This window comes from Heterodontus francisci, chromosome 24, assembly GCF_036365525.1.
Source record: "Heterodontus francisci isolate sHetFra1 chromosome 24, sHetFra1.hap1, whole genome shotgun sequence".
NCBI classification, from domain to species: Eukaryota; Metazoa; Chordata; class Chondrichthyes; order Heterodontiformes; family Heterodontidae; genus Heterodontus; species Heterodontus francisci.
Genome location: NC_090394.1, coordinates 25502790 through 25644616, shown reverse-complemented (window position 1 = coordinate 25644616; position 141827 = coordinate 25502790). Strand labels below are relative to the sequence as shown.

Here is a 141827-nt window from a genome sequence, read left to right as displayed (position 1 = left end):
TAAGGGACTGGGCAGGGGTAAGCAGCAGAGGGACTCTGGGCAGGGGGTCAGTAGCAAAGGGACTCTGGGCAGGAGGTCAGTAGCAGAGGGAATCTGGGCAGGGGTCAGCAGCAGAGGGACTCCAGGCAGGAGGTCAGTAGCAGAGGGACTCTGGGCAGGAGGTCAGTAGCAGAGGGACTCTGGGCAGGAGGTCAGCAGCAGAGGGACTCCGGGCAGGAGGTCAGTAGCAGAGGGACTCTGGGCAGGAGGTCAGCAGCAGAGGGACTCCAGGCATTGAGTCAGCAGCAGAGGGACTCTAGACAGGAGGTCTGTAGCAGAGGGAATCTGGGCAGGAGGTCAGTAGCAGAGGGAATCCGGGCAGGAGGTCAGCAGTAGAGGGACTCTAGGCAGGAGGTCAGTAGCAGAGGGACTCCAGGCAGTGAGTCAGCAGCAGGGGGACTCCAGGCAGGAGGTCAGTAGCAGAGGGAATCTGGGCAAGAGGTCAGTAGCAGAGGAATTCCAGGCAGAGGGTCAGCAGCAGAGGGACTCTGGGCAGGAGGTCAGCAGCAGAGGGACTCCATGCAGAGGGTCAGCAGCAGAGGGACTCTGGGCAGGGGGTCAGCAGCAGGGGGACTCTAGGCAGGAGGTCAGCAGTAGAGGGACACTGGGCAGGAGGTCAGTAGTAGAGGGACTCTGGGCAGGAGGTCAGTAGCAGAGGGACTCTGGGCAGGGGGTCAGCAGTAGAGGGACTCTAGGCAGGAGGTAAGTAGCAGAGGGAGTCTAGGCAGGAGGTCAGTAGCAGAGGACTCTAGGCAAGAGGTCAGTAGCAAAGGGACTCTGGGCAGTGGGTCAGCAGTAAGGGACTCTGGGCAGGGGTCAGCAGTAAGGGACTGGGCAGGGGTAAGCAGCAGAGGGACTCTGGGCAGGGGGTCAGTAGCAAAGGGACTCTGGGCAGGAGGTCAGTAGCAGAGGGAATCTGGGCAGGGGTCAGCAGCAGAGGGACTCCAGGCAGGAGGTCAGTAGCAGAGGGACTCTGGGCAGGAGGTCAGTAGCAGAGGGACTCTGGGCAGGAGGTCAGCAGCAGAGGGACTCCGGGCAGGAGGTCAGTAGCAGAGGGACTCTGGGCAGGAGGTCAGCAGCAGAGGGACTCCAGGCATTGAGTCAGCAGCAGAGGGACTCTAGACAGGAGGTCTGTAGCAGAGGGAATCTGGGCAGGAGGTCAGTAGCAGAGGGAATCCGGGCAGGAGGTCAGCAGTAGAGGGACTCTAGGCAGGAGGTCAGTAGCAGAGGGACTCTGGGCAGGAGGTCAGTAGCAGAGGGACTCTGGGCAGGAGGTCAGCAGCAGAGGGACTCTAGGCAGCAGGTCAGTAGCAGTGGGACTCTGGGCAGGAGGTCAGCAGCAGAGGGACTCTGGGCAGGAGGTCAGCAGTCGAGGGACTCCAGGCAGTGAGTCAGCAGCAGGGGGACTCCAGGCAGGAGGTCAGTAGCAGAGGGAATCCGGGCAAGAGGTCAGTAGCAGAGGGAATCTGGGCAGGAGGTCAGTAGTCGAGGGACTCTGGGCAGGAGGTCAGTAGCAGATGGACTCTGGGCAGGAGGTCAGTAGCAGAGGGACTCTGGGCAGGAGGTCAGTTGCAGAGGGACTCTGGTGAGTGGGTCAGTAGCAGAGAAACGCTGGGCAGGGGGTCAGTAGCAGAGAGAATCTGGGCAGCTCAGCAGCAGAGGGACTCCAGGCAGTGGGTCAGCAGCAGAGGGACTCTGGGCAGGAGGTCAGCAGCAGAGGGACTCTGAGCAGGAGGTCAGCAGCAGAGGGACTGTAGGCACTGGGTCAGCAACAGGGGGACTCCAGACAGTGGGTCAGCAGCAGAGGGACTCTAGGCAGGGTGTCAGTAGTAGAGGGACTCTGGGCAGCAGGTCAGTAGCAGAGAGACGCTGGGCAGGGGGTCAGCTGTAAAGGGGTTCTGGGCAGGAGATCAGTAGCAGAGGGACTCCAGGCAGGAGGTCAGTAGCAGAGAGTCGCTGGGCAGGGGATCAGCAGTGGAGGGACTCTTGGCAGGAGGTCAGAAGCAGAGGAACTCTGGGCAGTAGGTCAGCAGTAGAGGGACTCCCGGCAGTGAGTCAGCAGCAGAGGGACTCTGGGCAGGAGGTCAGTAGCAGAGGGACTCTGGGCAGGAGGTCAGTAGCAGAGGGACTCTAGTCAGGAGGACAGTAGCAGAGGGACTCTGGGCAGGAGATCAGTAGCAGAGGGACTCTGGGCAGGAGGTCAGTAGCAGAGGGACTCTGGGCAGTGGGTCAGCAGTAGAGGGACTCTGGGCAGGAGGTCAGTAGCAGAGGGAATCTGGGCAGGAGGTCAATGGTAGAGGGACTCTGGGCAGTAGGTCAGTATCAAAGGGACTCTGGGCAGGGCTGAGCAGCAGAGAGAGTCTGGGCAGGGGGTCAGTAGCAGAGAGAATCTGGGCAGGGGGTCAGCAGCAGAGGGACTCCAGGCAGTGGGTCAGCAGCAGAGAGACTCTGGGCAGGAGGTCAGCAGCAGAGGGACTCTGGGCAGGAGGTCAGTAGCAGAGAGACTCTGGGCGGGGGGTCAGCATCAGAGGGACTCCAGGCAGTGGGTCAGCAGCAGAGGGACTCTGGGCAGGAGGTCAGCAGCAGAGGGACTCTGGGCAGAAGGTCAGCAGCAAAGGGACTCCAGGCAGGGGATCAGTAGCAGAGGGACTCCAGGCAGTGGGTCAGCAGCAGAGGGACTCTAGGCAGGGGGTCAGTAGCAGAGGGACTGTGGGCAGGAGGTCAGTAGTAGAGGGACTCTCGGCAGGAGGTCAGTAGCAGAGGGACTCCAGGCAGTGGGTCAGCAGCAGAGGGACTCTAGGCAGGGGGTCAGTAGTAGAGGGACTCTGGGCAGCAGGTCAGTAGCAGAGAGACGCTGGGCAGGGGGTCAACAGTAGAGGGGCTCTGGGCAGGAGATCAGTAGTAGATGGACTCTGGGCAGGAGGTCAGTAGCAGAGGGACTCCAGGCAGCAGGTCAGTAGCAGAGAGACGCTGGGCAAGGGGGCAGCAGTAGAGGGGCTCTGGGCAGGAGATCAGTAGTAGAGGGACTCTGGGCAGGAGATCAGTAGCAGAGGGACTCTGGGCAGGAGGTCAGAGGCAGAGGGACTCTGGGCAGGAGGTCAGTAGCAGAGGGAATCTGGGCAGGAGGTCAATAGTAGAGGGACTCTGGGCAGGAGGTCAGTAGCAGAGGGACTCCAGGCAGGTGGTCAGTAGCAGAGAGTCGCTGGGCAGGGGGTCAGCAGCAGAGGGACTCTAGGCAGGGGGTCAGCAGTAGAGGGACTCTTGGCAGGAGGTCAGTAGAAGAGGGACTCTGGGCAGGAGGTCAGCAGTCGAGGGACTCCAGGCAGTGAGTCAGCAGCAGAGGGACTCTAGGCAGAAGGTCAGTAGCAGAGGGACTCTGGGCAGGAGGTCAATAGTAGAGGGACTCTGGGCAGGAGGTCAGTAGAAGAGGGACTCCAGGCAGGAGGTCAGTAGAAGAGGGACTCCAGGCAGGGGGTCAGCAGCAGAGGGACTCGAGGCAGGAGGTCAGTAGCAGAGGGACTCTGGGCAGGAGGTCAGTAGCAGAGAGACGCTGGGCAGGGGGTCAGCAGTAGAGGGACTCTAGACAGGAGGTCAGTAGAAGAGGGACTCTGGGCAGGAGGTCAGCAGTAGAGGGACTCCAGGCAGTGAGTCAGCAGCAGAGGGACTCTAGGCAGGAGGTCAGTAGCAGAGGGACTCTGGGCAGGAGGTCAGTAGCAGAGGGAATCTGGGCAGGAGGTCAGTAGTAGAGGGACTCTGGGCAGGAGGTCAGTAGCAGAGGGACTCTGGGCAGGAGGACTGTAGCAGAGGGACTCTGGGCAGGAGGTCAGTAGCAGATGGACTCTGGGCATGAGGTCAGTAGCAAAGGGACTCTGGGCAGTGAGTCAGCAGTACAGGGAATCTGGGCAGGAGGTCAGCAGCAGAGGGACTCTGGGCAGGAGGTCAGTAGCAGAGGGAATCTGGGCAGGAGGTCAATAGTAGAGGGACTCTGGGCAGGTGGTCAGTTGCAGAGGGACTCCAGGCAGGTGGTCAGTAGCAGAGAGTCGCTGCGCAGGGGGTCAGCAGCAGAGGGACTCTAGGCAGGAGGTCAGTAGCAGAGGGACTCTGGGCAGGAGGTCAGTAGCAGACAGACGCTGGGCAGGGGGTCAGCAGTAGAGGGACTCGATGCAGGAGGTCAGTAGAAGAGGGGCTCTGGACAGCAGGTCAGCAGTAGAGGGACTCCAGGCAGTGAGTCAGCAGCAGAGGGACTCTAGGCAGGAGGTCAGTAACAGAGGGACTCTGAGCAGGAGGTCAGTAGCAGAGGGAATCTGGGCAGCAGGTCAGTAGTAGAGGGACTCTGGGCAGGAGGTCAGTAGCAGAGGGACTCTGGGCAGGAGGACAGTAGCAGAGGGACTCTGGGCAGGAGGTCAGTAGCAGAGGGACCCTGGGCAGGAGGTCAGTCGCAGAGGGAATCTGGGCAGGAGGTCAGTAGGAGAGGGACTCTGGGCAGGAGGTCAGCAGTAGAGGGACTCCAGGCAGTGAGTCAGTAGTAGAGGGACTCTAGGCAGGAGGTCAGAAGCAGAGGGACTCTGGGCAGGAGGTCAGTAGCAGAGGGAATCTGGGCAGGAGGTCAGTAGCAGAGGGAATCTGGGCAGGAGGTCAGTAGTCGAGGGACTCTGGGCAGGAGGTCAGTAGCAGAGGGACTCTGGGCAGGAGGTCAGTAGCAGAGGGACTCTGGGAGGAGGTCAGTAGCAGAGGGAATCGGCAGGAGGTCAATAGTAGAGGGACTCTGGGCAGTGGGTCAGTAGCAGAGGGACTCTGGGCAGGGCTGAGCAGCAGAGAAACGCTGGGCAGGGGGTCAGTAGCAGAGAGAATCTGGGCAGGTCAGCAGCAGAGGGACTCTGGGCAGGAGGTCAGCAACAGAGGGACTCTGGGCAGGAGGTCAGCAGCAGAGGGACTCTAGGCAGTGGGTCAGCAGCAGAGGGACTCCAGGCAGGAGGTCAGTAGTAGAGGGACTCTGGGCAGCAGGTCAGTAGCAGAGAGACGCTGGGCAGGGGGTCAGCTGTAGAGGGGTTCTGGGCAGGAGATCAGTAGCAGAGGGACTCCAGGCAGGAGGTCAGTCGCAGAGAGTCGCTGGGCAGGGGGTCAGCAGTAGAGGGACTCTTGGCAGGAGGTCAGAAGCAGAGGGACTCTGGGCAAGATGTCAGTAGCAGAGGGACTCTGGGCAGGAGGTCAGTAACAGAGGGACTCCCGGCAGTGAGTCAGCAGCAGAGGGACTCTGGGCAGGAGAACAGTAGCACAGGGACTCTAGTCAGGAGGACAGTAGCAGAGGGACTCTGGGCAGGAGAACAGTAGCACAGGGACTCTAGTCAGGAGGACAGTAGCAGAGGGACTCTGGGCAGGAGGTCAGTAGCAGAGGGACTCTGGGCAGTGGTCAGCAGTAGAGGGACTCTAGGCAGGAGGTCAGTAGAAGAGGGACTCTGGGCAGCAGGTCAGCAGTAGAGGGACTCCCGGCAGTGAGTCAGCAGCAGAGGGACTCTGGGCAGGAGGACAGTAGCACAGGGACTCTGGGCAGGAGGTCAGTAGCAGAGGGACTCTGGGCAGGAGGTCAGTAGCAGAGGGACTCCCGGCAGTGAGTCAGCAGCAGAGGGACTCTGGGCAGGAGAACAGTAGCACAGGGACTCTAGTCAGGAGGACAGTAGCAGAGGGACTCTGGGCAGGAGGTCAGTAGCAGAGGGACTCTGGGCAGTGGGTCAGCAGTAGAGGGACTCTAGGCAGGAGGTCAGTAGAAGAGGGACTCTGGGCAGCAGGTCAGCAGTAGAGGGACTCCCGGCAGTGAGTCAGCAGCAGAGGGACTCTGGGCAGGAGGACAGTAGCACAGGGACTCTGGGCAGGAGGTCAGTAGCAGAGGGACTCTGGGCAGGAGGTCAGTAGCAGAGGGACTCCCGGCAGTGAGTCAGCAGCAGAGGGACTCTGGGCAGGAGAACAGTAGCACAGGGACTCTGGGCAGCAGGTCAGCAGTAGAGGGACTCCCGGCAGTGAGTCAGCAGCAGAGGGACTCTGGGCAGGAGGACAGTAGCACAGGGACTCTGTGCAGGGGTCAGCAGCAGAGGGACTCTGGGCAGGAGGTCACTAGCAGAGAGACACTGGGCAGGAGGTCAGCAGCAGAGGGACTGTAGGCAGGGGGTCAGCAGCAGAGGGACTCTGGGCAGGAGGACAGTAGCACAGGGACTCTGGGCAGGAGGTCAGTAGCAGAGGGACTCTGGGCAGGAGGTCAGTAGCAGAGGGACTCTGGGCAGTGGGTCAGCAGTAGAGGGACTCTAGGCAGGAGGTCAGTAGAAGAGGGACTCTGGGCAGCAGGTCAGCAGTAGAGGGACTCCCGGCAGTGAGTCAGCAGCAGAGGGACTCTGGGCAGGAGGACAGTAGCACAGGGACTCTGGGCAGGAGGACAGTAGCACAGGGACTCTGTGCAGGGGTCAGCAGCAGAGGGACTCTGGGCAGGAGGTCACTAGCAGAGAGACTCTGGGCAGGAGGTCAGCAGCAGAGGGACTGTAGGCAGGGGGTCAGCAGTAGAGCGACTCTGGACAGGAGGTCAGTAGCAGAGAGAATCTGGGCAGGAGGTCAGCAGCAGAGGGACTCCAGGCAGTGGGTCAGCAGCAGAGGGACTCTGGGCAGGAGGTCAGTAGCAGAGGGACTCTGGGCAGGAGGTCAGCAGCAGAGAGACTCTATGCAGTGGGTCAGCAGTAGAGGGACTCTGGGCAGGAGGTCAGGAGCAGAGGGACTCTGGGCAGGTGGTCAGTAGCAGAGAGATGCTGGGCAGGGGGTCAGCAGTAGAGGGACTCCAGGCAGGAGGTCAGTAGTAGAGGGACTCTAGGCAGGAGGTCAGTAGCAGAGAGACACTGGGCAGGGGGTCAGCAGTAGAGGGACTTTAGGCAGGAGGTCAGTAGCAGAGGGACTCTGGGCAGGAGGTCAGCAGTAGAGGGGCTCCAGGCAGTGAGTCAGCAGCAGGGGGACTCTAGGCAGGAGGTCAGTAGCAGAGGGAATCTGGGCAGGAGGTCAGTAGCAGAGGGAATCTGGGCAGGAGGTCAGTAGTCGAGGGACTCTGGGCAGGAGGTCAGTAGCAGAGGGACTCTGGGCAGGAGGTCAGTAGCAGAGGGACTCTGGGAGGAGGTCAGTAGCAGAGGGAATCTGGGCAGGAGGTCAATAGTAGAGGGACTCTGGGCAGTGGGTCAGTAGCAGAGGGACTCTGGGCAGGGCTGAGCAGCAGAGAAACGCTGGGCAGGAGGTCAGTAGCAGAGAGAATCTGGGCAGGTCAGCAGCAGAGGGACTCTGGGCAGGAGGTCAGCAACAGAGGGACTCTGGGCAGGAGGTCAGCAGCAGAGGGACTCTAGGCAGTGGGTCAGCAGCAGAGGGACTCCAGGCAGGAGGTCAGTAGTAGAGGGACTCTGGGCAGCAGGTCAGTAGCAGAGAGACGCTGGGCAGGGGGTCAGCTGTAGAGGGGTTCTGGGCAGGAGATCAGTAGCAGAGGGACTCCAGGCAGGAGGTCAGTAGCAGAGAGTCGCTGGGCAGGGGGTCAGCAGTAGAGGGACTCTAGGCAGGAGGTCAGTAGAAGAGGGACTCTGGGCAGCAGGTCAGCAGTCGAGGGACTCCCGGCAGTGAGTCAGCAGCAGAGGGACTCTGGGCAGGAGGACAGTAGCACAGGGACTCTGGGCAGGAGGTCAGTAGCAGAGGGACTCTGGGCAGGAGGTCAGTAGCAGAGGGACTCCCGGCAGTGAGTCAGCAGCAGAGGGACTCTGGGCAGGAGAACAGTAGCACAGGGACTCTAGTCAGGAGGACAGTAGCAGAGGGACTCTGGGCAGGAGGTCAGTAGCAGAGGGACTCCCGGCAGTGAGTCAGCAGCAGAGGGACTCTGGGCAGGAGAACAGTAGCACAGGGACTCTAGTCAGGAGGACAGTAGCAGAGGGACTCTGGGCAGGAGGTCAGTAGCAGAGGGACTCTGGGCAGTGGGTCAGCAGTAGGGGGACTCTGGGCAGGAGGTCAGTAGCAGAGGGAATCTGGGCAGGAGGTCAATGGTAGAGGGACTCTGGGCAGTAGGTCAGTATCAAAGTGACTCTGGGCAGGGCTGAGCAGCAGAGAGAGTCTGGGCAGGTGGTCAGTAGCAGAGAGAATCTGGGCAGGGGGTCAGCATCAGAGGGACTCCAGGCAGTGGGTCAGCAGCAGAGGGACTCTGGGCAGGAGGTTAGCTGCAGTGGGACTCTGGGCAGGAGGTCAGTAGCAGAGAGACTCTGGGCAGGGGGTCAGCATCAGAGGGACTCCAGGCAGTGGGTCAGCAGCAGAGGGACTCTAGGCAGGGGGTCAGTTGCAGAGGGACTCTGGGCAGGAGGTCAGTAGCAGAGAGACGCTGGGCAGGGGGTCAGCAGTAGAGGGGCTCTGGGAAGGAGGTCAGTAGCAGAGGGACACTAGGCAGGAGGTCAGTAGCAGAGGGACTCTGGGCTGGAGGTCAGTAGTAGAGGGACTCCAGGCAGTGAGTCAGCAGCAGAGGGAATCTGGGCAGGAGGTCAGTAGCAGAGGGACTCTAGGCAGGAGGTCAGTAGCAGAGGGACTCTGGGCAGGAGGTCAGTAGCAGAGGGACCCTGGGCAGGAGGTCAGTCGCAGAGGGAATCTGGGCAGGAGGTCAGTAGTAGAGGGACTCTGGGCAGGAGGTCAATAGTAGAGGGACTCTGGGCAGTGGGTCAGTAGCAGAGGGACTCTGGGCAGGGCTGAGCAGCAGAGAAACGCTGGGCAGGGGGTCAGTAGCAGAGAGAATCTGGGCAGGTCAGCAGCAGAGGGACTCTGGGCAGGAGGTCAGCAACAGAGGGACTCTGGGCAGGAGGTCAGCAGCAGAGGGACTCTAGGCAGTGGGTCAGCAGCAGAGGGACTCCAGGCAGGAGGTCAGTAGTAGAGGGACTCTGGGCAGCAGGTCAGTAGCAGAGAGACGCTGGGCAGGGGGTCAGCTGTAGAGGGGTTCTGGGCAGGAGATCAGTAGCAGAGGGACTCCAGGCAGGAGGTCAGTAGCAGAGAGTCGCTGGGCAGGGGGTCAGCAGTAGAGGGACTCTTGGCAGGAGGTCAGAAGCAGAGGGACTCTGGGCAGGATGTCAGTAGCAGAGGGACTCTGGGCAGGAGGTCAGTAACAGAGGGACTCCCGGCAGTGAGTCAGCAGCAGAGGGACTCTGGGCAGGAGAACAGTAGCACAGGGACTCTAGTCAGGAGGAAGTAGCAGAGGGACTCTGGGCAGGAGAACAGTAGCACAGGGACTCTAGTCAGGAGGACAGTAGCAGAGGGACTCTGGGCAGGAGGTCAGTAGCAGAGGGACTCTGGGCAGTGAGTCAGCAGCAGAGGGACTCTGGGCAGGAGAATAGTAGCACAGGGACTCTAGTCAGGAGGACAGTAGCAGAGGGACTCTGGGCAGGAGGTCAGTAGCAGAGGGACTCCCGGCAGTGAGTCAGCAGCAGAGGGACTCTGGGCAGGAGAACAGTAGCACAGGGACTCTAGTCAGGAGGACAGTAGCAGAGGGACTCTGGGCAGGAGGTCAGTAGCAGAGGGACTCTGGGCAGTGGGTCAGCAGTAGAGGGACTCTAGGCAGGAGGTCAGTAGAAGAGGGACTCTGGGCAGCAGGTCAGCAGTAGAGGGACTCCCGGCAGTGAGTCAGCAGCAGAGGGACTCTGGGCAGGAGGACAGTAGCACAGGGACTCTGGGCAGGAGGTCAGTAGCAGAGGGACTCTGGGCAGGAGGTCAGTAGCAGAGGGACTCCAGGCAGTGAGTCAGCAGCAGAGGGACTCTGGGCAGGAGAACAGTAGCACAGGGACTCCAGTCAGGAGGACAGTAGCAGAGGGACTCTGGGCAGGAGGTCAGTAGCAGAGGGACTCTGGGCAGTGGGTCAGCAGTAGAGGGACTCTGGGCAGGAGGTCAGTAGCAGAGGGAATCTGGGCAGGAGGTCAATGGTAGAGGGACTCTGGGCAGTAGGTCAGTATCAAAGTGACTCTGGGCAGGGCTGAGCAGCAGAGAGAGTCTGGGCAGGTGGTCAGTAGCAGAGAGAATCTGGGCAGGGGGTCAGCAGCAGAGGGACTCCAGGCAGTGGGTCAGCAGCAGAGGAACTCTGGGAAGGAGGTTAGCTGCAGTGGGACTCTGGGCAGGAGGTCAGTAGCAGAGAAACTCTGGGCAGGGGGTCAGCATCAGAGGGACTCCAGGCAGTGGGTCAGCAGCAGAGGAACTCTGGGCAGGAGGTCAGTAGCAGATAGACGCTGGGAAGGGGGTCAGCAGTAGAGGGGCTCTGGGCAGGAGGTCAGTAGCAGAGGGACACTAGGCAGGAGGTCAGTAGCAGAGGGACTCTGGGCTGGAGTCAGTAGTAGAGGGACTCCAGGCAGTGAGTCAGCAGCAGAGGGAATCTGGGCAGGAGGTCAGTAGCAGAGGGACTCTGGGCAGGTGGTCAGTAGCAGAGAGACGCTGGGCAGGGGGTCAGCAGTAGAGGGACTCCAGGCAGGAGGTCAGTAGTAGAGGGACTCTAGGCAGGAGGTCAGTAGCAGAGAGATACTGGGCAGGGGGTCAGTAGCAGAGGGACCCTGGGCAGGAGGTCAGTCGCAGAGGGAATCTGGGCAGGAGGTCAGTAGTAGAGGGACTCTGGGCAGGAGGTGAGCAGTAGAGGGACTCCAGGCAGTGAGTCAGTAGTAGAGGGACTCTAGGCAGGAGGTCAGAAGCAGAGGGACTCTGGGCAGGAGGTCAGTAGCAGAGGGAATCTGGGCAGGAGGTCAGTAGCAGAGGGACTCTGGGCAGGAGGTCAGTACCAGAGGGAATCTGGGCAGGAGGACAGTAGCAGAGGGACTCTGGGCAGTGGCTCAGCAGTAGAGGGACTCTGGGCAGGAGGTCAGTAGCAGAGGGATTCTGGGCAGTGGGTCAGCAGTAGAGGGACTCTGGGCAGGAGGTCAGTAGTAGAGGGACTCTGGGCAGGGGGTCAGTAGCAGAGGGACTCTGGGCAGGGGCTCAGTAGCAGAGGGACTCTGGGCAGGAGGTCAGCAGCAGAGGGATTCTGGGCAGGAGGTCAGCAGCAGAGGGACTCTGTGCAGGGGTCAGCAGCAGAGGGACTCTGGGCAGGAGGTCACTAGCAGAGTGACTCTGGGCAGGTCAGCAGCAGAGGGACTGTAGGCAGGGGGTCAGCAGTAGAGCGACTCTGGACAGGAGGTCAGTAGCAGAGAGAATCTGGGCAGGAGGTCAGCAGCACAGGGACTCCAGGCAGTGGGTCAGCAGCAGAGGGACTCTGGGCAGGAGGTCAGTAGCAGAGGGACTCTGGGCAGGAGGTCAGCAGCAGAGAGACTCTATGCAGTGGGTCAGCAGTAGAGGGACTCTGGGCAGGAGGTCAGTAGCAGAGGGACTCTGGGCAGGTGGTCAGTAGCAGAGAGACGCTGGGCAGGGGGTCAGCAGTAGAGGGACTCCAGGCAGGAGGTCAGTAGTAGAGGGACTCTAGGCAGGAGGTCAGTAGCAGAGAGACACTGGGCAGGGGGTCAGCAGTAGAGGGACTTTAGGCAGGAGGTCAGTAGCAGAGGGACTCTGGGCAGGAGGTCAGCAGTAGAGGGACTCCAGGCAGTGAGTCAGCAGCAGGGGGACTCTAGGCAGGAGGTCAGTAGCAGAGGGAATCTGGGCAGGAGGTCAGTAGCAGAGGGAATCTGGGCAGGAGGTCAGTAGTCGAGGGACTCTGGGCAGGAGGTCAGTAGCAGAGGGACTCTGGGCAGGAGGTCAGCAGCAGAGGGACTCTGGGCAGGAGGTCAGCAACAGAGGGACTCTGGGCAGGAGGTCAGCAGCAGAGGGACTCTAGGCAGTGGGTCAGCAGCAGAGGGACTCCAGGCAGGAGGTCAGTAGTAGAGGGACTCTGGGCAGCAGGTCAGTAGCAGAGAGACGCTGGGCAGGGGGTCAGCTGTAGAGGGGTTCTGGGCAGGAGATCAGTAGCAGAGGGACTCCAGGCAGGAGGTCAGTAGCAGAGAGTCGCTGGGCAGGGGGTCAGCAGTAGAGGGACTCTAGGCAGGAGGTCAGTAGAAGAGGGACTCTGGGCAGCAGGTCAGCAGTCGAGGGACTCCCGGCAGTGAGTCAGCAGCAGAGGGACTCTGGGCAGGAGGACAGTAGCACAGGGACTCTGGGCAGGAGGTCAGTAGCAGAGGGACTCTGGGCAGGAGGTCAGTAGCAGAGGGACTCCCGGCAGTGAGTCAGCAGCAGAGGGACTCTGGGCAGGAGAACAGTAGCACAGGGACTCTAGTCAGGAGGACAGTAGCAGAGGGACTCTGGGCAGGAGGTCAGTAGCAGAGGGACTCCCGGCAGTGAGTCAGCAGCAGAGGGACTCTGGGCAGGAGAACAGTAGCACAGGGACTCTAGTCAGGAGGACAGTAGCAGAGGGACTCTGGGCAGGAGGTCAGTAGCAGAGGGACTCTGGGCAGTGGGTCAGCAGTAGGGGGACTCTGGGCAGGAGGTCAGTAGCAGAGGGAATCTGGGCAGGAGGTCAATGGTAGAGGGACTCTGGGCAGTAGGTCAGTATCAAAGTGACTCTGGGCAGGGCTGAGCAGCAGAGAGAGTCTGGGCAGGTGGTCAGTAGCAGAGAGAATCTGGGCAGGGGGTCAGCATCAGAGGGACTCCAGGCAGTGGGTCAGCAGCAGAGGGACTCTGGGCAGGAGGTTAGCTGCAGTGGGACTCTGGGCAGGAGGTCAGTAGCAGAGAGACTCTGGGCAGGGGGTCAGCATCAGAGGGACTCCAGGCAGTGGGTCAGCAGCAGAGGGACTCTAGGCAGGGGGTCAGTTGCAGAGGGACTCTGGGCAGGAGGTCAGTAGCAGAGAGACGCTGGGCAGGGGGTCAGCAGTAGAGGGGCTCTGGGAAGGAGGTCAGTAGCAGAGGGACACTAGGCAGGAGGTCAGTAGCAGAGGGACTCTGGGCTGGAGGTCAGTAGTAGAGGGACTCCAGGCAGTGAGTCAGCAGCAGAGGGAATCTGGGCAGGAGGTCAGTAGCAGAGGGACTCTAGGCAGGAGGTCAGTAGCAGAGGGACTCTGGGCAGGAGGTCAGTAGCAGAGGGACCCTGGGCAGGAGGTCAGTCGCAGAGGGAATCTGGGCAGGAGGTCAGTAGTAGAGGGACTCTGGGCAGGAGGTCAATAGTAGAGGGACTCTGGGCAGTGGGTCAGTAGCAGAGGGACTCTGGGCAGGGCTGAGCAGCAGAGAAACGCTGGGCAGGGGGTCAGTAGCAGAGAGAATCTGGGCAGGTCAGCAGCAGAGGGACTCTGGGCAGGAGGTCAGCAACAGAGGGACTCTGGGCAGGAGGTCAGCAGCAGAGGGACTCTAGGCAGTGGGTCAGCAGCAGAGGGACTCCAGGCAGGAGGTCAGTAGTAGAGGGACTCTGGGCAGCAGGTCAGTAGCAGAGAGACGCTGGGCAGGGGGTCAGCTGTAGAGGGGTTCTGGGCAGGAGATCAGTAGCAGAGGGACTCCAGGCAGGAGGTCAGTAGCAGAGAGTCGCTGGGCAGGGGGTCAGCAGTAGAGGGACTCTTGGCAGGAGGTCAGAAGCAGAGGGACTCTGGGCAGGATGTCAGTAGCAGAGGGACTCTGGGCAGGAGGTCAGTAACAGAGGGACTCCCGGCAGTGAGTCAGCAGCAGAGGGACTCTGGGCAGGAGAACAGTAGCACAGGGACTCTAGTCAGGAGGAAGTAGCAGAGGGACTCTGGGCAGGAGAACAGTAGCACAGGGACTCTAGTCAGGAGGACAGTAGCAGAGGGACTCTGGGCAGGAGGTCAGTAGCAGAGGGACTCTGGGCAGTGAGTCAGCAGCAGAGGGACTCTGGGCAGGAGAATAGTAGCACAGGGACTCTAGTCAGGAGGACAGTAGCAGAGGGACTCTGGGCAGGAGGTCAGTAGCAGAGGGACTCCCGGCAGTGAGTCAGCAGCAGAGGGACTCTGGGCAGGAGAACAGTAGCACAGGGACTCTAGTCAGGAGGACAGTAGCAGAGGGACTCTGGGCAGGAGGTCAGTAGCAGAGGGACTCTGGGCAGTGGGTCAGCAGTAGAGGGACTCTAGGCAGGAGGTCAGTAGAAGAGGGACTCTGGGCAGCAGGTCAGCAGTAGAGGGACTCCCGGCAGTGAGTCAGCAGCAGAGGGACTCTGGGCAGGAGGACAGTAGCACAGGGACTCTGGGCAGGAGGTCAGTAGCAGAGGGACTCTGGGCAGGAGGTCAGTAGCAGAGGGACTCCAGGCAGTGAGTCAGCAGCAGAGGGACTCTGGGCAGGAGAACAGTAGCACAGGGACTCCAGTCAGGAGGACAGTAGCAGAGGGACTCTGGGCAGGAGGTCAGTAGCAGAGGGACTCTGGGCAGTGGGTCAGCAGTAGAGGGACTCTGGGCAGGAGGTCAGTAGCAGAGGGAATCTGGGCAGGAGGTCAATGGTAGAGGGACTCTGGGCAGTAGGTCAGTATCAAAGTGACTCTGGGCAGGGCTGAGCAGCAGAGAGAGTCTGGGCAGGTGGTCAGTAGCAGAGAGAATCTGGGCAGGGGGTCAGCAGCAGAGGGACTCCAGGCAGTGGGTCAGCAGCAGAGGAACTCTGGGAAGGAGGTTAGCTGCAGTGGGACTCTGGGCAGGAGGTCAGTAGCAGAGAAACTCTGGGCAGGGGGTCAGCATCAGAGGGACTCCAGGCAGTGGGTCAGCAGCAGAGGAACTCTGGGCAGGAGGTCAGTAGCAGATAGACGCTGGGAAGGGGGTCAGCAGTAGAGGGGCTCTGGGCAGGAGGTCAGTAGCAGAGGGACACTAGGCAGGAGGTCAGTAGCAGAGGGACTCTGGGCTGGAGTCAGTAGTAGAGGGACTCCAGGCAGTGAGTCAGCAGCAGAGGGAATCTGGGCAGGAGGTCAGTAGCAGAGGGACTCTGGGCAGGTGGTCAGTAGCAGAGAGACGCTGGGCAGGGGGTCAGCAGTAGAGGGACTCCAGGCAGGAGGTCAGTAGTAGAGGGACTCTAGGCAGGAGGTCAGTAGCAGAGAGATACTGGGCAGGGGGTCAGTAGCAGAGGGACCCTGGGCAGGAGGTCAGTCGCAGAGGGAATCTGGGCAGGAGGTCAGTAGTAGAGGGACTCTGGGCAGGAGGTGAGCAGTAGAGGGACTCCAGGCAGTGAGTCAGTAGTAGAGGGACTCTAGGCAGGAGGTCAGAAGCAGAGGGACTCTGGGCAGGAGGTCAGTAGCAGAGGGAATCTGGGCAGGAGGTCAGTAGCAGAGGGACTCTGGGCAGGAGGTCAGTACCAGAGGGAATCTGGGCAGGAGGACAGTAGCAGAGGGACTCTGGGCAGTGGCTCAGCAGTAGAGGGACTCTGGGCAGGAGGTCAGTAGCAGAGGGATTCTGGGCAGTGGGTCAGCAGTAGAGGGACTCTGGGCAGGAGGTCAGTAGTAGAGGGACTCTGGGCAGGGGGTCAGTAGCAGAGGGACTCTGGGCAGGGGCTCAGTAGCAGAGGGACTCTGGGCAGGAGGTCAGCAGCAGAGGGATTCTGGGCAGGAGGTCAGCAGCAGAGGGACTCTGTGCAGGGGTCAGCAGCAGAGGGACTCTGGGCAGGAGGTCACTAGCAGAGTGACTCTGGGCAGGTCAGCAGCAGAGGGACTGTAGGCAGGGGGTCAGCAGTAGAGCGACTCTGGACAGGAGGTCAGTAGCAGAGAGAATCTGGGCAGGAGGTCAGCAGCACAGGGACTCCAGGCAGTGGGTCAGCAGCAGAGGGACTCTGGGCAGGAGGTCAGTAGCAGAGGGACTCTGGGCAGGAGGTCAGCAGCAGAGAGACTCTATGCAGTGGGTCAGCAGTAGAGGGACTCTGGGCAGGAGGTCAGTAGCAGAGGGACTCTGGGCAGGTGGTCAGTAGCAGAGAGACGCTGGGCAGGGGGTCAGCAGTAGAGGGACTCCAGGCAGGAGGTCAGTAGTAGAGGGACTCTAGGCAGGAGGTCAGTAGCAGAGAGACACTGGGCAGGGGGTCAGCAGTAGAGGGACTTTAGGCAGGAGGTCAGTAGCAGAGGGACTCTGGGCAGGAGGTCAGCAGTAGAGGGACTCCAGGCAGTGAGTCAGCAGCAGGGGGACTCTAGGCAGGAGGTCAGTAGCAGAGGGAATCTGGGCAGGAGGTCAGTAGCAGAGGGAATCTGGGCAGGAGGTCAGTAGTCGAGGGACTCTGGGCAGGAGGTCAGTAGCAGAGGGACTCTGGGCAGGAGGTCAGCAGCAGAGGGACTCTGGGAGGAGGTCAGTAGCAGAGGGAATCTGGGCAGGAGGTCAATAGTAGAGGGACTCTGGGCAGTGGGTCAGTAGCAGAGGGACTCTGGGCAGGGCTGAGCAGCAGAGAAACGCTGGGCAGGGGGTCAGTAGCAGAGAGAATCTGGGCAGGTCAGCAGCAGAGGGACTCTGGGCAGGAGGTCAGCAACAGAGGGACTCTGGGCAGGAGGTCAGCAGCAGAGGGACTCTAGGCAGTGGGTCAGCAGCAGAGGGACTCCAGGCAGGAGGTCAGTAGTAGAGGGTCTCTGGGCAGCAGGTCAGTAGCAGAGAGACGCTGGGCAGGGGGTCAGCTGTAGAGGGGTTCTGGGCAGGAGATCAGTAGCAGAGGGACTCCAGGCAGGAGGTCAGTAGCAGAGAGTCGCTGGGCAGGGGGTCAGCAGTAGAGGGACTCTTGGCAGGAGGTCAGAAGCAGAGGGACTCTGGGCAGGATGTCAGTAGCAGAGGGACTCTGGGCAGGAGGTCAGTAACAGAGGGACTCCCGGCAGTGAGTCAGCAGCAGAGGGACTCTGGGCAGGAGAACAGTAGCACAGGGACTCTAGTCAGGAGGACAGTAGCAGAGGGACTCTGGGCAGGAGGTCAGTAGCAGAGGGACTCCCGGCAGTGAGTCAGCAGCAGAGGGACTCTGGGCAGGAGAACAGTAGCACAGGGACTCTAGTCAGGAGGACAGTAGCAGAGGGACTCTGGGCAGGAGGTCAGTAGCAGAGGGACTCTGGGCAGTGGCTCAGCAGTAGAGGGACTCTAGGCAGGAGGTCAGTAGAAGAGGGACTCTGCGCAGCAGGTCAGCAGTAGAGGAACTCCCGGCAGTGAGTCAGCAGCAGAGGGACTCTGGGCAGGAGGACAGTAGCACAGGGACTCTGGGCAGGAGGTCAGTAGCAGAGGGACTCTGGGCAGGAGGTCAGTAGCAGAGGGACTCCCGGCAGTGAGTCAGCAGCAGAGGGACTCTGGGCAGGAGAACAGTAGCACAGGGACTCTAGTCAGGAGGACTGTAGCAGAGGGACTCTGGGCAGGAGGTCAGTCGCAGAGGGACTCTGGGCAGTGAGTCAGCAGCAGAGGGACTCTGGGCAGGAGAACAGTAGCACAGGGACTCTAGTCAGGAGGACAGTAGCAGAGGGACTCTGGGCAGGAGGTCAGTAGCAGAGGGAATCTGGGCAGGAGGTCAGCAGCAGAGAGACTCTATGCAGTGGGTCAGCAGTAGAGGGACTCTGGGCAGGAGGTCAGTAGCAGAGGGACTCTGGGCAGGTGGTCAGTAGCAGAGAGACGCTGGGCAGGGGGTCAGCAGTAGAGGGACTCCAGGCAGGAGGTCAGTAGTAGAGGGACTCTAGGCAGGAGGTCAGTAGCAGAGAGACACTGGGCAGGGGGTCAGCAGTAGAGGGACTTTAGGCAGGAGGTCAGTAGCAGAGTGACTCTGGGCAGGAGGTCAGCAGTAGAGGGACTCCAGGCAGTGTGTCAGCAGCAGGGGGACTCTAGGCAGGAGGTCAGTAGCAGAGGGAATCTGGGCAGGAGGTGAGTAGCAGAGGGAATCTGGGCAGGAGGTCAGTAGTCGAGGGACTCTGGGCAGGAGGTCAGTAGCAGAGGGACTCTGGGCAGGGCTGAGCAGCAGAGAAGCGCTGGGCAGGGGGTCAGTAGCAGAGAGAATCTGGGCAGGTCAGCAGCAGAGGGACTCTGGGCAGGAGGTCAGCAACAGAGGGACTCTGGGCAGGAGGTCAGCAGCAGAGGGACTCTAGGCAGTGGGTCAGCAGCAGAGGGACTCCAGGCAGGAGGTCAGTAGTAGAGGGTCTCTGGGCAGCAGGTCAGTAGCAGAGAGACGCTGGGCAGGGGGTCAGCTGTAGAGGGGTTCTGGGCAGGAGATCAGTAGCAGAGGGACTCCAGGCAGGAGGTCAGTAGCAGAGAGTCGCTGGGCAGGGGGTCAGCAGTAGAGGGACTCTTGGCAGGAGGTCAGAAGCAGAGGGACTCTGGGCAGGATGTCAGTAGCAGAGAGTCGCTGGGCAGGGGGTCAGCAGTAGAGGGACTCTTGGCAGGAGGTCAGAAGCAGAGGGACTCTGGGCAGGAGGACAGTAGCAGAGGGACTCTGGGCAGGAGGTCAGTAGCAGAGGGACTCCCGGCAGTGAGTCAGCAGCAGAGGGACTCTGGGCAGGAGAACAGTAGCACAGGGACTCTAGTCAGGAGGACAGTAGCAGAGGGACTCTGGGCAGGAGGTCAGTAGCAGAGGGACTCTGGGCAGTGGGTCAGCAGTAGAGGGACTCTAGGCAGGAGGTCAGTAGAAGAGGGACTCTGGGCAGCAGGTCAGCAGTAGAGGGACTCCCGGCAGTGAGTCAGCAGCAGAGGGACTCTGGGCAGGAGGACAGTAGCACAGGGACTCTGGGCAGGAGGTCAGTAGCAGAGGGACTCTGGGCAGGAGGTCAGTAGCAGAGGGACTCCCGGCAGTGAGTCAGCAGCAGAGGGCCTCTGGGCAGGAGAACAGTAGCACAGGGACTCTAGTCAGGAGGGCAGTAGCAGAGGGACTCTGGGCAGGAGGTCAGTAGCAGAGGGACTCTGGGCAGGAGGTCAGTAGCAGAGGGAATCTGGGCAGGAGTTCAATGGTAGAGGGACTCTGGGCAGTAGGTCAGTATCAAAGTGACTCTGGGCAGAGCTGAGCAGCAGAGAGAGTCTGGGCAGGTGGTCAGTAGCAGAGAGAATCTGGGCAGGGGGTCAGCAGCAGAGGGACTCCAGGCAGTGGGTCAGCAGCAGAGGGACTCTGGGCAGGAGGTTAGCAGCAGTGGGACTCTGGGCAGGAGGTCAGTAGCAGAGAGACTCTGGGCAGGGGGTCAGCATCAGAGGGACTCCAGGCAGTGGGTCAGCAGCAGAGGGACTCTAGGCAGGGGGTCAGTTGCAGAGGGACTCTGGGCAGGAGGTCAGCAGCAGAGAGACGCTGGGCAGGGGGTCAGCAATAGAGGGGCTCTGGGCAGGAGGTCAGTAGCAGAGGGACACTAGGCAGGAGGTCAGTAGCAGAGGGACTCTGGGCTGGAGGTCAGTAGTAGAGGGACTCCAGGCAGTGAGTCAGCAGCAGAGGGAATCCGGGCAGGAGGTCAGTAGCAGAGGGACTCTGGGCAGGAGGACAGTAGCAGAGGGACTCTGGGCAGTGGGTCAGCAGTAGAGGGACTCTAGGCAGGAGGTCAGTAGAAGAGGGACTCTGGGCAGCAGGTCAGTAGTAGAGGGACTCCCGGCAGTGAGTCAGCAGCAGAGGGACTCTGGGCAGGAGGACAGTAGCACAGGGACTCTGGGCAGGAGGTCAGTAGCAGAGGGACTCTGGGCAGGAGGTCAGTAGCAGAGGGACTCCCGGCAGTGAGTCAGCAGCAGAGGGACTCTGGGCAGGAGAACAGTAGCACAGGGACTCTAGTCAGGAGGACAGTAGCAGAGGGACTCTGGGCAGGAGGTCAGTAGCAGAGGGACTCTGGGCAGTGGGTCAGCAGTAGAGGGACTCTAGGCAGGAGGTCAGTAGAAGAGGGACTCTGGGCAGCAGGTCAGCAGTAGAGGGACTCCCGGCAGTGAGTCAGCAGCAGAGGGAATCTGGGCAGGAGAACAGTAGCACAGGGACTCTGGGCAGGAGGTCAGTAGCAGAGGGACTCTGGGCAGGAGGTCAGTAGCAGAGGGACTCCCGGCAGTGGGTCAGCAGCAGAGGGACTCTAGTCAGGAGGACAGTAGCAGAGGGACTCTGGGCAGGAGGTCAGTAGCAGAGGGACTCTGGGCAGTGGGTCAGCAGTAGAGGGACTCTAGGCAGGAGGTCAGTAGAAGAGGGACTCTGGGCAGGGGGTCAGCAGCAGAGGGACTCCAGGCAGTGGGTCAGCAGCAGAGAGACTCTGGGCAGGAGGTCAGCAGCAGAGGGACTCTGGGCAGGAGGTCAGTAGCAGAGAGACTCTGGGCGGGGGGTCAGCATCAGAGGGACTCCAGGCAGTGGGTCAGCAGCAGAGGGACTCTGGGCAGGAGGTCAGCAGCAGAGGGACTCTGGGCAGAAGGTCAGCAGCAAAGGGACTCCAGGCAGGGGATCAGTAGCAGAGGGACTCCAGGCAGGGGATCAGTAGCAGAGGGACTCTAGGCAGGGGGTCAGTAGCAGAGGGACTGTGGGCAGGAGGTCAGTAGTAGAGGGACTCTCGGCAGGAGGTCAGTGGCAGAGGGACTCCAGGCAGTGGGTCAGCAGCAGAGGGACTCTAGGCAGGGGGTCAGTAGTAGAGGGACTCTGGGCAGCAGGTCAGTAGCAGAGAGACGCTGGGCAGGGGGTCAACAGTAGAGGGGCTCTGGGCAGGAGATCAGTAGTAGATGGACTCTGGGCAGGAGGTCAGTAGCAGAGGGACTCCAGGCAGCAGGTCAGTAGCAGAGAGACGCTGGGCAAGGGGGCAGCAGTAGAGGGGCTCTGGGCAGGAGATCAGTAGTAGAGGGACTCTGGGCAGGAGATCAGTAGCAGAGGGACTCTGGGCAGGAGGTCAGTAGCAGAGGGACTCTGGGCAGGAGGTCAGTAGCAGAGGGAATCTGGGCAGGAGGTCAATAGTAGAGGGACTCTGGGCAGGAGGTCAGTAGCAGAGGGACTCCAGGCAGGTGGTCAGTAGCAGAGAGTCGCTGGGCAGGGGGTCAGCAGCAGAGGGACTCTAGGCAGGGGGTCAGCAGTAGAGGGACTCTTGGCAGGAGGTCAGTAGAAGAGGGACTCTGGGCAGGAGGTCAGCAGTCGAGGGACTCCAGGCAGTGAGTCAGCAGCAGAGGGACTCTAGGCAGAAGGTCAGTAGCAGAGGGACTCTGGGCAGGAGGTCAATAGTAGAGGGACTCTGGGCAGGAGGTCAGTAGAAGAGGGACTCCAGGCAGGAGGTCAGTAGAAGAGGGACTCCAGGCAGGGGGTCAGCAGCAGAGGGACTCGAGGCAGGAGGTCAGTAGCAGAGGGACTCTGGGCAGGAGGTCAGTAGCAGAGAGACGCTGGGCAGGGGGTCAGCAGTAGAGGGACTCTAGGCAGGAGGTCAGTAGAAGAGGGACTCTGGGCAGGAGGTCAGCAGTAGAGGGACTCCAGGCAGTGAGTCAGCAGCAGAGGGACTCTAGGCAGGAGGTCAGTAGCAGAGGGAATCTGGGCAGGAGGTCAGTAGTAGAGGGACTCTGGGCAGGAGGTCAGTAGCAGAGGGACTCTGGGCAGGAGGACTGTAGCAGAGGGACTCTGGGCAGGAGGTCAGTAGCAGATGGACTCTGGGCATGAGGTCAGTAGCAAAGGGACTCTGGGCAGTGAGTCAGCAGTACAGGGAATCTGGGCAGGAGGTCAGCAGCAGAGGGACTCTGGGCAGGAGGTCAGTAGCAGAGGGAATCTGGGCAGGAGGTCAATAGTAGAGGGACTCTGGGCAGGTGGTCAGTTGCAGAGGGACTCCAGGCAGGTGGTCAGTAGCAGAGAGTCGCTGCGCAGGGGGTCAGCAGCAGAGGGACTCTAGGCAGGAGGTCAGTAGCAGAGGGACTCTGGGCAGGAGGTCAGTAGCAGACAGACGCTGGGCAGGGGGTCAGCAGTAGAGGGACTCGATGCAGGAGGTCAGTAGAAGAGGGGCTCTGGACAGCAGGTCAGCAGTAGAGGGACTCCAGGCAGTGAGTCAGCAGCAGAGGGACTCTAGGCAGGAGGTCAGTAACAGAGGGACTCTGAGCAGGAGGTCAGTAGCAGAGGGAATCTGGGCAGCAGGTCAGTAGTAGAGGGACTCTGGGCAGGAGGTCAGTAGCAGAGGGACTCTGGGCAGGAGGACAGTAGCAGAGGGACTCTGGGCAGGAGGTCAGTAGCAGAGGGACCCTGGGCAGGAGGTCAGTCGCAGAGGGAATCTGGGCAGGAGGTCAGTAGGAGAGGGACTCTGGGCAGGAGGTCAGCAGTAGAGGGACTCCAGGCAGTGAGTCAGTAGTAGAGGGACTCTAGGCAGGAGGTCAGAAGCAGAGGGACTCTGGGCAGGAGGTCAGTAGCAGAGGGAATCTGGGCAGGAGGTCAGTAGCAGAGGGAATCTGGGCAGGAGGTCAGTAGTCGAGGGACTCTGGGCAGGAGGTCAGTAGCAGAGGGACTCTGGGCAGGAGGTCAGTAGCAGAGGGACTCTGGGAGGAGGTCAGTAGCAGAGGGAATCGGCAGGAGGTCAACAGTAGAGGGACTCTGGGCAGTGGGTCAGTAGCAGAGGGACTCTGGGCAGGGCTGAGCAGCAGAGAAACGCTGGGCAGGGGGTCAGTAGCAGAGAGAATCTGGGCAGGTCAGCAGCAGAGGGACTCTGGGCAGGAGGTCAGCAACAGAGGGACTCTGGGCAGGAGGTCAGCAGCAGAGGGACTCTAGGCAGTGGGTCAGCAGCAGAGGGACTCCAGGCAGGAGGTCAGTAGTAGAGGGACTCTGGGCAGCAGGTCAGTAGCAGAGAGACGCTGGGCAGGGGGTCAGCTGTAGAGGGGTTCTGGGCAGGAGATCAGTAGCAGAGGGACTCCAGGCAGGAGGTCAGTCGCAGAGAGTCGCTGGGCAGGGGGTCAGCAGTAGAGGGACTCTTGGCAGGAGGTCAGAAGCAGAGGGACTCTGGGCAAGATGTCAGTAGCAGAGGGACTCTGGGCAGGAGGTCAGTAACAGAGGGACTCCCGGCAGTGAGTCAGCAGCAGAGGGACTCTGGGCAGGAGAACAGTAGCACAGGGACTCTAGTCAGGAGGACAGTAGCAGAGGGACTCTGGGCAGGAGAACAGTAGCACAGGGACTCTAGTCAGGAGGACAGTAGCAGAGGGACTCTGGGCAGGAGGTCAGTAGCAGAGGGACTCTGGGCAGTGGTCAGCAGTAGAGGGACTCTAGGCAGGAGGTCAGTAGAAGAGGGACTCTGGGCAGCAGGTCAGCAGTAGAGGGACTCCCGGCAGTGAGTCAGCAGCAGAGGGACTCTGGGCAGGAGGACAGTAGCACAGGGACTCTGGGCAGGAGGTCAGTAGCAGAGGGACTCTGGGCAGGAGGTCAGTAGCAGAGGGACTCCCGGCAGTGAGTCAGCAGCAGAGGGACTCTGGGCAGGAGAACAGTAGCACAGGGACTCTAGTCAGGAGGACAGTAGCAGAGGGACTCTGGGCAGGAGGTCAGTAGCAGAGGGACTCTGGGCAGTGGGTCAGCAGTAGAGGGACTCTAGGCAGGAGGTCAGTAGAAGAGGGACTCTGGGCAGCAGGTCAGCAGTAGAGGGACTCCCGGCAGTGAGTCAGCAGCAGAGGGACTCTGGGCAGGAGGACAGTAGCACAGGGACTCTGGGCAGGAGGTCAGTAGCAGAGGGACTCTGGGCAGGAGGTCAGTAGCAGAGGGACTCCCGGCAGTGAGTCAGCAGCAGAGGGACTCTGGGCAGGAGAACGGTAGCACAGGGACTCTGGGCAGCAGGTCAGCAGTAGAGGGACTCCCGGCAGTGAGTCAGCAGCAGAGGGACTCTGGGCAGGAGGACAGTAGCACAGGGACTCTGTGCAGGGGTCAGCAGCAGAGGGACTCTGGGCAGGAGGTCACTAGCAGAGAGACTCTGGGCAGGAGGTCAGCAGCAGAGGGACTGTAGGCAGGGGGTCAGCAGTAGAGCGACTCTGGACAGGAGGTCAGTAGCAGAGAGAATCTGGGCAGGAGGTCAGCAGCAGAGGGACTCCAGGCAGTGGGTCAGCAGCAGAGGGACTCTGGGCAGGAGGTCAGTAGCAGAGGGACTCTGGGCAGGAGGTCAGCAGCAGAGAGACTCTATGCAGTGGGTCAGCAGTAGAGGGACTCTGGGCAGGAGGTCAGGAGCAGAGGGACTCTGGGCAGGTGGTCAGTAGCAGAGAGATGCTGGGCAGGGGGTCAGCAGTAGAGGGACTCCAGGCAGGAGGTCAGTAGTAGAGGGACTCTAGGCAGGAGGTCAGTAGCAGAGAGACACTGGGCAGGGGGTCAGCAGTAGAGGGACTTTAGGCAGGAGGTCAGTAGCAGAGGGACTCTGGGCAGGAGGTCAGCAGTAGAGGGGCTCCAGGCAGTGAGTCAGCAGCAGGGGGACTCTAGGCAGGAGGTCAGTAGCAGAGGGAATCTGGGCAGGAGGTCAGTAGCAGAGGGAATCTGGGCAGGAGGTCAGTAGTTGAGGGACTCTGGGCAGGAGGTCAGTAGCAGAGGGACTCTGGGCAGGAGGTCAGTAGCAGAGGGACTCTGGGAGGAGGTCAGTAGCAGAGGGAATCTGGGCAGGAGGTCAATAGTAGAGGGACTCTGGGCAGTGGGTCAGTAGCAGAGGGACTCTGGGCAGGGCTGAGCAGCAGAGAAACGCTGGGCAGGAGGTCAGTAGCAGAGAGAATCTGGGCAGGTCAGCAGCAGAGGGACTCTGGGCAGGAGGTCAGCAACAGAGGGACTCTGGGCAGGAGGTCAGCAGCAGAGGGACTCTAGGCAGTGGGTCAGCAGCAGAGGGACTCCAGGCAGGAGGTCAGTAGTAGAGGGACTCTGGGCAGCAGGTCAGTAGCAGAGAGACGCTGGGCAGGGGGTCAGCTGTAGAGGGGTTCTGGGCAGGAGATCAGTAGCAGAGGGACTCCAGGCAGGAGGTCAGTAGCAGAGAGTCGCTGGGCAGGGGGTCAGCAGTAGAGGGACTCTAGGCAGGAGGTCAGTAGAAGAGGGACTCTGGGCAGCAGGTCAGCAGTCGAGGGACTCCCGGCAGTGAGTCAGCAGCAGAGGGACTCTGGGCAGGAGGACAGTAGCACAGGGACTCTGGGCAGGAGGTCAGTAGCAGAGGGACTCTGGGCAGGAGGTCAGTAGCAGAGGGACTCCCGGCAGTGAGTCAGCAGCAGAGGGACTCTGGGCAGGAGAACAGTAGCACAGGGACTCTAGTCAGGAGGACAGTAGCAGAGGGACTCTGGGCAGGAGGTCAGTAGCAGAGGGACTCCCGGCAGTGAGTCAGCAGCAGAGGGACTCTGGGCAGGAGAACAGTAGCACAGGGACTCTAGTCAGGAGGACAGTAGCAGAGGGACTCTGGGCAGGAGGTCAGTAGCAGAGGGACTCTGGGCAGTGGGTCAGCAGTAGGGGGACTCTGGGCAGGAGGTCAGTAGCAGAGGGAATCTGGGCAGGAGGTCAATGGTAGAGGGACTCTGGGCAGTAGGTCAGTATCAAAGTGACTCTGGGCAGGGCTGAGCAGCAGAGAGAGTCTGGGCAGGTGGTCAGTAGCAGAGAGAATCTGGGCAGGGGGTCAGCAGCAGAGGGACTCTGGGCAGGAGGACAGTAGCACAGGGACTCTGTGCAGGGGTCAGCAGCAGAGGGACTCTGGGCAGGAGGTCACTAGCAGAGAGACTCTGGGCAGGAGGTCAGCAGCAGAGGGACTGTAGGCAGGGGGTCAGCAGCAGAGGGACTCTGGGCAGGAGGACAGTAGCACAGGGACTCTGGGCAGGAGGTCAGTAGCAGAGGGACTCTGGGCAGGAGGTCAGTAGCAGAGGGACTCTGGGCAGTGGGTCAGCAGTAGAGGGACTCCCGGCAGTGAGTCAGCAGCAGAGGGACTCTGGGCAGGAGGACAGTAGCACAGGGACTCTGGGCAGGAGGACAGTAGCACAGGGACTCTGTGCAGGGGTCAGCAGCAGAGGGAACATGGGCAGGAGGTCACTAGCAGAGAGACTCTGGGCAGGAGGTCAGCAGCAGAGGGACTGTAGGCAGGGGGTCAGCAGTAGAGCGACTCTGGACAGGAGGTCAGTAGCAGAGAGAATCTGGGCAGGAGGTCAGCAGCAGAGGGACTCCAGGCAGTGGGTCAGCAGCAGAGGGACTCTGGGCAGGAGGTCAGTAGCAGAGGGACTCTGGGCAGGAGGTCAGCAGCAGAGAGACTCTATGCAGTGGGTCAGCAGTAGAGGGACTCTGGGCAGGAGGTCAGGAGCAGAGGGACTCTGGGCAGGTGGTCAGTAGCAGAGAGATGCTGGGCAGGGGGTCAGCAGTAGAGGGACTCCAGGCAGGAGGTCAGTAGTAGAGGGACTCTAGGCAGGAGGTCAGTAGCAGAGAGACACTGGGCAGGGGGTCAGCAGTAGAGGGACTTTAGGCAGGAGGTCAGTAGCAGAGGGACTCTGGGCAGGAGGTCAGCAGTAGAGGGGCTCCAGGCAGTGAGTCAGCAGCAGGGGGACTCTAGGCAGGAGGTCAGTAGCAGAGGGAATCTGGGCAGGAGGTCAGTAGCAGAGGGAATCTGGGCAGGAGGTCAGTAGTCGAGGGACTCTGGGCAGGAGGTCAGTAGCAGAGGGACTCTGGGCAGGAGGTCAGTAGCAGAGGGACTCTGGGAGGAGGTCAGTAGCAGAGGGAATCTGGGCAGGAGGTCAATAGTAGAGGGACTCTGGGCAGTGGGTCAGTAGCAGAGGGACTCTGGGCAGGGCTGAGCAGCAGAGAAACGCTGGGCAGGAGGTCAGTAGCAGAGAGAATCTGGGCAGGTCAGCAGCAGAGGGACTCTGGGCAGGAGGTCAGCAACAGAGGGACTCTGGGCAGGAGGTCAGCAGCAGAGGGACTCTAGGCAGTGGGTCAGCAGCAGAGGGACTCCAGGCAGGAGGTCAGTAGTAGAGGGACTCTGGGCAGCAGGTCAGTAGCAGAGAGACGCTGGGCAGGGGGTCAGCTGTAGAGGGGTTCTGGGCAGGAGATCAGTAGCAGAGGGACTCCAGGCAGGAGGTCAGTAGCAGAGAGTCGCTGGGCAGGGGGTCAGCAGTAGAGGGACTCTAGGCAGGAGGTCAGTAGAAGAGGGACTCTGGGCAGCAGGTCAGCAGTCGAGGGACTCCCGGCAGTGAGTCAGCAGCAGAGGGACTCTGGGCAGGAGGACAGTAGCACAGGGACTCTGGGCAGGAGGTCAGTAGCAGAGGGACTCTGGGCAGGAGGTCAGTAGCAGAGGGACTCCCGGCAGTGAGTCAGCAGCAGAGGGACTCTGGGCAGGAGAACAGTAGCACAGGGACTCTAGTCAGGAGGACAGTAGCAGAGGGACTCTGGGCAGGAGGTCAGTAGCAGAGGGACTCCCGGCAGTGAGTCAGCAGCAGAGGGACTCTGGGCAGGAGAACAGTAGCACAGGGACTCTAGTCAGGAGGACAGTAGCAGAGGGACTCTGGGCAGGAGGTCAGTAGCAGAGGGACTCTGGGCAGTGGGTCAGCAGTAGGGGGACTCTGGGCAGGAGGTCAGTAGCAGAGGGAATCTGGGCAGGAGGTCAATGGTAGAGGGACTCTGGGCAGTAGGTCAGTATCAAAGTGACTCTGGGCAGGGCTGAGCAGCAGAGAGAGTCTGGGCAGGTGGTCAGTAGCAGAGAGAATCTGGGCAGGGGGTCAGCAGCAGAGGGACTCTGGGCAGGAGGACAGTAGCACAGGGACTCTGTGCAGGGGTCAGCAGCAGAGGGACTCTGGGCAGGAGGTCACTAGCAGAGAGACTCTGGGCAGGAGGTCAGCAGCAGAGGGACTGTAGGCAGGGGGTCAGCAGCAGAGGGACTCTGGGCAGGAGGACAGTAGCACAGGGACTCTGGGCAGGAGGTCAGTAGCAGAGGGACTCTGGGCAGGAGGTCAGTAGCAGAGGGACTCTGGGCAGGAGAACAGTAGCACAGGGACTCTAGTCAGGAGGACAGTAGCAGAGGGACTCTGGGCAGGAGGTCAGTAGCAGAGGGACTCTGGGCAGTGGGTCAGCAGTAGGGGGACTCTGGGCAGGAGGTCAGTAGCAGAGGGAATCTGGGCAGGAGGTCAATGGTAGAGGGACTCTGGGCAGTAGGTCAGTATCAAAGTGACTCTGGGCAGGGCTGAGCAGCAGAGAGAGTCTGGGCAGGTGGTCAGTAGCAGAGAGAATCTGGGCAGGGGGTCAGCAGCAGAGGGACTCTGGGCAGGAGGACAGTAGCACAGGGACTCTGTGCAGGGGTCAGCAGCAGAGGGACTCTGGGCAGGAGGTCACTAGCAGAGAGACTCTGGGCAGGAGGTCAGCAGCAGAGGGACTGTAGGCAGGGGGTCAGCAGCAGAGGGACTCTGGGCAGGAGGACAGTAGCACAGGGACTCTGGGCAGGAGGTCAGTAGCAGAGGGACTCTGGGCAGGAGGTCAGTAGCAGAGGGACTCTGGGCAGTGGGTCAGCAGTAGAGGGACTCTAGGCAGGAGGTCAGTAGAAGAGGGACTCTGGGCAGCAGGTCAGCAGTAGAGGGACTCCCGGCAGTGAGTCAGCAGCAGAGGGACTCTGGGCAGGAGGACAGTAGCACAGGGACTCTGGGCAGGAGGACAGTAGCACAGGGACTCTGTGCAGGGGTCAGCAGCAGAGGGACTCTGGGCAGGAGGTCACTAGCAGAGAGACTCTGGGCAGGAGGTCAGCAGCAGAGGGACTGTAGGCAGGGGGTCAGCAGTAGAGCGACTCTGGACAGGAGGTCAGTAGCAGAGAGAATCTGGGCAGGAGGTCAGCAGCAGAGGGACTCCAGGCAGTGGGTCAGCAGCAGAGGGACTCTGGGCAGGAGGTCAGTAGCAGAGGGACTCTGGGCAGGAGGTCAGCAGCAGAGAGACTCTATGCAGTGGGTCAGCAGTAGAGGGACTCTGGGCAGGAGGTCAGGAGCAGAGGGACTCTGGGCAGGTGGTCAGTAGCAGAGAGATGCTGGGCAGGGGGTCAGCAGTAGAGGGACTCCAGGCAGGAGGTCAGTAGTAGAGGGACTCTAGGCAGGAGGTCAGTAGCAGAGAGACACTGGGCAGGGGGTCAGCAGTAGAGGGACTTTAGGCAGGAGGTCAGTAGCAGAGGGACTCTGGGCAGGAGGTCAGCAGTAGAGGGGCTCCAGGCAGTGAGTCAGCAGCAGGGGGACTCTAGGCAGGAGGTCAGTAGCAGAGGGAATCTGGGCAGGAGGTCAGTAGCAGAGGGAATCTGGGCAGGAGGTCAGTAGTCGAGGGACTCTGGGCAGGAGGTCAGTAGCAGAGGGACTCTGGGCAGGAGGTCAGTAGCAGAGGGACTCTGGGAGGAGGTCAGTAGCAGAGGGAATCTGGGCAGGAGGTCAATAGTAGAGGGACTCTGGGCAGTGGGTCAGTAGCAGAGGGACTCTGGGCAGGGCTGAGCAGCAGAGAAACGCTGGGCAGGAGGTCAGTAGCAGAGAGAATCTGGGCAGGTCAGCAGCAGAGGGACTCTGGGCAGGAGGTCAGCAACAGAGGGACTCTGGGCAGGAGGTCAGCAGCAGAGGGACTCTAGGCAGTGGGTCAGCAGCAGAGGGACTCCAGGCAGGAGGTCAGTAGTAGAGGGACTCTGGGCAGCAGGTCAGTAGCAGAGAGACGCTGGGCAGGGGGTCAGCTGTAGAGGGGTTCTGGGCAGGAGATCAGTAGCAGAGGGACTCCAGGCAGGAGGTCAGTAGCAGAGAGTCGCTGGGCAGGGGGTCAGCAGTAGAGGGACTCTAGGCAGGAGGTCAGTAGAAGAGGGACTCTGGGCAGCAGGTCAGCAGTCGAGGGACTCCCGGCAGTGAGTCAGCAGCAGAGGGACTCTGGGCAGGAGGACAGTAGCACAGGGACTCTGGGCAGGAGGTCAGTAGCAGAGGGACTCTGGGCAGGAGGTCAGTAGCAGAGGGACTCCCGGCAGTGAGTCAGCAGCAGAGGGACTCTGGGCAGGAGAACAGTAGCACAGGGACTCTAGTCAGGAGGACAGTAGCAGAGGGACTCTGGGCAGGAGGTCAGTAGCAGAGGGACTCCCGGCAGTGAGTCAGCAGCAGAGGGACTCTGGGCAGGAGAACAGTAGCACAGGGACTCTAGTCAGGAGGACAGTAGCAGAGGGACTCTGGGCAGGAGGTCAGTAGCAGAGGGACTCTGGGCAGTGGGTCAGCAGTAGGGGGACTCTGGGCAGGAGGTCAGTAGCAGAGGGAATCTGGGCAGGAGGTCAATGGTAGAGGGACTCTGGGCAGTACGTCAGTATCAAAGTGACTCTGGGCAGGGCTGAGCAGCAGAGAGAGTCTGGGCAGGTGGTCAGTAGCAGAGAGAATCTGGGCAGGGGGTCAGCAGCAGAGGGACTCTGGGCAGGAGGACAGTAGCACAGGGACTCTGTGCAGGGGTCAGCAGCAGAGGGACTCTGGGCAGGAGGTCACTAGCAGAGAGACTCTGGGCAGGAGGTCAGCAGCAGAGGGACTGTAGGCAGGGGGTCAGCAGCAGAGGGACTCTGGGCAGGAGGACAGTAGCACAGGGACTCTGGGCAGGAGGTCAGTAGCAGAGGGACTCTGGGCAGGAGGTCAGTAGCAGAGGGACTCTGGGCAGGAGAACAGTAGCACAGGGACTCTAGTCAGGAGGACAGTAGCAGAGGGACTCTGGGCAGGAGGTCAGTAGCAGAGGGACTCTGGGCAGTGGGTCAGCAGTAGGGGGACTCTGGGCAGGAGGTCAGTAGCAGAGGGAATCTGGGCAGGAGGTCAATGGTAGAGGGACTCTGGGCAGTAGGTCAGTATCAAAGTGACTCTGGGCAGGGCTGAGCAGCAGAGAGAGTCTGGGCAGGTGGTCAGTAGCAGAGAGAATCTGGGCAGGGGGTCAGCAGCAGAGGGACTCTGGGCAGGAGGACAGTAGCACAGGGACTCTGTGCAGGGGTCAGCAGCAGAGGGACTCTGGGCAGGAGGTCACTAGCAGAGAGACTCTGGGCAGGAGGTCAGCAGCAGAGGGACTGTAGGCAGGGGGTCAGCAGCAGAGGGACTCTGGGCAGGAGGACAGTAGCACAGGGACTCTGGGCAGGAGGTCAGTAGCAGAGGGACTCTGGGCAGGAGGTCAGTAGCAGAGGGACTCTGGGCAGTGGGTCAGCAGTAGAGGGACTCTAGGCAGGAGGTCAGTAGAAGAGGGACTCTGGGCAGCAGGTCAGCAGTAGAGGGACTCCCGGCAGTGAGTCAGCAGCAGAGGGACTCTGGGCAGGAGGACAGTAGCACAGGGACTCTGGGCAGGAGGACAGTAGCACAGGGACTCTGTGCAGGGGTCAGCAGCAGAGGGACTCTGGGCAGGAGGTCACTAGCAGAGAGACTCTGGGCAGGAGGTCAGCAGCAGAGGGACTGTAGGCAGGGGGTCAGCAGTAGAGCGACTCTGGACAGGAGGTCAGTAGCAGAGAGAATCTGGGCAGGAGGTCAGCAGCAGAGGGACTCCAGGCAGTGGGTCAGCAGCAGAGGGACTCTGGGCAGGAGGTCAGTAGCAGAGGGACTCTGGGCAGGAGGTCAGCAGCAGAGAGACTCTATGCAGTGGGTCAGCAGTAGAGGGACTCTGGGCAGGAGGTCAGGAGCAGAGGGACTCTGGGCAGGTGGTCAGTAGCAGAGAGATGCTGGGCAGGGGGTCAGCAGTAGAGGGACTCCAGGCAGGAGGTCAGTAGTAGAGGGACTCTAGGCAGGAGGTCAGTAGCAGAGAGACACTGGGCAGGGGGTCAGCAGTAGAGGGACTTTAGGCAGGAGGTCAGTAGCAGAGGGACTCTGGGCAGGAGGTCAGCAGTAGAGGGGCTCCAGGCAGTGAGTCAGCAGCAGGGGGACTCTAGGCAGGAGGTCAGTAGCAGAGGGAATCTGGGCAGGAGGTCAGTAGCAGAGGGAATCTGGGCAGGAGGTCAGTAGTCGAGGGACTCTGGGCAGGAGGTCAGTAGCAGAGGGACTCTGGGCAGGAGGTCAGTAGCAGAGGGACTCTGGGAGGAGGTCAGTAGCAGAGGGAATCTGGGCAGGAGGTCAATAGTAGAGGGACTCTGGGCAGTGGGTCAGTAGCAGAGGGACTCTGGGCAGGGCTGAGCAGCAGAGAAACGCTGGGCAGGAGGTCAGTAGCAGAGAGAATCTGGGCAGGTCAGCAGCAGAGGGACTCTGGGCAGGAGGTCAGCAACAGAGGGACTCTGGGCAGGAGGTCAGCAGCAGAGGGACTCTAGGCAGTGGGTCAGCAGCAGAGGGACTCCAGGCAGGAGGTCAGTAGTAGAGGGACTCTGGGCAGCAGGTCAGTAGCAGAGAGACGCTGGGCAGGGGGTCAGCTGTAGAGGGGTTCTGGGCAGGAGATCAGTAGCAGAGGGACTCCAGGCAGGAGGTCAGTAGCAGAGAGTCGCTGGGCAGGGGGTCAGCAGTAGAGGGACTCTAGGCAGGAGGTCAGTAGAAGATGGACTCTGGGCAGCAGGTCAGCAGTCGAGGGACTCCCGGCAGTGAGTCAGCAGCAGAGGGACTCTGGGCAGGAGGACAGTAGCACAGGGACTCTGGGCAGGAGGTCAGTAGCAGAGGGACTCTGGGCAGGAGGTCAGTAGCAGAGGGACTCCCGGCAGTGAGTCAGCAGCAGAGGGACTCTGGGCAGGAGAACAGTAGCACAGGGACTCTAGTCAGGAGGACAGTAGCAGAGGGACTCTGGGCAGGAGGTCAGTAGCAGAGGGACTCCCGGCAGTGAGTCAGCAGCAGAGGGACTCTGGGCAGGAGAACAGTAGCACAGGGACTCTAGTCAGGAGGACAGTAGCAGAGGGACTCTGGGCAGGAGGTCAGTAGCAGAGGGACTCTGGGCAGTGGGTCAGCAGTAGGGGGACTCTGGGCAGGAGGTCAGTAGCAGAGGGAATCTGGGCAGGAGGTCAATGGTAGAGGGACTCTGGGCAGTAGGTCAGTATCAAAGTGACTCTGGGCAGGGCTGAGCAGCAGAGAGAGTCTGGGCAGGTGGTCAGTAGCAGAGAGAATCTGGGCAGGGGGTCAGCATCAGAGGGACTCCAGGCAGTGGGTCAGCAGCAGAGGGACTCTGGGCAGGAGGTTAGCTGCAGTGGGACTCTGGGCAGGAGGTCAGTAGCAGAGAGACTCTGGGCAGGGGGTCAGCATCAGAGGGACTCCAGGCAGTGGGTCAGCAGCAGAGGGACTCTAGGCAGGGGGTCAGTTGCAGAGGGACTCTGGGCAGGAGGTCAGTAGCAGAGAGACGCTGGGCAGGGGGTCAGCAGTAGAGGGGCTCTGGGAAGGAGGTCAGTAGCAGAGGGACACTAGGCAGGAGGTCAGTAGCAGAGGGACTCTGGGCTGGAGGTCAGTAGTAGAGGGACTCCAGGCAGTGAGTCAGCAGCAGAGGGAATCTGGGCAGGAGGTCAGTAGCAGAGGGACTCTGGGCAGGAGGACAGTAGCAGAGGGACTCTGGGCAGGAGGTCAGTAGCAGAGGGACCCTGGGCAGGAGGTCAGTCGCAGAGGGAATCTGGGCAGGAGGTCAGTAGTAGAGGGACTCTGGGCAGGAGGTCAATAGTAGAGGGACTCTGGGCAGTGGGTCAGTAGCAGAGGGACTCTGGGCAGGGCTGAGCAGCAGAGAAACGCTGGGCAGGGGGTCAGTAGCAGAGAGAATCTGGGCAGGTCAGCAGCAGAGGGACTCTGGGCAGGAGGTCAGCAACAGAGGGACTCTGGGCAGGAGGTCAGCAGCAGAGGGACTCTAGGCAGTGGGTCAGCAGCAGAGGGACTCCAGGCAGGAGGTCAGTAGTAGAGGGACTCTGGGCAGCAGGTCAGTAGCAGAGAGACGCTGGGCAGGGGGTCAGCTGTAGAGGGGTTCTGGGCAGGAGATCAGTAGCAGAGGGACTCCAGGCAGGAGGTCAGTAGCAGAGAGTCGCTGGGCAGGGGGTCAGCAGTAGAGGGACTCTTGGCAGGAGGTCAGAAGCAGAGGGACTCTGGGCAGGATGTCAGTAGCAGAGGGACTCTGGGCAGGAGGTCAGTAACAGAGGGACTCCCGGCAGAGAGTCAGCAGCAGAGGGACTCTGGGCAGGAGAACAGTAGCACAGGGACTCTAGTCAGGAGGAAGTAGCAGAGGGACTCTGGGCAGGAGAACAGTAGCACAGGGACTCTAGTCAGGAGGACAGTAGCAGAGGGACTCTGGGCAGGAGGTCAGTCGCAGAGGGACTCTGGGCAGTGAGTCAGCAGCAGAGGGACTCTGGGCAGGAGAACAGTAGCACAGGGACTCTAGTCAGGAGGACAGTAGCAGAGGGACTCTGGGCAGGAGGTCAGTAGCAGAGGGACTCCCGGCAGTGAGTCAGCAGCAGAGGGACTCTGGGCAGGAGAACAGTAGCACAGGGACTCTAGTCAGGAGGACAGTAGCAGAGGGACTCTGGGCAGGAGGTCAGTAGCAGAGGGACTCTGGGCAGTGGGTCAGCAGTAGAGGGACTCTAGGCAGGAGGTCAGTAGAAGAGGGACTCTGGGCAGCAGGTCAGCAGTAGAGGGACTCCCGGCAGTGAGTCAGCAGCAGAGGGACTCTGGGCAGGAGGACAGTAGCACAGGGACTCTGGGCAGGAGGTCAGTAGCAGAGGGACTCTGGGCAGGAGGTCAGTAGCAGAGGGACTCCAGGCAGTGAGTCAGCAGCAGAGGGACTCTGGGCAGGAGAACAGTAGCACAGGGACTCCAGTCAGGAGGACAGTAGCAGAGGGACTCTGGGCAGGAGGTCAGTAGCAGAGGGACTCTGGGCAGTGGGTCAGCAGTAGAGGGACTCTGGGCAGGAGGTCAGTAGCAGAGGGTATCTGGGCAGGAGGTCAATGGTAGAGGGACTCTGGGCAGTAGGTCAGTATCAAAGTGACTCTGGGCAGGGCTGAGCAGCAGAGAGAGTCTGGGCAGGTGGTCAGTAGCAGAGAGAATCTGGGCAGGGGGTCAGCAGCAGAGGGACTCCAGGCAGTGGGTCAGCAGCAGAGGAACTCTGGGAAGGAGGTTAGCTGCAGTGGGACTCTGGGCAGGAGGTCAGTAGCAGAGAGACTCTGGGCAGGGGGTCAGCATCAGAGGGACTCCAGGCAGTGGGTCAGCAGCAGAGGAACTCTGGGCAGGAGGTCAGTAGCAGATAGACGCTGGGAAGGGGGTCAGCAGTAGAGGGGCTCTGGGCAGGAGGTCAGTAGCAGAGGGACACTAGGCAGGAGGTCAGTAGCAGAGGGACTCTGGGCTGGAGTCAGTAGTAGAGGGACTCCAGGCAGTGAGTCAGCAGCAGAGGGAATCTGGGCAGGAGGTCAGTAGCAGAGGGACTCTGGGCAGGTGGTCAGTAGCAGAGAGACTCTGGGCAGGGGGTCAGCAGTAGAGGGACTCCAGGCAGGAGGTCAGTAGTAGAGGGACTCTAGGCAGGAGGTCAGTAGCAGAGAGATACTGGGCAGGGGGTCAGTAGCAGAGGGACCCTGGGCAGGAGGTCAGTCGCAGAGGGAATCTGGGCAGGAGGTCAGTAGTAGAGGGACTCTGGGCAGGAGGTGAGCAGTAGAGGGACTCCAGGCAGTGAGTCAGTAGTAGAGGGACTCTAGGCAGGAGGTCAGAAGCAGAGGGACTCTGGGCAGGAGGTCAGTAGCAGAGGGAATCTGGGCAGGAGGTCAGTAGCAGAGGGACTCTGGGCAGGAGGTCAGTACCAGAGGGAATCTGGGCAGGAGGACAGTAGCAGAGGGACTCTGGGCAGTGGCTCAGCAGTAGAGGGACTCTGGGCAGGAGGTCAGTAGCAGAGGGATTCTGGGCAGTGGGTCAGCAGTAGAGGGACTCTGGGCAGGAGGTCAGTAGTAGAGGGACTCTGGGCAGGGGGTCAGTAGCAGAGGGACTCTGGGCAGGGGCTCAGTAGCAGAGGGACTCTGGGCAGGAGGTCAGCAGCAGAGGGATTCTGGGCAGGAGGTCAGCAGCAGAGGGACTCTGTGCAGGGGTCAGCAGCAGAGGGACTCTGGGCAGGAGGTCACTAGCAGAGAGACTCTGGGCAGGTCAGCAGCAGAGGGACTATAGGCAGGGGGTCAGCAGTAGAGCGACTCTGGACAGGAGGTCAGTAGCAGAGAGAATCTGGGCAGGAGGTCAGCAGCACAGGGACTCCAGGCAGTGGGTCAGCAGCAGAGGGACTCTGGGCAGGAGGTCAGTAGCAGAGGGACTCTGGGCAGGAGGTCAGCAGCAGAGAGACTCTATGCAGTGGGTCAGCAGTAGAGGGACTCTGGGCAGGAGGTCAGTAGCAGAGGGACTCTGGGCAGGTGGTCAGTAGCAGAGAGACGCTGGGCAGGGGGTCAGCAGTAGAGGGACTCCAGGCAGGAGGTCAGTAGTAGAGGGACTCTAGGCAGGAGGTCAGTAGCAGAGAGACACTGGGCAGGGGGTCAGCAGTAGAGGGACTTTAGGCAGGAGGTCAGTAGCAGAGGGACTCTGGGCAGGAGGTCAGCAGTAGAGGGACTCCAGGCAGTGAGTCAGCAGCAGGGGGACTCTAGGCAGGAGGTCAGTAGCAGAGGGAATCTGGGCAGGAGGTCAGTAGCAGAGGGAATCTGGGCAGGAGGTCAGTAGTCGAGGGACTCTGGGCAGGAGGTCAGTAGCAGAGGGACTCTGGGCAGGAGGTCAGCAGCAGAGGGACTCTGGGAGGAGGTCAGTAGCAGAGGGAATCTGGGCAGGAGTTCAATAGTAGAGGGACTCTGGGCAGTGGGTCAGTAGCAGAGGGACTCTGGGCAGGGCTGAGCAGCAGAGAAACGCTGGGCAGGGGGTCAGTAGCAGAGAGAATCTGGGCAGGTCAGCAGCAGAGGGACTCTGGGCAGGAGGTCAGCAACAGAGGGACTCGGCAGGAGGTCAGCAGCAGAGGGACTCTAGGCAGTGGGTCAGCAGCAGAGGGATTCCAGGCAGGAGGTCAGTAGTAGAGGGTCTCTGGGCAGCAGGTCAGTAGCAGAGAGATGCTGGGCAGGGGGTCAGCTGTAGAGGGGTTCTGGGCAGGAGATCAGTAGCAGAGGGACTCTGGGCAGGAGAACAGTAGCACAGGGACTCTAGTCAGGAGGACAGTAGCAGAGGGACTCTGGGCAGGAGGTCAGTAGCAGAGGGACTCCCGGCAGTGAGTCAGCAGCAGAGGGACTCTGGGCAGGAGAACAGTAGCACAGGGACTCTAGTCAGGAGGACAGTAGCAGAGGGACTCTGGGCAGGAGGTCAGTAGCAGAGGGACTCTGGGCAGTGGCTCAGCAGTAGAGGGACTCTAGGCAGGAGGTCAGTAGAAGAGGGACTCTGGGCAGCAGGTCAGCAGTAGAGGGACTCCCGGCAGTGAGTCAGCAGCAGAGGGACTCTGGGCAGGAGGACAGTAGCACAGGGACTCTGGGCAGGAGGTCAGTAGCAGAGGGACTCTGGGCAGGAGGTCAGTAGCAGAGGGACTCCCGGCAGTGAGTCAGCAGCAGAGGGACTCTGGGCAGGAGAACAGTAGCACAGGGACTCTAGTCAGGAGGACAGTAGCAGAGGGACTCTGGGCAGGAGGTCAGTCGCAGAGGGACTCTGGGCAGTGAGTCAGCAGCAGAGGGACTCTGGGCAGGAGAACAGTAGCACAGGGACTCTAGTCAGGAGGACAGTAGCAGAGGGACTCTGGGCAGGAGGTCAGTAGCAGAGGGAATCTGGGCAGGAGGTCAGCAGCAGAGAGACTCTATGCAGTGGGTCAGCAGTAGAGGGACTCTGGGCAGGAGGTCAGTAGCAGAGGGACTCTGGGCAGGTGGTCAGTAGCAGAGAGACACTGGGCAGGGGGTCAGCAGTAGAGGGACTTTAGGCAGGAGGTCAGTAGCAGAGTGACTCTGGGCAGGAGGTCAGCAGTAGAGGGACTCCAGAGCAGTGAGTCAGCAGCAGGGGGACTCTAGGCAGGAGGTCAGTAGCAGAGGGAATCTGGGCAGGAGGTCAGTAGCAGAGGGAATCTGGGCAGGAGGTCAGTAGTCGAGGGACTCTGGGCAGGAGGTCAGTAGCAGAGGGACTCTGGGCAGGAGGTCAGTAGCAGAGGGACTCTGGGAGGAGGTCAGTAGCAGAGGGAATCTGGGCAGGAGGTCAATAGTAGAGGGACTCTGGGCAGTGGGTCAGTAGCAGAGGGACTCTGGGCAGGGCTGAGCAGCAGAGAAACGCTGGGCAGGGGGTCAGTAGCAGAGAGAATCTGGGCAGGTCAGCAGCAGAGGGACTCTGGGCAGGAGGTCAGCAACAGAGGGACTCTGGGCAGGAGGTCAGCAGCAGAGGGACTCTAGGCAGTGGGTCAGCAGCAGAGGGACTCCAGGCAGGAGGTCAGTAGTAGAGGGTCTCTGGGCAGCAGGTCAGTAGCAGAGAGACGCTGGGCAGGGGGTCAGCTGTAGAGGGGTTCTGGGCAGGAGATCAGTAGCAGAGGGACTCCAGGCAGGAGGTCAGTAGCAGAGAGTCGCTGGGCAGGGGGTCAGCAGTAGAGGGACTCTTGGCAGGAGGTCAGAAGCAGAGGGACTCTGGGCAGGATGTCAGTAGCAGAGGGACTCTGGGCAGGAGGTCAGTAACAGAGGGACTCCCGGCAGTGAGTCAGCAGCAGAGGGACTCTGGGCAGGAGAACAGTAGCACAGGGACTCTAGTCAGGAGGACAGTAGCAGAGGGACTCTGGGCAGGAGGTCAGTAGCAGAGGGACTCCCGGCAGTGAGTCAGCAGCAGAGGGACTCTGGGCAGGAGAACAGTAGCACAGGGACTCTAGTCAGGAGGACAGTAGCAGAGGGACTCTGGGCAGGAGGTCAGTAGCAGAGGGACTCTGGGCAGTGGGTCAGCAGTAGAGGGACTCTAGGCAGGAGGTCAGTAGAAGAGGGACTCTGGGCAGCAGGTCAGCAGTAGAGGGACTCCCGGCAGTGAGTCAGCAGCAGAGGGACTCTGGGCAGGAGGACAGTAGCACAGGGACTCTGGGCAGGAGGTCAGTAGCAGAGGGACTCCCGGCAGTGAGTCAGCAGCAGAGGGCCTCTGGGCAGGAGAACAGTAGCACAGGGACTCTAGTCAGGAGGACAGTAGCAGAGGGACTCTGGGCAGGAGGTCAGTAGCAGAGGGACTCTGGGCAGGAGGTCAGTAGCAGAGGGAATCTGGGCAGGAGTTCAATGGTAGAGGGACTCTGGGCAGTAGGTCAGTATCAAAGTGACTCTGGGCAGGGCTGAGCAGCAGAGAGAGTCTGGGCAGGTGGTCAGTAGCAGAGAGAATCTGGGCAGGGGGTCAGCAGCAGAGGGACTCCAGGCAGTGGGTCAGCAGCAGAGGGACTCTGGGCAGGAGGTTAGCAGCAGTGGGACTCTGGGCAGGAGGTCAGTAGCAGAGAGACTCTGGGCAGGGGGTCAGCATCAGAGGGACTCCAGGCAGTGGGTCAGCAGCAGAGGGACTCTAGGCAGGGGGTCAGTTGCAGAGGGACTCTGGGCAGGAGGTCAGCAGCAGAGAGACGCTGGGCAGGGGGTCAGCAATAGAGGGGCTCTGGGCAGGAGGTCAGTAGCAGAGGGACACTAGGCAGGAGGTCAGTAGCAGAGGGACTCTGGGCTGGAGGTCAGTAGTAGAGGGACTCCAGGCAGTGAGTCAGCAGCAGAGGGAATCCGGGCAGGAGGTCAGTAGCAGAGGGACTCTGGGCAGGAGGTCAGCAACAGAGGGACTCTGGGCAGGAGGTCAGCAGCAGAGGGACTCTAGGCAGTGGGTCAGCAGCAGAGGGATTCCAGGCAGGAGGTCAGTAGTAGAGGGTCTCTGGGCAGCAGGTCAGTAGCAGAGAGATGCTGGGCAGGGGGTCAGCTGTAGAGGGGTTCTGGGCAGGAGATCAGTAGCAGAGGGACTCTGGGCAGGAGAACAGTAGCACAGGGACTCTAGTCAGGAGGACAGTAGCAGAGGGACTCTGGGCAGGAGGTCAGTAGCAGAGGGACTCCCGGCAGTGAGTCAGCAGCAGAGGGACTCTGGGCAGGAGAACAGTAGCACAGGGACTCTAGTCAGGAGGACAGTAGCAGAGGGACTCTGGGCAGGAGGTCAGTAGCAGAGGGACTCTGGGCAGTGGCTCAGCAGTAGAGGGACTCTAGGCAGGAGGTCAGTAGAAGAGGGACTCTGGGCAGCAGGTCAGCAGTAGAGGGACTCCCGGCAGTGAGTCAGCAGCAGAGGGACTCTGGGCAGGAGGACAGTAGCACAGGGACTCTGGGCAGGAGGTCAGTAGCAGAGGGACTCTGGGCAGGAGGTCAGTAGCAGAGGGACTCCCGGCAGTGAGTCAGCAGCAGAGGGACTCTGGGCAGGAGAACAGTAGCACAGGGACTCTAGTCAGGAGGACAGTAGCAGAGGGACTCTGGGCAGGAGGTCAGTCGCAGAGGGACTCTGGGCAGTGAGTCAGCAGCAGAGGGACTCTGGGCAGGAGAACAGTAGCACAGGGACTCTAGTCAGGAGGACAGTAGCAGAGGGACTCTGGGCAGGAGGTCAGTAGCAGAGGGAATCTGGGCAGGAGGTCAGCAGCAGAGAGACTCTATGCAGTGGGTCAGCAGTAGAGGGACTCTGGGCAGGAGGTCAGTAGCAGAGGGACTCTGGGCAGGTGGTCAGTAGCAGAGAGACGCTGGGCAGGGGGTCAGCAGTAGAGGGACTCCAGGCAGGAGGTCAGTAGTAGAGGGACTCTAGGCAGGAGGTCAGTAGCAGAGAGACACTGGGCAGGGGGTCAGCAGTAGAGGGACTTTAGGCAGGAGGTCAGTAGCAGAGTGACTCTGGGCAGGAGGTCAGCAGTAGAGGGACTCCAGAGCAGTGAGTCAGCAGCAGGGGGACTCTAGGCAGGAGGTCAGTAGCAGAGGGAATCTGGGCAGGAGGTCAGTAGCAGAGGGAATCTGGGCAGGAGGTCAGTAGTCGAGGGACTCTGGGCAGGAGGTCAGTAGCAGAGGGACTCTGGGCAGGAGGTCAGTAGCAGAGGGACTCTGGGAGGAGGTCAGTAGCAGAGGGAATCTGGGCAGGAGGTCAATAGTAGAGGGACTCTGGGCAGTGGGTCAGTAGCAGAGGGACTCTGGGCAGGGCTGAGCAGCAGAGAAACGCTGGGCAGGGGGTCAGTAGCAGAGAGAATCTGGGCAGGTCAGCAGCAGAGGGACTCTGGGCAGGAGGTCAGCAACAGAGGGACTCTGGGCAGGAGGTCAGCAGCAGAGGGACTCTAGGCAGTGGGTCAGCAGCAGAGGGACTCCAGGCAGGAGGTCAGTAGTAGAGGGTCTCTGGGCAGCAGGTCAGTAGCAGAGAGACGCTGGGCAGGGGGTCAGCTGTAGAGGGGTTCTGGGCAGGAGATCAGTAGCAGAGGGACTCCAGGCAGGAGGTCAGTAGCAGAGAGTCGCTGGGCAGGGGGTCAGCAGTAGAGGGACTCTTGGCAGGAGGTCAGAAGCAGAGGGACTCTGGGCAGGATGTCAGTAGCAGAGGGACTCTGGGCAGGAGGTCAGTAACAGAGGGACTCCCGGCAGTGAGTCAGCAGCAGAGGGACTCTGGGCAGGAGAACAGTAGCACAGGGACTCTAGTCAGGAGGACAGTAGCAGAGGGACTCTGGGCAGGAGGTCAGTAGCAGAGGGACTCCCGGCAGTGAGTCAGCAGCAGAGGGACTCTGGGCAGGAGAACAGTAGCACAGGGACTCTAGTCAGGAGGACAGTAGCAGAGGGACTCTGGGCAGGAGGTCAGTAGCAGAGGGACTCTGGGCAGTGGGTCAGCAGTAGAGGGACTCTAGGCAGGAGGTCAGTAGAAGAGGGACTCTGGGCAGCAGGTCAGCAGTAGAGGGACTCCCGGCAGTGAGTCAGCAGCAGAGGGACTCTGGGCAGGAGGACAGTAGCACAGGGACTCTGGGCAGGAGGTCAGTAGCAGAGGGACTCTGGGCAGGAGGTCAGTAGCAGAGGGACTCCCGGCAGTGAGTCAGCAGCAGAGGGCCTCTGGGCAGGAGAACAGTAGCACAGGGACTCTAGTCAGGAGGACAGTAGCAGAGGGACTCTGGGCAGGAGGTCAGTAGCAGAGGGACTCTGGGCAGGAGGTCAGTAGCAGAGGGAATCTGGGCAGGAGTTCAATGGTAGAGGGACTCTGGGCAGTAGGTCAGTATCAAAGTGACTCTGGGCAGGGCTGAGCAGCAGAGAGAGTCTGGGCAGGTGGTCAGTAGCAGAGAGAATCTGGGCAGGGGGTCAGCAGCAGAGGGACTCCAGGCAGTGGGTCAGCAGCAGAGGGACTCTGGGCAGGAGGTTAGCAGCAGTGGGACTCTGGGCAGGAGGTCAGTAGCAGAGAGACTCTGGGCAGGGGGTCAGCATCAGAGGGACTCCAGGCAGTGGGTCAGCAGCAGAGGGACTCTAGGCAGGGGGTCAGTTGCAGAGGGACTCTGGGCAGGAGGTCAGCAGCAGAGAGACGCTGGGCAGGGGATCAGCAATAGAGGGGCTCTGGGCAGGAGGTCAGTAGCAGAGGGACACTAGGCAGGAGGTCAGTAGCAGAGGGACTCTGGGCTGGAGGTCAGTAGTAGAGGGACTCCAGGCAGTGAGTCAGCAGCAGAGGGAATCCGGGCAGGAGGTCAGTAGCAGAGGGACTCTGGGCAGGAGGACAGTAGCAGAGGGACTCTGGGCAGTGGGTCAGCAGTAGAGGGACTCTAGGCAGGAGGTCAGTAGAAGAGGGACTCTGGGCAGCAGGTCAGTAGTAGAGGGACTCCCGGCAGTGAGTCAGCAGCAGAGGGACTCTGGGCAGGAGGACAGTAGCACAGGGACTCTGGGCAGGAGGTCAGTAGCAGAGGGACTCTGGGCAGGAGGTCAGTAGCAGAGGGACTCCCGGCAGTGAGTCAGCAGCAGAGGGACTCTGGGCAGGAGAACAGTAGCACAGGGACTCTAGTCAGGAGGACAGTAGCAGAGGGACTCTGGGCAGGAGGTCAGTAGCAGAGGGACTCTGGGCAGTGGGTCAGCAGTAGAGGGACTCTAGGCAGGAGGTCAGTAGAAGAGGGACTCTGGGCAGCAGGTCAGCAGTAGAGGGACTCCCGGCAGTGAGTCAGCAGCAGAGGGAATCTGGGCAGGAGGACAGTAGCACAGGGACTCTGGGCAGGAGGTCAGTAGCAGAGGGACTCTGGGCAGGAGGTCAGTAGCAGAGGGACTCCCGGCAGTGAGTCAGCAGCAGAGGGACTCTGGGCAGGAGAACAGTAGCACAGGGACTCTAGTCAGGAGGACAGTAGCAGAGGGACTCTGGGCAGGAGGTCAGTAGCAGAGGGACTCTGGGCAGTGGGTCAGCAGTAGAGGGACTCTGGGCAGGAGGTCAGTAGCAGAGGGAATCTGGGCAGGAGGTCAATGGTAGAGGGACTCTGGGCAGTAGGTCAGTATCAAAGTGACTCTGGGCAGGGCTGAGCAGCAGAGAGAGTCTGGGCAGGTGGTCAGTAGCAGAGAGAATCTGGGCAGGGGGTCAGCAGCAGAGGGACTCCAGGCAGTGGGTCAGCAGCAGAGGGACTCTGGGCAGGAGGTTAGCAGCAGTGGGACTCTGGGCAGGAGGTCAGTAGCAGAGAGACTCTGGGCAGGGGGTCAGCATCAGAGGGACTCCAGGCAGTGGGTCAGCAGCAGAGGGACTCTAGGCAGGGGGTCAGTTGCAGAGGGACTCTGGGCAGGAGGTCAGCAGCAGAGAGACGCTGGGCAGGGGGTCAGCAATAGAGGGGCTCTGGGCAGGAGGTCAGTAGCAGAGGGACACTAGGCAGGAGGTCAGTAGCAGAGGGACTCTGGGCTGGAGGTCAGTAGTAGAGGGATTCTGGGCAGGAGGTCAGTAGCAGAGGGACCCTGGGCAGGAGGTCAGTCGCAGAGGGAATCTGGGCAGGAGGTCAGTAGTAGAGGGACTCTGGGCAGGAGGTCAATAGTAGAGGGACTCTGGGCAGGAGGTCAGTCGCAGAGGGAATCTGGGCAGGAGGTCAGTAGCAGAGGGACTCTGGGCAGGGCTGAGCAGCAAAGAAACGCTGGGCAGGGGGTCAGTAGCAGAGAGAATCTGGGCAGGTCAGCAGCAGAGGGACTCTGGGCAGGAGGTCAGCAACAGAGGGACTCTAGGCAGTGGGTCAGCAGCAGAGGGACTCTAGGCAGTGGGTCAGCAGCAGAGGGACTCCAGGCAGGAGGTCAGTAGTGGAGGGACTCTGGGCAGCAGGTCAGTAGCAGAGAGTCGCTGGGCAGGGGGTCAGCAGTAGAGGGACTCTTGGCAGGAGATCAGAAGCAGAGGGACTCTGGGCAGGATGTCAGTAGCAGAGGGACTCTGGGCAGGAGGTCAGTAACAGAGGGACTCCCGGCAGTGAGTCAGCAGCAGAGGGACTCTGGGCAGAACAGTAGCACAGGGACTCTAGTCAGGAGGACAGTAGCAGAGGGACTCTGGGCAGGAGGTCAGTAGCAGAGGGACTCTGGGCAGTGGGTCAGCAGTAGAGGGACTCCCGGCAGTGAGTCAGCAGCAGAGGGACTCTGGGCAGGAGGACAGTAGCACAGGGACTCTGGGCAGGAGGTCAGTAGCAGAGGGACTCTGGGCAGGAGGTCAGTAGCAGAGGGACTCCAGGCAGTGAGTCAGCAGCAGAGGGACTCTGGGCAGGAAGTCAGTAGCAGAGGGACTCTGGGCAGGAGGTCAGCGGCAGAGGGAATCTGGGCAGGAGGTCAGTAGTGGAGGGACTCTGGGCAGGAGGTCAGTAGCAGTGGGAATCTGGGCAGGAGGTCAGTAGTAGAGGGACTCTAGGCAGGAGGTCAGTAGCAGAGGGAATCTGGGCAGGAGGTCAGTAGTAGAGGGACTCTGGGCAGGAGGTCAGGAGCAGAGGGAATCTGGGCAGGAGGTCAGTAGTAGAGGGACTCTGGGCAGGAGGTCAGTAGCAGAGGGAATCTGGGCAGGAGGTCAGTAGCAGAGGGAATCTGGGCAGGAGGTCAGTAGAAGGGGGACTCTGGGCAGGAGGTCAGTAGCAGAGGGAATCTGGGCAGGAGGTCAGTAGTAGAGGGAATCTGGGCAGGATGTCAGTAGCAGAGGGACTCTGGGCTGGAGGTCAGTAGCAGAGGGAATCTGGGCAGGAGGTCAATAGTAGAGGAACTCTGGGCAGGAGGTCAGTAGCAGAGGGACTCTGGGCAGCAGGTCGGTAGCAGAGGGACTCTGGGCAGTGGGTCAGCAGTAGAGGGACTCTGGGCAGGATGTCAGTAGGAGAGGTTCTCTGGGCAGTGGGTCAGCAGTAGAGGGACTCTAGGCAGGAGGTCAGTAGCAGAGGGACTCTGGGCAGGAGGTCAGTAGCAGAGGGACTCTGGGCAGGGGGTCAGCAGTAGAGGGACTCTGGGCAGTAGGTCAGCAGTAGAGGGCCTCTGGGCATTGGGTCAGCAGTAGAGGGACTCTAGGCAGGAGGTCAGTAGTGGAGGGACTCTGGGCAGGAGGTCAGTAGCAGAGGTACTCTGGGCAGGAGGTCAGTAGCAGAGGGACTCCATGCAGTGAGTCAGCAGCAGAGTGACTCTGGGCAGGGGTCAGCAGCAGAGAGCCTCTGGGCAGGACGTCAGCAGTAGATGGTCTCTAGGCAGGGGTCAGCAGCAGAGAGACTCTGGGCAGGAGGTCAGCAGCAGAGGGACTTTGGGCAGGGTTCAGCAGCAGAGAGACTCATGGGCAGGAGGTCAGTAGCACAGTGACTTTGGGCCGGAGGTCAGTACCAGAGGGATTTTGGGCAGGGGTCAGCATTAGAAGGACTCTAGGCAGGGGGTCAGTAGTAGAGGGACTCCAGGCAGTGGATCAGTAGCAGAGGGACTCTAGGCAGGGGGTCAGCAGTAGAGGGACTCCAGGCAGGGGATCAGCAGTAGAGGGACTCTAGGCAGGGAGTCAGTAGCAGAGGGACTCCAGGCAGTGGATCAGTAGCAGAGGGACTCTAGGCAGGGGGTCAGCAGTAGAGGGACTCTAGGCAGGGGGTCAGCAGTAGAGGGACTCCAGGCAGTGGGTCATCAGCAAAGGGACTCTGGGCAGTGGGTCAGTAGCAGAGGGAATCTGGGCAGGAGGTCAGTAGCAGAGGGACTCTAGGCAAGAGGACAGTTGCAGAGGGACTCTGGGCAGGAGGTCAGTAGCAGAGGGACTCTGGGCAGGAGGACAGTAGCAGAGGGACTCTGGGCAGGAGGTCGGTAGCAGAGGGACTCTGGGCAGTAGGTCAGTAGCAGAGAGACACTGGGCAGGGGGTCAGCAGTAGAGGGACTCTCGGCAGGAGGTCAGTAGCAGAGGGACTCTAGGCAGGAAGTCAGTAGCAGAGGGACTCTGGGCAGGAGGTCAGCGGCAGAGGGAATCTGGGCAGGAGGTCAGTAGTAGAGGGACTCTGGGCAGGAGGTCAGTAGCAGTGGGAATCTGGGCAGGAGGTCAGTAGTAGAGGGACTCTAGGCAGGAGGTCAGTAGCAGAGGGAATCTGGGCAGGAGGTCAGTAGTAGAGGGAATCTGGGCAGGAGGTCAGTAGCAGAGGGACTCTGGGCTGGAGGTCAGTAGCAGAGGGAATCTGGGCAGGAGGTCAATAGTAGAGGAACTCTGGGCAGGAGGTCAATAGTAGAGGGACTCTGGGCAGCAGGTCGGTAGCAGAGGGACTCTGGGCAGTGGGTCAGCAGTAGAGGGACTCTGGGCAGGATGTCAGTAGGAGAGGTTCTCTGGGCAGTGGGTCAGCAGTAGAGGGACTCTAGGCAGGAGGTCAGTAGTGGAGGGACTCTGGGCAGGATGTCAGTAGGAGAGGTTCTCTGGGCAGTGGGTCAGCAGTAGAGGGACTCTAGGCAGGAGGTCAGTAGCAGAGGGACTCTGGGCAGGAGGTCAGTAGCAGAGGGACTCTGGGCAGGGGGTCAGCAGTAGAGGGACTCTGGGCAGTGGGTCAGCAGTAGAGGGCCTCTGGGCATTGGGTCAGCAGTAGAGGGACTCTAGGCAGGAGGTCAGTAGTGGAGGGACTCTGGGCAGGAGGTCAGTAGCAGAGGTACTCTGGGCAGGAGGTCAGTAGCAGAGGGACTCCATGCAGTGAGTCAGCAGCAGAGTGACTCTGGGCAGGGGTCAGCAGCAGAGAGCCTCTGGGCAGGACGTCAGCAGTAGATGGTCTCTAGGCAGGGGTCAGCAGCAGAGAGACTCTGGGCAGGAGGTCAGCATTAGAAGGACTCTAGGCAGGGGGTCAGTAGTAGAGGGACTCCAGGCAGTGGATCAGTAGTAGAGGGACTCTAGGCAGGGGGTCAGCAGTAGAGGGACTCCAGGCAGGGGATCAGCAGTAGAGGGACTCTAGGCAGGGGGTCAGTAGCAGAGGGACTCCAGGCAGTGGATCAGTAGCAGAGGGACTCTAGGCAGGGGGTCAGCAGTAGAGGGACTCTAGGCAGGGGGTCAGCAGTAGAGGGACTCCAGGCAGTGGGTCATCAGCAAAGGGACTCTGGGCAGTGGGTCAGTAGCAGAGGGACTCTGGGCAGGGGTGAGCAGCAGAGGGACTCTGTGCAGGAGGTCAGTAGCAGAGAGACTCCAGGCAGGGGGTCATCAGCAAAGGGACTCTGGGCAGTGGGTCAGTAGCAGAGGGACTCTGGGCAGGGCTGAGCAGCAGAGGGACTCTGGGCAGCAGGTCAGTAGCAGAGGGACTCCAGGCAGGGGTCAGCAGCAGAGGGACTCTGGGCAGTGGGTCAGTAGCAGAGGGACTCTGGGCAGGGGTGAGCAGCAGAGGGACTCTGGGCAGGAGGTCAGTCCCAGAGGGACTCCAGGCAAGTGTCAGCAGCAGAGGGACTCTGGGCAGGAGTTTAGTAGCAGACGGACTCTGGGCAGGAGGTCAGTAGCAGAGGGACTCTGGGCAAGGGTCAGCAGCAGAGGGACTTTGGGCAGGAGGTCAGTAGCAGAGGGACTCCAGGCAGGGGGTCAGCAGCAGAGGGACTCTGGGCAGGGGTCAGCAGCAGAGGGACTCTGGGCAGGAGGTCAGTAGCAGATGGAATCTGGGCAGGGGTCAGCAGCAGAGGGACTCTCGGCAGGGGGTCAGCAGTAGAGGGACTCTGGGCAGGGGGTCAGCAGTCGAGGGACTCTGGGCAGCAGGTCAGTAGCAGAGGGACTCTAGGCAGGAGGTCAGTAGCAGAGGGACTCTAGGCAGGGGGTCAGCAGTAGAGGGACTCTGGGCAGGAGGTCAGTAGCAGAGGGACTCCAGGCAGTGGGTCAGCAGCAGAGGGACTCTAGGCAGGAGGTCAGTAGCAGAGGGACTCTGGGCAGGAGGTAGCAGAGAGACTCTGGGTAGGGGTCAGTAGTAGAGGGACTCTAGGCAGAGGTCAGCAGTAGGGGGACTCTAGGCAGGAGTCAGCAGCAGAGGGACTCTGGGCAGGAGGTCAGCAGACGAGGGACTCTAGGCAGGGGTTAGCAGCAGAGGGACTCTGGACTCCCTTCTGACTCCAGAACCTGCTTTGTCTCCGCTAATGGCGCTATTGGCACCTCGCTGCAGGCCCCCTGTACGTGATTAGTCGGGCCCCATGTCTCCATTATGATAATTGGCCGCCCACGCAAGGTTGCAGTGGTCCGGTCACACGCTGACAAGTGGCGATGGTGCCCACTTCTGGGTCCGCTGCCAGGACCTGCAACGGGTTCACTAAATTTTGCCCAGGATTTTGTTGCCTCCTGCCTGAACTTCTTGGCTATTTTATACACGTGTTAGCTTTTGTTCCTCCGGACCACAACACCCAATTTTCAACGTCTGAACATTCCTCTATTTGTCTATCTATCATTCTCACAGTTCCTCTTCTGTTTAAGGAAATCCATCTCGTCAGTAAATGCTTTCTCTTTCCCTATTACATCCAATTTCCCAATCAAGCTAAAACCTTGCTCCCTATCCTTTTAACCATATGCTGGTCTCTTATCCTAGCCTACCTCCCTTATGCTGCACCAATAGTATCTGATAGAATGTTACCATGTTAGTTCCTTCCTTAAAACTTCTAGCTATTATTTTGAAGAAACGCTGGACTACACTTGCCTCTTACAGAACTTATAGGATCTTTTTATCTTTATTTTCATCTTATCTAATTACAGTACCTTTTTGGAGCTAGTTGCTGAATGTGCAATGAAACGGTATTCTGATATGTACCTTTTATGAGAAATTGATCACACATTTACAGTAAAATTTTCTAAAAATGAACAAAGTCTGTTGGGAAACAACATTGCCAGGAACACTTGTGTCCTCTGCTTGATTGTGCTTGTTCATGGTCTTAAGTAAGTAATGCTCCAATTTGTTACAGATTGCTAACCCAATCAAAACAGTGAAGGCTAAAGGAGAATCTGTCTACACAGCTGGGTTCATTCAAATTACTTTGCTCTATTTTAGTTTAGAAGCCGATGTTCCAAACCCCAGAGGCTTAATCACCCTATTTCTGCCCTCCTCCCTCACTAGAATTTTGGAGCTCCTGGCCTACAAATTTGGACATTAGCCAGCCTACTAAGTCCCCAATATGGCGGACTAGAAGTGCACGTGCCTTTCCAACCTTAAGTCGAACTCCCTACCTAAAAACTTTGTGGGTGTTCTAACATCTATTGGACTGCAGTGGTTCAGATAGTGGCTCACCATCACCGTCTCAAGAGCAATTAGGGATGGCCAATAAATGCTGGTCTTGGCAACAATGCCCACATCTCACAAAACAAAATAATAAAAGTGTGTCTTCCACTACATTGGGAAAGGAGGTTGCTTTCTCTTTTCCTGTTGCGCCTCAGTTCCCAAGCAACCTAAAACCTTGCTCCTCACCCTTTTATCCATATGCTGGTCTCTTATCCTAGCCTAGAACACAAGGCAGCAGCATTGAAAGTGAAGAATAATTTATATAAATTAGGGTCCTGCACTTTTTGCAGGATCGACTGTAGCGTTTCAGTGCTTCACTCACCACATGCTGAGCTTGCACTGCATATCATGGCACTAAATAGCAGGAAGGCCCCATTACTTATCTCAACATGGTGGCATGAGGAGCAAGAGTCCTCCTCTCAAACCCACATCAACGCAACATCAATCACCTGCTGCCAGGTACCAACTCCTCCCCCCGCCACCCATCTCTCTGATCCAGCTACCGAATGCATTCCCTGGCCACCGATTGCCCCACCCTCTTACTTACCTGACAGCTGCTGCTAGCATCACAGTGGCCTGATCTTCAGTGACTCTTCACTGGGAAAGCTGCCTCTTACTCTCTGCAGTTCACCTGATTTGTAGAAATAAGGCCCAATGTCGGGGGTGCCTCGTAGATTGACATTTAGGCATAAGGAATTGTACCATCGCATGCGTGAATTACTACCACATTGTGTTCACATTCTAATGCAGTTAACGTATACATCCCCATCTAAATCTCTGGAGCTTGGGTGTTGTACTTTCACTGTAAGTGAAAATTATTCAGACTAGCAGCTAAATCATAATCCTAAATAAGCACATCTTAACGTTACTGTAATCAATGCCATGCCTTAGGCTTAAAAACATTGTACAACTTGACCAAAAAGAAATACGTTTTATAGCAAGCTCATGACAAATAATTTCCAGAGTTCCTCTCTTTTGGGATTTCAGCCTTAACCAATAAGAAAAATTTAAACACATCTTGTAATAAATAGAATCAACAGCACAGAAACAGGCCATTCAGCTTATCCTATCAACATATCCTCCTATTCCTTTATCTCTCATGGATTTACCTAGATTCCCCTTAAATACATCTGTGCTATTTGCCTCAATATCTCCATGTGATAGCGAGTTCTACAGTCCTACCACTCCCTGGGTAAAGAAGTTTTTCCTGAATTCCTTATTGGATTTATTAGTGACTATCTTATATTTATGACCCCTAGTTTTGTACTCCTCCACAAGTGGAAACAGCTTTTTTGCATCTACCCTATTGAATCCCTTTACAATTTTAAAGACCTCTATCAAGTCACTTCTCAGTCTTCCCTTTTCCAAAGAAAATATTACTTAATATATTTAGTCCAAACAAAATGTAAATTTACCAAAAATGTCATCCCCTTTCATGGTTTAAAGCTTCATATATACAAATATGCCATTTTCCACTTTGTTACATTCCCTAAGCACCTCAGTGTAGACCTGTAGACAACTACACCACAAATTTGTAGACGACACAGGCAGGGCTTTGAATTATAGTCAGTGCAGATTAATGTAGCCCGCATTACTCTCTTTCCCTTTCTGTTGAGGGTTCTCCTACATTAGCTGCTGTCTTTTGGAGAGGTGAACTGAATGAGTTCCAGACACAGCTATGCTACTCTAAACCTCAGTCAATAGGAAACTCTGCAGGTGCTTTGGTCCATATCACAGTGATGCTGCTGAATTTGTGTCATGGCAAAGTCCAGACATCCAAGATGTGATCAGTTAGCATATCCTAGTTGTGGCAACAGGGGCATGGTAGATTTAGAAGCCAGCCACAGTTCCCATTATTCTCCTAATTAATTGCTATGTAGTAGCTGGCTGTGAATTATGATATATGTGCTTCTTTGGTGGACAGAATCAAGCATGATCTGATGCCCTCATGACTGAATAGCCTTCCCTCTGGCTGGACTCACACATGAAGGTATTGGAGGGCTGTTAATGCTCATGCAACTGTACCCCAGCCATAGTCCCTGCTCTTGACCTTGATTATAACCATATCCCTTTTGACCGGGAGCTGAGCTTCCACTTCCATCTGATCTCTATCACCAACACCACTTACTTCCACCTCTGCAACATTGGGTGGAATTTTATGCTCTCCTCCATGGCGGATTTGGAGGCGGGGGAGCATAAAATTGGGTGGGATGGTGGCAGGGGTGGTTCTCGTCACCATCCCACCTCCACCAGAATTTAGTCCCATCGCCAATTAACTGGGCAATTAACCCCCAATTAAGGGCCTCTTCCCCCCACAGCCACAATTAGTCATACGACCGGTGGCCCAGTCGCTATACAGGAAGCACAGCACGAAAAACCGTGCCGACTGCTTCCTGTCTTGGAGGGGGGGGGGGGGGGGGGGGGGAGGGGGTGTCCCTCGTTAAAAGGCACTTAGTGCCTGAATGAGGGACTTGGTATCAGGAAGGGGGTGGGGTCCTGCTGAGGGCCACCCCCTTGCCCTTACTGCCAACCCCCTACCCCACCCCCCACGACGGCAACCCCACAAGACCCCTCTTGCCCTGACCTACCTGAGGCCTGGCATCAGCAACACTCCTCAGCCTTCGGTTTGTGCATTTCCAGGAGCAGCCACCACCTCCACAGAAGTGCTGCAGCTGCTGGCCTCTGATTGGCCGGCAGCTCTCCAAGGGCAGGGCTTCCAGTGACGTGGTCCTAGATCCTGAGGAAGGCCTGCCCTATCCACTTAAGTGCCTGGTTGTCTTCCGGAGAAGAGGCGACGCGAGGATCTCAGGGTCACTTTTTACAGACGTTGGGACCCCCGCCACCAGGATAAAATGCCTCCCATCATCTGTCTCAGCCTCTGCCTCAGATCATGTGCTGCTGAAACCCTTGTCCATGCCTTTGTTACCTCTAGTCTCGACTATTCCAATGCTCTCCTGCTGGCCTCCCACCTACCGCCCTCCCTAAACTTGAACTCATCTAAAACTTTGCTACCTGTTTCCTAACTTGCACCATCCTGTTCACCTATCACCCATGTGCTCACTAACTTATATTGGCTCCCAGTCCAGAAAGGACTCTATTTTCAAAATCCCTCCATAGTCTTGCCCCTCCCTATCTCTGTAACCTTCTCCAACCCTACATTCCTCTGAGATCACAATTCTGACCTCTTAAATATCCCCAGTTTGCTTTGGTTCACCATTGGCAATGATGCGCTCCCTGATCAAATAGCTTGATCCTCAACCAACATCACTAAAAAAGCAATAAAAACAGCAAGTGCCGGAAATACTCAGCAGGTCCGGCAGCATCTATGGCTAATAATCACTCAGTAGGCCTCTGCAAAGGTTAGCATGTGCTATTCCCTCTGTTTAGGTAAAGACAGCACCTCTGACTGTGCATCACTTCCTCAGTGTTGCACTGAAGTCTCAGCCTGGATTATATGCTGCAGTCTCTGGAGGGGAACTTGAGCCAACAACCTTCTGACTCAGGCGAGTGTGCTACCACTGAGCCACAGCTGATACTGTGTAAATTTGGGATGGGGAGCCTCAGATATCCAAAAGGCTAATAAATGCTTCTGTAATGTTGAAACCCTTTCAAAGTGTGGTTGAGGTCGGTTATCTCAGCACAGACCAGAGATTGAACCTGATCTGTGTGACAGGCTTGCATATTTTTAGTGCAAAATCTTGGTTGTATGTTTAACGCTCGTGGTTAGCTTTTGATTTTCTTTACAGTTTAGATGTTCCATAAAGTCACAGTGGAGAATCAATTAAAGTGACAATGATGCATATAATATGGCTTTATTTTCATATCTATGCAATGTATGCATGAATTTAAGTGTGCAAAACAACATAACTTCTTACTTAATGGATGTAGCATTGGTAAAAACATGTTCAAGGTTAAGTTTTGAATGTATACTGTCAGAAAATGTATACAATGTGAACTGTTGAACTGCAGAATTTATAAAGCATTAAGGCACTACCATGTGAATGAGCAGGTATACTGTGCATGTTTAAACCACTTTCACTGCCTACAACAAAGTCATGTGAAAGTCATACACATTTTATCCTAAACTAACATAGCAAATGAGTTCATGTGAAATTGTAGAAAACCAAAAGTGTATATTTTAAATTCAATCATCACAGGGTCAGAGTGATTTAAAGAATAACTTAATTGAAAGGCACATTTCAGTTGCTATTTATATTTATTTTCAATGTCATTTACTTATATCCTGTGCATTGACTGGCCATGAACATATTTTGAGTATTGGTGTTAGTACAAAAATCCAGAAAATTGAATCTCACAAGTGTTAAACAGGTTCGATTATAGGAGGCTTCTAATAACCATGTTACAACAAAACTAAAAAAGCCTAACTCTTGGAAAACCATAATAGAAAATGCAAATTGTAAATAGGAATCATGATAAAATGTTACAGTATGCGCTTCCATGAGGGTTTAACATTTTGACCTGGTCCACAGCCATGAGAGGATATTGTAAGCTTGCCTGCGCTGAACCTTTCATTACTGCAGGATATGAGTTTCTGGTTCAAAACTTCCGGTTCTTTGATGGTATTGATTGGCTGATGTATTTCACACCACTGCCTCTTTCTAAAAAAAAACAACTTAAGAAAAGTCCATATAAAGAAAGATTTTCACCAGTGTCTCTGGTTCATATCCTGTGATCAAGCCTTTCCATGTTAGGACTTGAGGACCAATTAGTTGAAATTCCTGAGCAATATGAAGCCATTTTTGCAGAACTTCAAAAGATAGCCAGATGTATTTTGCTCATTTTATATTTACATTATTTTCTCTTCTTTTTTAAAGATGCACACAACGCTCTCAGTGCTCCCATCACCCCTTCAGCCCTACTGCCTCACCCCCAGCAGCACATATAGGCTATGTTAGAAACTTGCTACTTTTTTTTTACCAGTGCTGCTGTGTATTTGACCACTGGAAACCAATAATCAAAGTAGTCTAAATCCAGTGCAAACACAGTAGATCTATACTAGCAGGGTTAACAAATATCACATGGTCCTTGTGATCTCCTGGATTGGTTTTGATTGCCTGAGGGGAATTTTCCAGAGTAGTTTTTTTGCCTTGGCCTAAGGTTTTTCCCTGATTTTTATTTGCCTTTCCCAGATTACATGGGTGCAGGGGGTGGGACATGGTGGAGCTTATAGGAAGTGTTTCGACATGACACTCCAGCCTTAATGAATGTGGGGCAGACTTGATGGGCCACTGATTTTTTCCTGCCCATCAGTGTGATTGTAAAAATTGTATCCCTTGCCCACTGCTAGGCAGACAAATTACATTTTTAAAATTGTACCACCATGCACATGCATAGTTTTCACGCGGCTGAGGCTGCTGTGTTTGAGTCACCACAAGTGGGAGGGGGATTTTCAACTGTCGGCCCCCGCATCTTACCTGAAAAATGGGGACTTTGTGCATTTATTTGCCCACTTGAATTAGTTTTCAGGCTGCCCAGCACTTAAAGCAGGCTGTTTAATACACAAATTAGGGTCCTACGCAATTGCAATTTTCGTGGAGAAATGGGGCCGTGCATGCCAGTCTGACTTTCTCCAGATGGTTTTAAACGAATTGCCAGAGGCCTCTACAGAAAGGTATGTGCTTTTTTTTAAAACTTTGAGCAGGAGGAGTTAGTGTGCTCCAGGAGCCACCAAACTCTTAGGCTGCTGACCCATTCTCACACCAGGCCCTGGTATTGACACCTGCACCTCTCTCTGCCCCTCACTGGCAGCCTGCTGGCCTGCTGTGTACAACTGACCAATTTACTGTCATAGGAAGGTGGCAAGCTGCAGTGAAATTCCCATTTAGCTCTGCAGCTTGTCATAAAAACTCAAATGAAGCTGAAAATAGTTTGGGACTCCTGACTGGCACTTTGGGTGGGCACCACTGGCACACTGCCAACACTGTGCCCATTTGACACCCAAATAGATTATCTCCCCCTTGTTGTTTGGCACTAAACCTGAATGCAAAGTGTTGGTAACATATAATGGTCTATCAGTGCTCACTGTTTTATGTAAAGGTGGCGGCCATTCTTTTATAGCCATCAATCCGGTTTTCGGTGGTCTTCTAGAGGGAAGAAGGTTTGGCAGGAAATGGAAGAACTCCCTGCTCTCCTCTGAATTGCGAGATCTTAAACATCCAGCAGGACAGGCAGATGGGACACTGGTTTAATGTTTCATCACAATATATCTCTCCCTTAGTACAGGACTGAGTGTCAGCCTCGATTACATTTTCAAGTGCAGGGCAAACTAGTCAGTCACTTATAATTGTACATCATAATAACTATATAATTGATTGTTGTGACTGGACTTCCCCTCACATGGCAGAAAAAGTACGACATTTAATGTTGCTTATGTGACATGTTGCAAAAATTACCCAAATCTCTGAATAAGGAAAACCAATAACAGAGATAATGAACATTACAGTAATATCAGGTTTCCTGATCTTTTGCTTGAAATTCCCAAAACTACCCCTAAGTGGCTGATCAAGTTAAAAAGTAAAATAGAATCTGAAAGTATGAATGAACATGCAAGTGAAAATGACATGCAGTATATACATTGCAGGAATCTTATCACATTACAGAATAACATTACCATTGAAATGATAACAAAGGTTTGAATTTAGAAGTCTATTTTCCCCCTTTCCTGTTAGCTGTTAGTTTCTTTACATTTTGCATGCAAGAATGACCTACTTTCATGTGTATTTAGAAATGTGCAAAACAGTATAGATGAAAACTCTATTTTGTGCGCATGAACAGGAGAGGCACTCAAGTTAAAAAGTCAGAGCAAATCTGCACGATGTGCTGCAATCTTCTCGTCCTTGCTTTATTATTAGGTTTTCAGAGCACAGATTACTCTGTTGCAGTGTGTGTGTCACTGGCACAGATCTGCGTAATACAAATGATCCATCTTTTTGATGTCATGCACAGAGCTACAACAATGGAAATTTATGTCGTCCAAGTTAACAATGTCAATACTCTGGCAAATATCATCAGAACAATCTGTCTCCAAACTTGTGAAGGTAAAGATGAGATTTGCCCTTTGATAGAGCAGCGACATTGCAGAATTGACCAAGAGGAAATATGCTCCACCTACCAGCTTGGTTTTCAACTGAGGCAGCCTGAGAAAAAACTTTACAACCATCTGTTTCCAAGGAGAGTGCTTATATAAGGATGCAATAGTTGCTCCAATGCCTTTTGTGATTATATGATTACCACACACCATGCAGAAAAGTCAGTCATATTCTAAATATTGTTGAGTTGCTGAGATCTGAACAGTTGAAAAGATATTGTCCCTGCCTGTTAAGGAGACCTGTTGCATTACATTTTGTACTGAGGCCTAGTGACAGTTGTGTTGTACATAAAGTTGCAGTAATGACAGAGCTGTATTTGTGCCATGTGTGTTGCTCACAAGTAACAGACCGCCCACGATATCACAAAAATGGAACATCTCAAGCATCTGCTAGGCATGTGCAAGTTCTTAAAGGGATTTATCGTTTTTTCCATCTCCTGTTCTTCTTGTGCTGGAATGTGGACCTGGTTGGAAGGGGAGGTTGAGATTACCCCCAGGTTTTGTGACAGTGCTGTTGCTGGCAGAGGTCAGAGGCAGGAGGGAAGTGTTTCTCCTCCACAAGATGGAAAGAACACGGTTAGAGGTGGCAGAGGAAGTTAGGAGCAGGAGCATCAATCACTTCAAGGACCTGGATCCACTGTAGGAAGAAGCTCAATGACCTCACTAGATCAGCAAAGGTGAGTACAGCTCCTTCTTTCCTCATTTCTTGCATTGCACTGATCAGTCCCTCCCCTCCATCATTCAGCAAACAGAGCAATTATCATTCCTGCATCATATCCCTTGCCACAATCATAAAGGCACATTATCTCACCTCTCATGATCATTCCTAACATGCACTTACTTCCTGCTGGCTGTCTTCACTGCTTCCATTCATGGCATGCTCTTCTCATCTGCTCTTAATTTCTGAAACTGCACCTTCCTCAATTCACACTCAAGCCACTTATTTTCTGCTCAAGAAATCCCCATTCTCCTAGCATGTTGCTTCTTTTCCCTCTCAACTTACCCACTGCATGCAGAAACCCCACATGTAAACTTACCTTCACTGTAGCCACACATAGCACCCTCTTTACTCTTCTCCAGGAGTAGACAACACACAGTATGAGGAAGAACCAACCCAGATGGAGCAGGTGGTGATGGAAATAAGTGGGACATCCAGAACAGGTAGCAATAGGCATGGAGAGGCCATTGGCTTTTGCCCCTTTCTTCTATGTCGTTCTTAGCAGCACCAACCTCCAGAAAAAGACAGCTCAGATGAGGACATCCTTCCTGAGGAAACACTGTCTTGCATTCCATCCATCCCAAACACCAGCACGGAGATTCCCACCCCAGTGGGATAGATAATGAATTTTGATGGGTCTGCACATGGTGAAACACACAAATCAGGTGGCCTGATGACAACACAAGCACAGTTAATAGTGTCCTGCACTTGGGAGAAGCCAGCCATTACCAGCCCCAAGCCTCCCTCATTTTGACTGCTGCCATCAATGTGAAACAAAATGCTTGCCCTTGCATGGGTCTCCTCCTCGGTGCATTTATAGACCGCTGATTGCAAGATGCATGAGATTTTGCCAGCAGCACCTGCTACGATCCTGAAGCAAACAGATTCAAGGTGGTTATCACCTTAACAGTCACCGGCACGGTATGGCTCCCTGGCGTGGCAGGCAGCAGGTCCTCCTACAGGAACTGGCAAAGGTCTTAAGCAATTTGCCTACTCAGGCACTACTCCTCAATTATTTCTACAAAAGTCACCCTTGGCCTTTAGAGCCTATTGGGTAGGTAAAGCCTTCTGCAAGACAGCCCCCTCACCTGCTTCTTGGAGGTCCAACTGCAGCTTCTCCTGGTTATTGAGAACTCTGTTGCTGATGCTCTTTTGCCTTGTCCACCCAGTACAGTACTAGAATAGCACTCATCAGAAGGTTTCATTGCCAATTGAGAACAGCTAACCAAGAGGATTCACTCCGCGTGATATCAAGAAATGACTGAAGGCACTGGATACTGCAAAAGCTTGGGCCCTGACAATATTCCGGCAATAGTACTGAAGACCTGTGCTCCAGAACTTGCCGCGCCCCTAGCCAAGCTGTTCCAGTACAGCTACAACACTGGCACCTACCCTGCAATGTGGAAAATTTCCCAGGTATGTCCTGTACACAAAAAGCAGGACAAGTCCAACCCGGCCAATTACCTCCCCATCAGCCTACTCTCAATCATCAGTAAAGTGATGGAAGGTGTCATCAACAGTGCCATCAAGCGGCACTTGCTCAGCAATAACCTGCTCAGTGACGCTCAGTTTGGGTTCCGCCAGGGCCACTCAGCTCCTGACCTCATTTCAGCCTTGGTTCAAACATGGACAAAAGAGCTGAACTCAAGAGGTGAGGTGAGAGTGACTGCCCTTGACATCAAGGCAGCATTTGACCGAATATGGCATCAAGGAGCCCTAGCAAAACTGAGGTCAATGGGAATCAGGGGAAAACACTCCGCTGGCTGGAGTCATACCTAGCACAAAGGAAGATGGTTGTGGTTGTTGGAGGTCAATCATCTGAGCTCCCGGACATCACTGCAGGAGTTCCTCAGCGTAGTGTCCTAGGCTCAACCATCGTCAGCTGCTTCATCAATGACCTACCATCAATCATAAGGTCAGAAGTTGGGATGTTCGCTGATGATTGCACAATGTTCAGCACCATTCGTGACTCCTCAGATACTGAAGCAGTCTGTGTAGAAATGCAGCAAGACCTGGACAATATCCAGGCTTGGGCTGATAAGTGGCAAGTAACATTCGCGCCACACAAGTGTCAGGCAATGACCATCTCTAACAAGAGAGAATCTAACTATCTCCCCGTGACATTCAACGGCATTACCATTGCTGAATCCCCCACTATCAACATCCTCGGGGCTACCATTGACCAGAAACTGAACTGGAGTAGCCATATAAATACCATGGCTACAAGAGCAAGTCAGAGGCTAGGAATCCTGAGGCGAGTAACTCACCTCCTGACTCCCCAAAGCCTGTCCACTATCTGCAAGGCACAAGTCAGGAGTGTGATGGAATACTCTCCACTTGCCTGGATGGGTGCAGCTCCAACAACACTCAAGAAGCTCGACACTATCCAGGACAAAGCAGCCCGCTTGATTGGCACCCCATCTACAAACATTCACTCCCTCCACCACCGACGCACAGTGGCAGCAGTGTGTACCATCTACAAGATGCACTGCAGCCATGCACCAAGGCTCCTTAGACAGCACCTTCCAAACCCGCAACCTCTACCAACTAGAAGGACAAGGGCAGCAAATACATGGGAACCCCACCACCTGCAAGTTCCCCTCCAAGTCACACACCATCCTGACTTGGAACTATATCGCCGTTCCTTCACTGTTGCTGGGTCAAAATCCTGGAATCCCTTCCTAACAGCACTGTGGGTATACCTACCCCAAATGGACTGCAGCGGTTCAAGAAGGCAGCTCACCATCACCTTCTCAATGGCAATTAGGGATGGGCAATAAATGCTGGCCTGGCCAGTGACGTCTACATCCCATGAATGAATTTAAAAAAAAGGTAGTATCAAAAATTAAAAAATTTCAAAATCAAAATTCACTTCGACTGCAACCAGATCAGTAACACACAGATGCCACTGATCCGATTGCCTCCAGCTCATGGGACGTCAGTTTCACTTCTATCACTTGGTGGCAGGCTCAAAATGAAATCAGTCACCTCACTCGCCCATTAACAGCATTGAAGAGGCCAGTGACGTATTGAAAGGGAATATACAAGAACTGGATTCCTGAAACACCCACCTAATTCAGATGCTAGTCCCCTTTTAATATGCAAAAATTGCAGTCCGAGGACCCCAATTGCCATTCTAGGTCAGAAGTGGTGGGAGCATACTGCTGTGTACACTATGCCCAGTTCCATGGCCAATGGAGTTGAAGAGGACCAGCCAAGGTAAGTATGGGGCTTTTTTTGTGGAGCCAGAAGGAGCAGATGTTAACAAAACTAATTTGGGTCACTGCCACCCTGGGCCCCCAGCCTCCGCATTCCTGACACCCCTCCCTGACCACCACCACCCCCCCCGCCCCAACACTTGCTATTTTCTTGTTTGCTGTTGGGACAGACAATTTTGAGAGGCCTCAATCCAACAAGCTCTATTGGGCCGGCTATTTGGCACCTTCAAAATAATAGCCGTGACTACAGCATGGGTACAAGTGACTAGTTGGCATGCTCTACCAGTAGGACAAATAAACAGTGACATTACAAGATAAATGGTACCAATTTTAAAGGGGGTGCAAGAAGCGAGGGACCTGAGAGGTGTTTCTACACAAATCTTTGAAAAGGCAGGACAGATGAACATGGCAGCTAATTAAGCTTATGGGATTCTGGGCTTTCTAAAAGAGGCAGAGAGTACAAAAGCCAAGAAGTTATGTTAAACTTATATAAAATACTAGTTCACGCTAACTGGAATACTGGACTGAATACGGATGATGGGACCATTTTTGAATCATGAACCCGATTGCCACCACAGCGGAACTGTCAGTATCATTTTCCAGGAAGCATCCAATTAAGAGGATGCCACGATATCACTGTCCAATTAGGGACAGCGGCAGGTTGAGGAGGCAGGAGGGTGATTCAGTATGCACTACTGCAAGAACGGCCAGCAACCTTCACTGTGCAGTGAAAGTGCTACTGAGGTGAATGGGACAAGTGAGGACGAGATGAAATGGAGGCACGAGATGGACAGAAGACAAGGCAGCCACTTCTCAGCACCAGCACTATATGTAACATCAGTCTCCAGGAGATAATCATGCAATTGCAAGCCTCTGCCTGTGGATGACCTTTGGCATGCCGATATGCTCTTTAAACGTGCAGAATGCATATTATTCTGCACTCGCCTCCTCTGAGTTGATGAGCTGCAGACACTGTGGGGGTCCCATGCGCCGCCAATAAAATTCCACTGTCCTTGGAGAATGCCTGTTAATTGCTTCATTAACAACCTCGATTGGCTTCCTGGTGCTGCCAGGCGGGTTGCCATCAGCACATAGAAGCCATCTGCGGGAAAAGCAGGAGGAGGTGGGAACACGCAGGCACTCCTGTCTGACGTCATATTTCCTAATTTTCCTTGCCCCCTCCCCCACCCCCATCCATCCTCCGCCTCCAAATTCACCCCCGAGGGCATGGTAAAATTACCTCCAATAAATTGTGTCCAATTCTGGGCACCACACTTTCATAAAGGCTTTGAGAGCATACAGAAGGGACTTATTAGAATTGTTCCAGAGATGACCGATTACACGCAGGTAGTTATACTGGAAAAGCTGGGGTTGTTCCCCATAGAAGAGAGAAGGCTAAGGTGAGATTTGATAATTTTGTTTAAAGTCATGCGGGGTCTAGATAGAGTAAATAAAGAGAAACTGATTCCAATGGCTTAAGGATCATCAACCAGAGGACACAGATTTAAGGTGATTGGTAAAAGAAACAAACGGCATGAGAAAAAGCTTTACCCAACAAGTGGTTAGGATTTGGAATATGCAGCCTGACAGGGTAGTGGATATAGATTCAATAGCCTTCAAAATGTAATTGGGTAAATACTTGAAGGAGAAAAAAAATTGCAGGAATATGGGAAAAGAATGGGTGAGTGGAACTGACTGGATTACTCTTTGAAAGAGGTAGCGCAGACTTGATGCGCCGAATGGCCTTCTATTCTATGATACTTGCAACATAAGTTCCCATTTAGTATGAGATTCATGATGCTCCCAGCTGACATCAGCGGGAGTCTTGGCCACCTGCCAGAAGCAGGAGCCTCAGCCTTCTGGAAGCCCACTTGGTTACAATGGTTGGGCAGGAACTGAGGTGCATCGGGGCAATAAGTATACTTGCCTGATTCTACCCCCTCACATGCCCCTTTCTTGACAGGTGGGGTGGCTTAAAATATCACTGTGATGTCCATTGTACAATCCAATAGCACCTATGATCAAAATAAAAACAAGAAATGCTGGAACCACTCAGCAGGTCTGGCAGCATCTGTGAAAAGAGAAGCAGAGTTAATGTTTCGGGTCAGTGACCCTTCTTCGGAGAAACGTTAACTCTGCTTCTCTTTTCACAGATGCTGCCAGACCTGCTGAGTGGTTCCAGCATTTCTTGTTTTTATTTCAGATTTCCAGCATCCACAGTATTTTGCTTTTATTTTAGCATCTATGATCAACTGGATTAAGTAGCATAGACTAGCCCCAATACTTCATATAAAGGACCTTAAATGTCAAAGGCACAGAAGAGACTTTACAGATCTGACGATGGGTCTTAGACTTGAAACATTGACCCTGCCTTCCCCCTATCCAAGGATGCTGCCTGACCTGGTGTTTATAGCCTTACTGTGCTAAATTAAGCTAGCTATTGTCATTCATAACTGCCTTTGTGATCACAATTAGATTACAATTTAATTTTACCATTTTAGACACGAGAGCACAGGAAATTAGCTGTACGTAAATATATTTGAACTGTTCCCTATTTTCTTTCCCATTCTCACATCCAGAGTATCCTGTTAAATTGGGAGAAGTGGGAGAAGTCCCAGCTCACATACAGGTCCACAGATCAACACACCTCCTCAGTCAACAAACTCAGGTAGGTGGCTGGTGTGGGAGGAGAAGATGGCCCATCGCTCAACCATTTTTCACGTGTTCCCTCAGTGACACTGGTCAAGTTTGACTTTTATGTGATATACGTCCGTCAACCTTGGTTTGAATTTAGGTGCTCTAGGTTGGAATCTTGAGTTATAATTATGCGATTGCCCAAACAGTTGAAAAATACTTCGCAGTTGCCAGTTCACAATGTGGCTGAAATAATGCTGAGGATATTTTATTTCAGGCCAATGAAGTATGCTGATTTTTTAACATAAAAGAGAAGTATTAATACCTATATGTGTTAACAATTCAGGGGAGCACAAAAACTGACATGGACTGATTGGGCCAAATGGCCAGTTTCTGTGCTGTGATTGGCTGTAATTCTATGTAAAACAATGATAAATGGGAAAATAACTTGAGTACTATTGGGATGAGGTTGTGAACAGCTGGCTGAGGGTGGTGTTCTGCTAGTGTCATAGAGAGATACAGCACTGAAACAGGCCACTTGGCCCACCGAGTCTGTGCCAACTATCAACCACCCATTTATAACTAATCCTACATTAATCCCATATTCCCTACCACCTCCCCACACTAGGGGCAATTTACCTATCAACCTGCAAGTCTTTGGCCATGGGAGGAAACCAGAGCACCCAGCGGAAACCAACGCAGTCACAGGGAGAACTTGCAAACTCCACATAGGCAGTACCCAGAACCGAACCCGGGTCGCTGGAGCTGTGAGGCTGCAGTGCTAACCACTGTGCCACTATTGTTTGTGATTCCACCTCAGTTGAAAATTGAGGACCCCCTGCTGACCAGATCGATGGCTGACTAAGATATGGTATAACTGAACACAAACAGAAAAATACGTTGTTATATGCTTTCATTTAATGTTTCATCTTTGCTGTATTAACCTTCTGAAGCTTCTGTTTTGCAGCAGGGCAAGGAAAGAGTTAACAGGCATTTTCACTGCTTTGAAATATAGAAAGTAGAAGTGTGTTCTTGGGGTAGTTTCATCCATAATTATAACTAACAGAACATATATATAATGCTCAAATTAGACAGTGGATTAATCTTATCAAATGACATTGACTACAAGCTGTTGCAAAGTCAATGATGTTAACACTGTGAACTATGTATATTTTACCAAGCGCTCCTGGATTCTGATTTCAGTTAACAATCATGTTTTACAGTAAATCCAGTCTGATCAGTTCCATAACGGTGGTGAAATGACCTGTAGTGACATATATGTGGAATCATAGAGCTGTACCATACAAAATAAGATTATTTGGCCCTTCACGCCTGCAATACCTGAAAGAACTATATCACCAGCATCCCTTTTCCATTGTTTTTTTTCATCTTTCAGATATTTATCCACCAGCCTTTTAAAAGTTATTACGCATTCTGCTCCCACCTATTTATGTGTTTTTGTTGTTAGTAGCAAATACACACATTAAAACACTTTCAGCAGGAAAGGACATACTAAATAAAACCCCAGTCATTTCCATTTGACATGCATTGGGCGAGGAGGGGTAACTATCACAGTGCAGTGGCGGCTTTGGACATTGCGGCCACGGAGAAGTGAGCTTTCGCCTGGTAACTGGTTTGGAGGGTGGGGGAGGGGATGGTGGGGGGGGGGGGGGGGGGTGCGATGGGGTGGTGGACGAGGTGGGGGGGGGGGAGGAGGACAGTGACGCTTAGCCAATGGGAATGGCGATTTTGCAAACGTTCCCTTTTATGGTTACAGAAGGGTGTGGGCGGGGCCGGCGCGCGAGGCCGGTATAAGAGTGAGGAACACGCCGGCTCGAGGCACTCTGAGGCTATTTGAACCCAACGGCTGAGCGCGAGGCCAGGCTTGCACCTGTAGAGGGAAATTAACGGTAAGGAATTAAAACTTTAAAAATAGAGTCATTTAACTGGTGCTAATATCAAACAAAATACCCACGAGATAGGGGGTGGGGGAAAAGGTAATTCTAACATTATTGGGCGATTTTATGGATTTGGCTGAAAGCATACGTTTGTTTAAAATCAAGCCATTTCGGATTAATTGTGTTCCGGGTATTTTAAATAAAAGGCTATGTTGGGGTGGTCGTTAACCGTGTTTTATGGTTCCTAACAACTTGTAGGAAAGCCCAGACGTACCATTTAACGCTTTTTCAGCGAGTAGGCAGAGCAAAATTGATGCGGTCAATGAAGCGTTTTTTTTCCAAAAAATGACCGTTTTCAGCATAGAAACGAGTTTGTTTTGTGAGATGTAATAGAAGCTAACTGTTTTGTGGGGCGGGAAGGCGGTGGCTGGGGAAGGGCGGCTACAACCTGCCCCAGGCGGGGGAAAGCTGGATCTTTCCAGAAGAAAGATGGCGGGAGATGTTTGGAGTTGGTTTTGACGGAGGGAGCTTCGCTTGGGTGTTAACTATCCTGTACTGGGGTTTTGTCGGGCTGAGGAGGTGCTGGGGATGGGTGGAAATGTTTGGCTGCTCTCGGCTCTGCCTTACTAGTGTGTGTCGTGACCGGGCCGTGACTAGAAAGTTGGGGTGTCTCCTGCCATAGTCAACCTCTGGGTTAGGTGGTTGGGAAGCCGGTAAAAGGGAGGGGGCGTTATAAGGGCGTGGTTTCTTTATCACTGAAAACTAGTATCAGTCGGGGAGGGGGTGGTATCGCCAGCCTACCGACGGGAGCAGGTTGAAGATTCGGGAGTTCGCGTTGCTGGTGCCCGATCCGTGTTGTGGCCGAGTGGCTGTTTCCCCGCCGCGCATGCGCCCCACCCAGTCCAGCTCTAGGACTACAACTCCCGGCAGCCACCGCGTGCCGTTGCCGCCTTTAACGAGGGGGGGGGGGAAGAGAGATGCTTGTAAGGTTTCTAAAGTTGCTGCTTATCCGTTAGTTCTCGGGTTTTGTTCTAATGATCGTAATTAGAACATGGGCGGCGGCAGGTTGTTTTCCTTCACCCGCGGAGAAAGTAACCGTGTGTGTGCGCGCGCGCGCGGCCGATTTCAGTTTAGGGAGTGGTCGCCGCTGGTCCCGAGTTCCAAGTCAGTCGCAGAAACTGGCCGAGTGCCAGGCCGCTGCCTGTTGCACAAGCCTTGCCTTTTATGGCCATGCGAGATTCGGGTCTTTGTCTGGGCTCTGCAGGCGCCAGCGCCCTCTGCTGTTGATGCAGGGCGACGTCATCAAACAAGGTGCAGGAAGTGAAAGAAGCCCATGTGGGCAGGAAATAGCCACTTCAGCACAAGTACAGGAAACTTGTAGGCATTCAGATGTTTAGCAGAACTGATTTACAGCACTATCAATTTATGCAATGATGAATTACTTGTGCATCATTACAAGTATTTTCACTAGTGTATCCAATATAGAATACTTTTTTCCTAAACACTTCGTTACTTTTTAGGTAAACAACAGCCATGGATGATGAAATTGCAGCACTGGTTGTTGACAATGGATCTGGTATGTGCAAGGCTGGTTTTGCTGGAGATGATGCCCCTCGTGCTGTCTTTCCTTCCATTGTTGGTCGCCCGAGACACCAGGTATGGAATGACTGCTTGCATGGTCACTAATTGACTTTCACTTTTTTGTTCTTGATAACTGAATATTAATAATAATCTCTTCAGGGTGTAATGGTTGGTATGGGACAGAAAGACAGTTACGTTGGTGATGAAGCCCAGAGCAAAAGAGGCATCCTGACTCTGAAATACCCCATTGAGCATGGTATTGTCACCAACTGGGATGACATGGAGAAGATCTGGCATCACACTTTCTACAATGAACTGAGAGTAGCCCCTGAAGAACATCCAGTCCTGCTCACAGAAGCCCCCCTGAACCCAAAAGCCAACAGAGAAAAAATGACACAGGTACTAAGTTGAATATGACTGTCAAATTGCCTTGCTACACTCAACCATTTCTATCTGAAAACTGTCTTCCTTCATTCTTTCCTATCCTTGTTCACAGGGATTCTGTCAAAAGATGACATTCTTTCCTGGAAATTAAAAGGTTTCATTTGCTTTCTCAACTATGTTTTTGAGTTCCATTAACTTACTGCATGTTGTGTGCTTTTCTAATCTCTTCGGTTCTACTTTTTGTATTAATAGCTGGTATTGCAGGATTAGTTTCAAGGAATTCTAAAACTTTGACTTTTAGTATGGTATCCAAGCTTTCCTTCCAGATGTTGAGAATATTGCTAAACAGCTATTGTAGAATGGACATTAGTAAGTGTGAAAAAAATCTCTATTCTGGATCTGACATGGTTTTGCCATTGAAAACACATTGCATGATAACTTTTGACTTTGGTTCTGGCTTGCACAAGTTGTAGCATGTAAATACCTCCAGGTATATTTAGTACCAACACTTGTGTCTTATAGGCAGAAATTATGCCTATAATGTATTATAGGATTAATGTATGCTTGTCTCTTTACAGATCATGTTTGAGACCTTCAATACCCCTGCCATGTATGTTGCCATCCAGGCTGTGCTGTCCCTGTATGCCTCTGGTAGAACCACTGGTATCGTGATGGACTCTGGTGATGGTGTCACCCACACTGTGCCCATCTACGAAGGTTATGCCCTGCCCCATGCTATTCTGCGTCTGGATTTGGCTGGTCGTGATCTGACAGACTACCTCATGAAGATTCTAACAGAAAGAGGCTACTCTTTCACCACCACAGCTGAGAGAGAAATTGTCCGTGACATCAAGGAGAAGCTCTGCTATGTTGCACTGGACTTTGAACAGGAGATGGCCACTGCTGCTTCCTCTTCCTCCCTGGAAAAGAGCTATGAACTGCCTGATGGGCAGGTAATCACCATTGGCAATGAACGATTCAGATGCCCAGAGGCCCTCTTCCAACCATCTTTCCTGGGTATGTAAATTGGCTACTGCTTAACAGCTAACATTTTACTATTGTAAAGACTATTATCAAAAAAACTAAATTAGTTGATTAAAATTATTTCTGCTAACAGGTATGGAATCTTGTGGTATACATGAGACCACTTTCAACTCCATTATGAAGTGTGATGTAGATATCAGAAAGGACCTGTATGCCAACACTGTTCTGTCTGGTGGTACTACCATGTATCCTGGTATTGCAGACCGTATGCAGAAGGAGATCACCGCTTTGGCTCCAAGCACCATGAAAATCAAGGTAATTAAGGCTTTTGATTCAAATCCTTTAAGTTTCCCAGGGAAAGTTAGTTGGAGTAAATAAGTCATTTTAAGTAGTCATAGATAAGATTGAACTGAAAATTGGCTTTCATGCTCTAACTCAAATCATAATTACTACATATATATTATAGTACTTATAGTATAGCTTATAGTACTAATGAGTTTCATTTGTGTTATAGATTATTGCTCCACCTGAGCGTAAGTACTCAGTCTGGATTGGAGGTTCCATTCTGGCTTCCCTATCCACCTTCCAGCAGATGTGGATTAGCAAACAGGAATATGATGAATCTGGACCTTCCATTGTCCACCGCAAATGCTTCTAAACGGACTGTAACTGTCACGATTGCGCGAGATGAATTGGCATGGCTTTAATGCTTGTCTCAGGAATAAAAACTGGAACAATGAAGGTGTTGGTGGTATTTTTGGCAACAAGCATCCCAGAAGTTCTGCAATGCATTCAAGGACTGAATTGTACATTTAGTCATTCCAAATATTGATGTAAAGGATTGCATTGTCTAAGGTTATTAAAGCCTCTGTGAAGGCTGCCCAAAAAGTGGGAGCAAATACTTAACCTTGTGTAGTATTGCTTATATGTAAATTATGTAACCGAAAAATGTCCCGTTTTGTACTTTCCGCCTTAAATTTTCAGTCCTTTTGATTTTGGTATGCAAAAAGCTTTACCTTTATACAAACACAAGTGAGGTTTACACCCCCTGGGCATGATGAACCATTGGTGATGCCAGTTTGTGGGACCTACACTGACTAATACAATAAAGTGCATATGTTTAAATGGAAAATTGAACTTGCTGTGCTGTTTTTGAGTAGAAATTGAAGATTGTAAAATAGTTTAAAATACTTTTTTCCAGATTTTTGTACATAATGGAAGTTGTACTAAATTACAATACAATCCCTGTTTTGGCTATAAAAATTCTGACCTAGAAGATTGTAGTATCCAGTTCCTCAACTGATGATTTTTAGGGACTTCCTGGCATAACATCTTCAATTTAGTTGCCACTTCACTTTTTGGGTGCTGTTTCTCTTTCTGAAAAGGCTGCTTGTCCATACATTTTAAATTTAAGCAGTTGCCCGACTGTGAAATGTCAAATATATATGCAAGATAATTGGTCAATTTAAGTATCTACAAAATTGTTCACTGACCATTGACTTTTTGCTAATAAAGCCTATACAAATAATTGACAGATCAATGAGTTGAGTCTACATACTTCCAGTGGGAAACCTGAGCTCACAGCCAGTGTGTTCAATTCACCATAAATTTCCAAGTTGCTACCTGTAGCAGTTGGTTAGGTGTTCTGGAGTGGGAAGAGTAAATAACTAAAGTAGAACCCCCAGCAGTATGATACCCAGATCAAGTAATCTGACAGCTTGAGAGAAATATTGGCTGAACATGATGAAACCTGCTGTTACAGTAATGGGATATTTTGTCTATCTGATAGATTGTGCCTTGGTTTTAATGTGAATCTCAAGCATTCCTTCTACTGTTGGAACCACTGACACCAATGTAAGTGGGACAATTTGCTCTTTCAATTAAGTTTTAAATTTTAACTAATTTCTAATTAAATACTGGTTGGGATAGTTTATGTAATTTAAAGTAATGTATTTCTGAGCATGCTCTGACTTGTAGCTTGGATTATGGATAAGTCAAATTGAAGAGTGGGTGCACTGTTCCCCATCACAAGTGGTTGGTAGATTATAAAAGAGAATGCCATCATTAAATCTCCCCTCACATCAAGTAAACTGGTCCTAAGGCTAGAACGTAAACCTTGTTCATATAGCTAATCCCTATATGGGATAGAGCTGCTGTGTGCAGGTTGCATTGGCCACATGTATACTCAAATCATTTCTTAAACAGTCAAATTACATAATTGTACCTGACATCAGCCTGAAATAACATGTTGCCATTTTTTTATCCCACATACATGGGCAACTATTTTCCATATTTCCATGTTCACAGGAGGTGGATTCCCCACGTGTGCTGCTAGCTTGTTGAAATGGCTATATTTTGTGTGTGAAGTTAGTGATTAAGAGCAGGGTTTTTGACCATCGAGGGTATAAGTCATTCATGATCTTGTCATTCAAAACCAGACACATGGTCTCTGGACAGCAACCAAAAGTTGTTTCCGTGACTGATTTTTTTCCCTCTTCCTCTGCACCTGGAGCAGTGAGATATAGTATAATGGTCAGTTGATTAAGAACTGATCAGGGATTGTTCCCCCTGGTCTGTGCCTGTATATGTAGGAGATTGGGAAAAGCTTCAAAATTCAAAACATTTTGCATATCCCCTCTGCATTTTATTAGGTCCTGTTGACATCCACTCAAACTGCACCATTTCTTGAAGAATGATAGCTGTATGGGGATAATGAATATTGATTCACCCAGTGTGGGTCCTTTACTCAATAAATGTTTTTACTTTTAGTCTGGGTCTTATACTGTCACCTGTCTTGTAGGCTGACTGAAATCATACCTGCATTTCTTAATGTGTGTTGTGAAGCACATAGCATGAAAGCCTGGGATTTTGATGTTGAACCAGACTTGAAGTCACACAGAGCAGAAAGTCCTGTGTTCAATTCCAGGCAGTTGAGCTGTTACAATATTCCTAGCTATGGAGGGGAAAAACTGCCTGGGTTCCTACTGATTACTATCCAATAAACCTGTTGGAATGTGAGACTGGACATCTATATCAAGCTTGGGTATGATTTCTATTCTGAAGCTTGAGGCTCATATGAAAAGTTATCAGTTGAGAGAGGAAGCCTGGAAGGCTACTGGCAAGCGTGGAATTATACTTCAGTAAGAGTTGGTACTTTCAGGGGAGATGGGGAGTGTCGGCAAGAATAAGTGTTAAAACCGAGGCGGGAGGAGTACACTGTCTTTTCTAGTTCCACTTCTCCACAGATCACAACATTTAAAAAAAATGTTTACCCAGTTACTGATGCAGTCAATGATATACTCTATCTCAGAATAAAACACACCAACCAGGTTTCTTTAATAAACAACAAAATTATCAGTTTTATTATAAAACAAGACTTAACCAGTAACGAAATGAAGCATTAATACAGATTGAAATATGAAAGTCCCCCTTTTTAAATTCCCCACATCAAACTCACACGCACACTGAAAAAAATACAGAAATTCTCTGCAGATGTCTGTTACAAAAAAAAGACAAAAAAGAATACTTTGGCCAAACACTTGCTAATTGTTGAAGAAAAAAAGAGCAGATACAGAAAGATGTCAGTTGTCCATTTTTGATCTGGCATCCTAAATACACTTAGGGATCTTTCTGGAGCAGTTCTTTTCAGGTGACATTGAGGATCAGTTTGGCAGGCTTTCCAGGAGAAATGCGGCATCAGGAGTTTCTGGCAGGCTTTTCAGGAGAAATGCAGCATCATTTAATCTATTTCTTTACACTTGATTCCCAGGAAGTTCTAATGGAGATGGAAGAGGGTGAGCTGATGGTGGCTGCTCTCAGCTGGTTTTCTCCAACGGTCTTCAAAACAGTTCAAACCCCAATACCCTGTTCAAAGTGAAACCAAAAGCAATATCTCAAGAGTCAAGCCTTCTGACCCCATAAATCTTGACCTGTCACTTCTCCGTAAACATCTCCCCCAGGTCATCAAGGTTTCTGTTTATTGCTTAAAGCACATGACTTCCAGCAAGGCTTTTTTAAACAACATCTGTGTCCTTTCAATGAACTCAACAACAAAGCTAAGTCCAGCTTCTATGAAATCTTCAGCCTTCCAATGAATCCATCTTCACAATTTAAATATAAGTCCTCAAAAACATATACTTAACAAAAAATATAGAAACACTTTCGTAACAAAGCATACATTTTTTTTCAAAACAAGCATTGTTAATTCCCTTGAGGAGCAAGGTGATGCCATGATTAATACAGGTAATAGTTTTGTAGTGTGACAGTTCTTGCGTTGGAAGCACCATGTCAGGATGCTGACTCAGCACAGATGAGGCCATGCCATCTTTCAGTGGCTCATTGACACAGTGATACTGCAAGGCCTTTTTTCTCACCAATTTCTCTTTCCTTCCCTCTTCTGAAAGCTTTGATTCCTTGCAAAAATATGGTTTTTGCGTTTTATCTGGTAGTTCAAATGCACATTTTGTATGTGTGAACTTTAGCAGTAAATGAAGGCAGGATATTTCACTGTGGGAGGGGTGATAAGAATTGATGCCAAGCACAATGCTTTCTCTACACAATCCATTTCTATCAGGAGTCACTGGATATTGAACAGGAAAGCCCAGAACAAGGATTGGAACTGGAGCCCTTCTGGTCTCTATGGCTCAGCTCCTCACTTGATAAAATCATTGAAACAATTGGGGAACTTGGCTTAAACAGGTGTGTTAGCTTGTTTGATTCACCAAAAGCCTAAGAATGGAAACCACACCTTAAATAGATTTTTGTCTTTTAGAGGCTGCCATCTTACATATTTTAGGCTGAGGTGACATATTATTTTCCCCAAAAGACCAGTCACTGAATGAGGAGATCATTTTGTTCCACTGCCAAGCAATGACAGTAGTATCACATGAACACTTCTCAGTCCCATTTGGGGAGCTAGCATTTACCTTGCTATTATTGTATCATATCCAAACAGGTTTGCATTGATCTCATCCGTGACAGTAGTTCGGTGAGAAAATAGCCCCCCATAGCTGGAGAAGCGAAGAAAAATGATAAAATCTTTCAGTATTCATTGCCCTCCTTGCTCTAGCAGTCAACTTCTGCTAGAAAGAGCAAGTGCATGTGCATATGCAAGCTCATCCGTGAAGAATGATTATTTTGGTGTGGTACCAGAGGGTTGCTGCGGACCACCGAACCACACCTCAACATGGATGGGGAGAATAAACGTCTAGAAAATTTATTCTAGAAAATTCAACTAGTTACTGAGGAACAAAAATGATCAGTGACAGCTAATAGTATTTGTGAAATATATTTTCACAATGTACCACACTACTCAGCACATTCAGGGGATTAATATATTATGGTCACATTCTCAACAGACTGACAGAAATTGGCTTTTATAAACATCTGAAAGGGTCAGAGGCACCAAAGTGGTTTAATGATGTAACTGGATTTAGATCTCATTTTGATGTGTTATCAACAGACAATAGTTAAAAACTCAAATACATCCTGTCGCATTTGCAGGGTTGGGGAGCAGTGGAATGTATCTTTATTTGCTAACAAAGTCGAAGTTGGAGTGTTAGGTGAATAGAGTCAGTCATGATTTTATTTTAATTATCAATGTGTTTTAAAACCTCAGTAAGTTTCATTGATTGGTCTGCTTGCTTTCTAAATAATTAAGTGGCTGCAGCTGGGACCTGCACTCAGTAATTTTTGTATCAAAGAGAAATATCAGGTTTAATTTATATATTATTACTATCACATACGAATATAAGTTCCATGACATTGCTCAGTGTGAGTCAGTGGAGTCACTGTTTTACAACAATAGGGATGTTTATGTAATGTATGGGTATAACAACACAGGGCCACTGAATTTGCTGTCTTTATTAGGTGGTATTTTGAGATTTTATCTGGTGCATATAGGGTAGATATCTGGCATTTAGCAGTACTAGGAGCAGAGGGAGGGTGGGGCAGGAAATGGGGTTTAGCTGCACTTGAGTGTAGCCCTGGATTTGGAATAATTCTGGATTTTGATAGACCTGGCTGAATGGGGGGGTGTGCATCCTGGAGTTTGACAATTATGAAGTGAGGCTGCTGTAGCTTGGCAGCAGGGGTCCTTTGATCTGGTGTCACTTTGCAAAAGCATTTTGAATAATTTCTGGGGAGAAGATAATATAGTAGCACCTAATAGCTGGAGTCTTTATTTGTATAGTGACAGAAGCCTGATGATAGCTTTTCCACCTTAAATGTGGACGTGGGAATTTATAATGTAAAAAAGTTGTCATAAAAGTGTGACAACAAAAAGTAAAGTTATGTAGACAGGAAATGAATGCAACTGTAATGTTTTTAATTCTGATTGAAATGTGTACTAAATAGTATTTTTTTAAACTTGTATATGGAATACACTTCCATTCCCGAAACTCTCATTACAGAGACATGGTTACAAGGTGATCAAGGTTGGAAAACAAATATTCCAGGGCACACAATATTTCAGAAAGACAGACAGAATACCAGAGGAGGAGGGGTAGCACTGATGGTAAAGGATGACATAAGGGCATTAGTGAGAAATGATTTGGCCTCAGAAGATCATGAAGTAGAAACAATATGGGTGGAAATAAGGAAAGCAAGAATCAGAAAACACTGGTTGGAGTAGTTTATACGTCCGCTAACAGTAGTTATACCGTTGGACAGAGCATTAAACAAGAAATTATTCGAGCTTGTAACAAAGGCAATGTAATAATTGTGGGGGATTTTAATCTTCATGTAGACTGGGTCAATGAAATTGGCAGGAGTGATCTAGAAGATGAGGACAGCTTTTTGGAGGAATACATTGTGGAGCTAACTAGTGATAAAGCTATTTTAGATCTAGTATTGTGTAATGAAGCAGGGTTAATTAGCAATGTCACAGTAAAAGATCCACTGGGAAACAGTGATCATAATATCATTGAACTCCATGTTAAGTTTGAAAGTGACATGCTCCAGTCACAAACAAGAATCTTAAACATAAACAAAGCCAATTATGTAGACATAAGGGAGAATTGGCTAATGTAAATTGGGTAAATAGACTTCAAGGTATGGCAGTAAATAAACAGTGGGAAACCTTTAAAGAAACAATTCAAAATCTTCAACAAAAATACATTCCTTTGAAAAACAAAAACTTAGCAAGAAAGATCCATCTGTGGCTCACTCAGGAAGCTAAGGATAGTATCAGATTAAAAGAAAAGGCTTACAATGTTGCAAAAAAAGAGGAGGATTGGGAGTCTTTTAGAAACCAGAAAAGGGCCACCAAAAATTTGATAAAAAAGGAAAACATAGAATGAGAGTAAACTAGCCAGTAATGTAAAAACCAACTGTAAGAACTTTTATAGGTATATCAAAAGGAAGAGAGTAGCTAAAGTAAACGTTGGTCCCTTAGAAGTAGAGACAGGAGAAATTATCATGGGGAATGAAGAAATGGCAGAGGCATTGAACAAATATTTTTTATCTGTCTTCACCGTAGAAGACACAAGTTCCATTCCAGAAATAGACAGTAATCTAAGGGCTAAAAAGAGTGAGGGAATTAAGGGAATTCATATCAGCAGAGAAAAAGTATTGGAGAAAATTAAGGGACTAAAATCTGACAAATCTCCAGGACCTGATGGCCTACACCCTAGGGTTCTGAAAGAGACAGCTGCAGAGATAGTGGATGCGCTAGCTATGATTTTTCAAAATTCCTTAGATTCGGGAACAGTCTCATCAGATTGGAAGTTGGCAAATGTTACACTGCTTTTCAAGAAAGGAGGGAGAGAAAAAACAGGGAACTACAGGCCAGTTAGCCTAACATCAGTTGTTGGGAAAATGCTGGAATCTATTATTAAGGAAGTCTTAACAATGCACTTAGAAAAGCACCGTATGATTAGAACATGTCAACATGGTTTTACTAAAGGGAAATCCTGCTTGACAAATCATTAGAATTTTTTGAGTCTACTAGTAGGGTAGATAAAAGGCAACCAGTAGATGTAGTATACCTGGATTTCCAAAAGGCATTTGCTAAGGTGCCACAGAAAAGGTTAATAGGCAAGATAAGCGCTCATGGAGTTGTGGGTAATAGATTAGCATGGATCGATGATTGGTTAACAGACAGGAAGCAACGAGTGGGCATAAATGGGGCATTTTCAAGTTGGCAGGCAGTAAATAGTGGAATGCCGCGAGGATCAGTGCTGGGGCCTCAGCTATATACAATCTATATTAATGACTTAGATGAAGACACAGAGTAATGTATCTAAGTTTGCTGATGATACAAAGGTAGGTGGAACGGTAAGCTGTGGGGAGGACACAGAGAGGCTGCAAAGAGATATAGACAGGTTAAGTGAATGGGCAACAAGATGACAGATGAAGTATAATGTAGGGAAGTGTGAAGTTATGCACTTTGGTTGTAAGAATAGAAAAGCAGAATATTTTTTAAAGGTGTGAAACTTGTAAGTGTCGATGTTCAACGAGACTTGGGTGTGCTTGTACAATGAACGCAGACATGTAGTTAACATGCAGGTACAGCAAGCAATTAGGAAGGCAAATGTCATGTTAGCCTTTATTGCAAGGGGATTTGAGTACAGGAATAAGGAAGTATTAATACAATTGTACAGGGTTTTGGTGAGACCGCATCTGGCATACTGCGTGCAGTTTTGGTCTCCACATTTAAGAAAGGATATACGTGCATTGGAGGCAGTACAGCGAAGGTTCACTAGATTGGTCCCTGGGATGAAGGGGTTGTCCTATGATGAGAGGCTAAGTAAATTGGGCCTGTATTCTCTGGAATAAAAACACAAAATGCTGGAAATATTCAGCAGGTCTGGCAGCATCTGTGGAGAGAGAAGCAGAGTTAACGTTTCAGGTCAGTGACCTTTCATCAGAACTGGCAAAGGTTAGAAATGTAATAGGTTTTAAGCAAATAAAGTGGGGGTGGGGCAAAAGATAACACAAGGGAAGGTGTTGATAAGACAGAGGGTCACAGAGAATAACTGACCAGAAAGTCATGGAACAAAGGCAAAGAATGTTAATGGTGTGGTGAAAGACAAAGCGTTAGTGCAGAGAGGGTGTTAAATGACGGAATAATGAACAGTCTTGGCCAAAAGCACAAACATGAAAAAAAACAGTGAGCAGGCACATAGTAAAAAAATGAATGATGAAACAAACTAAAATAAAATATAAAAGAAAAAATAAAACTAAAAATAAAAAAGGGGGGCCAGTCATGCCCTGGAATTATTGAACTCAGTGTTCAGTCCAGTAGGCTGTCGCGTGCCTAATCAGTAAATGAGATGCTGTTCCTTGAGCTTGCGTTGATGTTCACTGGAACACTGCAGCAAACCCAGGACAGAGATGTGGGCATGACAGCAGGGGTGTGTATTGAAATGCAAAGCGACAGGAAGCTTGGGTCATGTTTTCAGACTGAGCGGAGGTGTACCGCAAAGCGGTCACCCAATCTGCGTTTGGTTTCCCTAATGGAGAGGAGACCACATTGTGAGCAGCGAATACAGTGTACTAAATTGAAAGAAGTACAAGTAAATTGCTGCTTCACCTGACAGGGGTGTTTGGGGCCTTGGATAGTGAGGAGAGAGGAGATAAAGGGGCAGATATTACGCCTCCTGCAATTGCATAGGAAGGTGCCGTGGGAAGGGGACAAGGTGTCGGGGGTAATGGAGGAGTGGACCAGGATGTTGTGGAGGGAACAATCCCTTTGGAATGCTGACAGGGGAAGGGAGGGGAAGATGTGTTTGGTAGTGGCATCACGCTGGGCGTAACGGGAATGGCGGAGGATGATTCTTTGGATGTGGAGGCTGGTGGGGTGGAAAGTGAGGACAAGGGAAACCCTGTCGCAGTTATGGGAGGGACGGGAAATGGGCCGGACACAGTTGAGGGCCGTGTCAACCACAGTGGGGGGGAATCTCTGGTTGAGGAAAAAGGAAGACGTATCAGAAGCGCCGTTGTGGAAGGTTGCATCATCAGAACAGATGCATCGGAGATGAAGAAACTGGGAGAATGGAATGGAGTCCTTACAGGAGGCAGGGTGTGAAGAAGTGTAGTCGAGGAAGCAGTGGGACTCAGCGGGCTTATAATAAATATTAGTAGACAGCCTATCCCCAGAGATGGAGATAGAGAAGTCGAGGAAGGGAAGGGAAGTGTCGGAGATGGACCATGTATAGGTGAGAGAAGGGTGGAAGTTGAAAGCAAAGTTGATAAAGTTTTCCAGTTCGGGGCGGGAGCAGGAAACGGCACCAATACAGTTATCAATGTACCGGAAAAAGAGTTGGGGGAGGGGGCCTGAGTAGGACTGGTACAAGGAATGTTTGACATATCCTACAAAAAGACAGGCATAACTAGGACCCATATGGGTACCCATAGCAACACCTTTTACTTGAAGGAAATGAGTGGAGTTGAAGGAGAAGTTGTTCAATGTGAGAACATGTTCAGCCAGGCGAAGGAGGGTGGTGGTGGATGGGGACTGGTTGGGCCTCTGTTCAAGGAAGAAGCGGAGAGCCCTCAAGCCATCCTGGTGGGGGATGGAGGTGTAGAGAGATTAGATGTCCATAGTGAAGAGGAGGCGGTTGGGGCCAGGAAACTGGAAATTGTCAAAATGACGTGGGCCTCAGAAGATGTAGGTGGGAAGAGACTGGACCAGCGGAGAAAAGATAGAGTCAAGATAGGAAGAAATAAGTTCATTGGGGCAGGAACAGGCTGAAATAATGGGTCTGCCAAGACAGTCCTGTTTGTGGATTTTAGGAAGAAGGTAGAAGCGGGCTGTCCAGGGCTACGGGACTATGAGGTTGGAAGCTGTAGAGGGAAGGTCTCCGGAGGAGATGAGGTCAGTAACAGTCTGTGGACAGTCGCTTGATGTTCGGTGGTAGGGCCGTGGTCCAGGGGGAGGTAGGAAGAAGTGTCTGCGAGTTGGCGCTCAGCCTCTGCAAGGTAGAGGTCGGTACACCAGACAGCAACTGCACCACCCTTGTCTGCAGGTTTGTTCCCGATGTTGGGGTTAGATCTGAGAGAACGGAGTGCAGCAAGTTCAGAGGGGGATAGGTTAGAGTGATTGAGGGGAGCAGAGAAATTGAGATGGCCGATGTCTCGCTGACAGTTTTCAATGAAAAGATAAAGGGTAGGTAAGAGGCCAGAGGGAGGGGTCCAGGTGGAGGGAGAATGCTGGAAGCGAGTGAATGGGTCTGCTGGTCAGGGGGAGGACTCCTGGTCAAAGAAGTGAGCCCGAAGGTGATGGAAGAAGAGCTCAACGTCAAGCTGAATGTGAAATTCACTGAGTTGGGGGCGTAAGGGGATAAAACTGAGTCCTTTGCTGAGTACAGAGCGTTCAGTGTCAGAGAGGGGAAGGTCAGAAGCTATAGTGAATACACGGCAAGGGGTCAGATCAGAAGGGATGCATTCTCTAGAGTTTAGAGGAATGAGAGGTGATCTCATTGAAGCATATAAGATTCTAAAGGGGTTGGATAGGGTGTAGACACTGATAGATTATTTCCGCTGGTTGGGGAATCTAAACCACGGGGCACAGTCTCAGGATAAGTGGACAATCATTTAGGACTGAGATCAGAAGAAATTACTTTACTCAAAGGATTGTGAATCTTTGGAATGCTCTACCGCAGAGTGTTGTGGATGTTCCATTATTGAATACATTTAAGGCTGGGATAGACAGATTTTTGATCTCTCAGGGAATCAAGGGGTATAGCGAGAGGGCGGGAAAGTGGAGTTGAATCCTAGGTTCCACCATGATCGTTTTGAATGGCGAAGCAGGCTCGATGGGCCATAACGTCTACTTCTGTGTTCTTGTGAACTTCTGCCACAATTTGTCATTGAAAAATGCTATGTAAATATTTCTAATGGGAATTCCATTGTTACATAACAGCAGTGTTCTGCAACAGTTACCAGTCATGCTATTAAATTGCACTGTGTTTCCCCAAAAATATGTTTTCTGAAATTTTAATGTCTATCATATGACTTTAAATAAACAAAATAAAACATTCCATAGTTACAAAGCCATAAAAACTTGATTATCACTGGTATTTTATTGATAGAAAATGTAAACATTCTAATTATTGACACCGGTGAGAGACAGACATAAAGATCTGCATAAGAATCCAGCACAAAACATCAAATTTAATATTTAGAGATTGCTTCGAAAGTTACAAACCAGTGCTGCCAGATCTGAGTGGCTCCTAAATCCAATGCTGTCAGGTCCATGTGTTCCCCGATTTGTCACTGATGTCAAACCAGGATCTACCAGTGAGCTAAACCCCATAATCCACCCCCAGTTCTGCTAAACAAAATTCCACCGCCCCCCCCCGCCCCCCCGCCCCCCAACCGGACTTTCCACAGTTTTGACAAGTCACATGTCCTCTCCTCCACAGTATGCCATACCAAAGGATCCTCCTTGCTGCAAAACCTCAGCAGTCGCAAACTCCAGGATCCCAGTGCAAGTACTACCAAAGCCAAGACTATCCTCTAGTTCAGGGGTCAGCAACCTTCTTTACCAGAAGAGCATTTATTTTTAAAAATTGCCTAAAATAAAAATTATTGGGAGCCACAAGACAGAGATTTAGCATTTCTGAACCAAATATTTTGCAAATTGCCTTGTGTCTCCGGTAGAATGCATAATTTGCATTTTTAATAAATAAAATACATGTGTTAAATTTATATATCAGTAGAAAAAAAATCAAAATTAAAATAGACGTAACTCTGAATTATCGCATTTTTGACATTTCTTTTACTATAATTTTGTCATTAAGGTCATCTTTAAGCAAACTTTAACTTAAGATGTATAGAATTAAGATAATTTTTTTTGACTTGGTTCTCGTGATAAAAATGCTTTTAATGGCACATTCAGAATAACTTATCATCTCAGCTATATTAGAAATAAAAATGGTTGCAAGCATAAAACCTGTTCCTTGAACAAAAGGCATATCTATGACCATGTTGGAGCTATACCACTCAAACAGATTTATTTAGACATTAATGATGCTTTTTGCCAAAATAATAATTTGAATCCGTAAAGTGCAGCATAATGATTAGCTTTTTAACCCCACAATAAAAACATGGCTCTTACTTTTCTTGACTTAATTTTTTTTAGGCTTTTTTCATGTTAATGCAATCTAACTAGAAAAGGTTAGGAGCCGCAAAAGAGATGTTAAGAGCCGCATGCAGCTCCAGAGCTGCAGTTTGCAGACCCCTGCTCTAGTTCTTAAACAAAGAAGACCGTGTCCAGATGCAGCAAGACCTGGACAACATCCAGGCTTGGGCTGAGGAGTAGCAAGTAACATTCGCGCCACACGTGCCAGGCAATGACCATCTCCAACAAGAGAGAATCCAAACATCTCCCCTTGACATTCAATAGCATTATCATCGCAGAATCCCCCACTAACAACATCCTGGGGGCTTAGCATTGACCAGAAACTTAACTGGACCAGCTATAAAAGTGCTGTGGCGACAAGAGCAGGTCAGAGGCTGGGAATTGTGCAGTGAGTAACTCACCTCCTGACTCCCCAAAGCCTGTCCATTATCCACAAGGCACAAGTCAGGAGTGCGATGGGTGCAGCTCCAACAACACTCAAGAAGCTCGACACCATCCAGGACAAAGCAGCCCACTTGATTGGCACCCCATCCAGCACCTTCAACATTCACTCCCTCCACCACAGGCGCACCGTGGCAGCAGTGTGTACCATCTAGAAGATGCACTGCAGCAACTCACCAAGGCTTCTTTGACAGCACCTTCCGAACCTGCAACCTCTATCACCTAGAAAGACAAGGGCAGCAGATGCATGGGAACACCACCACCTGCATGTTCCCCTCCAAGCAGATTCAAAAGATATTTGAGATGAAGAGAAAACATTTGCGGGGCTATGGAGAAAAGGCAGAGGCCAATTTGGCAAATTGGATCCAAAATTGCCTTAGTGGAAGGAGGCAGAGGGTGATGGTCGAGGGTTGTTTTTGCGAGTGGAAGCCTGTGACCAGTGGTGTACCGCAGGGATCGGTGCTGGGACCCTTGCAGTTTGTAGTGTACATTAATGATTTAGACGTGAATATAGGAGGTATGATCAGTAAGTTCACAGATGACACGAAAATTGGTGGTGTTGTAAATAGTGAGGAGGAAAGCCTTAGAATACAGGACGATATAGATGGGCCAGTAAGATGGGCGGAGCAGTGGCAGATGAAATTTAATCCTGAGAAGTGTGAGGTGATGCATTTTGGGAGGACTAACAAGGCAAAGGAAATATACAATGGATGGTGGGACCCTAGGAAGTACAGAGGGTCAGAGGGACCTTGGTGTACTTGTCCATAGATCACAGAAGGCAGCAGCACAGGTAGATAAGGTGGTCAGGAAGGCATATGGGATACTTGCCTTTATTAGCTGAGGCATAGAATATAAGAGCAGGGAGGTTATGATGGAGCTGTATAAAATGCTAGTTAAGCCACAGCTGGAGTACTGTGTACAGTTCTGGTTACTATAGGAAGGATGTGATTGCACTGGAACGGGTGCAGAGGAGATCCACCAGGATGCTGCCTGGGCTGGAGCATTTCAGCTATGAAGAGAGACTGGATAGGCTGGGGTTGTTTTCCTTAGAGCAGAGGAGGCTGAGGGGGGACCTGATTGAGGTATACAAAATTATGAGGGGCATTGATAGGATAGATCGGAAGAAACTTTTTCCCTTAGTGGAGGTGTCAATAACCAGGGGGCATAGATTTAAGGTAAGGGGCAGGAGGTTTCGAGGGGATTTGAGGAAAAATGTTTTCACCCAGAGGGTGGTTGGAATCTGGAACACACTGCCTGAAGGGGTGGTAGAGGCAGGAACCCTCACAACATTTAAGAAGTGTTTTGATGAGCCCTTGAAACGCCATAGCATACAAGGCTACGGGCCAAGTGCTGGAAAATGGGATTAGATTGGATGGGTGCTTGATGGCCAGCACAGACACGATGTGCCGAAGGGCCTGTTTCTGTGCTGTATAGTTCTATGGCGATTCCTACACTGTCGCTGGATCAAAATCCTGGAACTTCCTTCCTAACAGCACTGTTGGTGTACCCACACCCCAAGCACTGCAGCAGTTCAAGAAGGCAGCTCACCACCACCTTCTCAAAGGCAATTAGGGATAGGCATTGAATGCTGGCCTAGCCATTGATGCCCACATCCCATGAACGAATAAAAAAATCCCCCAGTGCTACAAAAGCTCAAGGATCTCCTCAGTGTTATTAAAGTGCAGGATTGCCCCCAAGTGCAGATTAATCCTATTTATTTGATCCAATACTGCTAAATACTAGGGCCATAAAATCTTGCAATGGGTCTCCTCTTCGCCCACCTAGGTAATGATGGGACAGCCCCATGGAATTTCAGACCCAAAGATTCATCTTCATCTCATACATCTTGCATACCACCTTGCTGTGTATTCTCAACTTAATAACTTAAGGGATAAAAAATGCATAGCTAATGGAATCTCTATTATATACGTAAAATGGTCATAACATTCTGTAGGGAAAGAATGAATTAGACTGACATGCTATTAATTGTTTATGTTGTGGCAATGTTAGACTTCATTAAGTAGTGAAGTATGGTCAATGGTAAGAAAGTGACCACTGAACCTTTGAACTGAGACTGATCCTACAGCCCTGGCTAGTTTCAATGTGAAGTAATTACCTACTTAGTGAGGGGACTTAATTAAATACATGCCGTTGCATACTGGATTCTACGTTTCAGGGATGCAAAGTCAAAAGTTAGTCCTGCAAAAGGGATGCATTTGGGTAAATATTATCTATTTAATTGGGGTCTCTGCAGAAGCAGGCAATTAGCTGGTGCGAAATGATGCGGAATCAAAGACTTAGTTATAATTAAAGGTTTCGCTTGGTGGAATAGCAATTATATGTAACAAGAGACAAACTATTGAGCATAAACTAAGGGAGTTATACTGATCTTGGGTTAGCCCAAAAAAGAGCTCGCTATTAAGGAAACCAGCTTATTATCTGAAGTTATTGTAAACACATTGGTCCAATTAGATTCTGCGTGTACAGAGTTAAATGTTTAACTTTGGTAAAATCAAGTAATGCAGAAATATGTGAACTGTCATATAGTCAGGGCTAGAGAGATGTGTAAAAGTTTGTAATGACCATTTGAATTTGTAAAGGTTTGATTGGCCTGAAGTACAGAGCTCAGAACTGTAACATGTTTAAGGCTCCAACTACGGGTTGTAAGTGCTATCTTGTAGGTTAAATACTATTACATGTACATTATGCTTAATAAATCTATGAACCCTTGACCTCAATGTTTCAAGGACTGTATTGATATTTGAGGAATAGATAGATCATCTAATAATAAATAAAGGCCATCTTCTAACAAACCCATTTCAAAATGTATTGAAGACTCCTTTGTTGAATTGATTCTATGGATAATCCATTATAAAAGTATTTCCATTTGCCTCTGATACATTATTACATTAGGACACTCGTGGAGAAATCAGTACCTGTTCAAAAATGAAGAAAATTTGCGAGTACAGATAGGCATCTTTTGTTTCAAAACAAAATTTGGATCCCCTTCAAACATGTAAGCAGGAGCAGGAATTCTGTTTGTTCGTCACAGGATACAGAGACTTACGAAAGTGTCCCTATTGTCACCTTGCCTGAGCTTAGTTAACTCACAACTCGTCAAAGATGAAAGCTTGGATCCTCCTGTTCTCCAATTGCTCAACCAGTAGCTGTGCTGCCCATAGTGGGACTGAGGTACACAAATCAGGAAAGTCCATTGTTTCATTCCTGGTCCTATTGAGAGCAATGGGATGCTACAATTGGTGTTGCAGAAAATCAGAGGTCTCTATGGAAAAAAATACAAGACTTGCATTTATACAGTGCCTTTCACCACCTCTGGACATCCAAAATGTGCTTTACAGTCAACGAAGTACAGTACTTTTGAATGGTATTCACTGTTGTAATGTAGGAAACACTGCAGCCAATTTGCATACAGCAAGGACCCACAAACAGCAATGTGATAATGATCATATAATTTATTTTAGTGGTTTTGGTTGAGGGATAAATATTGGCTACAACACAACAACAACGTATATTTATATAGCACCTTTAACGTAATAAAACGTCCCAAACTTCACAGGAGCATTTTAAAACAAAATATGACACCAAGCCATATAAGAGATATTAGGTCAGATGGCCAGAAGTTTGGCCAAAGAGATAGGTTTTAAGGAGCATCTTAAAGGAGGCAAGAGAGGTAGACAAGTGGAGAGATGTGAGTAGGGTATTCCAGAGCTTGGGGCCTATGCAACTGAAGACACAACCACCAATGATGGAGCTATTAAAATCAGGATGCTCAAGAGGCCAGAATTAGAGAAGCACAAATACCTCGGAGGATTGTAGGGGTGGAGGGTATTACAGAGATAGGGAGGGACGAGGCCATAGAGAGAGTTGAAAATAATGGATGAGAATTTTAAAAGCAAGATGCTGCTTGACTGTGAGCACAGGGGTGATAGGTGAACTGGGGAGAAACTCCCCTGCTTGTCTTTGAATAGTGCCGTGGGATCTTTTACATCCACCTGAAAGGATAGATGGAACCTCAGTTTAACATCTCATTCAAAAGAACTCCCACAGTACTGCACTGTAGTGTCAGCCTAGATCACTGGAGTGGGGCTTGAACCTACAATCTTCTGACTCAGGTGAGTGTGTGCTACTAGTGACACTTCATACACATATATGTGTGTGTATATTACATACTAAGCCTATAGTAAGGAGACCCTCCATTATATATATTTTAAAATAATGTAATAAATCTCATGAGGGGTGAGAAGAAACAAACCTAAAAGCTGGGCCCCCCTACGCCTATGCCTTTTTAACAGCGAGTTATCACGATCTGGAATGCATTGCCTGAATGGGTCGCGAAAGCAGATTCAATAGTAACTTTCAAAATGGAATTAGTTATATACTTTGAAAAGGTAAAAAAAATACAGGGCCATGGGGAAATAGCAGGGGAAGTCGGACTAATTGGAGAGCTCATTCAGAGTGAGCAGCATAAGCAGAATGGGTTGAATGGCCTCCTTCCGTACTCTAAGATTCTATAAGAGCAAGGGAATGGGACTAATTGGACAGCTCTTTCAAAGCAACGGGACAGGCACGATGGCACATGATGTCCGTCAGTACACGAGGCTTTCTGCAGCCAGTGGGCACCGCAGGAACAGTAGTGCAAAATTGGTAGTGGAAACAATATTATTATTTAATTTTGGGTGATTTTGGTGTTTATGAGTTGTACTCCTCTAAAAAGGGAGCACTTTTGTTAGATTCTTCTTGTTTATTGACATTGGGGCAGCCCCGTGTCTGCTTAAAGTTCAATTAAAGAAGGAACAGGCTGGACGGGCTGAATGGCCTCCTTTTCGGATCGAACCGTGACCTCCGACGCTCGGTTGCGGGGGACGTGCTGCGTGGGCCGGAAGCAAGGCTGCGTGGGCCGGAATGAAGTTCCGGAGCAGCGCCGTTATTTTCTTGGTGCGGGGAGAGTGAGCGGCGGCGACTGGTACCGGGTTCAGGCCTCTTGAATCTTTTTTTTAAAGCTCCTTTATAAATATATATTTTTTAAAGTTCAGCTGGTTGGTGGATGTGCCCGCTCTCAGGTGCTGAGCGAGCTGTAAAGTGAAGTCCGAGAGTGAGGAGATGGAGAGCGGGGAGGATCAGGATCAGGATCAGGAACCGGAGCAGCACCAAGACCAGGAGCAGTCCCAATCCCTTAACCTGACTGAGTTCTCGGACGAGATCCTGCTGACCATCCTGAGGTTCGTGCCCAGCTGTGACCTCCTGCTGAATGTCAGGAAAGTGAATAGAAAGTTGGCGGCCCTGTGTGTGGACAAGAGCCTGATCAGCTCAGTCACTCTGCACAAGGAGTACCAGGTAAACAGTCATCGTGGGTGTTATTTGTCGCTATGCCCATCCTACTGCTGTTTGCCCAATCTGCTGTTATTGGGAACGCACTGTTAGCGATGATTGAAAACAACGCCAACATTTAGGGCAATTTAGTTCCAGCCATTGCATTAACAGGTGACGATGGGAAATAGCTGAAGTCTAATCCTCTGAAATATAAACAGAAAATGCTGGAAATACTCAGCATTAGGCAGCATCTGCGGAGTGAAACAGTTAACATTTCAGGTCGGTGACCTTTTGTCTGAATGTGGATTGTGGAAATCCTTAAACCGACTTGCATTTTGTTTACATCCAATGCCGTCCCCGATCTCATTCCAGCACCAATCAGGGATGAGAGAAAAATATCAACTGATCCTGGCCAGTGTCCTTAACTCCAAGGACAGAAAAAATAAATTTGGAGCTCGGAGGTAATGCACTAGGTTTCCCCAATTGTTTCAATTACTATTCAGTCTTATTGCCCAGACTAGGGAGAGTTGAGGGCCTTCATTCAATTCATTCAGATTGAAAATCTGCATTTGGTTCCCTTTCTTTGTCTTTTGCAGACAAATTTTGTTTTTCTATACCTACTATTCTTCCCTTCGAGTGATTTTTGAAAAAAGTAAATGCCTGGTTTGCTTGGTGGAATCCTAGTCTTTAAACTTTGAACTGTTAATGGTAAGAAGTCTAAAATTCATGCCTTAACCCTTTGATTAAACAATATAACAGTTGGCTTTAAAACCAACAGAAACAAATCAGTAATGCTGCACAATCACATTTAGCTACCAACTTTATTTTCTCAACAGAATTACAGCAACAGCAAAATAACAACAATGATTCTTGCCAAATATGCTAGAAGAAAGTCAAACAACTTTTGTTACTGTGGCATGGCAACTCAGTTGGCAAGCACAGTGCTTAATGTGGAACTATGCCATGCAAATTGGGTCAATTTAGCCCTGGTATGTGCTACTTCTGATGATCTCAGGCAAGGAAGCAGAAGTGTTGTACAATTGACCTTAGTGTCCCTGGGACAGCACTGCAGTGGGAGAGGGCGGTATGATGCACCCAGATTCCCTGCTCTTTCTGCTCTCTAGTGCCAGTTGACTAGAAAGGGAATATGTGGACATCAGGTAAAGACAGAATAAGGCTCGACAGTTATGCTCCCTTTGCTCAAGTGCTTTTGACACCAAATAAGTGTTTGGTAATGTATTTTTCACAGATTTTTATGAATAAAGTATATTTTGGAAATAAAAAAAGTGTCTCCAGATCACTTAAGCTCATGGTTTTTCTCATTTGCTCTTGTAGCTCCCATGGTAATTTCAAACACTCATCCCCTCCAAATTTGTTCATTTATTCTGATTAAATAAATTGACTGCTCTCCCCTCCACTGAGCTCAAATGATTTAAGCACTAGAATGATCCATGTTTTCTGATTTTGTTAATATAAACATGGAGATTAAAGTTGCTAATTAACTTTATGCTGCAGTACTGATCCATGCTTTTGCTTCATTGTTTAATGCATAAGCTGAGACATAAAGTTTAGACTGTTCTGCTGAACTGGGTGCGCTCTCTTGCAAATGGTTCCATTATTCAAGTTAATTCACCAGTAATCTAACCTCAAAAGCTTTACTATTAAGCCAGTGTGTTGTAGTATTACGCTTGTCCATGGCAATGGAATCTCGCAAGTATAGACAGTGACTGTTTAGTCTGTGGCCTTTGTAAATCGAGTGGTGAAGCAAGTGGTTTTACTGATGTGGTGTGATAATGACCAACTATGCATCTTTTCCATGAATCATCAAGGCTAAGTTTTCAGTGTACAGCTCTAGACTCTTCATAAGGCCACCTTTGGAACTGGAGATGTCAGTTGTGGACAAAGTATCAGTGAACTCTGTGAATTCTTTCTGTGCCTGTTGACTATTTGCCTCTGTTAGCAAATTGTGTGTAGTTATTTCTTCATTGGTATTCAATTTTTTTGTTTCTGTTCTCTTTTCTCTCACCGGTAGCCAGTGTCATACTGGGTCGAGTTTCATGGACTGGGTGTCCTCTGTTACCATTGGCTTGTGACTGTAACTTTTTTTTATTGGTTCATGGGATGTGGGCATTGCTGGCTAGGCCTGCATTTATTGCCCATCCCTAATTACCCTTGAACTGAGTGGCTTGCTAGGCCATTTCAGAGGGCATTTAAGAGTAAACCACATTGCTGTGGATCTTCAGTCACATGTAGGCCAGACCAGGTAAGTACGGCAGATTTCCTTCCCTAAAGGACATTAATGAACCAGATGGGTTTTTACAGCAATTGCCAATAGTTTCATGGTCACCATTAGACTAGCTTTTTAATTCCAGATTTATTAATTGTATTTCATATTTCACCCTTTGCCACGGTGTGATTCAAACCCATGTTCCCAGAGCACTAGCCTGGGCCTCTGGACTATTAGTCCAGTGACATTAGCACAACACCACCGCCTCCCCGAACCTTGACAGTAAATTTATCTGCCTCCGGGGAAGGGCCCTGACTCTATCCTTGACCAGCTATAGACACTCTATTCAGCCCTTCGAGTTCATCCTACAAACCAGAAAGAGCTACATGTGCGGACGTCTGCCAGAGTGATAGGAGTAGGTACCTTTTAGCTGTTTTTGATTCCCCTGTAACCCAAACATGCAGAGGCCAATTATAGTGCGACTAACACTGCCCTTGCTAACTCAGAATAACCCCAGGATTGAATCTAGGAGTTTCCCATTCAGTATGACTCAACTATTCCATGGCAAATTCATTGAGGAGGAGGCCCTGTATTCCATCCTTTCAACAACTACTACTTACATTATAAATACACTATATAAATGTAATAACACTTTTTCTAGGATACTTCACAGAAGCATAATCAGACAGAAATTGACTGGCACAGATGTTCAGTATCTGTCTCAAATACAAAGGGTCTTCAGATTGTTCTAAACTAAGATTTTGCTTGAAAGTTGCAGCTATGAGGAACGATTGGATAGGCTAGGGTTGTTTTCCTTAGAACAGAGGAGACTGAAGGGTGACTTAATTGAGGTGTACAAAATTGAGGGGCCTAAATAGACAGGAAGGACCTGTTTCTGCCAGCGGAGAGGTCAATTATACCGGGGGCACAGAATTAAGATGATTGGTAGAAGGATTAGAGGGAACATGAGGAAAAACTTTTTCACCCAGAGGGTGGTGGGTGTCTAGAATTCACTGTTTGGATCGGTGGTGGAGGCAGAAATCTGAAGTGCTGTAAACTGCAAGGCTACGGACCAGGTGCTTTAAGGTGGGATTAGATTGGCAGTATGTTTTTTCAGCTGGTGCAGACATGATGGGCTGAATAGCCGCCTTCTGTGCCGTAACTTTTCTATGGTTAACATCGGATGGTTGAAGTGGAAGATTGTGGGTTCAGTCCCGGGTCTCTGCTGAGTTAGCTGCTCTCCATCAGGGGGAGCTCCAGTTGGTCTCAGTGGCTCTGCTATGGAGGGGACATTTCAGTTTTCCTTCTGCAGTGGCTGTTCACTGCCCCCTGCTGGGAAGTGTTTGTGTATGACCACCAGCTGAAGGACAGGGTCAGGCTCAGCTTGCATGTCATCCACAGTTGAATAGCTGACTCCGTATGCTGCTTGTGTCCTTGAAACCATACTCCAGGAAAAGGGAAGAAGAGGAAGGAAAAGAGCATTGTGTTCCTCTACTTTAGGACTTATAACAGTTTGAACTAGATAATAAAGAGAAACTGTTTCCAATGGCTGAAGGGTCGAAGACCAGAGAGTACAGATTTAAGGTTGCTGGTAAAGGAACCAGAGGCGAAATGAGGAATAACTTTTTTACACAGAAGGTGTGGAAGGATATATAATGCACTGTCTGACAGGGTGGTGGATAAAGACTCAATGTTAGTCTTCAAAGGGGAATTAGATAAATAATTGAAGGAGAAAAAATTGCAGGGATATGGGGAAAGAGATGGGGGTGTGGGACTAACTGAGTGGCTCTTTGAAAGATTCGGTGCAGACTCGATGGACAGAATGGTCTCCTTCTGTGCTGAACTATTCCATGGTTCTATAATGCAGTACTGACAAAATGGAGAGGAAAATACAAGAAGGGAAATATTTTCTTTAAAAGCCGAGTCTATGAAGGCAAGACTAAAACTAATGAATGACATAAATAACAATCAATACAACAAAATATGGCAAGACTGAAATCAACAGGTTAAAAAAAGACATCCACAAAATATAACCTATACCAGTCGGTTCCCTTTTAACCATTATTTAAACCTGGAAGGTTGTTTTTGCTTAGTGCGCCAGCCTTGTACAATTGGAAATGATGAAGATTGAGTTTAAGGAAGAAAATAACCACTAGAGGGCACTAGAATAAGTCTGCGACACTAACTAGCTAATGAAGGCAAGTGGTTAACCCTCCACCGAATCACAGTTTAACTCTGAAGACAACGGTAGTTATTTTGCACAGGTTTTACTTCACTTGGGGTATTTGGTTGAGGGGGGTGCGGGGGTTGCAAGTGCCCAGTGATTTGGTACTTTTCCCTTCTAAATCAGTCTCTTGATCTTAAGTATTAAGATAGTAATTGTGAATTGATGTATGTTTAAAGGTGTGGAGCTGTCTTCCCCTTGCACAGAAATAACTTCATGCAAACTGATCTATTCTGAGTAAAGAACATCCAGAACAGAATTGACCATTTTAAATTGGTTTCTTTGGCCAAACTCCAGTACCTTGCCCAAGTGTCATCTTTCAGGTGTGAACACACTGTAATCGTTGATGAGCTTCAGTTGTGAAGAGCGTCATGACTAGCAGACTCTAGTCCTGCCTGATGCCTCTCATTTATACTTTACAATGGGGTAATCTCTGAATAGTAACCAGGAGTGGGAGGCTTCAATTATTTTTTCCCTCCCCCACCCCTTCCTGCTCCCTTGTCCCTAAGCTACAGGTACAGCACCCTAACTGCTGGCCTGTCTGAGATCAGAGCTACAGCCCACGGAACTGAACTTGAAATTTATGGCCTTGCCTTTGGGCCTCAATCAACAGTGCATTTACTGAGTCTCAATATCCATTGGCAAGTTTGGTTTTCGCTGGGAAGTCTCAATTCTGAAAGGCATGAGGCTATAAGTTGACCATTTTGTGAAAGGGAGGGAGGGTTAAGCACAACCCAGCAGTCAGTGGGAAAATGGACAAAGGTATAACTTTGGCTCGAATACAGCGTTGTAAATGCATGCTCATTTTTATTATAAACTGAGCTTTTTATTAAAATATTTCTCACTTTCGTAGCCTTGAACAAAATTCTTCTTTGTTTCCAGGAAAGTGACGCAAAGGTGACATCTCTGCTGAAAGAAATAGCTAGTGATATTCAATTGCTGAAGCTGAGTGGCTGCTATTGGTTATCTGGCTCAACCATTGATCAGGTGGCAAAGTGTAAAAACATCCTGAAGCTTGACCTGACAGGATGTCGCATGACGTCACTGCGCCTCTCCAGGATGCTGTCTGTACTCCGTAACCTGCGTTCTCTTGCTTTAGACATCAGCCAAGGATTTGATGTTGGCCACCTTAACAGTGAATGCAAGGCAACACTTGGTAAAGTAACTGAACTGAAGCAGACTTTATTCACCCCTTCCTATGGGATTGTCCCTTGCTGTACCAATCTGGAGCAGTTGTTGCTTTATTTTGAAATCCCTGACCGGTCTCGAGAGGGTGAAATGCTCTCAGGTCAGCTGATGGTTGGACAAAGCAACATCCCCCACTATCAAAATCTCAAGGTATTCTATGCAAGGTTGTCACCAGGCTACGTTAACCAGGAAGTTGGGAGGTTTTACCTATCTGTTCTGAGCATTCGGACTCCTGAGAACCTCCGTGCCTTTATCCTATCCGTCCCTGGGATTTTTGTTGACACTGGATGCTCCACACGGAACTTCCTAGATTGTATGACCAAAAACTTTAGCTTGGAGGCATTGCAGCTCCCTCGTTCCTGGTTGAACGGATCCTCGCTTCTACACTCTTCGCTTCTGCACACTATTACGTTAAGCAGCCCTGTCTATTTGAACTTTAGCCACTGCATACTGTCTGGCTGCCAGCTGAGCCACCAAATAATTAATGGTGGCAGAAATGTCCAGTCGTTAGTTAGCTTGAACCTCAGCGGCTGTGACCACTGCCTGCTGTCTGATTGCTCTGTCTTTCGCAAGGCCAAAGACGACATTGATTTCGATGTGGTAGAGGCGCTGGTAAACTGTTGCCCCAACCTGAGGCACCTGAATCTGTCTGCAGCTCACCACCACAGCCCTGAAGGGGCCGGAAAGCACTTGTGTCTGCTCCTGGCAAGATTGAAACAGTTGCGTTCATTATCGCTCCCCGTGTGTTGCATTGTGCAAAGTGCCAAAAACGCCGACAAACTGCCTAATCACATGGTGCCAGCTTTAGGGGCACAATCCGTGCGCCGGGGTCTAGGAAAGAAGGTTCGAATTGGAGTTCCGACCTATCCAAAGAATATTCAGGAGCAGCTGTCGATTAATTTGCCAGCAACAGTTTTTGGGACTCTACTGGAGAATGTTCCCCTTTTGGAAGAACTTGAGCTGATTGGGTCCAGTTTCTCCTCTAACGTGCCTCGAAATGAGCCCGCCATTAGGAACCTGCAGCCCCCCTGCGACCGAGCACAGCGGATCAGAGATGAAGAGCTGGTGCTCATTGGACAGTTACAGCGCTTGCGCAGTCTGACTTTGGCTCAGCTTCCTGGCGTTCTTACTGGCTCAGGGCTGATTGCCATTGGACGGAAGTGTCAGCAGCTGCAGACTTTGTCCCTGGCAAACCTTGGTATGCTGGGGAAAGTTGCTTACATGCCAGCCTTGTGTGAAATGCTGAAACACTGCAAACAATTGAAGGACTTGAGGTGAGCGCATGTATTTATTCAAATTCAAAGTTTTGAGATGTACTCTGGAAATGAAGGGTTCATCATTTCTGAGTCTTTACAGCATTTCACATCTTAATCTAAAGTAGTCTGTCATCCTCCATGTGAAAGAGAGAATTGCATTTTTATAGCACCTTTTAAGTCCTCAATGTCTAAAGTGCTTCACAGCCAATGAACTTTTTTTTTAGGTGCAGTCATGTGTCATGTAGGCAAATCTGGTGACCAACTTGCATATAAAGTCCCACAAAGAACAATGAGATAAATGACCAGTTATTGTAGTGTAGTGGTTATATCACTGGACTGGTAATTCAGAGAATTTGACTTCAAATTAATAAGATGGAAATTTAAAAACAGCTAATATCAATAAAATGCAGGTGACCATAAAGTTATTGAATTTTTGTAAAATTCCAACTGGTTCACTCGTGTCCTTTAGGGAAGGAAACCTGCTGTCCTTACCCGGTCTAGCACTTGTGTGACTGCAGTCCCAACTAACTCTAAACTGTCTCTGAAGTAGCTGAGCAAGCCACTTGTATGAAACTGAAGAAGGAGGCCCATCGCCTTCTGATTGTGCCAATAGCGTTCTAAGCTGCCGTGAATCACTGCTTCCAGTTGAAAATGTAGAGTGAAAGCAAGAAATATATAGTATTAGTATTATTGCTGATGATCAGCAGTTGTATGTATGTTGCATCACTATCAAGTGGCTTTACATTAATTGTTTGGCATACTTGTGCTACTTATTTGTGCGTGCACTCTCCCTCTCATTCGAGACTCTGTTTATCATATATTGTAGTAATTTGTGGCATGTTTTATTGTTTTGTTCATTTTACTCTGTCAAGGATGAAAAAAAAATGTAATGACTGTTTGCATTGATGGAGCTACCTTTTATTCTGTTTTAGCTATTCTGTCCTTGAGTAATTTTGTTCAGTGCTACATTGTTCATTTGTGGAGTTCGATTTTTGAGACAAATACTTAGACCCTTGGGAGTAATATTTTTCTCCTAACAAATGCTTATTCATTACAGTGCCCCATTAACGTAAGTAAAACTACAGATTTGAATAGCATTTGTGATTAGACTAGAATTGTGGCTACAGGGAATTCTGCATCACTACCTACAGGGTTTAACAGCCAATAGTTATTAACCACCTAATGTGACTTATACTGGCCGGACAGCTGCTGGCTTTTTGTTTTTTTCAATCATGGGATGTGGGCATCACTGGCAAGGTCAGCATGTATTGTCCATCCCCAATTGCCCTTGAGAAGGTAGTGGTGAGTTGTCTTGAATCGCTGCAGTCCATGTGATGTAGTACTGTTAGGGAGGGAGTTCCAGGAGTTTTACCCAGTGACAGTGAAGGACCGGTGATCTATGTCCGAGTCAGCATAGTGCCTGACTTGGAGGGGAGCTTGCGGGTGATGTTCCCATGCGCCTGCTTCCCTTGTTCTTCTAGGCAGTAGAGATTGCGGGTTTAGGAGCCTTGGCGAATTGCTGCAATGCATCGTGTAGATGGTACGCACTGCGGACGTGGTGTAGGGAGTAGATGGATGGGGTGCCAATCAAATGGACTGTTTTGGCCTGGTCACTGTCAAGCTTCTTGAGTGTTGTTGGAGCTGCACTCATTCAGACAAATGGAGAGTATTCTGTCACATTCCTGACTTGTGCCTTGTAGATGGTTGACAGGCTAGGGAGTCAGGAAGTGAATTACTCACCTCAGAATTCCCAAACTCTGAACTTTTCTTGCAGTCACAGTATTTATGTGGCTGGTCCATTTCGGTTTCTGGTGAATGGTAACCTCTGGGATGTTGACAGTGGGCGATTGAGCAAAGGTAATGCCATTGAATGTCAAGGGGCGATGGCTCGAGGGGCTGAATGGCCTCCTCCTGTTCCTCAACTCACTTAAAAGGCCCTTGGACGTGTACCTGAAGTGCTGTAACCTGCGAGGCTACAGACCAGGTGCTGGAAGGTGGGATTAGATTGGGCTAGTCTATTTTTCCGCTGGCGCAGACACGATGGGCTGAATGGCCTCCTGTGTCGTAATTTTTCTATGGTTCTATGCTTAGATTCTCTCCTGTCACAGATGGTTATTGCTTGGCACTTGCGTAACTCAAATGTTACTTGCCACTAACCAGCCCAAGCCTGAATATTGTCCAGGTCTAGCTGCATGCAATCACGGACTGCTTCAGTATCTGAGGAGTTGTGAATGGAATGGAACACTCTGCAAACATCCCCACTTCTGACTTTATGATGGAGGGTAGGTCATTGATGAAGCAGTTGAAGATGGTTGGCCCTTGGAGACTGCCCTGGGGAGCTCCTGCAGTGACATCCTGGGGCTGAGATGATTGGCCTCCAACAACCGCAACTTATCGCTCCTGTCTGCTTTATTCAATTAAATATTGCACAGGTTTGTCTTTTATCTGTCATCTTTAAGTTACTGTTTTCCTCTTTTCTTTTCTCTTGCGTACTCTTCTGTTGTCTTTTTTTCCCCCTTACTAGACTGTTGAAGGGAGCATCTTTTGCAGCTCCTCCCTGCATTTGCTACGTTGCCATCTTGCCCTCCCTTGCTTCCACTCACATTCTTATCATTTTTCCTATCCTTACCCTCTCCGTTAGTTTCTCCCTGTTTTCATCTGCCTTTCCTTTCTCTCCATAGTCTTCCTGTTGCTTCTCCATTCCCATCCTGTGTCTCTCTTCTTTCTCTTTCTTCCCCCTAAAATTGTTGTCCTGTGCCTGATCACTCCCACTGTCTCCATCCTCCTCCAGCAGCACCATTTTCCTTGTCCTTTCTTCTCAATCCCATCACCTTGCCATTCTCTTCTCCCCTAGTCACTCAATAAAGCCTGCACATTGAAAGCGTTAGATTTTGAAATCTTTAGAATGTGAAAGTAACATCAAGATGACGAGGTATGGGAGATGAAGCTTGGAGATTCAGTAACCCAAACCAGTCCCATTCAGAGACTGGAAAGATAAGTAATGGTAAGTAGCAAAAGCAATACAAGCATTTTAGTTTCCTTTAGAAGGATTCTGGGGGGTGGGGGGTGGAGTTTTATGCTGGCAGCGGGGGTCACAATGTTGGGGAAAACTGACTCCGAGATTCCTATTTCACCTCTTCTATGGAAGGCCCACCGAATTTAGTGCCAATCAGGCACTTAACTGGACGGTGTCAGGCCTTCCATAGGATTTAGGAAACAGTCACCAAAAGTCCCGGCCCTGCAGATCTGCTGGCCAGTCGGAGGAGATGGTGGCTGCTGCTGTAGCTGGAACGACCAGACACTGAGGAGCGGCGCTGGAACCAGGCTTAAGGTAGGTCGGGGCAGGAGGAGTCTTGGTGGGGGTTGCGGGGAAGGAGGGGGTCAGCAGCAAGGGCAGGGGTGTGGCCCTCAGCCCCCCACCCCCACCCCTGCCTAGTCCTGCCCGACTTTATGCTCTCACCACCTCCAAACCCGCCAAGGGGGAAAGCATAAAATTAAAATAAAATTCCGCCCTAGGTGTTGTATTCAAATTGTGACACAGGAAGTAAGAGTGATAATCTGGAAAAACGTTCCAGATACATGACTTAATTTTTTTTTGTGTATCAATTGTTTGAATATAAAATCCTCATGAGGAAAATTCTGGAAGTAAAGTACAGTCATGAAAATTTTTTTTACTGAAGATACTTTTATATCCACCATGGTGTAGCTCATTGAGCCAGAGAAAATGAGGACAGCTGGATTTTACTGTATAAAAAGAAAAATGTTGTGAGCAAAACCGAATGATGCCAGCTGAAGAAAGAACGGGCATGGTCATAGCGGTGAGGGCAGGGGACGGGCTGAGGGGAAAGGAGGATGAAACTGTATTTGATTGAGACAGTCATGATTTTGTGTATGTGTGTAAGACTGTTGTTAAATGTAAAACATCTTTTGTGATGTTGTACACATTGGTCATTCTAAAACTGCATTTCCTTTAACAGAGTGTTGTATCATGTAGTACACATTAGCTATTCTGTGATGTTGCTCATGGAGAAAAGTAAAAATGAAATTTTCTTCCCTGAACTGCACCTTTTTCTGTTTCTCTAGTTTTGCTATTGTCTTTCTGGTTGTCTTCCACTTTGCTCCCCACTGTGTGGCTTTCTCACTTTTCTCAATGTCAATTTCTGAATTTATTCTCCTGTCACTGTGCAAGTCTCTTTCTCAGTCCTTCTGTGTTGCTCTCACACATGTTCCTATCCCTCTTTGTATTCAGATTCTATACCTCTCTCTTGAATTTTGAAGCCCAAGTTACATAGCAAGGTGGCAGCAACATGTGCCAGTATGGAGTTGAGTTCTGAGATTTAGTGGGGAGAGGCTGTCAGCAAGCTAATGGAACATGTGTATTGTGAGGGAGGAAATAGGACATAGGGGCCAAGGCCCGGAGGAAACATGGGGTGATGTGATCAGTGGTAGGTGTGTTGGAGTCATTCGGCATGGAAGTAATTCCTATTAGAGAATTGGGAGTGCACAATGGGATTGGTCCTTGGAGACACTATGGGGGGAGGTGATGGCTGAACTACTTGACAGGCAGGGGTGTAATGGGGCTAGATTGTGCTAGGAGGAGGATTGGAGAGAAAACGGGGAAAGAGTTCTGAGGTTTAGGCAACGAGAGGCTCTAAGGATGAGTTCATTAGAAGACTTGGGGATTTGGTATACTACACTTTGTGGGATAATCTGGAAAGTCTGCACTTTGGTTTGGCAACTTCAGAAAAGAAAGAGTCTCTGGTTTGAGAGCTGTGGGCATGTGTAGCTTGTATTTCTTTGTATAGGGAGGGTAAGAGGAGGCTAAAGTGACAGGGCACACTAAAGCAGCCAACAGACAAGGTTTAATAATCTTCCCACCTCTGTCTCTGGCCTCTCCTGGTCGTAATGATTGCTGAGTAGAGTTCCACAAGCAACAGGAGGCCTCCTCTTCAACTTTTCCTTGAAGTATTGATCCTCATCCTTCTATTGCTCTTCCTATTTGTTCTGTATCCGCAGTATTCTTTTCCTCCTATTGTAAATCACACCAGGATGTCTTTCTGCATGAGAGAAGCACTATATGAATGCATGTGTTGTTGCATATCATCAAAATGGCTGCTCTTCATCTGTGGGTTTAGACAGTGATCCTTGGCTTGCTACTGTTTGACTATGAGCAGCCTTGAAACTGTGCGCTCACTCAAGATCCACTTGTACACTTTCCAGTAGGGTGACTATATTGATCAGGAAAACAAACCAGTTCTCTTCTTTCAATAGAATATTAAGTTGCTGGGTGTGAAAGCAGTGTGTTCACGCAAAGCTTTAAAAACAACAAATGCTGGCCTTGCCAGCGACACTTACACCTAATGAATGTCCCAGCAGAGGTGGCGGCACAATGGTATACAGTCGGAAGGGAGTTGCCCTGGGAGGCCTCAACATCGACTCCGGACCCCATGAAGTCTCATGGCATCAGGTCAAACATGGGCAAGGAAACCTCCTGCTGATTACCACCTACTGCCCTCCCTCAGCTGATGAGCCAGTACTCCTCCACGTTGAACACCACTTGGAGGGAGCACTGAGGGCGGCAAGGGCACAATAGAGGCCTCCTTTAGGTTGGGAAAAAGAACCTGACCCGGCTGGAGGCCCTCTGATTTTACCTCGAGCCCGGCCCGACCCCGCCACTACTCGATCCAACCCGGCCATCACTTTACTTACCTTCCTGACGCCGAACCTGCCGGAAGCTGCAGCGCGTGCGCAATGACATCGTAGTGACGTCAGTCGCTCACTGCGCAGACTGTTTTGTCCCGGACTCCCAGGTCAAGTAAGTTTTTTTTATTTTTTTATTTTTTATTTTTATTTTTTATTTTAATACTTACCAGCAGAGCACTTACCATGTGTGTCTGGCCCGACCCGACCCGAATCCGACACATGACGTCGGGTTCGGGTCAGGTAGCAGGCTTCTAGCGCAGAATGTACTCTGGGTGGGGGACTTCACTGTCCATCACCAAGAGTGGCTTGGTAGCACCACTACTGACTGAGCTGGCCAAGTTCTAAAGGACATAGCTGCTAGACTGGGTCTACAGCAGGTGGTGAGGGAACCAGCAAGAGGGAAAAACATACTTGACCTCGTCCTCACCAGTCTGCCTGCCGTGGATGCATCTGTCCATGACAGTATTGGTAGGAGTGACCTCTGCACAGTCCTTGTGGAGACTAAGTCCCACCTTCACATTGAGGATACCATCCATCGTGTTGTGTGGCACTATCACCGTGCTAAATGGGATAGATTTCAAACAGATCTAGCAATGCAAAACTGGGCACCCATGAGGCACTGTGGGCCATCATCAGCAGCAGAATTGTACTCGACCACAATCTGTAACCTTATGGCCTGGCATATCCCACACTCTACAATTACCATCAAGCCAGGAGACCAATCCTGGTTCAATGAAGAGTGCAGGAGGGCCTGCCAGGAGCAGCAGCAGGCATACCTCAAAATGAGGTGTCAACCTGGTGAAGCTACAACAGAGGACTATCTGCATGCCAAACTGCGTAAGCAGCATGCAATAGACAGAGCTAAGCGATCCCATAACCAACAGATCAGATCTAAGCTCTGCAGTCCTGCCACATCCAGCCGTGAATGGTGGTGGACAATTAAACAACTAACTGGAGGAAGTGGCTCCACGAATATTCCCATCTTCGGTGATGGGGGAGCACAGCACATAAGTGTGAAAGATGAGGCTAAAGCATTTGCAACAGTCTTCAGCCAGAAGTGCCGAGTTGATGATCCATCTCGGCCTCCTCCTGAAGTCCCCAGCATCACAGATGCCAGACTTCAGCCGATTCGATTCACTCCGCGTGATATCAAAAAACGACTGAAGGCACTGGATACTGCAAAGGCTACGGGCCCTGACAATATTCCAGCAATAGCACTGAAGACCTGTGCTCCAGAAATTGCCACGCCCCTAGCCAAGCTGTTCAAGTACAGCTACAACACTGGCATCTACTCTGCAATGTGGAAAATTGCCCAGGTATGTCCTGTACACAAAAAGCAGGACACATCCAACCTGGCCAATTACCACCCCATCAGTCTACTCTCAATCATCGGAAAAGTGATGGAAGGTGTCATCAGCAGTGCCATCAAACAACACTTGCTTAGCAATAACCTGCTCAGTGACGCTCCGTTTGGTTTCTGCCAGGGCCTCTGTGACCTCCTCACAGTCTTGGTTCAAACATGGACAAAAGAGCTGAACTGAAGAGGTGAGGTGAGAGTGACTACCCTTGACATCAAGGCAGCATTTGACCGAGTATGGCATCAAGGAGCCCTGGCAAAACTGGAGTTAATGGGAATCGGGGAAAACTCTCCGCTGGTTGGGGTCATACCTTGCACAAAGGAGGATGGTTGTGATTGTTGGAGGTCAATCATCTGAGCACCAGGACATTTCTGCAGGAGTTCCTCAGGGTAGTGTCCTAGGCCCAACCATCTTCAGTTGCTTCATCAATGACTTTCCTTCACCCATAAGGTCAGAAGTGGGAATGTTCGCAGATGATTGCACAATGCTCAGCACCATTCGCGACCCCTCAGATACTGAAGCAGTCTTTGCCGAAATGTAACGAGACCTGGACCATATCCAGGCTTGGGCTGATAAGTGGCAAGTAACATTCGCGCCACGAAGTGCCAGGCAATGACCATCTCCAACAAGAGAGAATCTAACCATCTCCTCTTGACCTTCATTGGCATTACCATCGCTGAATCCCCCACTATCCACATCCTAGGGGCTACCATTGACCAGAAACTGAACTGGAGTAGCCATATAAATACCGTGGCTACAAAAGCAGGCCAGAGGCTAGTAATCCTGCGGTGAGTAACTCATCTCCTGACTCCCCAAAGCCTTCCACCATCTACAAAGCACAAGTCAGGAGTGTGATGGAATACTCTCCACTTGCCTGGATGGGTGAAGCTCCAACAACACTCAAGATACTTGACAGCATCCAGGACAAAGCAGCCCGCTTGATTGGCACCCCATGCACAAACATTCACTCCCTTCACCACCGACGCACAGTGGCAGCAGTGTGTACCATCTCCAAGATGCACTGCAGCAATGCACCAAGGCTCCTTAGAGAGCACCTTCCAAACCTGCGACATCTACCAACTAGAAGGACAAGAGCAGCAAATGCATGGGAACACCACCACCTGCAAGTTCCCCCCCAAGTCACACACCATCCTGACTTGGAACTATATCGCCGTTCTTTCACTGTTGCTGGGTCAAAATCCTGGAACTCCCTTCCTAACAGCACTGTGGGTGTGCCTACCTGACATGGACTGCAGCGGTTCAGGAAGGCAGCTCACCACCACCTTCTCGAGGGCAATTAGGGATGGGCAATAAATACTGGTCCAGCCAGCGACGCCCACATCCCATGAATGAATAAAAAATTGATTTTTTTTAAAAAAACGTTATCGTGTTCAGAAGCCGCGACATTGCATGGTGAGTTTCCTCCCTCTTCGAGTGTTCTCCAAACCTCTGTTGAAGACTTTGACTACGCAAAGGTACTGTTCTGGTGTATACTACCAAAGCTCCTCAGTGACCGTGAGGTTATTCTTCATACTTGTGGCCAGAAGGCAAGTATTAGCAGAATATTTGATTGAGGGAACACAGCACAGCCGAACTCTGTCTTCAAACTGATGGGACATCCATTTCCTGATGGGTTCAAAATGACACAGTAGACAGGAGCTGGAAATGCAAAGCTGAGGCAGAAGAGTGAAGAAGGCAGAATTGTAGAGTTACACGTTTACATATTTCATTATAATGGTAGACATAGGAATTTATAATGGGGCAAAGCTGACAGGAAGTGTGGAGCTACAAGATTTTCTTAATATAACTGTAGTTCCTTGTTGCCAACTTAGTACTGATGGAGTGACCTGCCAGAATTAGCAATTAAAATTTTCCAAGTAAACATAAAAGTTACTGCTGTTGCTAAACCCCTTTTTAAATATGCATGCCTTTTTTATTATTGCTCAAATAATTTCCATTTGAACTTACATGGGGTGGGTCTGGTGAGAAGCATGGGTGTACTTTGAAAGCTTGCACTTTTACAAGATTGTAGAACACATTTGTATAATTTGGATTTCATTGTCTTCATTCCTCCTGCAGACTAGAACAGCCATACTTGTCAGCAAGTGCGCAGTTCTTCCAAGCACTGGGCCACTGCTCATCACTGGAGCGATTCTGCATTGTTTCTCGGCACGGAACCTTCCAGCACGATGCGGTGATATCGTTCATGACAAAGTGTCCTGATGTCATCATGTGTCACATGTTCACAGGAGAAACTCTAGTGGCCTGCAAGAACCTTCAGCAAGCACTGATTCAGGGGTAAGTAGAAAAAATGCCTTGTGTACACAAGCAGTGACTCACAACTGCAATGTATAAAAGGAGCCAATGCACTCGGTACTTGATGCCTTATGTGGAAATACACCAGAGGGCTAATGGGTCTAAAGAATGCTAAATAAAGTGTGTCAGATAACCAACCTTTATATTCCATCAATATATATATATTTTTTATTATGGGCTTTTAAAATGTTATTTAAAGGAATGAGTCATTGTTTTAAAATTTCATAACTAACTTTCTTTAAGCACTTTCCACAAAGTGGTTAGTCTCTTGTTCACGCTCTCAACCTTGCAGTATTTCTGAGGCTCGGTGCTCGAACACAAGAATGTAGGTATCCCCATTTCCTAATGGGTCAGTGTGTAGGTGACTCCAATGCCTGGTGTGGCACTATCATACAGAACTGGAAGGTTTAACTGAGCTCATCTTGGATGGTGTTAAGAGTGGCCTACAATTGGCCTCAACTGTTACTGTGCCAAAGAAGGGAGTGATAATCAATCACAATTCCAGTTGTTGATCATCTAGTGACTCTTGCTGGAAGTATGTACATGGCTATGACACCACCCTTATTCCCAACCCAAGTGACCTTGGTCATGTAACCTATTAACACTGTCTAGATTCTCTCATATGAAGGTAGCAGATGGCCACCAGTGCTGGAGCACCATACCCCAGCACAAATCCTTGCTTTCAAGAAGAGGGAAGATAATGGAGGTTGGCATGGAGACGAAATATAATTTTGAGGTCTAAAGTGTTTAGCATTTTCTTTTAAGGGTTAATGGGGGTTGTTAATACTGCTATCCCCTGGTGCGTGGATCTTGCACAATCAGCAGCAACTCCACGCTTCACTACAGCAAATTACTTTAAAATGCAGTGATTTGTGCAGGTAACAGTAGGAAAGTGTTGTATATTTTATAAGCACTGGGCAGGTGCATTAAGATGTGTTTGAATTTTTGTCATAATATTCCTCACTGCACCCTATATGATAGGATAGGGCTGCAGATGCTGTCTCTTTCCACTCGCCTGCACATCTAATAGCAGCAAGAGTAATTCTGCTTGTTAGAATAGCAGGGCTTGAACACTAGTTTAAATCAATTTGAGCATTTTGAGATTTCTTTACTCTTTCAGTAGGGGGCGATGTTGTAAGAGGTATCTGACTACATTTATTTTCCATCTTTCACATATGGCCAACATGAAGCCTGCTCTATAACCTAAACACTATAATAGAATTGAATGGGACTAAAGTATTGTAAGTGTTTTACTGCAGTATTATGACATGTTAACCATCATCTCTAAATGGCGCTTCAGCTGAAAGGTTGCAAATAGTTCAGGATTTTTTTCCCTTATTTTTTCATTCTCTTACACTGCATCACTCGAGCACGTTTGGTGTGAATAAAAGAGCAGCAGTGCTGCAGAGTTATTAGTGGATTGTTTGATTTATACGGTCGATGTGGACTCATAAATGATTCATGTGTACATTATCCTTTTCATAATGGATAGAGGTACTTAATCCCTCTGGATTTCCTGAAAATGTTATCTGTAATCTACATTCTTGTGTGATGTATGTGTGTTTGAAGGTAGCTGCCCTTTGGAAGGAGAAAATGGGAAGAGGAAAAGAACGGCTTCAAATCAAGGAGTGGTAATGTGTAAAAAGAGGGAAAACTAATAGCAATGAAAAGAGACACTGGGAATATGCAGTGCATAGCAGCATAGTGAATGACACTCTTTCTTTCTTGTCCCCAATTTAAGATGTTGCCCAAAGGGCTTGAGTTGAGTAGATTTTTTTTTCCCTTATGAACCACTAGCTTCTATAATGCATGCTTTGAGTTCCTTGTAGATTGCTTACAATGCAGGTCTATTTGCAGGACGTACTTTGGCTTTTAAAGTATATGGCCACTGCTGAATCAATCGCTCATTCCGATGGTCGTCTCTCTGAAAATATGGCCTGAAGCAAAGACCTATTTATTTTCCCTATGTCACCATGCTGTTGGTTGCTGTGTGGGCGGTTTTACATTCTCCCACTTCCCCCACCCCATGCTTATTTATGCTATATTTTCACTGCAATGGTTAATCATAGGCACAATGAGATTAATAAGGGGCATAGAATAAAAAATGTGAGTCCTTGCTAGCTTCTTTGAAGCCCATAACATTCTTGGTTCACGTTGCTGCTTTGAAATAGATTACAGATGACATCAAGCAGCATGGACTCTCTTTTTGACAGCTAGTTATTAGATGTGCTGCTTTGCAGTTCTGCTGTTTGTAGATGCCCTCATGCCAGGGCAGAATGTACCCTCATCCAGCCTCTAAGGATGAAAAGATAGCACATTTTTAGGGTGAAGAGCATTAGGCTTTATTTTGAGTTCTTTCGATCATATTGGCTCATGGTGAATGTCTGGATGAATCTTTCCACTGTGATTGTACTCTGCCAGCTTCTGTGATTTTAATCTTCAGTAACTTCATGATGCACAATTTATTTCCAGTAATGCACAGATCCCGTGGTGGGAATATGCGAAGGAACTATTCGGGCAGGCTTGCCACGTTTACTGGTGCATCTATGAAATAGGTTATTGGTCATGGTGTGTAGATCTGGCAGATCATTTCAACATGGTTGCTGGCTTGGTGCTTTAAGCATAGCTTCTATTTACATGAGCGCTACTGATGATGATCCATTCTGGATGAAGATATGAAGTGTTAATGTAGAAATTTTAGTCAGCTTGGTAAGAATTGAAAATGAATAGTGGTAACTTCTCCAGTGGCAAAAGGATGTGACCCAGTCCAGAAATTATAAATCAGATGCGTTAACTCTCCCTTCACGCTTTGAGACAGGCATTAGTATTGTTCATTAATTACCATTTTTTAACCTGTTTCTTCCAAATCAGCAACATGATTTAATTCAGCAATGTGTACCCTGCTGTATTGTTCCCCTCCTCTCTGCTGGCTTCCCACCAACCCCACTCTTGCTTTTTCTCAATATTTATTAGATTGCTTTCTTCTGTGAGAATCCATGCCACGGACGACTCTGGCTAACTAACAGGAGCCACCTTTGTAGTAGATTGTGTCAACTGTGGCTCAGTGGGTCACACTCTTGCCTCTGAGTCACAAAGTTATAGGTTCAAGTCCCACTCCAGAGACTGCAGCACAAAAATCCAGGCTGACATTCTGAGTGTCGCTATCTGAGTTGCTTTCAGATGAGGTGTTATATTTGTTATGACTGAGGCAGGAGGAGTGCACTGTTTTTCTATTTCCACTTCTCCACAGGTCACAACATATATTTTAAATTTTTTCCCAGTTACCGATACGGTCAATCATGGACTCTTTTTATCCCAGAATAAAATGCACCAACCAGGTTTCTATAATAAACAACAAAATTATCAGTTTATTATAAAACCAGTCTTAACCAGCTTGAAATATGAAAGGTTCCTTTTTTATCTTAGCCCCTTGCGCACGCACACCCATACACGTCGACATACATATACCGGTTATCTGAAAAAATAGAGATTTACTGTTTAGAGCACTATTACAAAAAAACAGGCAACAAAGAATACTTGCTAATTCTTGAAGAAAAAAAATAGAAGATATGGAAAGATGTTTGGTGTCCCTAATACGTGTAGATGGCTGTCACTGGAATCTTCCTAAAACAGTTCTTGTATGTCGATGTTGAAGATCAGTTTGGGCAGGCTTTCCAGGAAAAATGCAGCAACAGTTTCAGTCTGTTTCTTACACTTGTTTCTCAAAGAGATTAAAAAACTGGCAGGCTTTTCAAAGAGCTGGGACAGACTGAGTTGGGGTTTGCTCCCTTGACCAGTTTTCTCCAACTGTCTACACACCCAACTCATTGTCCAAAGCAAAACCAAACAGTGTCTCAAGCGTCAAGCCTGCTGACCCCTATAAATCTTGACCTGTCACTTCTTTGTAAACATCTTTCCCCAAGTCAAAAAAAACCCTCGCTGCGTAATTATCTGAAGGCAGGTAACTTCCAGTAAGGGCTTGTTTTTAGCACTCCTTGATTCTTCCAGTAACTGTTTACAAGCTCAGTCCAAAAGACCTGCTGATGACCTTTTTTAAAAAAAAACAGTCCCAGCATCTATGGAATCCTTTTCAGTTTTAAAACCCAAGTCCTCAAAAAAATGTAACACAAAAATGGAAGCACTTGTAGCATACAAGTTTGTATGTTTGTCCCCTCAGGTAGACGTAAAAGATTCCATGGCACTGTTTAGAAGAAGAGCAAGGGAGCTCTTCCCAGTGTCCTGGACTATATTTATCCCTCAATCAAAACCCAGAAACAAATTACGTGGTCATCACCCTGATGTGCACAAGTTGCTTACTGTGTTTCCTACATTACAACAGTGACCACACTTCAAAAGTACTTCATTGGTTGTATAGCATTTGGGATGTCCTGAGCTTGTGAAAGACACTGTAGAAACACAAGCCTTGCTTTTTTTCTTTTAGATTTAGAGGAATGCTGTCTGTCCACAAATTGAACCGTGCATTGCTGAGCAGGCGCTCCAGCTTGTGGCTCACCAAAAAATGAGCAAAATTATGGTTGTTATGGCAGTTTGGAGGATTCCCTGACCTGTTGAGTTATTGACTTATTTGCTATTGACTGTTTCTATGTTTTAATTGAATAGAGCACAGACCATTGTTTCCCCCCCCCCCAACCCTTTCCCTTTTCTAACAATTTTTCTCTCTCTTTCCCAATGGCATCATCTTTTTTGGGGAATTATTCTAGTTGTCAGTTGCTTTGCCCAAGTGACCGTTCTTCATGTGTAAATGGAGACTGTGAGAGCACCAACAGATTATTTGGCCCAGGTATGAGCCAGCTTGATTGTGACATCCACGGGAACATCTAGATGTCACTCAGGCCTGTAACACTTAGTAAGGGCAAGGAAGGGAAACATAAGTGAAAGAACAACTAAAGATACCTCCAACCTATTTGTTACTAAATATAAATCTTCATTGTTAATATTTTCCTTGATGGCTCAGTGCATTGTATTCAACAGCTTTTTGTTTTCCATTAATTGTTTTAAAAATTTTTTTTACTTCAGCCTATTTTAGTTTTATATATTATATATGGATATATCTATATCCATATCTATATATGGATTGATGAGCTGCCTAATATGAAAGCTCACCTGATTGCTCATTAGGTAGATGTACTGTGCCAAAATAAAAAAACAGAGAATGCTGGAAATACTCAGCAGGTCAGGCAGCATCTGTGGAGAGAGAGAGTCATTTCAGGTCGATACCTTTATTCAGAACCAGCATCTGCATTTGCAGTGTTTTGATTTTGTAGTGATACTGTGTCATACTGTTCAAACAGGTCCCAGGTTTGGATCCATGCTCTATACTGAGTTACCCAATTAGTTGGGGAAGGGGAGGATAGCAGTGGTGACTACAGTTCAGATGGGGGTCTCTGCTGTCAAGGATAGAAGGCAGAACTGTACCTGATCACTATTCTGTGATGCTGTTGTAGTATGTGTTTGTGGTCAAGTGACAGAATCTATGCACTTCGTGGTAGCTCAGTGTCTTAGCTGAGTAATGGCCATTGAGATGAGTTACAGAAGTGCACATGGAGTCCTAATTCAGTTTAAGTTGCTGCCTGTAGAAGAGGAAGAAGAATGAAGGAAGAGGAAGAAATATTTGCAACTTGTATTGACCTATATTTAATGTTATAGATGCATTACTGACATCCTTGTTCATAGTTATACAGCACAGAAACAGGCCCTTCGGCCCATCATGTCCATGCTGGCCATCAAGCACCTATCCTAATCCTATTTTCCAGCACTTGGCCCGTAGCCTTGTATGCTATGGTGTTTCAAGTGCTTATCTAAATACTACTTAAATGTTGTGAGGGTTCCTGCCTCTACCATTTTGTTTTATTTTAGCAAAAGCTCACTGCACAGATTTAAAACACCTGATTCCTAACATGCAGTCATTATTTGGATGCCTAGAATTTTTCTTTCATCATGAAACACTTCAATCTTGAAGTATGCGTTAAGGGCTAAAAACTTTATTTTTTTTGTAATTGAAGCAAATAAAAAAATGGGCATTGGAGATATCTCCTAGTTTTACTTTTATTAATTTTAGTATTATGCCAACATTAGTGGAAATTGAAGTCTTGTTTTCGAAAATGTGCATATATTAAAGCAGGAGCGTGTGCGTGTATAACCTGAAAGAACTAAAATGCAATATAGTGGACCCTGACACGAGAAAATATAGATATGTTCCTTTAATGTTTAGCCATGTATTATGCCTCATTTGAGGGCAAGATTTCTAGGCCCACCTAGCACTATTCGTCAACTGCAGTACGCCAGTGAAGTGCGAAAAGGCAAAGAAATAAACCAGCCTTTGTTCTGTAGCTCGAACGTCGCAGGCAACTAACTTGTGAACATTTGAATTTACCTGTGTGGAACAGGTACCCAAGTCTCAGCAAGTGGGGAGTCTTCTTCATCAGCTTATGTACAACAGATTGTGGCACTTAATCCTTCTAGTTTAGAGCACTTTTTGACCCAGCCAAGTTTGAGTTGACCATGTAATACATCTTCCATGGGATTTAATATTGTTTTTCCATCATATATGGTAAAGAGCTGGTTATGTTTTCTAATGTCCCATAAATCTTTAGGAGGGTACTTTAAGTACCTTTAAAAAAAAAAGGCTCTTAATGCCACCTGATCAGCTCAATGACACTCATTATTGCTCTCATCACTGTCAAGCATTGTGTGGGAATTTGGGCTCACATGCTGGTGAGTGGGGACATACAGTTGTGATCTTTTTCTGTGCTCCACATCTGCTGTGTTATAATAAGGTGGGGGTATTCTGCTACTTCAGCATGATTGTGAATTCACTGGTATAAAGTACTGGCTTCCATGGGAAGAGTCAAAATCCAAAATGGGATTCTACTGCTATCTGAAATCTTTCATTTAAAAAGTTAGGACCTTTTCCCCCCCCCCCCCCCCCCCCCCCCCCCCCCAGGCCATGACATGGAGCTCTTCGTGGTTGACGTATATTCCATTTTGGTTTTGAGAATGGATTTTACCTGTCATCAAGTCACTGCCTTTCTGTGGCTCAGCAGTTTGTGCCTTTTGAGTTTTGTGAAAACAAGCACAACATTAAAACCCGTAACTAATTGGGAGGTTCTGTCTTCCCTTAAAGGTGGAAGATGTATCACTTTTTACAGGAGAAGCTAGCTTTGTAGTACATAATAAGTTAAAAATAACAAGTACACAAGGCAGTATTTTGGGGATATACATTTTTTTGTGAAGGGGTTTGTTTAACTATATCTGTCTGCTCCATTTTGCTTTCATTTTCCACCCACAGTCCTCTGAATCCCAATGCAATAAGTGACAGGTTTGGTTCTGCAAGTGGCAGCAGCCACTAACTATCTAGATTTCATATCCAAGACTGGGCGTGATTATTGGGCAGGCCATTGAACATTGGAGACCACTGCAACTGAGTCCAACCCTGTCCATTATGCATGTACTTCCAGCAGGACTCGCCGGGCAGCAGTACAGAAACGGATGGAATTTGAATTCAGTTAATAAATCTGGAATTAAAAGCTAGTCTAATGATGGCCATGAAACCATTGTCGATTGTTGTAAAAACCCATCTGGTTCACTACTGTCCTTTAGGGAAGGAAATCTGCTGTCATTGCCTGGTCTGGCCTACATGTGATTCCAGACCCAGAACAATGTGATTGACTCTTAAAAATGAAAATGGACGGACCACTCTGCATCGACCTAGGCACCGGAAACGACAATGGCAAACCCAGCCCTGTGGACCCTGCAAAGTCCTCCTTACTAACATCTGGGGGCTTCTGCCAAAGTTGGGAGAGCTGTCCCACAGACTAGTCAAGCAACATCCTGACATAGCCATACTCGCAGAATCATACCTGACATAAAATGTCCCAGACACTGTCATCACCATCCCCGGGTATGTCCTGTCCCACCGGCAGGACAGACCCAGCAGAGGTGGCGGTACAGTGGTATAAAGTTGGGAGGGAGTTGCCCTGGGAGTTCTCAACATTGACTCCAGACCCCATGAAGTCTCATGGCATCAGGTCGAGCATGGACAAGGAAACCTCCTGCTGATTACCACCTACTGCCTTCTCTCAGCTGATGAGTCAGTACTCCTCCATGTTGAACACCGCTTGGAGGAAGCACTGCGGGCGGCAAGGGCACAGAATGTATTCTGACTTCAATGTCCATCACCAAGAGTGGCTTGGTAGCACCACTGCTGACCGAGTTGGCCGAGTCCTAAAGGACATAGCTGCTAGAGTGGGTCTGCGGCAGGTGGTGAGAGAAAAACATACTTGACCTCGTCCTCACCAGTCTGTCTGCCGCAGCTGCATCTGTCCATGACCGTGTTGGTAGGAGTGACCACTGCACAGTCCTTGTGGAGACGAAGTCCCGCCTTCACATTGAGGATACCATCCATCCTGTTGTGTGGCACTACCACTGTGCTAAATGGGCTAGGTTTCGAACTGATTCAGCAGTGCAAAACTGGGCATTCCATGAGGCACTGTGGGACATCAGCAGCAGAACTGTACTCAACCACAATCTGTAACCTCATGGCCCAGCATATTCCCCCACTCTACCATTGCCTTCAAGCCAGGAGACCAACCATGGTTCAATGAAGAGTGCAGGAGGGCATGGCAGGAGCAATAGTACTGAAGACCTGTGCTCCAGAACTTGCCGTGCTCCTAGCCAAGCTGTTTCAGTACAGCTGCACCATTGGCATCTACCCTGCAATATGGAAAATTGTCTAGGTATGTCCTGTACACACAAAGCAGGACAAGTCCAACCTGGCCAATTACCGCCCCATCAGCCTACTCTCAATCATCAGTAAAGTGATGGAAGGTGTCATCAACAGTGCCATCAAGCAGTACTTGCTTAGCAATAACCTGCTCAGTGACGCTCCGTTCGGGTTCCACCAGGGCCACTCCGCTCCTGACCTCATTACAGCCTTGGTTCAAACATGGACAAAAGAGGTAAGGTGAGAGTGACTACCCTTGACATCAAGGCAGCGTTTGACAGAGTACGGCATCAAGGAGCCCTAACAAAACTGAAGTCGATGGGAATCGGGGAAAACGCTCCGCTGGCTGGAGTCAAACCTCGCACAAATGAAGATGGTTGTGGTTGTTGGAGGTCAATCATCTGCGCTCCAGGACATCACTGCAGGAGTTCCTCAGGGTAGTGTCCTAGGCCCAACCATCTTCAGCTGCTTCATCAATAACCTTCCTTCAATCATAAGGTCAGAAGTGGGGATGTTCGCTGATGATTGCACAATGTTCAGCACTATTCGCCACTCCTCAGATACTGAAGCAGTCCGTGTAGAAATGCGGCAAGACCTGGACAATATCCAGGCTTGGGCTGATAAGTGGCAAGTAACATTCGCGCCACACAAGTGCCAGGCAATGACCATCTCCAACAAGAGAGAATCTAAGCATCTCACCTTGACATTCAATGGCATTACCATTGTTGAATCCCACACTATCATTTTCCTAGGGGCTACCACTGACCAGAAACTGAACTGGAGTAGCCATATAAATACCGTGGCTACAAGAGCAAGTCAGAGGCTAGGAATCCTGGGGAGAGTCACTCATCTCGTGACTCCCCAAAGCCTGACCACCATCTACAAGGTACAGGTCAGAAGTGTGATGGAATACTCTCCACTTGCCTGGATGGGTGCAGCTCCAACAACACTCTAGAAGCTCAACACTATCCAGGACAAAGCAGCCTGCTTGATTGGCACCCCATGCACAAACATTCACTCCCTCCACCACCGCACTGTGCCAGCAGTGTGCACCATCTAAACGATGCACTGCAGCAACACATCAAGGCTCCTTAGACAGCACCTTCCAAACCCGCGATATCTACCAACTAGAAGGACAAGAGCAGCAAATGCATGGGAACACCACCACCTGCAAGTTCCCCTCCAAGTCACACAACATCCTGACTTGGCACTATATTGCTGTTCCTTCACCGTCGCTGGGTCAAAATCCTGGAACTCCCTAACATCACCTACCTCCCATGGACTGCAGCGGTTCAAGAAGGCAGCTCACCACCACCTTCTCGAGGGCAATTAGGGATGGGCAATAAATGCTGGCCTAGCCAGTGACGCCCACATCCCATGAATGAATTTTTTTTAAAAAAGGTGCCTTGGCCAATGTTTTGTTTTCCCCTCGCTAGTACAGGGGTGCATGCTCGTAGCACCTGCAACAAATCCCTTGGTGATATCCACTCAGTAAACACAAACCAGCAATGGAAGATGAGCTTATTCTGGTCTGTACGATTCACTGTTCATTTGCCCACTGAGCTTTTGGGGGAGCTATCTTTAAAAACAAAAAACTTGCATTTTATATATCACCTTTCACGACCTCCCAGATGTCCCAAAACACTTTACAACCAATGAAGTACTTTTGAAGTGTTGCGACTGTTTTATTGTATGAGGTCTGGCAGCCAATTTGCACACAGCAAGGTTCCATGAACAATGTGATGACCTTTATGTTTTTATGTTCTGGTTGAGGGATAAATATTGGCCAGAACACAAGGGAAAACTCCCCTTCTCTTCAAAATAGTGCCATGGGATCTTTTACATCCACCTGAGAGTATAGACAGGGCCTCAGTTTAAGATCTTATCCAAAAGACAACACCTATGACTAGATTTGGTGCTCAAGACTCTTGAGTGAGACTAAACCTACACCCCTCTGAGTCAGAGATGAGAGTCCTACCACTGAGCCACAGCCAGCACCAATCCTAAAGGCACTTTGTTAATGGAAGAGCAAGCTAATGATGGGAGTGAGTTATTTTTCTTTTTCTTCCCCATGGTGCTTGGAAATAACTTACTGACCATGGTCAGAATTTGATGAATTAAAGAGCTGCTATTAGAAACCATGATGTTAGTGTGTGTTATTTTTAAAATATACTTCGTATAAAAATGTTCAGGCGAAATTGGTCTGTTTGCTTCAGCCGAACATTGTAAAATGTATCTTTAGCTAAACCATGTTATCTAGTCTATCAACATTGGCAAGTAGATGCTTGAGAATGTTTTGGAAAATAAATCAGACCAATTTTTTCCAGGTAATGCAGAATAAATGAATTGACTGACTTGTACGTAATCTATTAATTTAAGCGTTTGAATGCCAGTTTAATATTAGATTACATTGCGTAACCCAGGAAAACAAGGCATCAATATTTAGTTCACAGTAATTCTCATTTGGGTAAAAGCGGAAGCAGCTGCTCAACGGACTCTGGTTTGCTAGACCATTATCGTGTGTAGGTACAAATACCAGGAACTGAGGCACAATAAGATTTCCATTTATTTATACAATGATCCCATTGTGGAACTGGCTTGGCAGAGTTACTAAGCTGATGGTGAGATAGCACTGAATTAATGTCTGATATGGTTGTTGGCTCAGGATGTTTTGATGTCTAATGCTAAATTCACCTCTCTTGTGTGTATTCTAGCTGCCAACTGCTTGGTTGTCAACAATCATGGTTTGGCTAAATATTCAAGTAACAAGATGTCTGTCTTCTACATTTTTTGTTGTTGTTGAATAAACACACCATTGATACACACTTCTGGTTGTTGATATTGGTGCAAGTTGGACTTGCATAACCCAGCAATTATAACTGGAGATTGTGGTGAGTGAGAATGAGGCACATTAAAAGCAATTCATTGAGTGGATCTTATGGTTCAGGACAAATCAGAGTTGCTTATAACTGTATAAAATGACATTTGCAAAAGTATTTAAAACTAACATCACTAAAGCAAATTGTCTGGTCATTATTACATTGCTCTTTGTAAGACCTTGTGTGTAAATTGACTGCCATATTTCTTACATTACAACAATGATTACACTTCAAAATATACTTCATTGGCTCTAAAGCTCTTTGGGACGTCCCAAAGACTCTGAAGATGCTATATAAATGCAAGCCTTTCTTTATATAACGGGAGCCTTAAAGAAACAAGCTATTGGGCTAATCCTCCATTATTTACCTAGCATGACATCAGGACTATGGGTCGTGCAGTGTAGCTATCAGCTCACTGGACGTTGAATAAGTTAATAGAATTTCTTTTAAAAATGATTTTTAATCCAGAATTCATGAATTCCAGATTGAAGTGCATTTTTAGTGCTCAGTTATGATTGTTAGCTAAAAGGTATTATGTAATTTAAGTGTTTTAAAGATTTCTGTTGGCCCTGCAGTGAATGTTGCCATGGCAATGCCTTCTTCCAGGTCGTCAATGCATGTTTATCTGATATGCAGGCAGATGGTTCAAGGAACTGACAGCAACAGCAGAAGGGAGAGTGTGTGAATGAGAACACTAGTCAAGACCAGTAGTGGGTAACTCCATGAATTATTGGGATCATTTGTGTCTATTTTGAAAAGCAAAGACATTAAGACAGATCAACAATTCCAGTCTGACATGTTGCTCATCATGCAATATCTTTATTGCAGTAATTAGATAAGATGACTCCTCTCACTGAAGTTTAGTGCTAGTGTCTTATAGCATTTTAATTTATTTATTTAAATGCATCTTCAAAGAACACTGACACTATTGTTTAATATGTAAACATTGATACCTTATTCACCAGTAACAGCAATTGTTTCATACTTCACATATAGCTCAGTGGAACAACTTCTCAGTACGTAACTGTATAACTCCTCAACAAATCAGTTTTACGTACATGTTTTAAATGCTTGACAGCCTAGTTCTATCTAATACATAAATTAACATCCATCAGCTCTGCTTCAGCGGTGGAAGAAATGAGAGTTGTCTATTTGGGCATTAGAAGAAAATGTAAGTAAAAGCAAAATACTGCAGATGCTGGAAATCTGGAACAAAAACAAAAAGTGCTGGAAATACTCAGCAGGTCTGGCAGCATCTGTGGCGAGAGAAGCAAAGTTAACGTTTCTGGTCTGTGACCGTTCGTCAGAACTGGAAAGGTTAGAAAAAATCAGGTTTTAAGCAAGTGAAGGGGAGGGGTTGGGGGAGAGAACAAAGGGGAAGGTGTTTGATAGGGCAGGAGAGATTAAATAACAAAGCTGTCCTGGGACAAAGGCAAAGTGTGTGTTACAGTTTGTGTTGAAAGACAAAGCATTAGTCCAGAGATCCTGTTAATAGGAGAATAATGAGGAGCTCTGACTACAGGGTTAAAAAATAAAATATTAACAAAAGGCCAGTCATGTTCTGAAGTTATTGAACTCCATGTTCAGTCCGCAAGGCTGTAGAGTGCCTAATCAAAAGATCGGGTGCTGCTTCGCCAGCTTGCGTTAATGTTCACTGGAGCAGGCCAAAGACAGAAATGTTGGTATGAGAGTAGGGGGTGGGGTGCATGTTGAAATGGCAAACAATCAGAAGTTTGGGGTCATGCTTTCGGACTGAGAGGAGGTGTTCAGCCAAGCGGTCACCCAATCTGCGTTTAGTCTCCCTAATGTGGAGACCACATTGTGAGCAGCGAATGTAGTATACTGAACTGAAACAAGTGTGGCGCTGTGTCGGCGGTGGTGACTGTCACAGTGACTGTGGGACATAATGAAATCCGCGGCACCAGCTTTTATATCATTCGGGACTGGATCGTATTGGCTGCTCACCTCCTGAAGGGACCAGGCGAACCTGGACCATCAGCATCGAGAACCAGAGCGGCCAAAGAGCCGAGGCTCAGCTGGAGAAGCAGCGGCGGCGGTGTTCGGAGCCGGGATATATAGGCAGCGGAGAGCGAGGCCCGACACTAGAAGCTGCGGCGGCGGTGTGAGGAGCCAGGGTATAAAAGCAGCGGAGAGCAAGGCCCGACACCAGAAGCAGCGGCGGTGGTGCGAGGAGCCGGAGTATAAAAGCAGCGGAGAGCGAGGCCCGACACTAGGAGCGGCGGCGGTGTGAGTGCTTTGTTCTGTTCTGTGGACCTGCTTGACCAGCAAAAATCGAAGTGTGATGTCACAGGAGGGCTGTCAGAAGTAATGCGCGGGGTGGAAATGGCAGTCAGTGAGGTAGTATGCTCCTGTGAAATGTGGGAGATCAGGGAGAAGTCAAATGTCCCTGACGACTGCGTTTGCAGGAAGTGTGTCCAGCTGCAGCTTCTTTCAGATCGGTTGGAGCGGCAGTTGGACTCACTGAGGAGCATACAGGAGTCAGAAAGTATCATAGGAGTTTCAGGGAGGTGGTCACACCGCAGGTTCAGCCAGATAGATGGGTGACCGCCAGGAGGGGCAGGCATGTAGTGCAGGAGTCCCCTGTGGCTATTCCTCTCAATAACAAGTATGCTGTTTTGGATACTGTTGGGGGGGATGGCCTCTCAGAGGAAAGCAACTGCAGCAGCCAGGTCAATGGCACCACAACTGGCTGTGTGTGTCAGCAAGGAAGGTCAAAGTGTAGGCGAGGGTAGTGATAGGGGACTCTATAGTCAGGGGCACAGACAGGCATTTCTGTGGCCGCGAGCGAGAATCCAGGATGGTGTGTTGTCTACCTGGTGCCAGGGTCAAGGATGTCTCTGAGCGGCCACAGGGCATTCTGCAAGGGGAGGGTGAGCAGCTAGAGGTCGTGGTCCATATTGGTACTAACGACACAGGCAGGAAGAGAGATGAGGTCCTGCAAAATGAATATAGGGAGTTAGGCAGAAGGTTAAAAAGCAGGACCTCTAGGGTTGTATTCTCAGGATTACTCCCTGTGCCACGTGCTAGTGAGGGTGGGATAGGAGGATAAGGCAAATGAATGCGTGACTGAAGAGCTGGTGTTGGCGGGAGGGCTTCAGCTACTTGGACCATTGGAATCTCTTCTGGTGCAGAGGTGACCTGTACAAGAGGAACAGGTTGCATCTGAACTGGAAGGGGACCAATATCCTTGCTGGGAGGTTTGCTAGTACTACTCGGGAGGGTTTAAACTAGTCTGGCAGGGGGGGTGTGACCCAAAGTAGTAGTTTCTCTGATGAGATAGTTGAGGCAAATGTAGAGGTTAAAGCAAGCAAGTCCAGTGGGCAGGACAGGGAGCATGGAAGGTCTGGTAGGCTAAACTGCATTTACTTTAATGCAAGGTAAGGCAGATGAACTCAGCATGGATCGGTACATGGGATTGTGATATAGCTATTAAGAAAACGTGGTTGAGGGATGGACAGGACTGGCAACTCAATGTTCTGGGGTACTGATGCTTCTGGCGTGACAGAGGAGGAGGGGGAGTTGCACTATTGATCAGGGAGGACATCACGGCAGTACTTAGAGAGGATATCCCGGGGGGAATGTCCAGCGAGGCCATATGCATAGAACTTAGAAATAAAGGGGTGATCACTTTGGGATTATATATAGGCCCCCCAATAGTCAGAGGGAATTGGAGGAGCACATATGTAGGGAAATCACAGATAGGTGTAGGAATTATAGGGTTGTAATAGTAGGTGATTTTGACTTCCCTAATATTGACTGGGACTGCCTTAGTGCTAAGGGATCAGATGGGGAAGAATTTAAGTGTGTCCAGGATAGTTTTCTGAAGCAGTATTTGGATGGCCCTACTAGAGAAGGGGCTACACTCGACCTCCTCTTAGGAAATGAGGCTGGGCAGGTGGTTGATATGTCAGTGGGGGAGCACTTTGGGACCAGTGACCATAACTCTCTATTAGCTTCAGGATAGTTACGGAAAAGGATAGGACTGGTCCTCAAGTTGAAGTCCTAAATTGGGGGAAGGCTAATTTTGATGGCATCAGACAGGAACTCTCAAAAGTTGATTGGGAGAGGCTGCTTACAGGTAAAGGGATGTCTTGCAAGTGGGAGGCTTTTAAAAGTGAGATAGGAAGAGTTCAGGGCCGGCGTGTTCCTGTTAGATGGAAGTGCAAGGCTGGCAAGTTTAGGGAACCTCTGGTCAGGACAAAGAAGGAGGCATATGTCAGGTATAGGCAGCTGGGATCCAGCAAGTCCCTCGGAGTATAGGGGATGTAGGAGTACACTTAAGAAGGAAATTAGGAGGGCAAAAGGGGCCATGAGATTTCCCTGGCAGATAAGATAAAGGAGAATCCTAAAAGATTCTATAAGTATATTAAGAGTAAAAGGGTAGCTAAGGAGAGAGTAGGTCCCGTTAAGGATCAGTGTGGTAATCTATGTGTGGAGCCATGGGAAATGGGTGAGGTCTGAAATGAATACTTCTCGTCTGCATTTACCGTGGAGAAGGTCATGGAAGCTAGTGAGTTCAAGGGAGGGAACAGCGATATCCTGGAGCATATCAACATTACAAAGGAGGAAGTGTTGGAGGTTTTGAAGCGCATTAATGTGGATAAATCCCCAGGGCCTGACCAGGTGTATCCTAGGATGCTATGGGAAGCAAGGGAGGAGATTGCTGGGGCCCTGGCAGAGATTTTTGTATCATCGTTAGCCATGGGTGAGGTACCGGGAGACTGGAGGATCACTAATGTTGTGCCTTTATTTAAGAAGGGCAGCAGGGATAAGCCAGGGAACTACAGGCTGGTGAGCCTTACATCAGTGGTGGGAAAGTTATTGGAAGGGATTCTGAGAGACAGGATTTATATGCATTTGGAAAGGCATGGTCTGATTAGGGATAGTCAGCATGGCTTTGTGTGTGGGAAATCATGTCTCACGAATTTGATTGAGTTTTTCGAGGAGTTGACCAAGAGGATTGACTAGGGCAGGGCGATGGACGTTGTCTGCATAGACTTTAGCAAGGCCTTTGACAAGCATGGTAGGCTGGTCCAGAAGGTTCGAACACATGGGATCCAGGGTGAGCTAGCCAATTGGATACAAAATTGGCTTGGTGATAGGAGGCAGAGGGTGGTAGTGGAGGGTTGTTTTTCAGATTGGAGGCCAGTGACCAGTGGTGTGCCGCAGGGTTCGGTGCTGGGCCCTCTGTTGTTTGTCATATATATTAATGACTTGGATGGGAATGTAGGGGGCATGATTAGTAAGTTTGCAGATGACACCAAAATTGGTGGCATAGTGGACGGTGGAGAAGGTTGTCTAAGATTACAACAGGCTATAGATCAACTGGGAAAGTGGGCAAGGGATTGGCAAATGGAATTTAACGCAGGCAAGTGCGAAGTGATGCATTTTGGGAAGTTAAACCAGGGCAGGTCATATACAGTGTGGCAGGGCCTTGGGCAGTGTTGTTGAGCAGAGAGACCTTGGGGTGCAAGTGCATAGTTCCCTGAAAGTGGCAACACAGGTAGACAGGGTGGTGAAGAAGGCATATGGCATGCTTGCCTTCATCGGCCGAGGCATTTGAGTACAAGAGTTGAGACGTCATGTTACAGTTGTACATAACGTTGGTTAGGCCGCACTTGGAGTACTGTGTGCAGTTCTGGTCGCCGCACTACAGGAAAGATGTGATTAAGCTAGAGAGGGTGCAGAAAAGATTCACGAGGATATTGCCTGGTTTGGAGGGCTTGAGTGATAAAGAGATTGGATAGGCTGGGTCTGTTTTCCCTGGAGCGAAGGAGGCTGAGAGGGGACATGATCTAGGTATATAAAATTGAGAGAGGCATAGATAGGGTAGATAGCCAGAGTCTGTTTCCCATGACGAAAACTAGAGGGCATAGATTTAAGGTGAGAGGGAGGAGGTTTAAAGGGGATCAAAGGGGTAAATTTTTCACGCAAAAAATAGTGGGTATCTGGAATGAGCTGCCTGAGGAGGTGGTGGAGGCAGGAACAGTAGCAACATTTAAGAGGCATCTGGACAGGTACTTGAATGAGCAAGGCATAGAGGGATATGGAATTAATGCAGGCAGGTGGGATAAGTATAGATGGGCATTATGGTCGGCATGGTTGCGGTGGGCCAAAGGGCCTGTTTCTATGCTGTATGACTCTGACTCTCAGGACAAGTAAATCGCTGCTTCACCTGAAAGGAGTGTTTGGGGCCTGGGATAGTGAGGGGAGAGGAGGTAAATGGGCAGGTATTACACTTCCTGCAATTGCATAGGAAGGTGCTCTGGGAAGGGGACAAGATGTCGGGGGTAATGGAAGAGTGGACCAGGGTGTCACAGAGGGAATGATCCCTTCGGAATGCTGACGGGAGGGGAGGGGGAGAAGTGTTTGGTGGTGGCATCACGCTGGAGGTGGCGGAAATGGCGGAGGATGATCCTCTGGATGTGGAGGCTTCTGGAGTGGAAAGTGAGGACAAGGGGAACCCTGTTGCGGTTCTGGGAGGGAGGGGAAGGCAGAAGTGCTGGAAATGGGCCGGACACGGTTGAAGGCCCTGCCAACCACAGTAGGGGGGAATCCTTTGTTGAGGAAAAAGGAAGACATATCAGAGTAAAAAAGTATCTTTTTTTAAGTGAGAAATACTGATCAAAAATTAATCTCCCCACCTCAAAAATGCATGTGCTCAAAAGATGATTAAAATCTCTTGTGGAATTTTATTTCAGTTCTGTTCTCGCCTCTTTTTCAAGTCTTCATCCAAGAAGGTAGCCAGATGGCTTGCTGCCAGGACTCTGCCAGTGACACTGTGTAATTACCTACCAGGAGGTTGCTGAGATGGGCCAAGAAAACTTTCCATCTGTCCTTGTGGGAATTTGCCAAGCAGAAGCATTCTGGCCACAGTTGGCAATACACAGTATATTGAATTGTGTGTTGGTGTGTTTAATACTGGTAATTCATGAGAAAGAGCTTGTTGTAACTTCATGATGGTGTGTAGTTTGATTTATGCTTTCATTACCCTCTTCCCCTCCCACCTCCTAACTTTTACACCTGTTCTGAAGGTGTGGACATGATTTGGTTGGAGTACAGCCCACTGGTACTGTTGGCACGCTGGCACTTGCCATCATGACCATTTGTTCCATGTGCGTGCCTAGGCAGTAAGTGTTGGCCGGTTGTTTGACCAGCTTCCAAATTGCTTCGTTGCAGGAGATGTTCTGTTTTTTTGAGGTGGGGAGATTCTGTTTTTTTTCCAGAATTGTTTGAAGCCCATTTTGAGGCCACTTTATGGGTCTTTTTAGTTGGAACAAAACATGTTTATGTATTAAACACTAGGCCACCATGAAAGAGATGGCGGATTGAACAGAGACATTGAGTTTAAACTGATTGGAGCAGGTATGCTGTGTAAACAGAGGTAGGGAACAGTGTGAATTCTACTGTCAGTTGGAATGGTGGGATACAATTAGACTGGGGCCTTTTTGTTGTTTTAATTCTATTCAGTTCAAGCTTTAAGTGTCAGTGGGATTAAAAGCCATTGGAATAAAGATTGTATTTTTCTTTTCCTTTCTGGTTACTCTTCTCTCCCTCTGCCTCTACCCCTCAATAACTCATGTTGTTCCTCATGTTGCATTTCCTCTTTCTGTAACAGGGTGGGACTGTGCAGTCTGCAGACTTCCCTACAACTGTTATTGCTACTGAGTTGTGATTCTTTGTAAGGTTTGCCTGTTTTGGAACTTTCTTTTACAATTAAGGTTTGTACCTCCATTAAATTGGTGAAGGCTTGTGGAGTCCATAAGTAGAGATTGCCCTCTGGTACCTTATTCAAGTGGATATTATTCATGTTTAAGCTGAGATGATTGTTAGCAGACAATTCTACCATGGAAGGCATCAGACACTGCAGCACTGGAAACAGGTGAGGTGTGGGAGCCCTGGCCATTTTTCTGTGTTACCTTCGCATATTGTCCATACACCAGTAATCATCCCAGTAGATATTTACATTTTTTTTGCCCCTCTGAATAGTGTGTGCCAACATGTTACTCACCCATGGGTGGGCGGTGGGGCATTGCATTCAAGCCCAGTTTTGTTATTTCCTGATTCTGCACATGCATTTTTTAAAGCAGAAGCTGCTGAGTAATGATCAAGGCCAGCTGCAGCAGCTGAACTCTTACCTGAGAATCGCTAACTCAGCGCAGAGCAAGTTTGGAACCTGGGGGCCTACTGCTCTGTATTGTTGAGTGTCACATCGTACGACATGGGTGTGTCATGGATTGAGTAGTAAAAATAACATTTACGTGGAATTATGCAAATCCAAGCATTTAACTTCGCTAACCTATGAATCGATTAAGAGTAAATAAGAGACAAATGCAAAAAAAATCTTAAATAGCAGTGATGGGTATAAGAAAGTAGTAGGTGAAAAATATATAAAGTGGCACAGATGTGCAATAATGCCCCCAATCGGTGAAATGTTTTCTGGTTAGAAATGTTGACAATATTCATAGAATGATACATCACAGAAGGAGGCCATTCGGCCCATTGTACCTGTGCCAACTCTTTGGTAGAGCTATCCAATTAATCACATTTCCCTATTCTTTGAGCAGATTTCCTTCAAACATTCTGCTTGTCTGCATGCAAATACCGGTCAACTGTGCTTGTATTTTTAATAATTTTGCCTTTGTGAGGGGTAAGTCTGAGGTAATTAAATTATTTTCTCATTTGTATGAGAAATGCGCAGGGGACATCTGTGTAATCCACTTCAATTGTCTTTGATTCTGAAAAACCTTATGAAACTTTTGAGCACATTTTAAATAAAAAGCAAGCAAACTGCTGTTGTCAAAGCCTGTTTAATGTTCAGACGTGAAATAAGTTGCGGCTCGTCTAGTTAATCATGATTACCTTCATCTCTCGCCATATATTTAATATAAATGTCATTCCCTTCCACTGTAATCTTCACAGTTTGCACAGGTGGGAGGTGTACATTCCATAGCATTCGAATTGTGGAAGAGCAAGGTCAGACTTGGGAGCTAGTGGAGATTGGCACTTTCATGGAGAGTGTGTTGCTTTCAGTAAAGCTTTGAACATCAAAGCACTTCGGTGTCACAAAAGCTTTAAAGCATGTAACGCTTTCTTCTAACCCTATCATATAAATACTCACATTTTTTATGGATCAGTTTTCTTCAGATTGTCGTCCTTCATTTTGATTTTTGTCACCCTTAACACTTTGATGTCTGGAAGTTAATCAGTGATTTTTTTTTTTACTTTGTGGTGGAGGAGTTTAGAGCCCTAACATTATGTGGTGACTGATCTTAAATACAATGACCTTAAGACTTAGCAAAGCAAGACTTCAGTTAACAGCCTTGAAATCATTAAAGTATTGTGTGGTAGCCTTAGGTTATTATTGACTTGATGGTTTTGAATTTTTCTACTTTGGAGTAACCTCTTGCTGTGTGTATGATTCGTTAATGTTACGTTGCTTTATGTTAAAGGTGCTATAAATACAAATTGTCGTCGTTGTCATAATTTATGTTCTGTAAAAGCCAAAACAACAAACTCAGTTTTCAGCATTTGGTAGACAGTGTTTTTCAGTGGAGTGGTACTTCTGGTGTGAGTGAGCGTGACGTGCTTGGCTGATTCACGTTGTGCCCCTTGTGATCTCTACAAAGTGAATTGCCGAAACAGTAGAGGGAAAGAATTGTGCTGTTTCCGTATCTTATTGAGGTTACACCTCCTAAGCTCTGTAGATAAAACAGATTGAACTGTGTGGGTTTGCACTCAGGGATACAAGACAGGAAGGTCATCCTTTTTGATCAGCGTGTGCTAACTTTGCCAATATAAATGCCTGTTGGCTCTACACCTACCCTACTGGAAATGCATGTATGGCCCTAAGTGAGCTATCCAGGCATTTGTGTAGCTATACCTTGCTGTCTTGTGAAACAGTATGACTTTCATTTGAGGAAATAAAAAAACTTGCTGTATTTAGATTCAATTCCATTAAATAAATATCCTGTTCAGTTTAGTAGGTAAATCCACTATCAGTGATAATAGATCAGGGAAGACCAGGGATTTAATTTGCTGATCTCAGCTGGCATAGTGATCCTATAATTGGTGTTTAAATCCTTTGAGTTTGCAGTGGGGGAGGGAAGAGCAACTTTTGCTTCCAATTTGCTACCCAGTGACCACCCCTAGCTGGAAAGTGCACGTGAGCATGGTTTGCATAAAATGTCACATCCAGCAAACATTTGCAGCCTATTTGATGGTCTACACTCAAGGAAGAATGCCTATTTGGGTGAAGCCCAAAGGACAGCTAGCACCTGTAAGATAGTGACACCTCTGCCTCAGCATGTTTCATCAGTATTCCTGGTATTGTTTGTCATCCTTGAGGATCAAATGAAAATACCACAGTGAGGCTGTGGGGAGGGTCTCCTTGTGAAAAGTTGGAGGTGAAAATATGTTGTGGGTGGAGGGGTGGCCAAGATTGCATTGTTTCTAAGCTCAACCATTCTTGAAGTAAGACGACATATCTTAGTATTGCCTCAACTTTCAATGTGTGAACAATGTGTAATTGTTCAATGGTCCCAGTAAACGACAAAAACATTAAACAATTTAACCTCTCAGCCCTGAGGGAAATGGGAGTAAAGCTTAGAACATAAAAAAAATACTGGTGGGTTAGGAATCACTTTTTTGTAACTCTTCCAAAAATGTGAATTTGTGTTCTAAAATAGCTTGCAGGGCATTAACGCCCTCCTCACACAATAAGTTGCATGACCATACTTCATTCTTGGCCTGCAGGATCTTTTTTAAAGGAGCATCTCTGCGGGTGTCTGGGGAATTTTGGTACCCCAGGCGATTAGGTTCCATTACCTCTTGATGGTTTTGGCATCTTTATACCTATCTCATTAACTCAATAAATGGTTCCTTTTTATTAAAAATTATAGAGCTGGTACCAAACAATATGCAAATCTGATTTTGCATCTGGTATCCCAGCTTAAAAACAAAACACTCAAGTAATCTAAATTTTTTTTAAACAAACATATCCTTTTTCATTTAATCAAACCTGGTCTAGACTCTTGAAAATTTTTCTCAATTGTAGCGTACAAAGTGTAGGTTTGAATCCAGTTCACAAAACCTAGGAATGTTTTCCAGAAGAGAAAACTGGCATCTATAGAGTTAATGTAACAATGTCCCAAGGCAATTCACAGCAGGGTTATACGGCTCAGTGTCAGATTTTGTTTGATAATATATTAAGACATATGACCAAAAACTTGATCAAAGTGGTAGGTTTTAAGGAAAGTTTTGAAGGAGAAAAGAGAGTTAGAGGGCAGAGAGGTTTAAGGAAGGAATTCCAGAGCTTAGGGCCTTAGCAGCCACCAATGGTAGAGTGATTGAAATTGGGGATTTGCAGGTTCCCGGAGTTGGAGAAGCACAGAGATCTCAGAGTTGTAGGGCTGGAGCAGATTACAGACTGACACAGTATTCTAGGTGCAACCTTTCCCCGAGGCAACTTACAACTTCAGCATTACCTCCAATATTACCTTGGTTTTATAAGTCAGTCTTCAATTACATTTTCTCACTCCTCCCTTGGCCCAAACATGTTACTGTTTAATTTGTATTTCATCTTTTTCTACCTAATCTCTCAACTTTACATTTGTACTGAACTTCATAATCAGCCTCTGTTTGACCTAGCCTGTCCAGATCCCTTGGATTATTGCAAATTAATTATCAGTAAACTAGAGAAAACCTACACTGGAAACTTCTTGCAAGAATTTGGTGTCTTCATTCAAAAGCCGTCTGTGTCTCATTTCCCTCTCCACTGCGGTTTTCTTGCCTCTCCCTGAAGGTTCTGATTCATACCAGGATATACAGTTCCAGCATTCTGGAACCTCTCCTCCTTCATAACTCTTCACATGAGTATCAGCAAACTATTGAATCAAAGTGGGCATCACAGCTCATCCTGACAAAGCAAGAGCCAGTGGATAATTTTTCTGAGTAGGAAGTGCGGCGCAGTGGTTAGCATCGCAGCCTCACAGCTCCAGGGACCCGGGTTCGATTCTGGGTACGGCCTGTGTGGAGTTTGCAAGTTCTCTCTGTGACCGCGTGGGTTTTCGCCAGGTGCTCCGGTTTTCTCCCACAGCCAAAGACTTGCAGGTGGTGGGTAAATTGGCCGTTGTAAATTGCCCTTAGTGTAGGTAGGTGGTAGGGAATATGGGATTACTGTAGGGTTAGTATAAATGGGTGGTTGTTGGTTGGCACAGACTCGGTGGGCCGAAGGGCCTGTTTCAGTGCTGTATCTCTAAATAAAAAAAAAGTGTAGCTGACTCTCGTCCTCTCTTTTCCCACCACACGCCCACCCTCTACCGCAGCTGCAGACCGCTGAGGCTACGTATAGCACCTTTACCACTAGTCATGCTGAGAACAGCTAACTCAGCACATCCTGGGGATGGAGTTCAGAACTTTACTGGTCTCTGATAAGCCCCACACTGGGTAGTGCATTTACCAACGAAATCCTAGTGAGTTTTTTTGAAAGAAGTGTTTAAAATGAAAGGAAAAGTAGTCATCCATTTCATCTGGCGAGAACATTTTCCATCTCCACAACCCATACTCCATTCTATCACATGCCATTGCAGGGTCATACCTCTTTTCCAGGCTTCTGCAAATGCTGTTTTTGAACTCCTATGAAATGCAAAAGAGCAACCTGATGGCTTGCCCTCGGGGCTATTTATAAATTCATATTTAACTTCAGTGTCATTAAAGACTGAAGGAGGTGAAGCTTCCTTTTCTTTCCAATACCCAACTTTCTAACTTGTTGCCTTGTGTTTTCCTTCAGTTTCCAGACTGACCGGCCTGCGCTGAATGTAGCCATATTCCCACTCCTTCATGAAGGACTTGCTGACGTCATCCGAGATGTTCCGATGATGCACTTGGATGAAATAACTCTGTTTAAAAGTCGTGTTGCAGAAGACCCTCTGCACCTCTGGTGGTGATGCTTAATACTGCCAAGCAGGAAAAGGAATTGAATGCAGTGCGGGTGACCCCATGTGTGACTATCCTCCCTGAATCTCCCCTGCCTGTCGATGACACTGTCATTTAAAATAAAACACACACATGCTTACTGTCTTGTGGAGACCTGAAAAGAGTTGAAGTTTGAAAATTACAGAAGTTTTTTTTTTGTTACCTTGTTTTCCTGCAAAATTCCATAAAATTTGGGTCAACACCAATAGTGATGGATTTTACATGTAGCAAGTTTTATGTTGTCTGCTGTAGTTTTCACAGTAATTGGAAATAACGCAAGAAGCTAAGGACAAGTAACAACCTATCAACTTTCATCCCATAGTACTGTAACTTTCCCAGAATAGCATTCATTGTGTTTTGAGAATAACTAACATTTGCCTCTACTTACTACTTAATTTATTTTTCTCTAGATTAAATCCTCTGATTCGACTTTTCCTGCCTTGCCTTTGCAAAAAATCTTAAGTGCAACCAAGTTTAGACTAGTTCTCTTTTTTTGTTGCCCTGTCCCCAGATTAACTGCTGCTTTTCCAGACAGTGCTTCAGCTTCAATAATCTTTCTTTAGCTCATACACTTTACAATTAGGATCAGTCTTGTTCTTCTCTACACCTCTTCAGTGTTTGTATATGTTCTTTGTGATGTGGTGACCAGCATTAAATACAGTTGTTCAAGTGTGGTCTGACCAGTGTATTGTAAAGTCTTTGCATAATCTCTTGGCAGTTGTACCTTTATCTTCTGGTGAAGTATTCCACCATTCTATTTGTCTTTTCTTTAAACTGCTTTGCTGCATTAATGATACTACTACTGCTCCCAATTCCGTTTCTAACATTCTGAATCTAATTTGTTATATACTTGTGCACGTTATGTAGAATTAGCTACATTTAGAATTAGCATAGCTGCTCTATGCCAGCATTTCTGATCCACATGAGCATCCTTCCACCCCTCTTCACCTAACCTCAAGAGTATTTCCTTTACTCCTTTCTCCCTTATATACTGATCTAGCTTCTACTTAAATGCATCCATAAATATGCATTTAAGAGGAAGCTAGATGTAGACTATTATATAATACTTTACATTTATCTGTGCTGAATGTGTTTGCTGTTTGAATACCCACGTACAGCTGTCAGTCAGCACTGGTGATTGGCATTTTTTTGGGCACTGTTAATTTCAGTATGGCAAAGCACACATTATGGATTCCTTATTTGGGTCTTTGCACCTTCTGCTCCAGGCACCTGTTCAAAATCAGAATTGTGCCTTTATTGAGAGAGTGAGATTACAGTTCAATGTGTTTGCTGTGCAGGGGTAGAACACGCAGACTAATAATAAAATCATTTTCGGGATTTCAGTGGTGGCTGAGTTGTTAAAGACCCTCTGCTTTACAGCCTGTTCCCAGGTTCCATCTTATCTCTGTGCTGAGTTAGCTGGTCTCAGCCAGGACCACACATGTGCTGCTGCAGCTGGCTTCCTTGCTGTAAGCTGGGGGTGGGATGGGGGAACCTATGCGGGCACCTGCCCCTGATTGCTATCCAAAATAGAGTCAAATAGCCTTCCAAGATGCAATGTGAAAAATGACCACCTGGTTTATGTCAGTGGGTGCATGTGGAGCTGCATCCCAGTATGACTTGGTGCCATCAGGAGAATAGGAGGGGAAAAATTCACAGGCATTACATTTACTTTTTAAAAAAAAAAAGACTTTTGAATAGGTAATTTTGAACTGTTACGGTACCACTGAGCTCCTGTTGGTAGTGCTGCTAAGCTATTAAAAGATCTGTGCTTTTGGCAGCACCACCGCCATGAATGTAATGGTATTGTAGGATTCTAAACCATTTCTGTTCCATTTCATATTTCTTTTATGAAATCCTTTTATTGATGTTTCATAAATTACATTACAGGAGGGAGCCATTTGGCCCTGTATCTGTGCTCGCGCTTCAACTGTAGTGATCTGCTCCAATCCTATGTCTGCCCTTTCCCTCTATCTTTTTCTAATCATCTCAATTGCTCTCCATTAATTCTTCTATAACTAAGCAATTTAATGCAGATCAGAAATTGGAACTTGTGAATGTAAACAAGCAGAACTTCTTCCTCTTCTGTCAATGTTCAGTCATAGTTGTAAACATACAGAAAGGACATGAAAGGCCCATGACCACCTTATCCCAGATATGGTGCAAGCACATGGGTGATGTATCTAACTTTTAACCATGCAAGAGGGGGCTGTGAGAGAAAACTGTAGCCACTTTAGGAAAAACTCTAATTCCTTTCTGAACCCTAAGACGAGCTGTAGCCCATTTACTGATCATTATGGTTCCATTAATGTCTTGATGCATAGTATAATGAAAATGATAATCAATAATAGTCACTGCAAAATATTGTGACACTCCACATATGACCTAGTCCCATTTTAAATTCAGTCCTATTAATCTGCTTGAGATTTCAACCAGTTAACCATCCATCACCATATCTGTTCTATAATTCAATATCGCATACTTGGTTTTATGTCACATGATTTTTGAAAAACTAGATGGACAGGCCGCCTTCCTCAAAGGACTTAATCAGGTAGGTGAGGCAGGATCTCTCTTGCCAGAAGCTGTACTGGAAACCCTTAATAATGGCTGAACCTTGATTGATTGTAAATCACATCCTGTATAATGCCTTCTAGCACGATCCCTACAATTGATGTTTTGCAGGGTATGGTAGCCTAGTGGTTTATGGTATTGGACAAGAAAGGTAGAGCTTGAGTGTTCAAATCCTACCATGGCAGTCTGTAAAGTTGAATTCAATAAACCTGGTAATTTTGAAGGTTTGTGGGTTGTGGTAAAATTTTAACTGGCTGACCACTGTCCTGCACCCCAATTTAGACTGCCCCCCCCCCCCCAAAAAAAAATATATCTCTGCTAAAGTTAACTTATCAGGTCAATGACCTTTCATTGGAATTTGTGTTGTTGTTCTGATGATGGGTGATCAAGCTGAAACTTGAACTCTTTCTCTCTCTCTCTCTCTCCACAGGTGCTGCCTGATCTGCTGAGTGTTTTCAAACATTTTCTGTTTTTATTTCTGCAGTAAATGAAGCCTTGCTAGTGTTGTCCACGTCCTAAGAATAACAAAAAAAACCCACTGATGGACCTGATTTCTTCCTCTTAAATAATGAAACCACACGAGGCTCCCTGTAATCCACTGGAATCAGCCCAGATCTCAATAAGTTATTAAATATATGAGTCAGTGATTCACATACGACCTCCCCCACTTCTTTAAGCATTCTGGAATTAGTGGAATCGGGTTGAACAGCACAATCAGCTTTAAGTGCCTTAATCTGAGCTAAGACCATCTGCAATTACGCCCACTAAACCAACTGTGGCTGCATCAGTACTGGTGATCACCTTCAAAAGTAAAAACCGAGACTAAGTATCTATTTAGTTCTCACTTGCCCTGATTGATCTCCATGTGGTATTTAATGGTACTCTGACTTTAACATAACCTGAAAAAATTTCATTATCATTGCTACATGTGTCTTTTTTCCCAGTGCCTTTTTAGGATGCCAAACACTGGCTTTAGTTATCCTCAGCTGTTTTCTTTTAATGGTATATCATTTTATATATTTGTGTGTGTCCCTATTCTGTTAACTATTGTTTGTTTATACTTAAATATTTTGTAGGTTAATTTCTCAATGAACCTCCCTGTTTAGCCATGAATTCTAGGCACATACAGAATTTCCTTGTCCATCAGCACCCATTAAATAAGCACCATTTTTCTTCAGTATTGCAATTTAGTCTAGCAGCATAACTTGGTGTACCTTAACCCTGCTGAAAATAGCCACTAATATTAAATCAGTAACATAGATTTGCCAAATCAAGTGAAATGCAACCGCATAGTGATTGCTCTTGCCAGATACTTCCCATATAGAGATCAGTTGCTTAGTTAAATCCCCTTTGATGACCATGCTACACTGTTCTTTTGCCTTTCTAATTTGGTTACTGTAATTGGAAAACAAATTCCAAGTGAGCCTCTGTTTAAGTAAGGTCCTGTTCATTCCCAGATGGCAAACTTGCATCAAAAACTGTAGAGATGTTTCAGCTGGAGCAGATTAACCACCTGGGCAAGTCTGAGTGCACGTCTTGCTCCACTTCGCACATTTTTGCCTTGCTTTGGCAGGCTTGAAAACCATTATTCTTCCACAGAAGTCATAACCCAAATTATAGAGACCTGCTACTTAGGAATGTACAGCAAAGGACATTTTGGTCCCTCTGACAGGCCCCACAGTTAGAATACAGACTATGTAGTTCACCACCCATTACCCTCACTTAACTTTCACACCCCATGTACCCAACCCCTCTTAAATACTGATGCAGTCAGCCTCCTTCCCTAGATAGATATTGCAAACATTCATCACCATCTCTATGATCCTCTCCTGAGCTGTGTCCTATGTCTCCCACAGTATTTCTCAGGGTTCAAGTTAAGATCTTGAAAGCTTCAATAAAATTCCTTCTCAGTCTTCTCCATTATAAACACGTTCAGCTTCTTTGATTTCTCCTTTTACCTCAGATGTTTTATTTCACTATCCTTTGGTATAAAAATCATGACTGTTTTTGAGAGAGTAAATACAGTGAAACTGTTTCCAGTGGCAGAAGTGTCAATAACCAGGGGACACATTTAAGCTATTTGGCAAAAGAACCAAAGTATGATGAGATTTTTTTAAGCAATGAGTTATCATCATCTGGAATGCATTGTTTGAAAGGGTGGTAGAAGCATCTTCAATCATCACTGTCAAAAGAGAATTGGATAAATACTTGAAATGGAAAAACTTGCAAGGTTATGGGGAAAGGGTAGGGAAATGAGACTAATTGGATAGTTCTTTCAAAGAGCTAACACAGGAACAATGGGCTGAAAGGCTTTCTTCGATGCTGTATCATGATTCTGTGATCTACTGTATGGGTCTCATTTTCCAGCCCTATGATGTACTTCCTTATCCAGCAACCAGAACTCCCCACACAACTCCAGACAGGGCTAAACTACCCTGTATCACATCCTATGATTTACTCTATTAGCACCATACAACCCAAGATCCTATTTCCTTTATCCATTGCTGCTGTATGATCTGTGCAGATGGTTTTAATGATCTGTCCAACATCAACCTCTTAAATCATTCTCCTGTACAGTATTATAGGATTAGATGAAGTAGGGTGGGAAGAGGCCCATCTGGAACATTAGCACCAATGGAGACCAGTTGGACCAAATGGCCTATTACTGTGCTGTAAATTTGATATAATCTCGACCTCCCCACCAACATCACGAAAGCCTTGCTGACTTACTCTGATAACTTCACATTTTCTAATCTACATCTGAAGAATGTAGTCTCACTGACTAGATAACCTGTAACAGTTCCAAGTGACTAGTTTCTTCTTATCCCTTCTCTTAATCCCTATATTGATCCATAGAGGTTTTATTTTGTCCATACTAAATAAAATTTTAATTATTTCCTGTATCTTAATATGTTTTACATAAAGTGCAACTGATTCTCCTAGTGTATGCTGTCTGTCCTTGCACATCAGTTTCTATCCTCTATGATGTTCCTCTACTTTGCATCCTTATTTTAAAAAGAGCGTATTGTGATTTAATATCACAATCCTCATCAACAACATGAAACTTAAGATCACATAGGTTATTCTTAATGCACCTTGTTTTTGTGTATATTTTTAAGACCCTTACCTCCAGTCCTTTGATGCTGTTCTCCCCTGCAATCCCACCCTGCCTGATTTTATTCTTATCCTTAACCTGCTCTAAACTCCCTTCTTTTAATGCATGTACTATGTGATTCAATGATATGCTGTTTGTAAATGTTCTGCTGCTTTCCTTACAAGTTTAGATTCACTCTCACTATACTATTTACCTCTTTGCTAGTATATTGAACTAAGACCATCCTATTTGTACAAAATACCAAGGTGCATTCCAGTGTTCCAAAAACCTTCTCTCCAAAAACATGTCTCTCTATACTGCCCATTACATGGCACTGATAGTAATCCAGGACTGTCCTGAAGCTCCTCATCCTTAGTATGACACCTACTCCCTGGAGAATCCACTGCAGGATCTCCATCCTACTGCCTATGTTGTTGGCTCCCATGTCGATGTTGACCATTGGCTGCTCACCCTTTTACCAAAGGTTTGCCTGGCCATTGGATGGTGGCTTTTACTGGATATGGGTTCAATTGACCATACATGACTCTCAGTCACACTATAATATGGAGTGCTCTACTACAACTGCCTTTGTCTTCTCCTTTTCAATTTTACCCTTTGTTCATTTGGTAGCCTTTTCCACCATAATGCCACTGTGTTTTATTAGGAAGACACTCGTTATCCAGAATCAGGCAACTATTGGACGTTTCCAGAACTCCAGAAGTTTCCTGCACCTCTTGTGTCTTTGTGCTTCCCTTGTTGATGGTCACTCCTTTCCCTAAACTCTCTCACCTCACTCAATCATCTCCCAGACTCTTCAGAAGCTTGTGATTCAGAACTCCTCATCCTTCTGGATGTTGAAGAGTGCAGAGAATTAGTCCTTGAGCTCAGTTATCTCCCTCTACCTGGACCCCTCCCCCTGGCCTCTTACCCGCTCTTGATCTCTTCATTGAAAACTGTCGGCGAGACATTGGTCGTCTCAATTTCTCTGCCCCCCTCACTCACTCTAACCTGTCCCCCTCTGAACTTGAGTCACTCCGTTCTCTTAGGTCTAACCCCGACATGGTCATCAAACCTGCAGACAAGGGTGGTGCTGTTATCGTATGGCGTACCGACCTCTACCTTGCAGAACCTCAACGCCAACTCACGGACACTTCTTCCTACCTCCCTCTGGACCATGACCCCACCACCGAACATCAAGCCACCATCCAAAGGACTGTCACTGACCTCATCTCCTCTGGAGATCTTCCCTCTACAGCTTCCAACCTCATAGTCCCACAACCCCGGACAGCCCGCTTCCACCTCCTTCCCAAAATCCACAAACGGGACTGCCCCGGCAGACCCATTGTGTCAGCTTGCTCCTGCCCCACTGAACTTATTTCTTCCTATCTAGACTCTATCTTTTCTCTGCTGGTCCAGTCTCTTCCCACCTACATCCGTGACTCTTCTGACGCCCTACGTCATTTTGACAATTTCCAGTTTCCTGGTCCCAACCGCCTCCTCTTCACTATGGACGTCCAATCTCTCTACACCTCCATCCCCCACCAGATGGTTTGAGGGCTCTCCGCTTCTTCCTGGAACAGAGGCCCAACCAGTCCCCATCCACCACCACCCTTCTCTGCCTGGCTGAACATGTTCTCACATTGAACAACTTCTCCTTCAACTCCATGCACTTCCTTCAAGTAAAAGGTGTCGCTATGGGTACCCGCATGGGTCCTAGTTATGCTTGTCTTTTTGTGGGATATGTCGAGCATTCTTTGTTCCAGTCCTACTCAGGCCCCCTCCCCCAACTCTTTTTCCGGTACATTGATGACTGTATCGGTGCTGTTTCCTGCTCCCGCCCTGAACTGAAAAACTTTATCAACTTTGCTTCCAATTTCCACCCTTCTCTCACCTTTACATGGTCCATCTCTGACACTTCCCTTCCCTTCCTCGACTTCTCTGTCTCCATCTCTGGGGATAGGTTGTCTACTAATATCCATTATAAGCCCACCGACTCCCACAGCTATCTCGACTATACTTCTTCACACCCTACCTCCTGTAAGGACTCCATTCCATTCTCCCAGTTTCTCCATCTCCGACGCATCTGCTCTGATGATGCTACCTTCCATGACGGTGCTTCTGATATGACCTTTTTCCTCAACTGAGGATTTTCCCCCACTGTGGTTGACAGGGCCCTCAACCGTGTCCGACCCATTCCCCGCACCTCTACCCTCACCCCTTCCCCTCCCTCAACCGTGACAGGGTTCCCCTTGTCCTCACTTTTCACCCCACCAGCCTCGATATCCAAAGGATCATCCTCCGCCATTTCCGCCACCTCCAGCGTGATGCCACTACCAGTCGCATCTTCCCCTGTCAGCAATCCGAAGGGATCGTTCCCTCCGCGACACCCTGGTCCACTCCTCCATTACCCCCACCACCTCATCCCCGTCCCAGGGCACCTTCCCCTGCAATCGCAGGAGGTGTAATACCTGCCCATTTACCTCCTCTCTTCTCACTATCCCAGGCCCCAAACACTCCTTTCAGGTGAAGCAGCGATTTACTTGTACTTTTTTTTAGATTAGAGATACAGCACTGAAACAGGCCCTTCGGCCCACCGAGTCTGTGCCGAACATCAACCACCCATTTATACTAATCCTACATTCCTACCAAATATCCCCACCTGTCCCTATATTTCCCTACCACCTACCTATACTAGTGACAATTTATAATGGCCAATTTACCTATCAACCTGCAAGTCTTTTGGCTTCTGGGAGGAAACCGGAGCATCCGGAGAAAACCCACGCAGACACAGGGAGAACTTGCAAACTCCACACAGGCAGTACCCGGAATCGAACCCGGGTCCCTGGAACTGTGAGGCTGCGGTGCTAACCACTGCACCACTGTGCCGCCTCTTCTTTCAATGTAGTATACTATATTCACTGCTCACAGTGTGGTCTCCTCTACATTGGGGAGACCAAGCGCAGACTGGGTGACCGCTTTGCGGAACATCTCCGCTCAGTCCGCAAGCAGGACCCTGAGCTTCCGCTTGCTTGCCATTTCAACACTCCCCCCTGCTCTCATGCTCACATCTCTGTCCTGGGATTGCTGTAGTGTTCCAGTGAACATCAACGCAAGCTCGAGGAACAGCATCTCATTTACCGATTAGGCACACTACAGCCTGCCGGACTGAACATTGAGTTCAATAATTTCAGAGCATGACAGCCCCCCATTTTACTTTCATTTTTAGTTATTTTTTCTTTTTTTTTTAACATTCTTTTTTACATTTTTTACAATCTTTTTTTTTTGCATTTATTTCATTTCATCTTTGTTTGTTCAGTTTGCTTACCCACTGTTTTTTTCAGGTTTGCACTTGCTGCTGTTCAATATTCAGTGTATTTACACCTAATCTGTACTAATTCTTTGTCTTTCAACACACCATTAACATATTGTTTGCCTTTGCTCCGTGACCTTTTGGTCAGCTATGTGGCCTGGTCCAATCTAGACCTCCTTTGTTATCTCTTGCCCCACCCCCACCTCACTTGCTTATAACCTGTGACTTTTCTAATATTTGTCAGTTCCGATGAAAGGTCACTGACCCGAAACGTTAACTCTGCTTCTCTTTCCACAGATGCTGCCAGACCTGCTGAGTGATTCCAGCATTTCTTGTTTTTATTTCAGATTTCCAGCATCCGCAGTATTTTGCTTTAGCTCAGTTATCTTCCTTTCTAGATCTTCCATTCTCTCCTAACATCCATTGTGGACATAGGTACCCAGAATACCTTGTTTATCCCAAATGACCTACATCCCACAAATATCCCGAGAGGGTCCTTCCCCTCCATTTCCAGATTTATCAACTCAACTGAGAAGAAAACATTTAGTCACTGACCTCTTAGCCCATAATCTGGAGCAGTATGACTAGGTAAGCTAGCAAAAGATTAGTACCCATTTGTAATGTAGGCAGACACTATTTATGTCTTGGTGATGGATCTGTAATGTTTTACATTATACTTAAGGTGTTCTTAACCTTACTGTTTATACCTACTACTTTTTGTTCAAGTAGCTTCAGACTTGACCTCTTTGGATAGTGCTAACCTGAATTCTAGCAACAAACCTCTGCCAGGATCAAATTCTTTGCTCACTCTTCTCTTGCAAATCACAGAAGTTAGTAAGAGATTTTATTTCTATAATTAATAGCAGTCCTGGTCCTGTAACTTCAGACTAAATATCCTTTCTGGATTGAGAAAAATATTCTCCCTTAAATCCCATGCCTTGTCCTAGAGCACGGTTACCCGACCCAAACCCGACCAGACCTGACAACATGTGTCAGGTTCGGGTCAGGTCTCTCTTCCAGGTCCGACATTTGGGCTCATGTCGGACACAGTGCTGCCTTTTGGTCAGGGAGGGAAAAGCTTCAACATTTGAACAGCCAGGACGTCAAGGTGGGAAACGTGCATCTGGACTCTGCACTAGTCTGCAGTGAGTGATTCCATCCAAGTTAGAGCACAACCTCTTTGATATAATCAACTTCGTTCCGATGGTCGGGTCGGGCGCGGGAAAATATCAAAGGACGCTGGTTCGGGTTGGATGTGGTTCTGTCGGGCTCAGGTTGGGTTTCAATTGTATACCTAAGCAGGCCTTTACCTTATCCTGCCCCCAAAAATAAAAAGGAAGTTCATTTGCTCAAAAGTATGAGGGGTTTTGTTAGAGTAAATAAGGAGAAATTGTTTCCACTAGCATGAGGGTCAGTAACCGGAGGACACAGACTTGAGATTATTGACAAAAGAACCATGGTGGGGAGATGAGAATTCTTTTCATGCAATAACTTGTTATAATCTGGAATGCACTGCCTGAAAGTAGGATGGAAGCAGATTCAGTAGTAACTTTCAAAAGGGAATTGTATAAATACTTGAAAAGTACAAAAAGCTGTGGGGAACGAGCAAGGGAGAGGGACTAATTGAATAGCTCTTTCAAAGAGTGGGGACATGCACAATGGGCTGAATGGCCTCCTATGTTGTATCATTTGGTTTTCATACTGGAGGGTTGGAGAAAACCAGTCATGAATTGTTGGAGTTTTAACAAAGAACAAAATGGACCATTTACTTGCCATTTCCTTCTGTTCACAGTGACTCCATGTGCAAATTAACTGTTGTTAGGGAAAAATCTCACCATTCATCTTAACTTCTCATATTGATAAAATGTTTGTTACAGTCAAGATCCATTTCCAGTGCTTTGTGCAGTCCATTCTCTTCCTCACCTGTTTGCAACTAAAGCATTATGAATTGACAAAACCTCAGGTTGGGCGGATGCAGAATAATTGATATTCAAAATGCCTGCTATAATATAATCCATTCCCCCCCACAGATCTTTCATCGCATTATTTTGTCTCTTGCCCTCTCGTATGTTTATTTTTTAACTCCGATTGATCTAATTGTAAACACTGTAGTTGCTGCTCATCTGTTTTATCGTTTAACATGGAAGTACCATTTCCAGTAAGGGGACACTTCAATAGTATATTGCCTTGTGGTAACAGACTTGACCTCAGACCTTACAGCGAGTATCATGTTTTTTTAAATTTGTTCATGGGATGTGAGATTTGCTGGCTAAAGCAGCATTTGTTGCCCATCTCTAATTGCCATTGTGAAGGTGATGGTGTAGGTACACCCACAGCGCTGTTCGGAAGGGAGTTCCAGGGTTTTGACCCAGCGATGATGAAGGAATGGCGATATAGTTCCAAGTCAGGATGGTGTGTGGCTTGGAGGGGCTTGCAGGTGGTGGTGTTCCCATGCATTTGCTGTCCTTGCCCTTCTAGATGGTAGTGGTCATTGGTTTCGAAGGTGCTGTCGAAGGAGCGATGGTGAGTTGCTGCAGTTCATATTGTAAATGAGTATAGATGTCTTACTGCAATTGTATTTGGTGAAGTCCTTGAAGCGGCCAACACCCCCAGCTTATACACACTACTGAGTCAGCGGCGCTTGAGATGGCTTGGCCATGTGAGCCGCATGGAAGATGGCAGGATCCCCAAAGACACATTGTACAGCGAGCTCGCCACTGGTATCAGACCCACCGGCCGTCCATGTCTCCATTATAAAGACGTCTGCAAACGCGACATGAAATCGTGTGACATTGATCACAAGTCGTGGGAGTCAGTTGCCAACGTTCGCCAGAGCTGGCGGGCAGCCATAAAGACAGGGCTAAATTGTGGCGAGTCGAAGAGACTTAGTAGTTGGCAGGAAAAAAGACAGAGGCGCAAGGGGAGAGCCAACTGTGCAACAGCCCCAACAAACAAATTTCTCTGCAGCACCTGTGGAAGAGCCTGTCACTCCAGAATTGGCCTTTATAGCCACTCCAGGCGCTGCTTCACAAACCACTGACCACCTCCAGGCGCGTATCCATTGTCTCTCGAGATAAGGAGGCCCAAAAGATTTGGTGAGACCACAGCTGGAGTATTGTGCACAGTCTTGTTCTCCGTACCTAAGGAAGGATATACTTGCCATAGAGGGCGTGCAACGGAGGTTCACCAGACTAATCCCTGGGATTGCGGGATTGTTCTATGAGAAGAGATTGCAGAAACTGGGCCTCTATTCTTTAGAGTTTAGAAGAATGAGAGGTGATCTCATTGAAACTTACAAAATTCTTACAGGGCATGACAGGGTAGATGTGGATAGGATGTTTCCTCTGGCCAGTGAGTCTAGAACCAAGGGACACAGTCTCAGAATAAGGAGTAGGCCATTTAAGACTGAGATGAGGAGGAATTTCTTTACTCAAAGGGTGGTGAATCTTTGGAATTCTCTACCCCAGAGGGCTGTGGAAACTTAATCATTGAGCATGTTCAAGACAGAAATCGATAGGGAAAAATGGCATAGAGGTAGATGATCAGCTATGATCTGTTTGAATGGTGGAGAAGGCTCGATGGGCCAAATGGCCTACTCCTGCTCCTATTTCCTATAATCATATGAAATGGTATGCACTGCTGCCACTGTGTGTCAGTGGTTGAGGGAGTGAATATTCAAGGTTGTGGATGAGGTGCAGATCAAGTAGACTGCTTTGTCCTGGATGGTGTCGAGTTTCTTGAGTGTCATTGCAGCTGCACCCATCCAGGCAAGTGGAGGGTATTCCAGCACACTCCTGACTTGTGCCTTGTTGGTGGTGGACAGGTTATGATCAAATATGAGTGAATTCCAGCCAATCATCTGGTTGTGACAAAAGATATGCAGAACACCATTCATTGAAATGTGAAAAAGGCTTGTTTTAATTAAATGAATGTGGTGGTAAAAGTTTTTGAAAATAAAATTCTCAGAGTTTTTGATCCACTCATGCCTACTGGGCTTGACTTCTAAGATCAAAAGTTGCTTATTAGGATATTTTCATAAACCATTGCCTGTAGGTGTATATTCTCGAAACAGGTACATGAGCAGGCATGCTTGCAGCTGTCGCGCTATCTCTTGATTTGCCTGTTTCCATTTCAGTATCAGGTTAGGTCCTAATAAAGTACTAGCTGTTATAAAGATACTTGTGATGTCTATTTCCTCCAAAATATATAACTCCTATTTTTCAAGACACTATTTTGACAACTTTGTCAGCGTATTGAGATAAATGCGTGTGACATTAGTGTTGTAGCCCCAAGTGACATTCTATTTGTATGTAAAGGTTTATTGTAAATAAAGGACATTAATCCCATTGTCAGTGCCTTTTTGGATTTGTTTTTGCTTCCATCTTTCTTTTAATTCAGGAAGACATATAGGTTTTGGAAAGACAATGTCAACTTTTTTACATAGTATTAACAAGGAAATGATGAAGATAATTTGGTGTTTAGTTAGGTTGAATATGTCTAAAGCCCCATATAGATGAAGGACTTTCTTGATTCTTAAAGGCTTGAGTAGAACCTACACAGACAAGATGTAAAAGTGGGTCTGTCTCCAATACACAACTCATAAACCAGCCTAATCTGAAGCTAGTTCTTAATCACCATTTTATGAATTCAGTATAGGGTAGGCCCTTGCTGTAATTTGCATGTGGTGCTACCTTTAACTTGTAGTTCTGACTCAACAACTCACCTAGGTAAAGCACAGGAAAAAAAAACAGGACTAGTTTGTGAACAGGTGTATAGTAGAATACAAGATCCAAATTCCTCTCATTGAGGAGAAACTGAGACAATTGATTATTACTTCAATTTTCAACTGTTGGTCTTTCAGGAATGACAGCTGAATGATATGGAAGCATCCAGACATTTGGAATCACAATGAGAGCTACTGTAAACTCAAAAATGGGTCAGATTTGACTCAAACCACTCCATAAATTTTACAGTGTGTATATAATATATATGGAAGCCTGGGAGTAATTACAAGGCAGTAATCTAATTGAGGGGTTGATGTGATGTTCATGAACTGCGTGAGCTTTGCACTTATGCTTAATGACATCAATTTAACCCCTCAATTAGATTACAGTCTTGTAATCATTCCCAGGTATTATTATTCTGAAATTATTTTTCCAGAGAGTTGGGTTTCTGTTTGGATCGAGTGTTGGATACTGAAAGCAGCTGTTCCTTACCAATAACATGCGCAAACTGCAGAGGACGTATGCTGTCTTGAGTGTAATTATAATACTGTTTGATCTGTAAATAGTATTTTTGTGCTTTCAGTACAT

General features: G+C 49.3%; 2 protein-coding genes across 2 annotated transcripts; both read left to right on the top strand.

The window, feature by feature from the left end:
* Positions 1–64761: 64761 nt before the first annotated feature.
* LOC137383252 (actin, cytoplasmic 2) lies at positions 64762–70562 on the top strand. Its single transcript, XM_068055779.1, has 6 exons — positions 64762–64857; positions 66366–66501; positions 66586–66825; positions 67389–67827; positions 67928–68109; positions 68309–70562. Exons 2-6 carry the CDS (start codon positions 66379–66381, stop codon positions 68450–68452), a joined length of 1128 nt encoding a protein of 375 aa, XP_067911880.1. The 5' UTR covers positions 64762–64857; positions 66366–66378; the 3' UTR covers positions 68453–70562.
* Positions 70563–86243: 15681 nt separating this feature from the next.
* On the top strand, positions 86244–127664 carry fbxl18 (F-box and leucine-rich repeat protein 18). Its single transcript, XM_068055778.1, has 4 exons — positions 86244–86674; positions 91984–93563; positions 102686–102904; positions 127356–127664. Exons 1-4 carry the CDS (start codon positions 86441–86443, stop codon positions 127510–127512), a joined length of 2190 nt encoding a protein of 729 aa, XP_067911879.1. The 5' UTR covers positions 86244–86440; the 3' UTR covers positions 127513–127664.
* The last annotated feature ends 14163 nt before the right edge of the window (positions 127665–141827 follow it).

Excerpts from the sequence above, each read along its gene's own strand:
- fbxl18 (XM_068055778.1), top strand. The coding sequence starts at position 86,441 with ATGGAGAGCGGGGAGGATCAGGATCAGGATCAGGAACCGGAGCAGCAC. Across the intron at positions 86,675-91,983 it reads CTCTGCACAAGGAGTACCAG|GAAAGTGACGCAAAGGTGAC; the intron begins GTAAACAGTCAT and ends CTTTGTTTCCAG. Across the intron at positions 93,564-102,685 it reads AAACAATTGAAGGACTTGAG|ACTAGAACAGCCATACTTGT; the intron begins GTGAGCGCATGT and ends TTCCTCCTGCAG.
- LOC137383252 (XM_068055779.1), top strand. The coding sequence starts at position 66,379 with ATGGATGATGAAATTGCAGCACTGGTTGTTGACAATGGATCTGGTATG. Across the intron at positions 66,502-66,585 it reads TTGGTCGCCCGAGACACCAG|GGTGTAATGGTTGGTATGGG; the intron begins GTATGGAATGAC and ends TAATCTCTTCAG. Across the intron at positions 68,110-68,308 it reads CAAGCACCATGAAAATCAAG|ATTATTGCTCCACCTGAGCG; the intron begins GTAATTAAGGCT and ends TTTGTGTTATAG.